The sequence below is a fragment of the Mesoplodon mirus genome (genome assembly GCF_964341445.2).
Source record: "Mesoplodon mirus genome assembly, chromosome: 14".
Classification (NCBI taxonomy): Eukaryota; Metazoa; Chordata; class Mammalia; order Artiodactyla; family Ziphiidae; genus Mesoplodon; species Mesoplodon mirus.
The window spans coordinates 11,526,208-11,635,620 of NC_138990.1; the positions used below are offsets into that span (position 1 = coordinate 11,526,208).

Below are 109,413 nucleotides of genomic sequence, written 5' to 3' on the forward strand. Positions count from 1 at the left end.
ATGCACAAACACGACTTAATTTTCAGAGCCGTCCACTTGAAAGCTAATGACCCGGTTGTGAGCCCACAGGGAAAATCTAGAAGAGCCAAGCGGTGGGAGCCTCCAGCGTCCCTACCCCCCAACCCCGAAGATGCTTCCGATTCCGATGAACTCCGCGGATCTGCTTTTGTTTGTTTGTTCTTTGCGCGAAGGGGTTTCTATTTCTGCTGAGGGCCTTCCCGGCTCAGATACCCCGTTTGGGAAAAGCAGCGTTTGCTAAGCCCTCCAAGGCTCCTGGCTCCCGGAGGGGGATCAATATCCCCACCGCTCCAGGAGGAGGCCTTTGTAGTGTCGACTTGCTGTTTGTGCTTCAGGCTCTGAGGGAAGGTTTGCTCCTAATTAAAGGCGTAAATGCTTTAATCCCCGGCCTGAGGGCTTCCCAGAGCGCATTAGTCGAATTAGGAAGGAAATGGATTGTAATCCCTTTAATATCAGCCTGGAGGAACTCGAGGGCTTCTGGTTAGGGAGAAGAATTTCCTCCTGTGATTTAACAATATTACCGTGCAGAATTTGCATAGACAGAAACTTGGGGCCCAGCTTTCCCTTCAGGGAAAGCCAAGAGGAGTTTCTCTCAGATGAATGAAGGTTGCAATAATTAAGCTCCTACAACATACCAGAGCATTGTGCATGTCTTTCTCCTTTAGTTTCCCATCCAATCTGTGAATATGTATTTTATCAGTAAGGAAATAAAGATGATTTGCAGCAACATGGATGGACCTAGAGATGATCATACTAAGTGAAGTAAGTCTGACAGGGAAAGACGAATATCATATGATATCACTTATACGTGGAATCGAAAAAAAGAAAAGATACAAATGAACTTTACAAAACAGAAATAGACTCACAGACACAGAAAACAATTCATGGTTACCCAGGGGAAAAAGGGGGGGGGGATGAATTGGGAATTTGGGATTAACAGATACACACTACTAAATATATATAAAATAAACAACAAGGACCTACTGTATAGCACAGGGAACTATATTCAATATCTTGTAATAACCTAAAATGGAAAAGAATCTGAAAAAGAATATGTGTGTGTGTGTGTGTGTGTGTATAACTGAATCACTTTGCTGTACACCTGAAACATTGTAAATCAACTATACTTCAAAAAAAAAAAGAAAGAAAGAAAGGGAAATCAAGATGTAGAGGTGAATATCCCCACGGAGGAAGGAGGGGAGGATTTTTTGAGAGCCTTTGGTGTGCCCTGTGCTTTGTATACACTATTTATTGAATCCTGTCCAGATAGTCTATTTGTGTGTGCTTTTAAAATAACGTTTACTTCACCTTAACCATGCTTTTGGAAATACACTCATATTGGTTTCTCTTATGGAATTTAGTTTATCTTAGCCCACACAATTTGAACCCAGAACTTGTATGTGATTTAGGCTTAAAAAAAAAAAAGGATTTGTTTTCTGGTTTCTTAAGTGTTGAAAAGATGCCCCCTCATGTGCTGCTCAGATGACAAGGACCACAGGACACTTACCTGTGCTTTGTACTTCAGAAAAATAACGTGTATCACACTGTGAAAACTTAAAAACTGGTACAATGTGACATTTTGTGACAGTTCAGTGCAAGCTTTACAAAAGTCCATAACTATTTGAAGTCTAGTTGGAGGAAGTCTGAAGCCCAACCCAGCATTTCAATTCTCAATGAAGAAATGGGGACCCCGAGGCTTTGGGAGTGAATTTGCCCACATTGGCTGCTGAGGAACAGTGACCGTGGGTGGCCCAGCTGAGGGCCCAGCTGGGCTCTACAGGTTGTTCCATTAATGCTGCCGCATTAACCCTGAAGCCAAGAGATTCTGCAGAAACCTGACCACAGCGAACATGGAAAACATAGGGGACCCAAAAGAAGACTGAGTGCATGGACCCTGCTCCCTTTCCACTCTTCTGGCCTAATTTCCCCTCCTGCTGCCCTTGACACTTGTTTAGGGAGGCAGCGGGATGCTCCTTAGGGCAGTGTCACATCCCAGGGCTGTGTGGTCCCTAAATACGATAAATCGTCTCTATAAGCTTCAGATACCACCTATATCACCAGCAATTTCAGAGTGTGTGTCACACATCCAGAGCTTTCTCCCCTGAGAGATACATCGTTGTAGCCACTTGGATGCCACACAGGCTGCACAACTGCAATACGATGGTCCTACTCACCTCCTTCTCCAGCCTTTCCCATCTCATCAAAGGACCATCAACCCCCAAAGACTCATTCCAAACCTCTGGGACTCATCTTTGATACCTCTCAAAGGTATCAAAGATACCTCTGTATCTTTGTATACAATACCTCTGTATTGCCTGTCACTTCCTAATAACGGTTAAATCCTAAAGAGTTTATTTCCAAAATGCCTCTTTCTTTTTTAATTGGAGTATAGTTGACTTACAATGTTGTGTTCATTTTAGGTGTACAAAGTGCCTCTTGAATTTACCCACTTTTCTCAGGAACTAGCACCATCTCCTCCACCCTGTCGCAGCAACATCATCATCCAGTGGTCTGCGAACTCATCTCCACGTGTCCCCTTTTCCCCTCCCGGCGGGCCAGGGTCCACCAGAGATCTTTTTTTTTTTTTTTTTTTTTTTTTTGCGGTATGCAGTCCTCTCACTGTGTGGCCTCTCCCGTTGCGGAGCACAGGCTCCGGACGCGCAGGCCCAGTGGCCATGGCTCACGGGTCCAGCCGCTCCGTGGCACGTGGGATCCTCCTGGACCGGGGCACGAACCCGTGTCCCCTGCATCGGCAGGCAGACTCTCAACCACTGCGCCACCAGGGAAGCCCCACCAGAGATCTTTTTGACATGCCCATCCCATTGCATCATCTGTCCGCTCGATCTCCCCAGTACTTCCCATGAGTCTCAGGATTAAAGCAACTACCCTCCTGTACCCCAGCAGCCGAAACCCCACCATCCTCTCCAGCCTGGACCTGCACTTGTACGACCTCACTCTGCTATAGCAGGACAGCCTCCTTCCCCCACAAGACCAGTCTCCCTTCAACCTTACGGCAGTGACACAAGCCTGAGAATTCTCCTTCTTCTTTGGGAACCCTTAGGATGTCACTACTTAAGGCAAGTCCTCCCTAACCAGCCCCCAAGACTGGATTAGGTCCCTGCATCCCGTATTTCTCCTTCACCACTGTAACTAAAGACCCACTTGATTATTGATATACTTGTCTATCCTTATGCTGTAACTTCGTAAAGGCAGAGACTGTTCTGTTTTATTTACTGTTCTGTTTTATTTCACTACTATAAATATACTATATTTATAGTAGTGAAATATACTATATTTATAGTAGTGAAATATACTATATTTCACAGGACCTTGCACAGTGTCTGGCATAGAGCAGAAACTCAGAAAATATGGGTGAATATTAGTATGAAGAAAACCAACTATATCCGTTTGACTTCCTACGTTCATTTCAGGCACATATTACCTCCCTGAATTACAGATGATCCAACTGGCTTCTATTGAACTTACATGATTTACCCAAGGACATGAGGATAGAAAGTATCAGGACTTGAAGTCAGGACTCCAAAATCTACTTGGTAATATTGTCCTGAAAAATATATCCCTGATGCACAAAAACCACTTGTTATAATCTTGCTATCCACCTCTACAGCCATCCTATTCTTTACCCTGTTCTTTGCCAGTTTTGTTAAATTCACAAGCATGTCTCAGATCCCTACACGTAAGTGACGGGGCACTGAGGGATAAAAGGTAAGACCCAGAGAGATATACTGAAATAGTACAAAAGGGTTTATAGTGAAAATTAAGTCTATTTCCTACTCTCCTCCTCTCTCTGTTCCCATCTCCAGAGGCACCCACGGTCGTCAGTGTGTCTTGTATCTTTCTAGAAATATTTTATGTGCATATAAACATATACATATATGTTTATGCATATCCGCACCCCTTCAGTTTGTACACCACTGATACATGTTATATAATTCGACTCTGCACTTTGCTTCTCCTAAATAATGTATCTCAGAAACTGGATCCCACAGTTTGTTAGAAGAAATAACTACTTTACCTCTCCAACCTTGAATTTTGTTGGGACTACTTCAGCTGTAAAGAATATATTGGCTCACATAAACTGCAAAACCTAGATGTAGTCCAGCTTCAGGCATGGTTGTATCCAGGGGCTCGGTGCCCTCATGAGGCAGTCACTCTCTGTCTCCATCTCTTGGATCTTCCTTGTTCTCCTGATTTTATTCTCAGTGAGGCTCTCTCCACATGGTGGCAAAGATGACCTCAGGCAGCTCCAGGCTCCCATGCCCGCTATCTCAGAAAGAGAGAGCCTCTTTCCCAAGAGCTGGGGATGACGCTCACGAGCCCACCTTGGGTCATGAGCCTCTCCCTGAATCAATTATGGTGGCCTAGAGGATGGAAGATTCTGGGGACAACATGCCCATTTAGAGCTGGGGTAGGATCAGACCACACAAACTACATGATTCCTAAAGGGGAGAGAAACAGCTTTCTAAAGGGAAATTGGCATGAAAGAAGGGGAAGTCAGAGATGCACAACAGGCTCCCTCTCTTGGCTTCGTGCCCTCACCCACTACTTGCCTTGGCTCTCTTGTTCCATGTTGTTCCTATCCTACAGGCTTTGCCCTCCCCTCCTGACCCCTGTGCTGGGAAGCCCTTTCCTCCAGATCTTTGCATGGCTGGTTCTTTCTACACTTAGATCTCTGCTCTAGTGTCTCCCTCCTTTTTTTTTTTTTTTTTGGATTTTTCAAAGTAATTTTTAATAAACCCCAACAGTGGAATACAATGCAGCCCTTAAAATGAGGTTACAGAGGCATATCCTTCAGCCCTTGCAGGTGGCTTCTAAGGACCCTCCTCAGGGTTTTTGGGTTTTTTTTAACATCTTTATTGGAGTATAATAGCTTTACAATGGTGTGTTAGTTTCTGCTTTATAACAAAGTGAATCAGTTATACATATATATATGTTCCCATATCTCTTCCCTCTTGCGTCCCCCTCCCTCCCACCCTCCCTATCTCACCCTCTCTAGGTGGTCACAAAACACCGAGCTGATCTCCCTGTGCTATGCGGCTGCTTCCCACTAGCTATCTATTTTACATTTGGTAGTGTATATATGTCCATGCCACTCTCTCGCTTTGTCACAGCTTACCCTTCCCCCACCCATGGGACCTAATGAAACTTAAAAGCTTTTACACAGGGCTTCCCTGGTGGCGCAGTGGTTGAGAGTCCGCCTGCTGATTCAGGGGACACGGGTTCGTGCCCCGGTCCGGGAAGATCCCACGTGCCGTGGAGCGGCTGGGCCCGTGAGCCTTGGCCGCTGAGCCTGCGCGTCCGGAGCCTGTGCTCCGCAACGGAGAGGCCACAACAGTGAGAGGCCCGCGTACCGCAAAGAAAAAAAAAAAAAAAAAAAAGCTTTTGCACAGCAAGGGAAACCATAAACAAGACCAAAAGACAACCCTCAGAATGGGAGAAAATATTTGCAAATGAAGCAACTGACAAAGGATTAATCTCCAAAATTTACAAGCAGCTCATGCAGCTCAATAACAAAAAAACAAACAACCCAATCCAAAAATGGGCAGAAGACCTAAATGAGGTTCAGCATCTTTTCATTTGTTCATGGATAGTAATTATTCTGTTCATCTTTTGCCCATTTTTCTATTGGGTTGCTTGTCTTTTTCTTATTAATTCATAAGAGTTCTTTAAATATTCTGGACATTTTTCATTTGTCAGTTATATAAGTGGCAAAATTCCAGTCTATGGCTTGTCTTTTCATTTTCTTTCACTGAATAGAAATTCTTATTTTAATATAGCCAGATGTATCTGTCCTTTCCTGTATCATTTGCTCTTTTTAAGTCCTTTTTAAAATTTTTTTTTTTAATTTTTGGCTGTGTTGGGTCTTCGTTGTTGCATGTGGGCTTTCTCTAGTTGAGGCGAGCGGGGGCTGCTCTTCGTTGTGGTGCGCGGGCTTCTCATTGCAGGGGCTTCTCTTGTTGCAGAGCACGGGCTCTAGGCACGTGGGCTTCAGTAGTTTTGGCTCACAGCCTCTAGAGAGCAGGCTCAGTAGTTGTGGTGCACGGGCTTAGTTGCTCTGTAGCATGTGGGATCTTCCTGGACCAGGGGTCGAACCTGTGTCCCCTGCATTGGCAGGCAGATTCCTAACCATCGAGCCACAAGGGAAGTCCCTTAAGACTTGTTTAAGAAATCTTTTCCTATCTTGAGGTAGCCCCACTAAAATTAATACGATCTATACAAACAAAAGTGGAACAGTTTCTGAGATACATTATTTAGGAGAAGCAAAGTGCAGAGTCGAATTATATAACATGTATCAGTGGTGTACAAACTGAAGGGGTGCGGATATGCATAAACATATATGTATATGTTTATATGTACAGAAAATATTTCTAGAAAGATACAAAACACACTGACGACCGTGGGTGCCTCTGGAGATGGGAACAGAGAAAGGAGGAGAGTAGGAAATAGACTTACTTTTCACTATAAACCCTTTTGTACTATTTCAGTATATCTCTCTGTTGTACATATTACCATTCAAAAACTATTAAGTTTCTGAAAAATATTGGGTTGGCCAAAAAGTTCGTTTGGGTTTTTCTGTAACATCCTACAGAAAAGCATGAATGAACTTTTTGGCCAGCCCAATTTAAAAAAGTGTGCTCCGTCTTGGATACTGCTCCATTGTCACCTCTCTCAGCCCTCCCTTCATGTAGGATTTGTTTCCACAGCACGCAAAGCTGGACACCCAACTCCGGAACAAAGAGTTTTACAGGCCTACCCCCAGCCCCAATCCCAAGCTAGAAGATGGATACCCTGCCTTCAAATGAGCCCACATGACCGCCAAAGACCTGGGGCAACCTGGCTTCTTCCCACCACAGGACCATGTGGCTCCAGCAGAGGATGAATGCAGGTTTGTCAGCATCTGTCCTTCCGTGTACCCAGCTTCCCACACCCTGTACCTGGCCCACGGCGATGCCAACCAGATTCACCAGAGTGCCGACTTCCCCTGCCTTTTGGAGCCCAAGTGCCAGCCTGCTGCAGAGGCGAGCAAAGGCTACTTTCTACTGCCTGGCTGTGCCTGTCCTTATCACTGTACAGTCAAGGTCCCCATCTTGAACCGATGGGGACCCTTGATGCCATTTTACCAGTAGGTAGGCTGAGAACACCTTCCAAGGGCACTGTGGAAATTCCTCCCTCTCACAAGGAAATCCCTGCTCCACTCTTGGAGTACAGATTGGAGAACTAAAAATAAAACTCTGGGAAGATGCTGAAGCAGCACCAGGACTGTGCTGGTCTGACCTTACTCCCTGGCCTGCCCCGGGGTGCAGCATCCCCACCATAGGAAGAGAATGGGAGGGAGGGAAGAAGGAAAACTGGTATGTATGGAGGGCCAGAATATGTGTGCTGTTTCATTTTAAGAGCACTGCTGTAAGGAGTCTTACTGTTTTAGTCATTTACTTATAAAATGGAAAAAATCAGGTTTCGCAGAGTCATCTGAATGTTGGGTGTGCTTGTAAAACTTGAAATGATATTGGATAACTTTTCACCTCAATACTCTTAATTTATTCACCACTCTCACCCTTGTAACAATCAATGGTAACCATTTAGAGGGCATCATTTCATATTTTTCTTCTTGCTCAGTGGACCTTAGTGAACACACAATGTATGAGTCAGTTAAGAAGGAGGCTAAGCTGCTGTAACAAAAGGAACCAAAGTACAGAGACTTGAACAACATACTAGTTTCTCTCCCATCTAACAGTTCAGAGGTAGGCAGGTGAGAAGGGGGATGGGAATTCTTTGCAGTGGCTTCCAGCTCCGTGTTCAAGGCAGCTGTTATGTACTAAATTGTGTCCCCACACCCAAATTCATATGTTGAAACCCTAACCCCCAATATGATTTTATTTGGACATGGGGACTTTAGGAGGTAATTAAAGTTAAATGAGGTCATAAGGGTGGGGCCCTGATCTAATAGGATTGATGGCCTTCTAAAAAGAGGAAGAGAAAGAGAGCTCTACACACACTCACACACACACACACACACACACACACACACTCCGAGGAAAGGCTATGTGAGGACATAGCAAAAAGGAAGCCTGCAAGCCATGAAAAAAGGTCTCACCAGAAACCAAACCCTGCCAGACCTTAATCTTGAACCTTCCAGCCTCCAGAACTGTGAGAAAATAAATTTCTGTTGTTTCAGTCACCCAGCATGTGGTATTTTGTTATGGCAGCTGAACAGACTCAGACAGTGACTGACTCCATTATTGATATTTTTTAGTTAGCAGAAAGCAAGAAACAACCAGGGGGATTCAGGTCATTTCCCTTTCAGGGGAACAATGCAGAAGTGATACCCTTCACTTCCAGTCTTGTCCTCTTGGCCAGAGCTCAGCCACCTGGTCCCACCCAACTACAAGGAAGACTGGGAAATGTCATCTTTATCCTGGGTGGCCACGCGCCCAGCTAAAAGTGAGAAGTTAGTGCAGAAGGAAAGATTGGATTTTGGTAGATGATTACCATTTTTGCCACGATACATGAGAAGGCTTTCCCTATATAGGATCACGCTAAACACCAGTGCTTCCATAGGGAATCGTGTTACAATGCAGATTCTGGTTGAGTCAAGGATGGGGAGGAGACCTGTATTTCCAACAAGCTCCCAGGTGAAGCCAGTGCTGCTAGGAGATAGTTCACGCTTGAGGAATGACGCTATACGCAATACTCTGCATCTTTCTTTCCACACATCATTACTTATAGATCTAATTATTTTTAATGACTGCCTGATATTCTATTGAATTGATGGATTTTATTTATTCAACTATTTTCTTATTGGTGGATAGTCATGCTTTTCCAATTTCCTCCCAGCAAATACTGCTGCAGGAACTATTCATGAACATGTATCTTTACAAATGATGCTTTGAGTTCTGTAAGGCAGAATCATACAAGTGGGATTTCTGGGTCGAACCATATGGGTATGTAGTGTTAATAGATACCACCAGAACGGCCCCCTTCCTATCAGCAGTGAGTATGAGTGCCTCCTTTCCCATCTCCTCACCAGCATATGGATATTATGGATCTTTAAAATTTTTGCCAATTTGATAAGATGGAAAATGGTACCTCATCATGGTTTTAATTTGGCTACTAGTGAGGTGAAGGATCTTTTTTACATCATTAGCTATTGGATCTTTCTCCCTTGAGTTACCTTTCTTCTCATCAATTTACAGGAGCTTTCTGCACATTGGCCACAATAACCCTTTATCTAGCACATGCTTCAAATATGTTCTCTCTTGAGTTTTAAATATAAACATTTAAATGTGTAATCTGAATGTATTTTTCTCTAATATATAATTCATAATGCTTGCATTAGAAAATGTTGTAACGTGAAGAAAGGTTTGAAGAAGAGAAAGAAACTGCATATAATCACACTGCTCAGTCAGTGACAACTTCTGTTGACATTTTGATGCCCAGGGTGGCAGGGTAACACTTAAATCCTTGGGCTGTGGACCAAACAAAACTGGAGTTCCACCCACACCTACCTTTACAACTTACCAGGTGAGGGGTATTCTAGAAAGTTATTTCATCTCTCCAAACAGCAATTTCTTCATCTGTAAGAAGTATTAATAATGGTCATATCTTTGAGTGAACACAATGCCTATGATATAGTTCGTGCTCTGTGAGATCTTTTATATGTATATTTTACTTATTTATATGCATATTTACAAATCATACACTGAATACATAATTGTTGCATTAACTATAAACAGTGCTACTCAACTTTAAAACCTTATAAATATTATTGAATGAATATACCATAATTACTGTTGTTCAACATCCGAGTTTCCAATGATGTATTTTCTCTTACAAATAAGGCTGCAGAATAAACTTTTTTCTCCAATTAGGTAGAAAAAGAGAGATAAATCTACTGGGTCAAAATGTATGAATAGGTTCTTGATACATATTACCGAACCGCTTTTTAACAGGTGTATTTTTAAAATTTTATTGAAGTATAGTGAATTACAATGTTGTGTTAATTTCTGCTGTACAGCAAAGTGATTCCATTATACATATATATACATCTTTTTTTCATATTCTTTTCCATTATGGTTTATCACAGGATACTGAATATAGTTCCCTGTGCTCTACAGTGGGACCTTGTTGTTTATCCATTCTGTATATACCAGTTTGCATCTGCTAATCCCAAACTCCCAATCCATCCCTCCCCCACTCCCCCATCCTCTTGACAACCACAAGTTTGTTCTCTATGTCTAAAAAGGTGTATTTTTAATATTAAGGGATCATTACTAATTTTGTTAGGTGTGAGCATGGCATTTTGATTATGTTAGAGATACTTCATTTTGAAATATTTACAGGAGAGATGATATCTAAAATTTACTTTAAAATGCTCTAGCAAAAGAAACAGCATTAGTAGGATGAAGAATAATCAGTGAAACAATTTTAGTGACAAAATAAAAGTTGACCTGGGTGATGGGTGTGTGGAAGTTCATTACCCTACTCTCTCTACTTTTGTGTATGTTTGAAATTTTCCATTATAAAACATTAGATCAGAAAGGTAGGGAGGGAAGGTGGAGGAAAAGGAAGAAAAAAAGGGAAGAAGGAAAAAAGAGGGATGCACTCCTTTTTTTTTTTTTTTTTTTGCAGTACGCGGGCCTCTCACTGTTGTGGCCTCTCCCGTTGTGGATCACAGGCTCCGGACGCGCAGGCTCAGCGGCCATGGCTCACGGGCCCAGCCACTCCGTGGCATGTGGGATCTTCCCGGACCGGGCACGAACCGCGTCCCCTGCATCGGCAGGTGGACTCTCAACCACTGCGCCACCAGGGAAGCCCTATTTTTTTTTTTAATTGAGGTATAGCTGACTTACAATGTTGTGTTAGTTTCAGGTGTACAGCAAAGTGATTCAGTTATACATACATATATATATTCTTTTTCAGATTCTTTTCCCTTATAAATTATAGCAAGACATTGAGTATAGTTCCCTGTGCTATCATGTACATTCTTATTTGTATCTTGTAAGATGGGTGTAATTATCCTCATTTTACTGATGAGGAAACTGAAGATTTTCATGAAAGTGAGATTTCACGGAAGAAAGAAGCCAAGCTTCAAGTCCTGTGACATTTGGCTAAATCACCTGATCCCTCAGTCTCCTCGGCTATAAAGGGGGGTGACCGCTGGATTATCTCAATGGTTATGATGGGTATTTGGTAAGATAGGGCATGTGCCTGGCTTGACACTGGGTGCACCTCCACAGCCCCTTCTCCAGGTTCTGTGCTCTACCCTTATGCTCAGGGACCTCAGGGAGCTCTAAAAACGCAGATCGATGAAGACAGATGGGGTGGCTGCTGGCATCCAGGCATGTTCTGCCCCAGGAATAACTAGGCAAGGAGCTAAGAGTCTTCTACTGAGAATATTGAAATATCTGTTGACCCATAGCAGGCTTCCCTGGGTCCAGGCTAGCTTCAGGACTGGGAAGGCACGGGGCGGGGGCGGAGCGGGGCACCAAACCCAGTCTGGAGTTCCCACCATCCTGCTCTTCCCAAAGATGACTCTGATTGGTAGAGAGTAGAATTCAGTGGGCAAAGTTGTGGGCCATCCTTGGGAACGTCTGCCCAGGTAACTTCACCTGACATGGCCAGGGGCAGAGAGCTTCCCTGGCTGAAGGTGGACGCACAAGTTCACCTGGAGCCTGACACTGCTGGAGGCCAGAGCTGGTGAGCAGCTGCTGAAATGCCCGGAGGTCAGGCCCAGGGCCACCTCACTCCTGTGCCTCCCCTTGGAAGGCCCCGTCTCCACCATTCATCCCTTCAATGTTTATCGAGCACCTGCTATGTGCCAGGTGCCAGGAGCCACCAAGATAAATAAAATACTCTCGGGGGTAAATAAGACAGTAACAATTCTAAAGAGAATAAAAATGAAAAATATCTTACAATTACTGAGACTTCGCTGTTTGCCAGGCTCTAGGAGTTCACTCATGTAATCCTCACAGCACTTCTCTAAAGGATGGAGGAATGAAGAGACTTGGGAACCCAAACTGATGGGGACAGGAGATTATCAAGACAGGCTTTTTGGAAGAGACAGAAACGCAGCTGGGGGAAACAGAAGGGCTTTCTAGTAGACAGCAAGTGCAAAGGCACAGAGGTGGGAAGTGTGTGTGTGTGTGTGTGTGTGTGTGTGTGTGTGTGTTGGAAAGGTAATGTCACATACGAAGGGCCTTTGCAGTGGCAACCCCATAGGGGCGGTTATGCAGGGAGATGAGAAATAATTTGTTGTGTGTTCTGATTCCTCTGGGGGGAAATACGGGGAGGACCTGCAGGGGGCCCTCCTGGGTGCTAGCTGGATGCTTCTGCAGTGGCCTCTGGACAGAGGGCCAATTCAGAGATTCATGGAGCAGGATCTTGGGACTCTAGTGGCTGTTGCCGAGACAGAGACCAGTTTATCAGCCTTCGGGCCTCTCTGTGGGAAGGTGGGGCAAGCACCTCAAATGCAGCCTGTTGGGGTCTCATCCTCCTCTCTTGAGCAGATCCCTCCTGGGCTCCCCTCCCCTGTCCTCTCCTGCTCCAAGGGACCCAGAGCCCAGCTAACCTTCTTGCCTTGTCCACTCCCATGGTGCTGTCCAGGCATGTCTGGGTGATCCATTTTCTATCTTAAGCACGGCCACTCACACGCCTTGTAAGGCTGAGATAAAGGCTATGACCTCCTGAACACCTCGGATTAAGAACTCCTGAAAGACCGCTCGCATTGGCCCATCTTATTGGTCCAGGCAGTTATTCACACCAATGGGTGGTTTATCAAGGAAATCTGGACATAAAGGAGCAAGAGAACTATGATACTAAGGGGCTTTCCATCATTCATTCAGAAAAAAGAGAATGACACACGACATTCCCAAAATGAAACCTTGGGGTTGGACTCAGATAAGTTTGGGATTCACATTCTGGCTCCGCAACGGGAGAGGCCACAACAGTGAGAGGCCCGCGTACCGCAAAAAAAATAAAATAAACAGGTGTACTTAAGAGAAAAAATAAAAGAATGTACATGAATGGACTTTTTAAATTTTTTGGTAAAAGTTAATAAAGCGTTTTGCTGCACTTGCTTGAAGACTGGCCACTGCCCGGCACTGTGTCCCCCATCCCCACCATGATGTCAACCTGATGGGATGTTTTTGTCATTCCTTGGCCTGGGGAGGGGCCCTGATGATGAGGCTGCAGAAGCAGGACTGGGAGGCTCCGAGATAATGCTAACAGCTCTTACATGTGTATATTCTTCAGAGTTTACAAAACACAGCCGCAGATGCTATCTCCTGTGATGCTCATTTCATCTCCAGGAATTCTTACCCCCATTTCACAGAAGGATAAGTAACTAAGGCCAGGTGGGGATGCAGAACCCAGGCTTATATTGCAGTGTGCCCTCTTCTGGATCAAGTGGCCACCCACTGCTGATCGTGAACTCTGAAGACGTGCCTAGCAGGCGATCACATCTGAGCACCATGATAAAATGCCGATTCCTCAGCCCCACCGGGTGTGGATGGAGAGTCACCGGGTCTGGAGCAAACTCCAAGCATCTGCGTTTTTATCCAGTTCACCTGGAGGTTGGGTCGCTGGTGCTCTGAGAAGCAGCAGAAGAGGATGCAGCGTCCCTGGAAGTCTCAGTGGGAGACAGTATTAAATCTCTGCTGGAGATAACTTACGAAGCGGGTGTGCAGGGTTGGCATGGAGGGGGTGGGGGTGGATCAGAGCAACACCTATTGTTTTTGGCTGCGCTGCCAGGCTTGTGGGATCTTTATTCCTCCACCAGGGATTGAACCCTGGCCCTTGGCAGTGAAAACGCCAAGTCCTAACCACTGGACTGCCAGGGAATTCCATCACCTATTTAAATATCTCAAGAGTGTCTTGGCTAAGCAACAAGCCAGAAAGTGTGCATTAATTTCCAAACATTAAAAAATATGTATATTTCACTTATAAAAAGTACTTAGTGTAGTTAGACTCAGAGACAGAAAGCAGTATGGTGGTTGCCCAGGGCTGGGAGAAGGGGGAAAGATGATGATGAAAAAGTCCGAGAGATGGATGGAGGTGGTGGTTGAACAAAATGTGAATATACTTAATGCTACTGAACTATACACTTAAAAGTGGGTGAAATGGTAAATTTTATGTTATGTGTATATTTCATCACACACACACATTTTATATATATATATATATATATATATATATATATATGAAAGGGAAGCTGTGACATAAAACCTGGAAACTATAAATTTAAAAACTTAGCACATTGCCTACATAATAATTAAAATTTCTGCATGGGAAAAATACCATAAACAAAATCAAAAAGCAAAGAACAAACTGGGAAAATATTTGTAACACAAATGACAAAAGCATCCGAGTCCCTTACACACCAAGAAGAAAAAGGCCAACAATGAAGGAGAAAAATTATTATTATTTTGAATTTTATTTAATTTATTTTTTATACAGCAGGTTCTCATGAGTTATCCATTTTATACATATTAGTGTCTACATGTCAATCTGAATCTCCCAATTCATCCCACCCCCGCCTGCCCCCCCACCATGGTTTTCCCTCCTTGGTGTCCATACGCATGTTCTCTACATCTGTGTCTCTATTTCTGCCCTGCAAACTGGTTCATCTGTACCATTTTTCTAGGTTCCACATATATGCATTAATATACGATATTTGGAGAAAAATTATTTTTGAAATCAACGATTTACTCATTTAACAAATATTTTCTAACAGTATATGCCAGGCACACGTCTAAATGCTGGGAATACAGCACAATAAAAATAATAGTAAGACAAAGAGATTCCATACCAGATGGGAAAAATGACAATAAACTAAAAAAGGGAAGTATATAATATGTTGGAAAGTAACAAGTGACCTGGAGAAAAGTAAAGCAAGCACAGAGGGTAAGAGGGCTGCGACCTGGGCACAGGTTAAACAGTTTCGTCAGGGCGGAGCTCACTGAGAAGCCAACTTTTGAGCAAAGCAGGAAAGAGGAGAGAGACCTTCTCATGGGATGAGTGGGACTTACTGACCAGGCCAAGGCCCTGAGGGGGACGGGCCTGGGAGGCCAGTCAGGGCAGCAGAATGTGGTCAGAGAAGACATGTAGGACTGTCCACAGACCGCTGAGCCGTTGCAAAGGCTCCGAGCCTTATTCCAAACGAGCCGGGGGCCACAGGGAAGTAATGAGCAAAGGGATGATATAACCCGACTTCTGTTTTAAAAGGATGACTTTAGGGACTTCCCTGGTGGTCCGGTGGTTAAGACTCCGCGCTCCCGATGCAGGGGGCACGGTTCGATCCCCGGTCGGGAAACTAAGATCCCGCATCCCGCATGCCGGCACAGAGCGGCCAAAAAAATAACAATAATAATAATAAAAAATAAAAGGATGACTTCGGCCGCTGGGTTGAGAAAACCCTGGGAGGGCAAAGGCAGAAGCCGAGGTCGATTAGGATAATCCAGGCAAGGGTTGGTGGCGACTTGGACCAGAGTGGCAGTTGCCAGGTGGGGATGGTGGGAAGAGGTGGGTCTTGGGGGTGTGTGAAGGTCCAGCCAATGGGATTTCCAACAGATCGGGGGTGCGGAGGGCGTGTGAGAGCAGGACAGGCAGCAGTGGTGACTCCAGTTTTGGGTTTGTGCAAACTGGAAAGTTGAGCGGCTGCTCACTGAGTTGGAGAGGACAACAGTCAGAATGGGTTTGGAGGGGAGACCAGTTTGGCTTTGGAAATGTTAAGTTTGAAACTCCAGGAGGACATTCGATTGTGGATTTGAGGAGGTGGTTGGCTACGCTGGGGGAGAGGTCGGCACAGAGGTCAGGGGCGGTTGGAGACAGAAACGTGGCAGTTAAGAGCCTACAGACAGTACTGCAAACCAGGGCACCTGACCCCATTGGCAAGGCATGGAAGTAGTCCAGGGACTGAGGTCTAGGTCCAGGTTGAGAAGTCACGGAGATGGGGAGGCTCTGGGAGGCGGGAGGAAAACCAGGGGAGTGGGCGTTCTGGAAGCCCCAAGAAGAGACGTGTCAGAGAGGAGGGAGCTCTCAGTGGACCGGCTGGGCCCGATGCCGCCTCTGGGCCTGGAAGCATGAGGCCTGAGGACGAAACTCTGGGTGCAGTCACAAGGTTATGGTGACCTGGCAAGGAGCCTGGGCGTGAATGGGGGAGAAGAGAGGGTGGGCAAGAGGGAACGAGGCAGAAGAAATGGGGGGGGGGGAGATGGGCAAAGACATGGCAAGTTCACAGAAAAAGAAATACGCATGGCTTTTAAACAATGGAAAGATACTGAACTTCGTAATCAAACAACAGAGGGAATTCCCTGGTGGTCCAGTGGTAAGGACTCCGTACTTTCACTGCCGAGGGCCTAGGTTCGATTCCTGGTTGGGGAACTAAGATCTCGCAAGCCACGTGGCAAAAAATAAAAAACTAAACAACGGGGCGGGGGGGGGGATTCTTTTTACATCTATCAGATCAGGAGAGATTAAAAAATTGATACTATACTGTGGAAACCCAGAGAAGCCAACTGTCACCCACCGCTGTTAGGACTTGGTATTAGTACAGCCTTTCTGTTCAGTAAACTTAGACTTCAACCCAGTAATTCTGCTCCTAGGAATTTGTCCCAGTGGACAGTCACATGGATGCTCAGTGATTATGTACAGGCATAATCACAGCATTATTATTTATAATAGCAAAGCCCTGGAAGAAATCCAAATGTCCACCAACTGGCCATCAGTGGAACACAAGCTGCGACGGACTAGGAAACAGGAAAGTGAGTGTGTATCATCTCCTCCCATCCATAAGGACTACTTATCCTTTTGCACTGTTGGAAATTTTAACTGCACACATGTACTGCCTTAAGAATTAAATTTAAAATAAAAACGTACACAGTGGGGTCACATCAGGTAGATTTGGAAGGGACTTCCAGGTTGTCTAACCCAGTGGTTCCCCCTCCCCCCTGTTCCCCCACCCCCATCCATGGCTGGGCTGCATCCAGATCACCTAGGGGCTTGTTAAGACGCAGAACTGATGTGCAGAGTCAGTATCTCGGGATCTGGATTACACTCCCCAGGCTGTTCTGAAACACAGGCAGGAGAATGCAGTGGGCAGTGGACTCACCACCGTGTACAATTCCCTGAAGAAACTGAGGGCCTTACAAGTGTCAAGCGCTGTTCTGGGGGCTGCTTTCCCCACAGTGAACAGCCAGGCAAGAGGGCAAAAAGATCTCAGGTGGCTTCCCTGCCCATAAGAAGAGACATCTGATACAGTGATACAATAGCTAATATTAACTATTTTACAGAAATAACTTATGTGCTTAACAACCTTATAATGATAGGCACTATTCTTTTTATTTTTTTTAAAGATATTCGCCATGTATTTATTCTTTAGGTCTTTTTTTTTTTTTTTTTTTTTTTGGCTGTGTTGGGTCTTTGTTTCTGTGCGAGGGCTTTCTCTAGTTGTGGCAAGCGGGGGCCACTCTTCATCGCGGTGCACGGGCCTCTCTCACTATCGCGGCCTCTCTTTGTTGCGGAGCACAGGCTCCAGATGCGCAGGCTCAGTAGTTGTGGCTCACGGGCCTAGTTGCTCCACGGCCTGTGGGATCTTCCCGGACCAGGGCTCGAACCCGTGTCCCCTGCATTGGCAGGCAGATTCTCAACCACTGCGCCACCAGGGAAGCCCTAGGCACTATTCTTATCCCCATTTTATAGATGAGAAAACAGAGACACAGAAAAGTCACACAGCCAGTGAGGGGCTGAGCTGGGACTAAACCCAGCAGTCTAACTCTTAAGGTTATAAACACGATGAAATAGAAAGTATGTGGACTGACAGGGACGGGGGTAGTGGGAGCACACCTCTGGATCTGGTGCTCAGAGTGGACCCCTCTGAGACTCAAAGGACAGGAGAGACGCATGGAAAACTCAAGGCCGTCTGATGGGGAAGACAGATGGGTGCACTCATGGAACAGAAAGAAGGCCAGTGTGACTGTGGTGGCTGAGAATGAATAATTAAAGGACAGACGGAGTATCTGGTCACTATAGAGCAGCACTTTTCCACTGGTGTGATTCCTTCTTCAGGTGGCAGGGAGCACACTGCCTCTTCCATTACACAACCGTTCTGTTCTTTAGGAAATCCTTCCTTGGGTTGATTTCCTTCAATAGCCATTTTCTCCTCTGTATTAACAGAGCCCCCAAGTTTTCTAGCTGAGCCACAGCCACCTAGAATAAAGACTACATTTCCCAGCTTCCCTTGGATAAAACGTGGCCTCTGACTACATCCAGCCAATGGGCCATACCCAGAAGTGATGCGTGCATCTTCCCCTCCTCCACCCTGTAGTTTGGACGAACTGTGAGCCAGTTGGACCACGTGGGTGGGATGAGGAGGCTGGACTCCTGAGTGGTACACAGCAGTCACAACAGCTCTGGAATGTCTCATGGGAGAGAAATAAATCACCAATGGTTCTTCATCTAGGTTGCACATTAGGATCAAAGGTGGGGGGGGCTTTATAACAATACTGATGACTGCCCCCCTTCCTCAATTTCTGATGTAATTGGTCTGGGGTGTACCCTGAGCTTTCGATATTTCAAAAAGCTCCCCAGCCAAAGTTGAGAACCCTTGTTTTATGTTGATCTGGGTTTGTGTGACACACACCTGAACCTCTATCCTGATATGTCCAAGGAGGGTTGGCTCTTAAAAGCTGTGCCTGTAAGACGGTCCCACTGCTTTCACTGGACAGGCCTTCAAATCTGAAATCAGGTGACACTCCTCCTAATGACATCATGCTCAGCTCTTTGCTGGGATGAGGACTGATCAGGAGAAGAGTCACAGACTGAAATCCTGAGACTTAGTCTGGGAGGAGGACTTTCCAGGGGCTGAGGGCAGTGTGGGTGACTAATAGAGAAGCTGGGGACACAGCAGCTTGAGGGAAGCCCAGTGGTTCAGTCATTATTCCTGAACAGAGTTGGCACATGGCGGTTCTCCAGAGTTGAGGCTTAGCTGGGTCAGTTGGTGGAGGGCTTAGTATGCCAAGATCATGAGTTTGACGTTTAATGTGAGGATGCCCAAAACCTGTCAAGGATGGTAAGCAGGGAATAAATAGCATAGCCAGATTTGTGCTGTAAAACATTCTCTGTCATGTCATCTTGAATTGGTTCAAGACTGGAGGTGGGGAGACCAGTTTGGGGATCTGGTGAGAGGTGATGGAGACCAGTGAATGACGGAGACTTGAATCTGAAGTTTCACTAGATGCCTCACATGGTTGATTTACTTTATGCTTTTAATCCACCTGGAGTTCGGATTGTCTGCACTTAACACTGCTTCCAGGCCAGTCCTCCCTCAGCCTATGCTTGTCCAGATTTTAGGGATCTGGACAAAGAGGTATAGCTCCCTCCAGAACTGCCTTTCCCCTTAGGAGTTGATCAGGAGATGTTGGCAGAATTAACCATGGCCCAGCTGCTTTTGATCTCGTAGGTGGCAGCCCAGAGTTCCAATCTGCTCTCCAAGCTATCAGAATGAGGTCAGGCAACAGGAGGAATGTTGAAGTAAATTTAAAACCTCACCCCAAAGCAACCATACTCCAATCAAAATTAATTAAAAAGAAAAAAATTCACCCACATCTACCTCAAACATTAATTTGCATATGAATCACTGGGGGCTCCTGTTAAAATGTGGATTCTGATGCAGCCGGTCTGAGGTGTCGAACCTGAGACTGTGCACTTCTGCCAATACTCATGGGCCAGCAGCTATACTGTGAGTGGCAAGGCCTGTGGTTCTCTGCCTTGACTGCATCTGGGAATTACCTGGGAGCTTTAAAAAATATCCTGATGCCTGGGCCTCACAGACAGAGGGTGTGGTTTTATAGGGCTAGAGTGTGGCCTGGATATTGGTATTTTTAAAGGTCCCAGTATTCTAACCTGCTGCAAAGACGGAGAAAGCAGAGCTTTCAAAATCACCCAGGGAGGTTTTTTTTTTTTTTTTTTTTTTAATGTAGGTTCTAGGATAACCACTCCTAAAGCTTTTGTTTCTTTAAATCTTGGAAAAGGCCTCCAAAGAAATGTGCATTTTAGCAAGCATCCCTAGAGATTCCGCTGCCGTGAACAATGCTCAAACTGGAACCCTCCCCTCACCGCCCCCCCCACCCCCCCGCCATGTTGCCCAAAGGCAGAGATTATCAGAATCAGATACAGTGGGATTGGACCCCCAGGCTCAGTCAATAGCTGCATAATAGCAGGTAAATCTCTTTAAAAAAACAAAACAAAACAAAACAAACAAAAAAACTTATTTGCCTTTCCCACTAAGATGAATATACTTGTGTGGTTATTTCTGTAAAATAGATTCCACAAGGGGAATTTCTGTATCAGGAGGAATTTGCTCGCAAATTTTGACAGTTACCCAAAATTCACTGAAATGCATTCCTCTTTGCATTCCTAACTGTGTAGAGAACTCTTTTGTATTACACTTGCACCCACACAGGGAAATCTTTCAAATTCTTGCCCTCTGGTAGTGAAAAAATGGGATCCCCGTTGCTGCTCTCATTTGCATTTCCCTGATGAGCAGCGAGGTTGAGTTCTTTTCATTCATATATTTACTTTAAAATATTTACAGGGCTTCCCTGGTGGCGCAGTGGTTAAGAATCCGCCTGCCAATACAGGGGACACGGGTTCGAGCCCTGTTCCGCGAAGATCCCACATGTCGCGGAGCAACTAAGCCCGTGCGCCCCAACTACTGAGCCTGCGCTCTAGGGCCCGCGAGCCACAACTACTGAAGCCAACGTGCCACAACTACTGAAGCCTCCGCGTCTAGAGCCCGTGCTCCGAAACAAGTGAAGCCACCGCAATGAGAAGCCCACGCACCAAAACAAAGAGTAGCTCGTACTCGCCGCAACTAGAGAAAGCCCACGTGCAGACAAAAATAAATAAGTGAAAAGATTTACAATTCTCCTTGTTTGCCTGATTATACCTATTAGGGCTAAATCCTCCGACTTAGTAAATTTCAGTTTCCTCCTCTATAAAATGGAGGCGATAATATCTCCCAAGGTGGTTGTAAAGATTAGGTGAGATTTCACGAATATACAGTGCCTAGGAGAGGACTTGGTATACAGCAGGCGTTCCAGAAATGTTTGCCTTTGTAACTTGCCAAGGCGGGTCCATTTAACCCCAGGGAAGGTGGGCGGGCGGGGCCTGGTAATTCACAACGGGCGGTGGCCCGGCTCCCTAAGCGCAGCATCCGGGCCGCATCACACCCGCGCAGCCGAGGTGCCCGCTGCCCAGTCCGTCCTCCTGCATCTGCCCCACTAAGCGACGGGCCACTGGACCCTCTCGACGACACCCAGGCAAACCCCAAGGCCCGCGGAGCCCCCCGCCTTCCCTCGGTGTCTTGTCGCCCCCACGTGGCCAGTCGGAGCTCTTCTTTCTCCCAGACCGGTCTTTGCATCAGTAATTCCTGGAGCCGCTCCCGGCTTCGCCCGAGCCAGACATCCGGCCCCGGGCCAGAGAATGATGTCTCATCCACATATCTTTGATCTCCAAACCCTCTGGCCACCCTGCGCCACGGCTCCCCGCGGAGTCAAACGGGGAGGGGGAGGGGGACTCGCAGGCTACCCTGTTGACCCGCAGCTTAGCGTCAAAGTCCTGAAAGAAAGGGAATTCTCAGCATCACCCCCACCTGCCCGGCCCTACACTACACCCCTCAGCTAACAAAAGACGTCTCTTGATTACTTTAATAATAATCATACTTTCATCTTAACCTAACACGTTACCCTCATATAATCAACTGTCAGCCTCTGGTCCTTGTCACATGCATATTCAATGTCTGTGTTTTTGCCGAAACATTATAAAGTTTTATAAGCTACATATTTTGCTATGTGATCTTTCGTTCTTCCTTCATCTACTGTTTCTTTTCTAGTCCTTGAGGACAGTAGCAGCCAGGAGTTCTTTCTATACCTCCCCACCCCCCCAGTGTGTTATCGTAGATTTGCATATATGCAAATATCTGTATGACTCTTTAACCCAAATTATGTCACTTAATCCTCACAACGACTCTGCGACAAATTATGCCCATATTAGAGTTGAGGAACCTGAGGTTATTTCATTTTAAGCCTCTGTTTATTGAATGCTTACTACTTAACGGGATTCTACACTAAATGTTATATATTTTATCCCTTAATCTTCACAACGTGTTACTTGCAGTTGAGGAAACAGATTAGAGGGCTCAAGGAAAATTATAAACAAGTAAATAGTAACACAGCGGATTGTGACTCCAAAGCGCAGCGTCTTTTCACACATCACTCCTCAAAATGCCCTCTGGGTTGAAGGGCATTCAGAGAAGTGACATTGTTATGTTAAGAGGGTGGTGGGACGATAAGTGGATTATTAGGAGCTTCCTGTTATGCTGTTGTGTTATTTTAATAATTGTGTTGTTTGTTTACAGATAAAACAGCAATGAAAATATCCAAGTTGCAGACCACATTACAGCCTTCTAAACTATAGAGCAGGATACAAAGATGAGATCAATTAAAATGTAAATATGGTTTATTGGTTTCCTTTTTCTTGTTTTATTAATTTAATATTATTAATCCTGAGAGTACTGCATCAGTAGTTGGAAGAGGTCAAACCATAGTGAGATGCAGGTTGGAGTTAATAATCTCCCTTGGGCTTCCCTGGTGGCACAGTGATTAAGAATCTGCCTGCCAATGCAGGGGACGCGGGGTCGAGCTCTGGTCCGGGAAGATTCCACATGCTGCAGAGCAACTAAGCCCGTGTGCCGCAACTACTGAGCCTGCGCTCTAGAGCCTGCGAGCCACAACTACTGAGCCCGTGAGCCATAACTACTGAAGCCCGCACACCTAGAGCCCGTGTTCTGCAACAAGAGAAGCCACCGCAATGAGAAGCCCGCGCACCGCAGCAAAGAGTAGTCCCTGCTCGCCGCAACTAGAGAAAGCCCGCGTGCAGCAATGGAGACCCAACACAGACAAAAATAAATAAATAAATTTATGGGGAAAAAAAATCTCCCTCGACCCTCCTCTCCCACTCCTCTCTCCTAAGATAACCGGTGTGGATATTCCTAAACTTTATGCCCATGAAAATATTTAAACAGATACAGGGAATTCCCTGGCTGTCCTGTGGTTAGGACTTTGTGCTTTTACTGCCGAGGGTGTGGGTTCGATCCCTGATCGGGGGAATAGATCCCTCAAGGCGTGGGGTGCAGGAAAAAATAAAAATAAACAGATATAGAAGCCATTACATTTGTTTGCAATCATACTATTCCCACTCCTCTGCAACTTGCAAATTTGTCATTTATCTGCTGAATAGACATTTTAATCATTCCATGAGGCTGCTGACTCATTTGCATAATATCCAGCCATTTATCTATTCAGCCATTACTGTATTTCTTCAGAAGCTCCTTTTGGAGACAGAACACCCTTTCCCCTTCATTACTTCTCAGTATCAAAGCCTTTCCCTGCCTCTGGACACATTTGTGACCTTTCTGGGAAGTGCAAATTCCCTCAGGCGCTTCCTGGAGGCATCTGAACTCTGGGCCAGGGAACTCTGCATTGTCTGGGTTCCTCTTCCTTGCCCACATTCTGGCTGCTAACAAGAGATGGGCTGATCCCAACGTCACCGTCATCTTCCCTGACGTGCTCTCTAGGCGAGCTCTAAAAGCTCCCGTCTTTTCAGGAGGTAGTAGACAGGGAGACTCGCACTGCAGCAGCCCCTGAAGAAATCCTTCCAAACTCAACACTAAAGAGTGGTGACAGACGAGCCTCCCCTGGGCTCCTGGGGGCCAGCACAGCTTTAGTCGCTGGACAGGGGGTGTCTTCTGGCCCCCACTGACCAGGCTCAGGCCCTCTGCGCCTCTGCTGGGTGAAGGCCTCTCTATCTCCAGCCACACTCTCCCTCACTTACTGCAGAGATCCTAAAATCTTATCACATCCTTCCTCGGCTCAGAAACTTTCAATGGCTTCCCATTTTCTCCCGACTAAAGCCCCAATTTTTTAACCACAGAGACCTAGGAAATTCATCATTTTCGAAGGGCAACATCTGTCCCCAAACCACACCCTCTTTCTTCTAGACTCTATGGGAGTTTCCACACCAGAAATTCAAGAGCTATCTTCTCCTTTACCTATTACTCACTTAATTCCAGTGTCCTGGGCTTCCTGCCTCAAAAATAATTCTCAGGTTGCTCTAATTCTCTCCACTCCCACTACTGACAGCTCTCTTTCTCATTCCTACCCTTTCCCACCAAGCCTTCGCTAGGGCTGTTCCCACTGCCGTTCCCATCTTTGTCTTTTTTGTCTGTCGAAGATAATTTTATTTCTTCACCAGATGAATGTTGAGCCATATTGTCTGACAGTAAATAGCAAGACATACATCTACAGAACTACTTTTGGTTCATGCTGTCAATGAGTTAATATTTGCTATTATAGAAACACATGGATCTAATTAATTTAACTGCAGGAAATTGCAAAGAAGAACTAAAACAGTCTTATTTTATTCCACTAGAGATTATGATATGGTTGATGAAAATATTCCTCATGACCTCCAAAGGGTTTACAAGTCCATCTTTTCTTAGCGCACCAGCCCGTGCAGGGGAATCAGAGAAGGAAGCTACTCTGCTGCTCCAAGAAGCGGCGCTGAGCCAGGGATGAGGGATGCTAAGGCTGTTGGAAGTAGCCAGGCGCATAATGTCCTAGGTTTATTGTTTTAAGTCACTGTCCACTTGCGGAATTTAAAAGAATCTCATGGCAAAAGCATTATGGGACTTGGTATGGTTGAATTTTTTCGTATCTGGTATGTTTATGTCAGTCACCGTGGACCTGCTTGTTATGTGGTTCTCGTGATGTCTGGAGGAGGGGAATACCTTTACAGGTGGAAGAGTGTTTTCTTTTTTAAAATTTACAGTGTATTTTTATTGCCATCTATTTGATACACAGTATGGATCCATATTTATTTCTTATGGTGCATCTTAATGGGTAGATCACTACTGATAAAGCAATTCATGGGTATGGAAGAGTGTTTTCTATCCCAGCCCTCAGCTACAGATCTTCCTTGACTTAGGATGGAGTTACATCCCAATAAACCCATAAGTCGGAAATGCATTTAATACAGCTAACCTACCAAATATCATAGCCTCACCTACCTTAAACATGCTCAGAATATTAGCCTACAGTTGTGCAAAATCATCTAACACAACGCCTATTTTATAATAAATTGTTGAATAGCTCGTGTTATTTATATATTTATTTATTTGGCTGCATTTTGGGTTCTTCGTTGCTACACTCAGGCTTTCTCTAGTTGAGGGAAGCGGGTGCTACTCTTCGTTGCGGTGCCCGGGCTTCTCATTACGGTAGCTTCTCTTGTTGTGGAGCACGGGCTCTAGGCTCGCAGTCTTTAGTAGTTGCAGCAGGTAGACTCAGTAGTTGTGGCTCACGGGCTCTAGAATGCAGGCTCAGTAGTTGTGTCGCACAGGCTTAATTGCTCCGCGGCATGTGGGATCTTCCCGGACCGGAGCTCGAACCCGTGTCCCCTGCATTGGCAGGCGGACTCTTAACCACTGCGCCATCAGGTAAGTCCTACATGTCATTTATTTTATTTTTTTTTTTTTAATTTTATTTTATTTTATTTTTTTGCTTTATAACAAATTTAATCAGTTATACATATACATATGTTTCCATATCCCCTCCCTTTTGCGTCTCCCTCCCACCCTCCCTATCCCACCCCTCCAGGCGGTCACAAAGTACCGAGCTGATCTCCCTGTGCTATGCGGCTGCTTCCCACTAGTTATCTACCTCACGTTTGGTAGTGTATATATGTCCATGCCACTCTTTCACTTTGTCACAGCTTACCCTTCCCCCTCCCTATATCCTCAAGTCCATTCTCAAGTAGGTCTGTGTCTTTATTCCTGTCTTACCCCTATGTTCTTCATGACATTTTTTTTTCTTAAATTCCATATATATGTGTTAGCATACAGTATTTGTCTTTCTCTTTCTGACTTACTTCACTCTGTATGACAGACTCTAGGTCTATCCACTTCATTACAAATAGCTCAATTTCGTTTCTTTTTATGGCTGAGTAATATTCCATTGTATATATGTGCCACATCTTCTTTATCCATTCATCCGATAATGGACACTTCGGTTGCTTCCATCTCCTGGCTATTGTAAATAGGGCTGCTATGAACATTTTGGTACATGTCTCTTTTTGAATTATGGTTTTCTCAGGGTATATGCCCAGTAGTGGGATTGCTGGGTCATATGGTAGTTCTATTTTTAGTTTTTTAAGGAACCTCCATACTGTTCTCCATAGTGGCTGTACCAATTCACATTCCCACCAGCAGTGCAAGAGTGTTCCCTTTTCTCCACACCCTCTCCAGCATTTATTGTTTCTAGATTTTTTGATGATGGCCATTCTGACTGGTGTGAGATGATATCTCATTGTAGTTTTGATTTGCATTTCTCTAATGAGTAAAGATGTTGAGCATCCTTTCCATGTCATTTATTGAATACAGTACTGAAGTGAAAAACAGGATGGCTGTCTGGGTACAGCACTGTTTTAAGTGTATCATCGTTTCCCCTCCTGATTGGCTGGCTGACTTCTGCTGTCCAGCATCATGATAGTTTATCTACCACTCGCCCGGGAAAAGATCAAAATTTTAAATTCGACGTACAGTTTCTACCAAATGTGTATCACTTTTGCACCACTGTAAATATGGAAAATCATAGGTGGGGAACTTCTGTATTTACTTCTAGGGGAAAAGGTGAAAATGAGCCCCCTGGTGGCAGCTGCAGTACTTGCAGGGCTAGAACCTGAAGGGGGAATAAGCCAGAAAACGTCGAGTTCCTGCTTCGCCCCTGACTTACTCCAGGAGTAAGACTGAGTCGCTCTATGGCCGGTGGTTGGATTGGAAGCTTGTTCTGTCCCCATTTACTAGGAGAAATAGAATCACTTTCGGTGTAAATGCATCCAAAGTATCACTGAGGAACAATCTGGAAAAAGAAAACTGTCCGAACATCCCAAATGTCTGCTTTTCTGTTCTCCTAGGAGGCAAAGGGCAGGTTTGGTAGCTCGTTTTCAGAATGTCTCACAGTCTTCCTGACCTCTGGACCAGCACTCCCCTGCTGCTGCCTTCCTGAATGAGGGAACCTGGAAACTAGAAGCCCTGCGGGCTTGCGTGGCTCCCCCATGGGGATCTCTCCCCTGCAGGCCAGGTTGGCGGCCGGGGATGTAACGCACTCCAGTTAAAGATGGAGAGGGAGGTAGGCTAAAGCAGACAGCATCAGACAGAGCCACATGGATGCTGAGTGTCCCAGCCCACTTCTCCTCTCATTTAAATTAAACCCTAAGGTCCCGTTCCTTTAGAAAACTTAAAAGATTTGAGATTTTTATGTTTTTTTAAATTTTTTTAAAATTCAAACAGAAAGTCACAAAAATTATAATCATCCTCATCTGTTCACTCAGTCCCATGTAATTAATTTTTTTTATCTTGATCTTTTGTTAGCACTTTTATGAATTCATCAGTCTTCCATTAGAGTTCTGAAAATGCTTATTCATCAGTTCAGCAGTATCGTCAGTTACCAGAAACCTGTACTTGTCAGAGTCTTTTCCATGAATTCCTTGAAGATGAAACCCTTTTATAGGAACATTTTTGCAAAAGCATCAGAGTACACCCAGAACTGTCTGTAAATGACAAAAGACTTAAAAATGGCCACGGTTAAAGATTTGATGAAAGTTCATAATAATTTATCTGTTTTTAACATCAGGATTGTTCAGCCATCTTTTCTCCTTCACTTTGCCAAATATTTATTGCAGTGACTGGTGCATTTCTTTTCCTCATTTGGCTATTTCCTGAGGGCTGCAGCTATGTGAGTTACACGTTATGTTTTCCAAATTCAATTCGACAAATATGTAATCAAGTACCAGACATAATGATAGATGTTACTGGGCTTACAAGAAGGTGTGTCCCGACCCTCTGGGACCTCAGCTATTTAGGAGATTGATTTGCACCAGCTACAGGCTCATCTGCGGTCTGACAATGGTTAAGAGTTATTAAGTACAGGGCTTCCCTGGTGGCGCAGTGGTTGAGAGTCCGCCTGCCGATGCAGGGGACACGGGTTCGTGCCCCGGTCTGGGAAGATCCCACATGCCGCGGAGCGGCTGGGCCCGTGAGCCATGGCCGCTGAGCCTGCGTGTCCGGAGCCTGTGCTCCGCAACGGGAGAGGCCACAACAGTGAGAGGCCTGCGTACTGCAAAAAGAAAAAAAAAAAAGAAAAAAAAAATAAGAGTTATTAAGTACAAAAAAAGCGACAACTTGAAGGGAGGTAGGGTTTGGAGTCGGGAGAAAGGGCTCTGGGTGAGAACGCAGGAGACTCCATTCTGGCTACCACTGAGGAGTTGCTAGGTCCTGCTGGCCCAGCCCCTTAACTTTCCATGGCTGTTTTCATCCTAGTAGCCAGCAAAGACACAGGCGGAATTAAAATGAAAGAGGGCCTGATTATATCATGTAAGATATTTGCAAAGCTTTAGACAACTTGGTGCAAGGGAACAGACGAAACCCTGACTAGGAACTGGAATTCCTGGGATCTGATCCCAGTTCTGCTCTGATTGGCTTTGTGATCTTGGGCAAATTACACCTTTCTGGACCCGAGTTTCGCCATAAGAAGAATAGCAATAATAACATCCACCATGGCGTTATTATACCATTTTCATAGCTAGCTGTCAGGGTGGTCGTGAGGGTCAAAGGGTCCACAGCCGGGACTGAGTGGGCAGACTGGGAAGAAATCAACAGGATCCCTCACTGGCGTGAAGAGGAAAAAGGTAACCGAAGCAGGCCGACCAAGAGATGACGAAGAGAGATGGGCCGGTCAGGAGCCAAGCAGAATGGGGAAGAAAGACAAAGTCAGAGACTCACAGCGAAGTGAGAGTGAGGCCAGAGCACACAAAGATCTGTGACATGTGCGTCCAGCTTAAAAATCGCTCCAACTTTGTGGGTCAGACATTACGTATCTGTAAGGTGGAAATAATCATGCGTTTGACCCTTAAAGGTTGTGTCTAGCTGGTTTGTGCCCTCATGCCACATGCCTCTCCGCCGTACACGTCAGACACACCGTGATCCCGACACAACTGGCATCGCCAGAGCCTTTGCTCTTCGAGGTCTGCCTTTAGGGCAGGGTGTTCTTTATGTCCCTGGCACCGAGGAGGAACTGAGCTAATGTCTCTGGACTATGAGTCCAGTGAACTGTGAAAAGGACTTGGTCCTGTCGAGTCCTTGGGAAATGACGAGAAGATGCCTGTTTAGAACAGGTTAGGAGTAAGCTTTGTTGACAGTAGGGTTATGACTGTTCTTAGACCTATGATCCCATTTTATAAATTTGAAAAGCTACCATTTCAGGGCTGGTTCCCCCCAAAATAACAACCAACCATAAATCATTTTTTAAAGTTTTATTAAATCATTTAGACTTGAAAGAAGTCACAATAGTTAACGCACTTAAGTGCGTTCTATACACCACCAACCCAAATGGATTGAGTTCAGAATTTTTATAAATAAAAAATAAACATATTTACAGTGAAAAATAAAAACATGTTAGCAAGTTAGATGATTAAACTGTTATCTACAGTCAGTTTGGGGAAAATACCAACCTACAGTATTATATTTAAGACACTTAAGATTTCATTAGATTTTAAAAGTCCATAATTGAAGAAGTTAGTTATATGATTCATTTCTTACTACGGCTTTTTTCCTCCCCAAACCAGAACTTTTGACCAATTTACACAAAAAGCTTCATTTTCCCTTTACTGGAGGTAAAAGTACAAAAAGCTCTTAAACTCTCCCTAGAACCATCTAAGGAATAAAGCTATTTAATGCTACAAACGTCACTAGAAAACTAGCTATGGACATAAACCACTATACAATTTGTGCTACTTGTCCTCCAAAATAATGCAGATTCCTCATTTACCCACCAGGGACAAAAATGGAGTCAGCTTTTTTTGGAAATCAGTTTCAAAATCACCACTGTATCTCTAGAAAGTGTATTTCTAGAACAGTCTAGTTACTACATGTAGGGACCTTCATTTTTCTGTACTACAAAAATATTTCCATTTTATAATTCTCTCTATACATTTGAGGGGTTGCTTCCACCTCCTTAGACAAAACGTGAGGGCTAGGATGCTTGGCCGGCCGATTTCAAGAGACCAACGAAGGAAAAGGGACACGTGTGATTTAGTGACAGCCCTCTCCTTGAGCAGAGCAAAAATCAAGAGTTGGCTCAAAGGTTTGAGCTCCAAAACCCAGTTTAAATTTGATTTAGAAAAAGTAGTCCAAAATGAAATCGAGCAAAGAACGAAATTTTCAAGTTCACGATTTTGGAAATCAACATTCCTTCGGAGTGGGCTATTCCGGGTCACCCGTTAGGGACGCGAGCAGAGCTTAAGGCTAATTGCTTGGCAAAGGGCTATGGGAGCTGCTGGAGTGTCTTGACTGTTTTGTTCCTGATGAGCTCATGGAGCGAGACCTCTGTCTGAGAACTGTTTTTCCTGGAAACTCCAAGTCCTCGAATATAGCGTTTTCAATAATGTTTGCAGCTTCAGGCCGTTCCGTAGGGGAAGGGGACAGCATGTCTTGCACCATTACATACTGAAAGATAAAAAACTGTTTTGTAATAAAAGGGCCACTAACCAGCTGCCTAATTCAGAAGTCAGCCAAATGTTTCTATATTAAGTTTGCGAGCCAGTTTCTGACACAACTTCTCAACTCTGCTACTGAAATACAAAAGCAGCCACAGACCATATATAACCAGGTGGGCCTGGCTGTGTTCCCATAAAACTTTATTACCAAAATAGGCAGCAGGCTGGATTTGGTCTGTGGGTCATAGTTTGCCCAACCCCTGCTCCAAACACACATGGACCATTTTGGGGTAATTGGTTGTTTTCTAACATATAATAAAAGGTCTTCATTCACATCTTTGAAACGCAGGCATACACTGACTTTTAAAATAAATTCATCTTACAATTGTATGTGAATGTACAATTATCTCAAAGATTTCAATTAAAAATTAACCATGCCAGTGATCAGTACCTAGCCCTTTTTACGGATTTTTTGAACCCCTTTAATGTAACATGGATTCTGATAAGCCCCCCCAGGGATTGATTCATCGACTTTGCAAAATACATAAAAGAATAGTTTTTATAAAATATATTTCATTTTAGGCCGGCATATCTCTATATTGTTATAAAGTTCATTTTTAATGCAACCCTTCATTATACTTATAATACTGAAAGATCAATTAGACTTTTTCCAACTTGATGATTAGCCACACAGTCTCATTTACCTAAACTTAATTTACTAAGAAAATTCAAGATTTATCAACACATAAATTTTAAAGTGAAATGTTTATGGACATATTATGAAATAAACAAAAGCTGCAAAAAGAAACTTCAAAAATTCATTACACACCGTTTTTACCATCAAGACCAGCTTAATTTTCCCTTCCCACTCTTCTGGACCATTTACTGTGTCACTCTGAGGGGCATAACTCCAACACACAAAATCAGTGGAAATTAGTGACTTTTTATAAAAAAGAAGCCAGTTTTTAAGATCTCTCTCAAATTCACTAAGATAAAGAAATCAATGGCATGATCATAATGGCAACTCTATGGCTGTGAGGGCGAGCTAGGAGTCCAGCCTTATCGAAACGCAAGGTTTGTTACACTTCCCAGACGGGATGTCATGCAGCTTGGAGCACCGAGCACTGGGCTCAGGACCCGGGACCGAGTCACAGCCTTTGGTTTTAACAAATTGTGTGTTCTTGGGATCAGGTCCCTTTCCTCTCTAGACCTTAGGCTTCCTCATCTGTAAAACGGGGCAACTGATGAGCTGACTGCTAAGGACGCTTCACGCTCTAAGTAAGATTCTAAAGAAAATAAAAGATGAGAATGAATACCAACCTCACGAGGATATTTCTGAGTAAATAGTGGTGGAAATTTGAGATCTCTTACATCAGTTAAGATCTGGAAAGAAAGAAAAGTATTACTTATCTTTAAATCTATTTTGATATGTGGATCTATTTAAACATAGAGAGATTTTTTTTTAAATTTATTTATTTTATTTATTTTTGGCTGCATTGGGTCTTAGTTGCCGCGCACGGGCTTTCTCTAGTTGTGGCGAGCAGTACTCTTCGTTGCTGCGTGCGGGCTTTTCTCTAGTTGCGGTGAGGGAATTCTCCAAGAGCCCTATTCTTAAATATGAATGGACAGCTAAGGATTATCAGCATGAGAAACATACACACACACAAATCATTAAAAGACTCAGAGATGCTGGTAGGGAGTGAAATAAGTGTGACTATAAGGGGGTAGCAAGACGGAGTTTTCTGTGTTGATGTGACGCTTCTGTATCTAGACTGCAGTGGTGGTTACACAAACCTATACTGAAATAAAATAACATGGAACTGGGCTTCCCTGGTGGCGCAGTGGTTGAGAGTCCGCCTGTCGATGCAGGGGACACGGGTTCGTGCCCCGGTCTGGGAAGATCCCACATGCCGCGGAGCGGCTGGGCCCGTGAGCCATGGCTGCTGAGCCTGCGTGTCCGGAGCCTGTGCTCCGCAACGGGAGAGGCCACAACAGTGAGAGGCCCGCGTACCGCAAAAAAACCCCAAAAAACATGGAACTATATACATACACTGTACCAATGTCAAGTTTGTGTTGTACTGTAATTATGTCAAATGTAACTGTCAGCAGAAAGTGGGTGGAGGGTATCTCTCTGTCTTTGCAACTTCCTGTGGATCTATAATAATTTCAAAACAGAAAGTTAAAAAAAAAAACCCAGAGGAAAGAGACAATATGGGGGAAGAAAACTTAAAATATATACATACACGTAATTGAGATTCTCAGCAATGTGAAGATACTGAATTCATGTAAACAGAGCGAAATACTATAAAAATGGAACAATCTTGGACAATAAAAACTGGATTGTCAAAATAAAGGACTTAGGAAAGTTAGAATAACAAGTTAAGGAACTCCTGCAAAAAATAGTACAGTGCTTCCCTGGTGGTGCAGTGGTTAAGAATCTGTCTGCCAATGCAGGGGACATGGGTTCAAGCCCTGGTCCGGAGAGATCCCACATGCCACGGAGCAACTAAGTCCGTGTGCCACAACTACTGAGCCTGCGCTCTAGAGCCCGTGAGCCACAACTACTGAGCCCCTGTGCCACAACTACTGAAGCCCACACGCCTAGAGCCCGTGCTCTGCAATAAGAGAAGCCACTGCAATGAGAAGCCTGCGCACCACAATGAAGAGTAGCCCCCGCTCGCTGCAACTAGAGAAAAGCGTGCGTGCAGCAACAAAGACCCAACACAGCAAAAAATAAAATAAATAAAATTTTTAAAAAATGTAGTACAAAAAGACAAAGATGGAAAATAGGAGGGAAAAAAATTAGGCATTTTTAGGATTAAGTCAGGAGTTCCAGGAAAAGAAAAAAAAAACAGAAAAATTGGAGAATTTATCAAAAATAATATAAGAAATTTACTAGAACTGAAGGATTCACCTCTTCTAACTGAATCTACCAAGTGCTAAGTACAATGGTGGCAGGGGGAAAAGATCAGTGAAAGGACTAAATTTTATAACAGCACTGATAAAACTAAAGCCCTAAAGATTCCAGAAACGAAAATGTAACAGGTCCAAGATACCCTATATTAAAAAATCAGGCATCAGAATGGTATCTGCTTTTCAACAGCAGCGCTGGAAGCTGTAAGGAAATGGGGCAATGCTCTCAAGGTTCTGAAGGAAAGTTATTTTCCATCTAGAATTGGAACCTGGCCAATTTATCAGTTATGTATGAAAATGGAAAAAAAGGTACATTTTCAGATACCCGAGGACTCTAAAAATTTCTTTCTCATATATTGTTTCTGAGGAATTTACTGCAGAATGTGCTCCAGCAAAATAAAAGAGTAGTGCAAGAAAATAAAACAAAGCAAAACATGGAAGCTAGGAAACAAGGGATCCAAGCCAGGAGAGTAGGGAAGTGCATCCTTGGATGACAGCTTACAGAAGGTCTAGGGGGCAACTGGTCCAGACTGGAGAACAAAGCTTTGAGGAAAGACTCCAGGGGAAAACAAATTAAATGAATCCATCTATCTATCTATCTATCTATCTGGATAAGCTATACTGAAGCACAGAGAAAATATTGTTTGATATGTGACAGACTTTTGCACATTTGTTAAAAATTACAGCAAAGGTTCATAGAAAACTAAGCAATTGAGAAAAGGCAATTCTGAAAAAAAGGATTGTATCAGAATTAAAAGAAAGTCAGGGTACATTATTTGGTCTAGCATAGAACAATATTTGCATGGCTTAATTTAACCAAAAAATTTTTACATAACTACATATTTTAGAAAGTGTGTTTATTGAAATAAAATTCACATAAATAAAATTCACCATTTTAACCATTTTAAAGTGTATGAGTCTGTGACTTTTATTCTATTCACAATGTTGTACAACCATCACCGCTCTCTAATTCGGAACATTTTCATCACCCAAAGAAAAACCTTGTACTTATTAAGCAATCACTCTCCATCCCCTTCTATCCCCAGCTCTTGGCAACTACTAACCTACCTTGTCTCTATGGATTTGCCTATTCCGGACATTTTGCATAAATGGAGTCATACAGTATGTGGTCTTTTATGTCTGCTTCTTTCACTTAGTGTGATGTTTCCAAGTTTCACCTGTGCTGTAGTATGTATCAGTATTTCATTTCTTTTTCATGGCTGAATAATACTTCACTGTATGGGTAAACCACATTTGCTTTGCCATTCATCAGCTGATTGACATGTGGGTTGTTTCTACTTTCTGGCTATTATGAAAATGCTACTATGAACATTTGTGTACAAGTTTTTGTGTGGACCTATGTTTTCATTTCTCTTGGGTATATACCTAGGAGTAGAACAGCTGGGTCATATGGTAATTCCACGTTTAACTTTTTGAGGAGCTGTCAAACTGTTTTCCACAGTGGCTGCATCATTTTACATTCTTACCAGCAATGCACAAGGGTTCTAATTTCTCCATCTCCTCGCCAACACTTCTTTTCCGTTTTTGTTTTGTTTTGTTTTATTCTAGCCATCCTAGATGGTGTGAAGTGGTATCTCACTGTGATTTTGATTGCCATTTCCCTGATGAATAATGGTGTTGTGCTTATTGGTCATTTGTAGTCTTCTGCAGAGAAATGTCTGTTCAAGTCCTTTGCCCATTTTTCAATGGGGTTGTCTTTTTGTTGTTGAACTGCAATAGTTCTTTATATATTCTGGATACTAGAACCTTATCAGATACATGATTCACAAATATTTTCTGTGGGTTGTATTTTCACTTTCTTTTTTTTAATAAATATATTTATTTTTGGCTGCGTTGGGTCTTCGTTGCTGAGTGCGGTCTTTCTCTAGTTGTGGTGAGTGGGGGCTACTCTTTGTTCCGGTGCATGGGCTTCTCATTGCGGTGGCTTCTCTTGTTGTGGAGCACGGGCTCTAGGCGTGCAGGCTTCAGTAGTTGTTGCTCGCGGGCTCTAGAGTGCAGGCTCAGTAGTTGTGGCACATGGGCTTAGTTGCTCCGTGGCATGTGGGATCTTCCTAGACCAGGGCTCGAACCCATGTCCCCTGCATTGGCAGGCGGATTCTTTTTTATTTTTTTGGCAGGCGGATTCTTAACCACTGCGCCACCAGGGCAGCCCTATTTTCACTTTCTTGACAGTGTCTTTTGATGTCCTTATTAACTACACAAATTTTTTTTAAAATACTTTGTTTTTTTAATTTATTTTAACTTATTTATTTTTGGCCACACCGTGAGGCATGTGGGATCTCAGTTCCCTGACCAGGGATCGAAATCTAACCCGTGTTCCCTACAGTGGAAGCGTGGAATCCTAACCACTGGACCACCAGGGAATTCCCCATAACTACTTAAATTTTGATGCCATATGATTCCTGATCCTTTAACGTATATTGGGCCTGTTTTATTTTCCTTTCTGGAAGCTTTTAGTGCCTTTACCTCTGGTATTCTGAAATTTAGCCACTTTGATTTTTAAATTATTTTCTTTTTTTCCTATTTATTGTATAGAACACTTGGTAGGTCCTTTTAGTTCTATGTGAGAACTACATCCTGTTCTACCATGGCCAGGAGTCAACAGATAAGGTCTAACACTGATAAATTAAGAAATGGTGATAAGGACATAAACTTTGCAAATACGGAAGTAAGTACAGGGACAACAGCTGGAAAAGTGGAGGGTAATCACTTATGAAGTATGGGGAAGAATGCGACAGAGGTCTACTTTGAAAAGACTTTCAGTACTGTTTTCCTTAAAGGCCATCATCTTGGTTTATTTTGAGAGGGAAAAAAAACCTAATCATGCTTAGTTTGCCACCTTTTAAGTGTGTGAGTGTATGGCCACTTGTCCTCTGGAAAATTCTTCTCTGACCAACCAACACCGTCACCCTCACTCCCTTACCCTGTGCTTTGCACTTATTGCAAATTTGAGTGCGAGATATCGTTAAGTTATGATGAATTTAAGCAACAACAAGGAACAGACAACTCGACTCAACAATTTTTTTTTTTTTTTTTTTGCATTACGTGGGCTTCTCACTGCTGTGGCCTCTCCCGTTGCGGAGCACAGGCTCTGGACGCACAGGCCCAGCAGCCATAGCTCACGGGCCTAGCTGCTCCGCGGCATGTGGGATCTTCCCGGACCGGGGCACGAACCCGTGTCCCCTGCATCGGCAGGCGGACTCTCAACCACTGCGCCACCAGGGAAGCCCTCGACTCAACAATTTTTGAAGACTGAGCTTTCTGTGGAAGCAAACAGTTGACAAATCCTTTCTGCGTCACTCATGTGACCTCTTCTACGTCAACCAGTCTGCTGGTATTAGGAGTAAGTTACTCTTCTTCTAAAACTCTTTCTTTTGTGAATTTAAGATTTAATATTTTCTTTCTCTACCTTTTTTGAGGGGGGAACACTTACCCTGACCCTCTCCATATGAGTGCCGAATGGGTACAGCAATTCAAAGAGAATGAGGCCTAAAGAAAAGATGTCCACTTTATGAGAGTAGTTGTTGCCATGAATCTGAAATCCCAAACAAAGAAGAAATATTAGGAAAACATCCACGGAGATAGTACAACAGATAATACGGCATCAGTGAATCCAGATATTGACTCAGTCTCTTCTTGGTTTAAGTGTACGGGGAGAAATGTTAGCTAAGAGTTAAGCATCTCTCAAGCCTCTTTTCTTCAATTCACCACAGCAAGAGTAATTAAAGTACTCAGCATTACAGAAGGAAGCCCAGGTATAGCTCTGAGATATGCATCAGTAAAATAGGCCCGGCAGAAACCTGGAGCCAGGAGCCAGGAAAAGCTGCTCCCCCTACCCCTGGGGTGAAGTTTTTCAAAGCGAGCACTATCTAAAGCAAATCTCTCATTTCTAACCATCTTAGTCCTCACCTATTTTTATGAGAAAATCTTCATGACACCAAACCACTAATCAACCGTGGTTAGCCCTCATTACGGCACTTAATTATGGACTTCACTGCATTCTTGGTTGTATTTTTCATGTGTGTTATTTCTTATTCTTCACAACTAGATTATAAAGTCCTGGAGGGAAGGGAACTGCTTCTTTTGAATTCTCACCATCCAGCATTGGGCTAAGTACAGAGAAGGCCCTCAATAAATACTTACTTGTTAAAATGAACAAACGAATTACAACCCAACTACTCTATTAAACAAAGCCTCATTCAAATTAAAAGTGACCTCCCGGGGACTCAGAAGAACCCTTTTATTTGGGAAAATAACTCTAGGCACATAACGACATTTGGCAAAGGCCAAGGAAGCCCTCCCTTTGGGAATACTCACACCAGCATTTCTTGTTGGGGGGGGTCACAAGGTATTTGTCAGGGATGAGGAATCCTTTACAACCTCCTCTCTAAACTACACTTGATACCTGTCTCCCTGGTTCCTTTTGAGACCCAGCCTGCCTTTCTGCTTATAGACTATCAGGTGGGAAGTTCCAGTGACTGCATCAGGCTACACCATCTTCCTCTCTTGCCTTAGCTGTTACTGGGGTCTGGGAAGTATTCAAAGAAAATATGTTCAAAACAGAGTTTACAGGGGTACAGTGAAAAGGACACCTCATACACTATCTGGAGAATATTAATTAACACACCTTCATGAAAGCAACCTGGCAATAAATGTTTACTACCACTTAATGGTTCTATTTAAATTTCATCCACCCCAGGGGTAGATGGAAATGCAGACAGAGATTTGTACACAGGGATGGTTATCAGAGTGATATTCCTAACAGCAAAATGTCTAAGTCACTAAAACATCCAAAACAAATGTTTCCCTTCTTAAACTCACTTTCAATAGGTAACACATTCACATGATTCAAAAAGAAGTATACAGTCAAGCTTCCCTCCTGTCCATCCCTTATCTGCCCAGTCTCCACCAGTCACTTCTCCTCTACCTACCACCCCCAAAACTATTTGTTTCTTATACATCCTTCCAGAGCTCTTTATATAAACATAAGCAAATATATAGTTATCTTTCCCTCCTTTACACACTATACACACATTTCTGTCCCTGGCTTTTTTCACTTAAGAGATTCTTTTTTAACTCTTACCTACCTAAAAATGCCGAATTTCTTTTATACGAATAACTTTATGGCCAGAAACATGATTTGTGGGTCACAGCTATTTTTCATTCAAACTGTAAATGTTGATTTATTGTCCTCCAGGGTTGAGTGTTATAGAAAACAAGCTCTTTAAGCTGTAACGTGCTTTTTTTTCGTACCTAAATACTTACATTATTTTTCCCTTATCTTGAAATTCAAGATGTCTAAGTATAGGGTTCTATTAAAAAATTTCTTTAATTAAATAAAAAAATAAAATTTACGCATAAAAAAGAAAACACGTGAATAATGCAAACAACTCAAGAAGTCTAAAAGGATACTGTACAACAGTAAAATAAAGGCCAGTTCCTGTGACTGGTCTCTGATATAACCTTCCAAAGATAAACTAATCCATCAGTTTTCAAAGTGTGGTCTGTGGATCCCTGGGGACGCCAACACCCTTTCAGGAGGTCTACAAAGTCGAGACTGTTTTCATAATAATTCTAAGACATGATTTGTCTTTTCACTGTGTTGACATTTGCACTGCTGAACCAAGGCAGCAGCACCGAACCATACTAGTAGTAATTATGTTCTTCAATGAAAGGAAGGAAGAAAGGGAGGGAGGGAGGAAGACAGTTTCACTTAAAATGTCCTTGCTGAAGCAGTAAAAATTTTTCATTTTATTATATCTTCCCCCTTAGGTATGCATTTTTTTAATATTCTGTGTGACAAAATGGGCAGTATTCATTAAGCATTTCTGCTCCACACCGAAGTACAATGGTTGTCTCAAGAGAAAGCATTTGTGCAATTGTTTGAGTTACTATATGAACCAGATGCTCTTTTCATAGAGCTCCATTTTGACTTGAAAGAACAACTGGTAGACAAACTGTGGTTATTCATACTTGGATACCTGACAGATATTTTCTTAAAGATGAACAAAGTGAGAATGGAACTTCAAGGAAGACTGACAGTATTTGTTGCCAAAAATAAAAGTTGAGCTTTGAAGTGAATGTCAGAATTTTGGCAAATTTGTGTCCATCACTGGGAACCTGACAGCTTCCTAATACTTAAAGCCTCTTCTGGTGAGATTGGTGGTGATATTAACCAGAGTGATTTTTTTAATACTGTATAGTGAATTGTGACAACTTTTGGAAAAGATGCATAACTTAGGGAACCAATAGTTTCCAAATGACCAATGCACAATTTTATAAAATCATGCGTGGGTCAAAGGTCCATTCAATGTGCAAAATGGACCAACGGATGTTAAAGTAACAGAATACAAAATGTTCACTGCTATGGTTTTAGATTCAGGGCAAATGACTCTTCAGAAACTTTTGCTTTTTGTATTTTGATATGCTGTCAAAGAAGAATGCCCACAACTACCTGAAAATGGTATTAAAATATTCCTCCTTTTCCAACTGCCTATCTATGTGAAGTCAGATTTTCTTCATATACTTCAACCAAAGTAACATAGTGCAAGGGATTAAATGCAAGAGCAGATATGAAATCTCTTTTAAGTCAGACGGTAAAGAGCTTTACAAAAATGTAAGTAAATGCCACTCTTCTCACTAGTTTTCTTTTGGAAAATATTTATTTTTCAGAAAATATCTTGAAGATGTGATAGATTTAATATTGTCATTTTTAACTGAATTAAAAATTTTACAACTTTCCGTTTTAATCTCTAATATGGCAAATACTGATGGATAAAATTCCTTAAGAAAAATTCTTGAGCTCTCTATCATGTTTACAAGTATAAACAGGCATTGATCAGAAAGTCTGAGAACCGCCGATCTAGGCATATGTAAGCTTGTGAATACCATCAGCGTAGTGGTGGCCAGGGATGCTGTGCTGAAGCTCCCAGGATGCCTTGCTCCCACCACTCTTCCAGTCTCTGTTCAGTTTTGGAGCTTTTCCTTGGAAGACTAAGCATCCCACAAGGCAACATAGCTCAGCCTGTCCACCTTTATTTCCTGCCATGGTACATTCTGGAAGCTGCCTGTGTATTATTGTAGAGAACAGCTTAGAACACTACCTCCAGCTGGCTCTGAAAACAGTTCCTGCATAATTCACACAGGGTGAATGACCATTAAGTTTGGGAGGAGGACATTCAAAATCTCATTCTAAGTTTCTGGTTGCTGTCAGGTTCCAGTTCAGAGGGTGAGCACATTTCATGCAGTTTTAGTATTTTTCTTCCTCCACACCCCAATCCACGTTGTGGAATTGTACCCTAGCTGTGTTGCCTGTGGAACACTTCTGCCAGTTTTCATCATTTTCAGCTTTTATTTTATTGGGTATTTTAAACACAGCACGGATGGAGATTCATGGAGCACATCTAGCTTGCTGCCACCCTAATTAAAGATCTATTTATTCCTCAGAAGGAAAACGAAAGGCTCACCTGTTCTGGGCTCATATACAGCTTGGTCCCCACTTGTCCTGTGTGTCTGGGGTACCCTGGCATTGGGGTCAGGACCAGCTGGTCTTCTTCATCCTGGTCCATTGCAGTCACCAATCCAAAGTCTCCAACCTTGACCACATCATCCACTGTAAAGAATATGTTGGAAGGCTGGAAAAAAATGAAACAGACAAAAGCATGGTGGGTGTGTATGGAGAAGGAGAGACAGTGAAGAGAATTATTTAAATGACTACAGAAAATAAATACAAGACACTAGATATTCTCAAGCATGTTTCTCTTTACAATGGGCTAATATGAAAATAAAAACAATCCTTCAATGCTAGACAAGTACTGTGAGTAAAGAAGAGGCAAGGGTAGCAAAGGGAGTGAATATTTATTGAACATCTATTTATTCATTTAAATTTTATTTATTAATTTTTTGGCTGTGTTGGGTCTTCGTTGCTGTGCACAGGCTTTCTCTAGTTGCGGCGAGCGGGGGCTACTCTTTGTTGTGGTGCGGGGCTTCTCATTGCGGTGGCTTCTCTTGTTGCGGCTCTAGGCTCTAGGCACAAGGGCTTCAGTAACTGTGGCTCGCGGGATCTAGAGCGCAGGCTCAGTAGTTGTGGTGCACAGGCTTAGCTGCTCCACGGCATGTGGGATCTTCCCGGACCAGGGCTCAAACTCGTGTCCCCTGCATTGGCAGGTGAATTCTTAACCACTGCGCCACCAGGGAAGTCCCTGAACATCTATTTAAATAAATTCTTAGAGATTCACATTCCCTAGGGTCTAGGGTACTTAAACCTCAATCTCATTATTCTATATACTCTCCCTTGGCAAGCTCCTCTATATTTGTGACCTAAGCCATGATAATAATAATAATAATAATAATAATAATAATAGCAAATGCATATATAGCACTTGCAATGAGCCAGAAGCTGATCTAAGTAGTTCATTACTATTAACTCATGTAATACAACGCTTTTAGTCCTAGTGGTCCCTCATTTCACAGATGTGAAAACTGAGGCCCAGAGAAGTTAAGTAAGTTGCCCAAGGTTACCCAGCTAGTAAGGGGTAGAGCAGGGATTCAAACCCAGGCAGTCTGGCTCCGTGAGAAAAGCACTTCTGCTCCACTGCCACGTGTTCAATTCTTGCCCTACGGTAGCTAATCACTACTATTTGGTGAATGAACGAGACAGACTGATCTTCGGGCTTGTGTCTGAGAGGGGAAGGTAGGCTGTCAAGGAGAATAAGAGCTCTTAACTACAATCTTGTGTTGCCTCTTCTAATACTCACAGACTCCCATATACCCCACAACCCCCGTCCCGAGTTCTAAACTCTCATATGCAACTGCTCATAAGATACATCTAACCACAGGCTCCTCAAACCCAAAATCCCCTACATGAAATACATCGTCTTTCCCTAGAGCCTACTCTCAGCCCACATGACCACCATTCATAGCCCTTGAAATAAGGGAAAAGGAAGCCATTTAGCTCACAAAAGTGACTTTCACTGGGCTTCAAATACTGCCAGACAGAAAACATTTTATTTCAAAACTCCAAAGTGCCATCATACAGTTTGGACTTTGAAACAATGAAGTTATTGCATACAACCAACATCTATAGTGATACCCTCCTACTTTCCCTCAAATAACCTTGTAAGAGAGACAGGATTAGACTGCCTTAGATTTCATCTTTCCTCCCCTCTCCGTGCTCTGCTATCAGCTCTTATTTACCCGACACTAACAGACTTTTTTTTGTTTTTTTTTGGTCCTCCAGCATCTTTCCATCCCCCTGCGCTTCCACCAGAAGTATCCTGATGTGACTTTGGGGACTCTCTCCTTCTGGGCAGCAAGTCCATGGTTCATACGGGATGTTACCTAGAGGTTGCATCCAGAACTTGCATCCACCAATCAGCATAATCCCAGCCTCTGGCCAGGCGACTGGTTTAGGGATGCATATGTGTTCCTGGCTTATCGATGAGAAGAAAACCAGGTAAATCAACTATACTCCAATAAAAATTAATTTAAAAAAAAAAGCTCATTTAAATGGAAAAAAAAAAAAAAAGAAAACCCAGGACTTCTGATCAATAGCGGGGGAAAGTGATACTTTTCTCCCCAACACCTCCAAAAGACTTAAAACACGGAGCCCTGAGAACTTCTGGCAGCTATGTTGAGACTGATACGTGACAAACACGTGACCAAAATACAAAAAGGTTAGAGGGCCTAGAAGGTTTAACATTAGGCTCAATGATAGGTCAGAATGAACAGAATACATAGGTTTTCAACTGAGAATATGTATATATATAAAAAACTGAATCACTTTGCTGTTCACCTGAAACTAACACAACATTGTAAATCAACTGTACTTCAATAAAAATAATAAGTAAATAAATAAAATAAATGACTTTAATAGGAAAAAAAACCACATTGAAACCCTTGGGTGATGTTCCACAAAAACAGACCTTGAGGTCCCTGTGCATGAGCCCTTTGCCGTGCAGGAACTCCACCGCCTCCGCGATCTGCAGGAAGATGTGCAGACACACGCTCCTCTCTCTTTCCTCAATGGTGCAGCGGCTGTTCAGCCAGTCTTTGAGGTTTTCCTTTCTGCACAGCTGCATCTGGATGTAAAGATACACCTTTGGTGAACTGGGTTGGAGTTTTTCCACAGAGTTTTTAGTGAGATCTAAACTTAAAGTGGTTGGTCTTGAAGGAGAAACAGACAAAGGAGGTTCCGAGGAAGACTTGCTACTGGAACGCGGGACTGCAGTTAGTTTATCAGCACAATGGTTGCCAATAGGCGGTCGGTTCGTTTTGGGCTCTTTGCTGGATGCGTTATCACAGCCGGAATCTTCAAATACTATAGAAGAGGAGGTTCGCTCCCTTGACCTTACATAAGGGGAAGCTTCAGAAGGACAAAGTTCAAAGGAGTGTCCCTCATCATTGCCATCCCTAGTACCGTCTTCCCCCTCGCAGTCTGTAAGGCAGCTGTCCTGGAGGTTGCATGCCGCGTCCACCGACTCACTCGTGTCTCTGTGGCCCATTCCGGAAAATTCCAGAGGAGAGAACTGGCTCTTGGATGAACCTGTCTGGCCACAGGAAATCCCGACCGAAAAAGACCTACTGCTTCTTGGAGAAGGGGCTATGATTTCAATGCGTTCCTTTGTAGAGAAAGAATCCATTCTGCATATTTTAACGGATGGCGCATCCGCGGGACTAGGAGAGCTGAGCGGCCAGTCTGTGCTAAGAGTGGGAGAAGTACAAAGGGATGAGAGTGAATACGTGCTGATTAAATTATGTGAGCTACATCCTTTGTTTGCTTATTTATTGATTGATTGATTTTTACTGAAGTACAGTTGACTTACAGTGTTGTAACTATATGCTTTGTCTCCAAAGCTTCAACTATAATAAAGCCAGTTACCAAATGACAACATGGAAATTCAATGAAAACATGCCACAGGAGACAAAGAACATCACAGTCCATCCATTTCTTAATTGGAAATCTTGGTTTTACACTGGAAAACAGTTATCTGGGACTGTCATGCCCAGAACAGCCAAGGCCTATGTGCAAAACACAAAGCACAAAGGAACACCAAGGCCAGAACCCCTTGGTGGCTGTGATTCGGAAGCCCCCATCCAAATGAGGGCTTGAGACACAGGGTCACTTCACCTGGTCCTTCTATGGTTTGGCTACTGGCTGTGTATATAAGTGTCACTGTAACTAGGTACCTCATGTGGATCTAGGGCTGTGTTTGGTACTTTTAGGCAGGAATTTTACTCCAGCTCTTTACTAAATAGTCTATTTGTAGCCTGCATCCTTTTTGTTCTCATTTAGTAGTTTTTAAAAGGGCCTTCCTTCCTAGAGAATAGCATATTTAACATGGGAATTATCTTCAGGTTGCCTAAGTTCATGGGTTTTTTTGCTTTTTGGTTTTTGGCCTCGCCGTGCGGCTTGTGAGATCTTAGTTTCCTGACCAGGGATCGAACCTGCGCCCTTGGCAGTGAAAGCGAGGAGTCCTAACCACTGGACCACCAGGGAATTCCTATAAGTTCATGTACTGTTTTTTTTTTTTTTTTTGACTGCGAGGCATGTGGAATCTTAGCTCCTGGACCAGGGATTGAACCCACATCTCCTGCATTGGAAGGCAAAGTCTTAACCACTGGACCACTAGGGAAGTCCCAAGTTCTTGTAGTTTTAACTGCAAATAGTTTAAAACTACTTTAGAAAGCAGCTGTAAATTGCTAACTTCTAAGAAACTAAATGAAAATTTAAAATAAAAAATGGAGACAAAAGCAGACAATATCTCTTATTGAGAAAGGCTACTGTAAATTCTTCAGTGAATTGTAAGTCATAGAGCTCTATCTACCAATGATTTTAGAAATTCATGTTCTGGACAAAAAAAAGAAAAAAAAGTTCATGTTCTAAAAACTAAATCAACTTTTCACTTAACAAGTGACTAGAGAATGTTCCAAAACATGATGACAGAAACAGTAATCTGCTGTTATTTTTCTTTTAAAAAAATCATCTCTAAAGTTATAGAAAGGATATTTTGTTCATGTAAGCCAAAAACTAGCCTGAAATAAATACTAGTTTTTAAGTCTATGTCTAACCAAGTTACCTTTCATCTTTCAGCCAAATTTCATCCATTTTTTCTTGCCACTTTTCTGGTGGTGCTTCCAACCAAGCATTGAAATATCTAACAATTCCTGGGTGTTCAAGCTTGGCTAAGGCTTTCACTTCTCGCATTACCTTTTCCCGAGCCAATTCCCTGAAACAGAGAAACAATGAAGACACTGAAGGTTGCTCGGATCTAAGAAGCAATCATATCCAAAGACAGTACAAAACAATAAAATAAAATTCTCCCTTGTTCTAAAATTGGACACAGACGAGTCAGCCTAGTGGCATAATTCTAAGAAGCCAAAGAGTAAATAAGTCTTGTATTAGAAAAAAATATGTATTTATAGTATTTCTTTTTTCTTCTAGAAATAAATGCTTACAAGTACATCTATCCATTCAAATAAAGAGTTCTTAGCTGACTAAAAATGAATGACTAAAGACCCTTGAAGATAATTGCTTAATGCTTGTTAATTAGGGGGATGAATAGGTGGAAGTGAAGTATTCAGAAAAGAGAGCTCAGCCTGGCAGCTCAGGAGGATGGAGAAGGACCAGCCCGACAAGGTACATACAACAATCCAAAAGGCTTGTACGAGCACCTTTGTCTGTTTAAAGCCTCAACTACTGAATATCATAGGCAATGATGTTTATAACCAGAAAAGCATCTGGATTTGATCTTCTGCTTTGACAGCTTTTCTGATGGATCTAAGCTCACATTCTAGGGATCCCACCATTACCTGAAACAACATAATAAATATAAGTTATATCCTCTTCCGTCCCCAAGAGACAGTCAGCTACTCCCACTTTTCTCTCTGTGTTTCATTGCTGTTAATGGTCCCACCCTGAGAATCCGGGTAGGTTTCTGAATTTTCCATATTCAGTGACCAAATCCTATCAGCTCCTCCTTTTTAATTCCTGATACTCATTCCTTCCTCATCCACCTCCACTTCTGCTGCACTAATGCTCTGCATCTTAGGACTGAACTTCTGCAAAAAAACAAACAAATCTCCTAATGAACACGCTTGTCTCTTACTACATACCACCTCCACTTTGATCACGCCATTCTTCTGCTCAAAGGCACAGCTGTCTATGGAATAAAATCTAAACTCCTCTGCCTGGCATCTAAGGTGCTGGAACCCATCTTTGCCATCTTTCTTCCATACTCCCCTTCATTCTCTCTCTTTTCATTTTTTTGGCTGCACAGTGTGGCTTGTGGGGTCTTAGTTCCCCAACCAGGGACTGAAGCCATGCCCGCTGTGTTGGAAGGGCAGTCTTAACCACTGGACTGCCAGGGAAGTCCCTCCCCTCCATTCTTGCCCTTGCTGCACCTGTGCCAGAATCCTCACTAACCTCTACATGCCCTGCAAATGTCTGCCTAGAGCCTACGCTCAGGCCATTTCATGTACTTGGCCATCCCTCCCCTACATGTGTGTCCACCAAGGGACAGGTTACCCTTGAGCACGGTGCAGACAACTCTACCACCACAAGGCTGGCTTTCCTTGACTGCCTTTTGGCTACCTCTGCACTTTCTTCATGAGAAGCTACTTACTAAACTAAACCACAAGTCACAGTCTTCCTGGCTTTGCAGTTATTTGAGTATATATATAAAGGTCTCCAATAGTTATAGATTCTTGAGGGCAGAAGCCTTTCTTAATCTTATATCCTATGTGGTACTTTGTACATATGAATATTTAAACTACTCAAAAATTATATACCAAAGCAAAGGATTAGTCCCATAGTACTCAGACTGTCCCATTCCTATGTCCCTATCTGTTGGACAGCATGTTTAACTGCTAATTAGGAAGACAGCCCAGAAATTAGAGCACATTTAATCAAGAATCCACAGGAGGCTTCCACAATAGATGAAAAGGACGGTGTTACTGAAAGCCCATCGTCTTAAGCATCACACTGTTCTGAGCCCAAAATTCCACTTCTAGGAATCTATCCTAAGGAAACAGATGTGATCAAAATTTTATATAAAAGATGAACAATGCCAAGTTTTGTGTTTTTTTTGCCATGCCGAGAGGCATGCGGGATCTTAAGTTCCCTGACCAGGGATCAAACCCATGCCCCCTGAAGTGGAAGCACAGAGTCCTAACTAATGGACTGCCAGGGAAGTCCCCAAAGTTATTTTATTTTATTTATTTTTTTGCGGTACACGGGCCTCTCACTGTTGTGGCCTCTCCCGTGGCGGAGCACAGGCTCCGGATGCGCAGGCTCAGCAGCCATGGCTCACAGGCCCAGCCGCTCTGCGGCATGTGGGATCTTCCCGGACCGGGGCACGAACCCGTGTCCCCTGCATCGGCAGGCAGACTCTCAACCTCTGCACCACCGGGGAAGCCCCCCAAAGTTATTTTTAATTGCAACAAGTTGGAAACCTAAATATTTTAAAATAAGAAATGGTTAAATAAGATATGGCACAAGTATTAATTGGACTATTTTCCAGTCGTAAAACACTTTCAATATATTTTAGCATTTCAATAACATACTCTTAATAGCAAGGAAAACACTGAGAATACAATGAAGGAAGCAACAGATAAAAACTGTACTGTATTGATAACTGTGCTACCAACTAGGTAAATTTATGACCAGAAAAAAAAAAAAAAACGAAACAAAAGAAAATACCCTAAAATGTTAAAAGTGTTTATTACTGGGTAGAGTAGACACGGATTGGTTTTTGTTTTAATACTATTTCTTATTTTCCACAATAAATATAGATTATTTTTAAATGGTGCTATGTATTAAAGTCTATAGTTATTAAAATTCACTATGAGAATGCCCTGAGTTGTTAAGAATCAAAAAGAAGGGCATATTTTTTAAGTAGATACAAAGCGGTCAAAGTAGATGACATTTTTAAAAGATAGCTAGTTACCGGGTAGCACTGAGAATGTAAGATTCAGAAGGTCAGAAATTCTGTCTTCTATAGTCTCTATGGAGTATAGTAAGGACATATTGCCTATGAGATTAGATAATAGAGTCCTAACTCCAAGTTTACTAAAAGTACCATCCATTACCTGTTGGGGAGACGGATTCTCTTGATAGCATAATTGCAGTCATCAACTTTGTTTCTAGCTTCAAAGACAACTCCAAACCCTCCACGACCCATACACTGAATCGGTTCAAAATCTGTTAGATAGCTTAAGAAAAAAAAAAAAAAAGTAAATTTTAGAAAGTTTGTAATAGTTTTAAATTTTGTACTAATAGTTCAATCTTATTTTATGATATATAAAAATGTATAAACTAAGTTTCCTAGAACTTATTTTAAGAGAGTGCAGTTTAAATTCTAATAGCATTCTTTGCTTTTCTGTCTGTATAAATGAAGCAAACACATTTAAATTTTGCCCCTGGGAATTTTATAAAAAATTTAAAAACGTCTGCTTAGTGGGGAGTCACTTGTTAATCACTTATTCTTACAGCCATGTTAGTACTGCTCTGTCCTATCCAATACTTTCCATCATCCATCAAAAGTTTATCCTTAATTCTCTAACCTTTTACCTCTTGTGGCATTCTGTATTCAAGTAGAAAATGTATTTTAATCTTATGCCAGTGCCTGTATATTTTATGGAAAAGATTTAATCAGTGCCATTACACTTATGTACGTTTTTAGCCAGAAATCTCTCTAGGGACCAAAGCTATCTGAAATTCGCTGGGGTGCCTCAGGAGTCAGTGTGCTCATCACGCAAGGTATTTGGACAGAAGCTAACTCACCATCTGGCACTTACAGATGGACCTCCACTTTGTAGCCTATCTCCCCTGTTGACCTCTCTGATCTGCTCTGTATATTCCAGCCAACTTGCACCAGGCCCTCTCACAACTTCAGGGCTTTTGCTTCTGCTATTTGCTCCAGCGGGATGCCCCACTTCTTTGGACTTAATAAAAAAACTCTATTTTTCTTTCATTCTGCTCATCTCACCACCTCTATAAGGCCTTCCTAGACCCCTATCTTAATGTTCTTATAGCACTTGGCACATACTACTTGGAACTGTTTAAACTTAGTCTCAATATTTTGCAGTTATTGATAAGCAGCTTTCTCTCTCCACTGCTACTGAATTGTAGGGACCTGGACTGCAGGAAAGAATTCTTTTTTCTCTTTGTATTTCCAAAGCAGCCTGGGCTCACCTGGCAAATAGAAGGTTTAACAAATATCTATCAAATAATGGATGAATTAATAAATGAATGAATGCATGCATGTGTGCTGTGGAAGACATTCTTCCAGCCATGTGAGGGGGAGTTGAATTAGATGATCTTTGGTGTCCCTTGTAAGGCTAACTTGATTACTTTATGACTTGCACACTCATATTAATTTAGCGGTTGGCTCAGCTTTAGAGCATGGTGTTAAGGAGGAGAGACAATAGATCCCAACCCTCCATGGGCCAATTACCTTCACAGAGAATGAAGAGTAATGATCTGTATCCCTAAGAATAGCTAGGCAAGGTACTTGAGTACAAATCCATCTCCCCAACTGCAAAAGCCCATGAAGTTCTTGTCCTACTCCTGGAGAGCCAATTGAATTATCTTCCTACATTAAAGAAAACACTCATATGAAAATGGATATATCTTTTGAAAGGAGAAACATCTTATATATGATTACAGATTTTATAAATATAAGTATCATCTTGCCTCAGGTCCCAACTTAGGACTTAAATTCATGACTGAATCCAGAGCTCATGTTCTTAATAAGGCCTACAACATAGTAGGCACTCAATATACATCAGGTATTATACAGAGCTCCTGTATTTTTAAAAACAATCAGCTGTTCTCTTCATAGTGAATAAAATGGAAGGAAAATTGAGTCTAATTCAATTTTAGAGTACATTATTCCAATTCTCTTCACAACAGCCTTACAAATATATGCTTAATCACCATACCCCACTCACCCTCCCATCTCCACCTGTCTCTTACTTACTCATGGTTTATCATGATGCCCTCTTGAATCATCACAGCCAGAGTTAGTTACTTATAGCTCATGGCTTTCTTCCTTATATGTTTATGTTTTCTCTAGTATCACCTTCCCCTGTAGACTTTAAGCTCCTCCAGGGGATAGAACCAGTCTTTTTATTTCTCCCAAAGCCTGAGATACTGCACACAGTTGTTCAGAAAGATGTTGAATGAACAATGAATGGCTTGGGTAATGAACTGCCCATGGAGTTGATGGGCCCCTCTCCTCTCCCTCACTATAAGTCAGCATATTTATTAGCAAGGGTATTAAAGTCCTTACCACTTGCTAGTCACCTAGTACGTTTTGCTAAAACATACGGATTACAGCCAATTCTCAATTTTTGAGAAGATGGTATGAATGCAGCTTAGATTAAGTCCATAGATAATCAAAATTACCCACATTTTAGCTGTAATTTTCAATCTTTTCTGTCATAAAGCCATTTCCCTAGATATTTATTAAGCAGTAAGTTTCATATAGAGCTTCTCCTTGTCCCTGTATCATGAAAGTGCTAAGCATGATATCAAAACGAAGGGGAAAAGTAGCAATAATCCATGTAAGAAAATTGAACCGCAGCACCATTTCTTGTCCCACAGAGCATCAAAATCTGTACACCTGACAGATCTGCTTACAGATTTTCTACTTTTATTTTACTTTTAAATTATTTGAATTGGCTGCTTTTTAAGTAACCCAACTCCCTCTTCTGTTTTTAAAAATGATCTATTCTATTGGTGTATTTCTCCCCAGTTTTCTTCTTATTTTAGACAGAATAAGGATGAAATAAATAATTGAGGATTAAGTAACATAGAAGATTTATGCCATAGTCCAATAACATAAAAATTATTATTTGGTATTAATGCCAAGCCCAGTACATGGTAGACCCTCAATAACTATGTCATCTGAATAACAACTCAATTTGGTGGCTGCAATTCTTTTCTTTTCCTTCCAGTTTTATTGAGAAATAATTGACATACATGGTGGCTATAATTCTAAACTTTTATGACACTCTACTTCTATCCCTCTTCTATGCCACCTTGAATCAGTTTAAGTAACTTGAGGGATATGTCTGTTTTATTTACCTAGTCATACATTAAAAAAAAAAACATTAAACAATATCCTAGTTTTGAGGTTGTTTCTTCTTTCTTAAGTGAAATACAGTCGGCATACAATATTATGTAAGTTTCAGGTGTACTACACAATGGTTTGACATTTGTATACATTATGAAATGGTCACCACGATAAGTCTAGTAATCATCTGTCCCCGTAGAAAGTTACCGCAATATTATTAACCATATTCCCTATGTTGTATATTACAATCCCTGCGATTTATCATACAGCTGGAGGTTTAGAAGCAGATGTTGAATGAACAACTATTCCATTCTTCATCTATTTCACCCACCACTCCCCCTCTCCCTTCTGAACCACCCATCCCTTCTCTGTATCTAAGGCCGTTTCTTCCTGGATTTGAACAGTTAGCACCAGAAGCTACAGCACACATATATTTTATGAAAAGGCTCATACCGTGACACATATCCAGAATTTTTTATGTCATTCCAGCTACTGTCATTAGCTTCTCCACTGACAGAATCATATTTATTTTCAGTTTGACACTGAGTTTCAGATTCTTTCCTTTGCTGATAAGGTGGGGGAGAAAAAAAAATCACTCTCAGTACAAAGCTGAATTGAAGTTAGCTAACAATACTAGGCTATAAAATAACACTGAAGAATAAATAATATTGAGAAAAATAAATGCATTATAAGAACATAAAACAACAGCATTTCCTTTGTCAAAGGGAAAGGGAATGATCAGGGTGGAGCCAGACTGCAATGGGTTGAGGAGTGAAGGGGACAAGGACGTGGAAGCAAGAGGATGGGTGACAATGATTTTAGGGTAAAACTTAAGGAAATGGACCCCTTGGTTCTCACATGCACACATGCACACGCGCACACACCCCCTAAGTTTTCTATAGTCCCAACACTTTGAAAAAGATGAGATTCTAAAAAATGTCTTACTCTGTGAGGATGAGGATGGAAGAGTCTGCGCACAATGAAAGTTGTTGCTACGATACAAAACAGAATGGTTCCAACTATTTCTTTCCACCAGTGTAAGAGGAGAACGGGATCCTTTTTGCGGATATTCTTGCTGTAATTCGGGTTGTCGAGAAATCTGACTGTGATCTGTGTGCTCCGTTTGTTCCTTTCCCTCTTGTAGTATGGCAGGTAATAACCATTATCTTCAAAAACAAACATTAAAAGGGTTTTTTTTTTTAAAGATAAACCAATATAGTTCCACCTTTAATTGCTAAAAATGATCTAATTTCCTATGACTTCTTTTTTTTTTTTTTTTCCGGTACTTGGGCCTTTCACTGTTGTGGCCTCTCCCGTTCCAGAGCACAGGCTCTGGACCCGCAGGCTCAGCGGCCATGGCTCACAGGCCCAGCCGCTCCGCGGCATGTGGGATCTTCCCAGACCGGGGCACGAACTCGTGTCCCCTGCATTGGCAGGCGGACTCTCAACCACTGCACCACCGGGGAAGCCCTAATTTCCTATGACTTTTAACACGAATTCCTTTTTCTAAAGTTTCATCTCTTCTTTAGCACATTCTGACAGCCTCATTTATCCTACTCTTTCTTCTTTCTACACAAATATATTTTCCTTTATTCCATAAGCATCATACATTTTCTTTCTATTGAATAATAAGACTAAAAACAACCCTTAAGGGCTGGTCCATTCATTATCTCATTAATAATTCAATCCTTTAAATGCAAAAAAGAAAAAAAATTAGACAGTACTCAAACCTCCTTTGAGGATTTGAAACTTTACTTTCATTTAGCATCAATAAAATATCAAATTTTACCATGATGAGGAAAACATCTCCATCATGCTCTCTGGTTCCTTTCAGGCTGTCAAAATGAATTTGTCCTAGAAAGCAGCCTGTCCTTTTTACCTTCTATTTTATACCACATGGGCAGATTACACAATTCTCTTTTACCTTGTATTTTGATCAGTATCAGATAGACAGCTGTCTGTAGTTCAGAGCTCTCTGATTTTTGTTAAATCAATTTAAATTCTACAATAATTTCCCAGTTTTATCATCTAGGGTAACTGACGAGGAGTCTATGCTTTTGCCTAATGCAGATCTGAGCAATTTTTTTTTTAATATCCAACTGTTCAAAAAACTTTCATATCTGAATATATCCTAACTTTAAATACACAGGAATGTGTTTCACGTCAAATTTCACCTATTGACTTTTGTACTAATTTTCCTCGTCTGAAAACAAAATTAAAATGAACCTATCTTATAGCATTTTCACATAGCTCTATGGGAAACACCTATCTTCTTCATTATACAGACTGATATTATATAGACTATATTATATAAGCTCATAATTAAATAAGAGCTAATAACAAGAACTAATGCTTATTGAACACTATTATTTGTCAGGCATGGTGCTAATTAAGACTGTGCATTATCTCATTTAGACCTTACAACAACCCAATAAATAGATATTAGGATTACTATATCTTTGTTTTACAGATGAAGAAACAGAGACACAGGTAAGTTAGGTGTGCCCAGCCTAGCATGTGGCAAAACCCTGGCAATCTGTCTTTGAAGCCTTGTACCCTTGGCCACCATTCACAGTGTCTGCCTCCCAAGACATTTATTTTCTACCCTCCAACTGACTACTTTGCATTTGAATTCTATTCATTAATTTCACATTAATAAGTTAAAATAAACAGCAAAATAAAAACAGCATTTTCAATCCAAGTGGAATCACACTTACCATATGGATACTGCAAGATTGAAAGTGCACCATTACTGTACTCTTCGTGAGAAAACTTATCATTACTAAGACATTTGTCAAATTCATCAGACCCCACCAAGACAGGAGTTCTGGAAGGAGAATCTAAAAGAAAATGGTAAAATCTTAACTGTTATGACTTTCATGAAAATGTGTGTGCCTCATTCATCCAAAAAACAGATACTCAAATAGCACAGCTCAGTTCAAATATGTAAGTCAAACAAATGGCCCAACGTTCTTTCTCTTGAAAAGCACCGTCTTGTAGAGAGATGAGTCATTTAAACGAGTAATTAAAATATGTGATATATGTGATAAAAAACATATACAAGGTACAGAAAGATAGCTGAAGGAAACAGATGGTTTAGTCTTTGAATTCAACTCAATTTGAGTGTCTCAGAGAACATGATGTGATAACCAGATGTCTCATAAATATTCTTTTTTTTAAAAAATAAATGTATGTATTTCAGGCTGCTTTTGGTCTTCATTGCTGTGCGCAGGCTTTCTCTAGTTGCGGTGAGCGGGGGCTACTCTTCACTGCAGTGCACGAGCTTCTCATTGTGGTGGCTTCTCTTGTTACTGAGCATGGACTCTAGGCACGCAGGCTTCAATAGTTGTGGCACGTGGGCTCAGTAGTTGTGGCTCACGGGCTTAGTTGCTCCGTGGCATGTGGGATCTTCCCGGACCAGGGCTCAAACCTGTGTCCCCTGAATTGGCAGGTAGATTCTTAACCACTGCGCCACTAGGGAAGTCCCATAAATATTCTTAATATAAATATGTTAAGAGCTAAATGATATCAAGGCATGGTCAGAGAATGGTTAAAGAGTTTTTCTAAGCTGTCTAGAGAAATACTTTATTGCCATTGATTTCTATAGAAGTAGCTGCTGTTTCAATGAAATCATGTTCTAAAGGATAATTAAAATTCATTAACGTCTGAAATACCTTCCCAGTTTATCAGAAAATATAGAGTATATAATAGTTGTGATCTCTGTGATATTCAAAACTAGGGCAAAGACAGTCATGATTAGGCCTCTGAACATCTTAATAACATTTATAAAAGTTCATAATTCACTTACGAATTAAGGGTTTCCATTTGATTGTTGGCAAAGGAATAATTGCATTTTCACTGTTGACAGATTCCAAGGCCTTGGGACTCGTAGGAAACTTTTCTGAAATTCTGACTGATGACTGCAGATACAGCTGGCCTCTGTACATCCCTGAATCAACCAGAATACTGTCAGTTAGGTTTAGAAGCAAGCACTGATGCCTTTTTTTTTAAAGGTTCATTTTGATTTAATAAAATTAGATGAATTCCAGTTATTTATTCATGTGCTACATAGCTCTTTTCAAAGAATCATGCCTGAAGCACTCAAATTTGACCCAAAGGTTATTCAATAACAACAGGGGAGGAAAGTTACACACAAGTTACAATGTTTCTCACTATATAATTTTTGGTAATTACTGAAAAACTCTTCCAGTAGGAAAATTCAAACAAAAGAAATCGTTGTACTCTTATGAAAGTAACAGCTTAGATGAGGCAACCTTTTCCTTAAGAAAACCTAAACACCTATCATTCAAGAGATACTGCTAACAATTCAATTAAATGCTATCATAACACGTGTGACATGTTATTCTTTCAAATTCTTGCATTTCACTGAGATTGAGGGGCGGGTAGCACATTGACAGAGCTTAAAGAATTTTATGTGTATCTGACCACAAAACTAGTTCAAATAATTAGATTCGAGGGTTTTCAAAATGTAGTGCATTGAAGGCTTTCAACTGCCAAGCAGCACACCAGAATTTTGTTTTAATTTTTCAGATGTTGTATAGATGCATAGAAAAAAATAAACATACTTTAAGGGGGAGCAAATTGATACAGATGCAAATACAAATGTAGAAAGTTTTAGACTCTGACGATACATAAGTAATGTGAAATCATAATGGCAACATTTTTAAGCCTTTTAAATATAGGTCTCAGAGAAAAAGAACCCACTATAGTAATTAAAAGTTTCAGAATTGGATAAATGAAAGAAAATTGCAGGAACAGAAATCAAAGTACAAATCTTAAGGCCAGAGAAGGTACTTAGGAATTAAAACTACTACAGGCACACCTGAAGTAGGGAGAGACAATGTAGGAATAAAATCTAGATGTCAACATGTACTATTGCTAGATAAGAGATATCCACTCACCCAAGTAAACACTGTTTTCTGTGGCTCCTCGGGCGGCTTCTACGATGTCTTCTTCATCTTCTAAAACTCCATCATTAGTGACGTAACTTGTATCATCAAAAAGACTGATGGGAATGACTTTGCCATCCTTAACCAACCAGGCAGATGCAATGGGAGTACAAAACTAAACAAAAATGGAAAGGAAATTTTAAACCATTTCAAGCAGCATTTCTATGTATCCCAACTCCTGAAATACCCTTTAAAACCACAAATTTCTTTACAAATTTTCACTTTTCCAGCTTTACTGAGGTATAATTGACGAATAAAAATGTATTTATGGTGTACAGTGTGATATTTTGATATATGTACACATTGTGAGATAATTAGCACAATCCAGCTAATTGATATATCCATCATCTCACAGTTATTTTGTATGTATGTGTTTTAAGAACATTTAAGGTCTATTCTCTTCATTTCTGTTTAATATTCTGAGGAAACTCCATGATGTTTTCCATAACATCTATGCCAATTTACATTCTCACCAACACTGCACGAAGATACACTGTTGTACACTGTTCACCAACATCTTCACCAACCTTTTAACTTTTTCTTAAAAGTCATTCTAACAGATGTAAAATCACAAAGTTCTTAGAGCACAGAGAACAAGGTGAAAATCCAAAATGGCAGTCACCTCCTTCTACCCAACATGTTTGGTCAAACTGAGAAGGAAAGAAACATATTTATAAATTCTCAGTGGTTCTAGGTACCTGGTATTCCCACTCCAGATGTCCTCCTTTCTTACTAAAGGCCATAACTTTCCAATCAGCAACGGAGACCTTTATCACTGTGTCCATCACGGCAGCTTCCTGTTCTTCCACGTCTGAAATAATTTTAGACTGTTCTTTGTTTCCACTGGGCTTTAAGGTGCTTTCAATAAATCCGGCTCTAGTTTCCATGTCTGGAATATACCGAAGTTCAAAGTGGCCAACACTGAAATTCCACCTTAAATTTACAAAGGTGTGTTTTAGAAATTTACATTTAAATAAAGGACCAAATAATTAAAAACTCTTCTAGAGTGAAGAAGCAAACACTAAAATTTGGTGATGAGAAAAGGAACAACTCAACACAATCTTCTGGAAAGGAGCATGCTTGCTGATTTATGCCACAAGAGGGCGAAACTTGGTCCTGACCAACAGCTACAGGACAGATTTTTCTCTTGAAATTAACAAATGTTCACATTTCCAAATCAGGGTCATTTTCTCAAAACACATCAGTCACCTAAAATAAGGTAGCTTGCAGTCTGCCTTACTTCTTTTTTTTTTTTTTTTTCTTTTTGCGGTATGCGGGCCTCTCACCGTTGTGGCCTCTCCCGCTGCGGAGCACAGGCTCCGGACGCGCAGGCCCAGCGGCCACGGCCCACGGGCCCAGCCGCTCCGCGGCATATGGGATCCTCCCAGACCGGGGCACGAACCCGTATCCCCTGCATCGGCTGGCGGACTCTCAACCACTGCGCCACCAGGGAGGCCCCTGCCTTACTTCTTAATTAAAGCCTAACACATTTCGTTCAAGTGCAGAGAAATTAACATATCCCAATAAACCAATGCAAAAGGCAAGACAAAAGCTACTGATTTTAGAGTTTTATGAAAATACAGCCTCGAAAGGCAATGTGACCCAGTATACCAAGCCTGAAGGTCATATCACCTCAGCTTCGATCTCAAATCTCTACTGACTGAGATCTGGCCAGTCATTTAACCTTTTCTGAGTTTCAGTGTCCATATCCATAAAGTGGTATTAGCAATGTTTCCTCTATAACTAATACATAGGAAAATCACTTATCTGTTGACACTATAATGGTCTTGACACTAAGATATAAAATGGCCCTAGAATTCTGACATCTGTTAAAAAATAGATACTTAAGGAATATGGATCTTAGATGCCAGACTCTTCCCATTCTGATAACTCAAATTCTGTTAAGTTGAACATCCGCTCCTATGGTAGCTGAGCACCCAGCAAGCACTCAAACACTTAAGGAAACAGAATCCCATCAGGATAAAGAAGGTTGGGTTGTCAGCAGATGCAAAGTCCAGGGAATGTAGAAAGAATACATTCTTCACTGAATTTGAGAAAACAGTTTTCAGGAAAGGAAACTGAATTATACTGCATCAGATTAGACAACATCTGAAAGTCTGGTTCACTTGCAAAAGATAAAAATGGGATCTCAAATTCTTTTTACTGTGCAGCAATTTAAAATGTAAATATTAGGTTGTGAAAAGTCAAGCATGTGATTACCACCAGCATATCTAATTCAATCACATTACTTTAAATGTAAAAATTTACATTATTTGAAAAAGGAAACAAAACAGTATTTGACCAAATAAATTATGCTTTAACACTTTAAGAAAATACACTGAAATATTATTTTATAATTGAGGTGGTAATCACACAAACCACGAAACTACCTACTAGAGAGAACTGCAGGGTCAAACAGACCCAAGTGAAACAAAGCACATCAGCTTTGTCTTAAGCGTTGTCTGCATTCAAAGAACTTTGATCAGTGAGATTGCTATGAAAAATATCATTAACCTAAGACTAAGCTAATATATAGTCACTGTATGGGTCTCCCCTTTGTTACCATATCCTGAAGCACACGGTGAGAAGTTCAGTTCAGGATCTGTTAATAATCATGAAGCTGTTTTAAATTTAGGGGCTTCATTTCTCTTAAAAGAGAGTATGCTTTTGGGGAAACAAAATAGTTCAGAAAATCTCCACAAAGAAAAAGCTGATGAATGCTGGCCTTGCTGTACTTCTAAACATCAACAGCAACATTATCTGAATACACACTTCTCACTGCCACTACGAGGGCCGACGGCTCTAACGGTTTTCTGGGTGCGCTGCAGAAGCAGGATGTCTTCTTGTTCCATTTCATCATTATCCCATTGGCGACAACCCAAAGCTGAACAGATGTACCTCACCTGAAAAGACAGATGTAAAATTAGTAAAGAGAACAAGTTACAGGAGATCAGAGACAGTAAAAGACGCTCAACAGTTTTATAACAAGTGAAAGGAAATTGAGGAAATGTGTAAAAAGTAGCCAAGCATGAAGAAGCAACAGCTAGGGGGCTTCCCTGGTGGCTCAATGGTTAAGAATCCGCCTGCCAATGCAGGGGACACGGGTTTGAGCCCAGGTCCGGGAAGATCCCACTTGCCGCAGAGCAACTAAGCCAGTGCGCCACAACTACTGAGACTGTGCTCTAGAGCCCGCGAGCCACAACTACTCAGCCTGCGTGCTGCAACTACTGAAGCCCACGTGCCTAGAGCCCGTACTCCACAACAGGAGAAGCCACCGCAATGAGAAGCCTGTGCACTGCAACAAAGAGCAGCCCCCGCTCACCGCAACTAGAGAAAGCCCGCGCGCAGCAACAAAGACCCAATGCAGCCAAAAATTAATTAATTAATTAATTTAAAATACACAGTTTCTGTAAAAAAAAAAAAAAAAAGGAAGCAACAGCTATACTGTAGAGCACAGGGAACGCCACTCAATACTCTGTAATGGCCTATGTGGGAAAAGAATCTAAAAAAGAGTGGATATATGTGTATGTATAACTGATTCACTTTGCTGTACACCTGAAACTAACAAAACATTGTAAATCAACTGTACTGCAATGAAATTGTTTTAAATAAATACACAAATAACCTGAAAAAGAAAAAAAAGCAACAGCTAGATTACCACCAACTCCTAAAATTAAACATTTAGAACCATAAAAGTACCAATGAATGTTTATTTTGGGGAATAAGTCTTACTTTGAGCATTTCCATGGAAGAAATGGATAACCAGTTGTGATCTCTTAGTAATAATATCATTAATAAAATTCTAGGTGAATTAAAAAAAAACACATCAGAATTTCCATATGACGGAAATATTTAGTTTTAAAAAATCTGAACCTTTTCTAACAGCTGCAGTATTTTCAAGTACTTCCTTCAAAACTTCACTCAAAGGAAAAGGAAGATTCTTTGGATGATGTGACCAATATCCTCACAGAAAGAAGCATACCTGCTAGAATACCAGAATTTTGGAGCAGCACATCAAATCAGAGAACCAGGTGACGGGGTTCAATTCCATTGTTTTACAGATGAGAATACTGAAGGAAACAAAGGATCACAAGGCCGCCTCAATACAATACACAAGCAGGTGGCTGGAGAGGGCAGAGAAGCTTGTAAAGGGCCTACGGGCCTAACACTCAGACAAGGGATCCTTAAAGTTTGAAAAACTTGAGGGCCAAAGATCTTTTTTCTATTCTTCCTTATTTTCGTCTTAAGTCTATATACAAAAAATATTCAAGTATTAACGTATTAGGGGGTTAAAAAGAGATTTTTACCTTTCCAAAAAGCATGGTTTTAATTAGTTATTCCCCATAATGGAGTTATAAGACCCAATCTTAGAAGTAGATCATCTCCTAAGAGCTAATAATGGAGAAAGTCTAGGTCATTAACAGTATGACTTCTTCTTCACACAGATCCAAGTCAAATCTGACCTTGGAAGATTCTGAACCTTTGAAAGCCTTGGTTTTCTCATCTGTAAAATGAGTACAAACTTGCCTCTTGGATCCTCTTATGATAGGCTCAAACTAGAGAAATAAGTAGTAGCAATTATTCTTATCATCAGGATTATTATTATTCTTTGGAGGTTTCCTCATCTATCCAAATGAAAATTATAAAATGTAACCATTAGAAATATTGTGATGATTTCAAAATAAGGCATGAAAAATGCACCTGACATACAGTAGACCACAGTTATTAATTCTCTTCCTCCTGCTATTCCTGGCTCTGCTGTTCACTCTGTTATCTTGGATAAATTTAGTTTCTCTTAATAATATTCCCCCTTTCTACTTCACAGTTCTTTTATCAAAAGAAATGATATCCTCAGGGGAAAATTATTATAAAGCTCAACCAGTAATAGTATAGTTTAAGAAATTATCTCTTCTATTCCTATTTATTTTGATTTCTCCCCAAACTGAACATTTTTACTCACCTTTCCGCTATATGCACTGAGTCCATATGTAGTGAGAGACTTTCCTCCAACCAAGACAACATCATCTCCAAATTTATAAGAAGATTCAAGAAGCGATTCAACTGTAAACGGAACTGTTTCCATCCTCTCACGGTCCCGGTCCCACTGGAAGAGGTCTCCATCCAGGGAAGGAATGATCATCTTATTCCCAAATACCTAAAATAAAAAGCTAACTTTTAAAAGGATTTTATGAATGGATAAAGAAGATGTGGGTCATGTAAACAATAGAATACTACTCAGCCATAAAAAAGAATGAAATACTGCCATAGTAGAGATTATCATACTAAGCAAAGTAAGACAGAAAGAGAAAGACAAATATCATATAATATCGCTTATATGTGGAATCGAAAACACGACACAAATGAACTTATCTACGAAACAGAAACAGACTCAGAGACATAGAGAACAGGCTTGTGGTTGCCAAGAGGGAGAGTGGGTGGGGAGGCATGGTTTGGGAGTTTGGAATTAGCAAATGCAAACTAGTATATATAAGATGGATAAACAACAAGGTCCCACTGTATAGCACAGGGAACTATATTCAATATCCTGTGATAAACCACAGTGGAAGAGGATATGAAAAAGCATATATATATATATATGTATAACTGAATCACTTGGCTGTACAGTAGAAATTAACACAACACTGTAAATCAACTATACTTCATTAAAATAAATCTTAAAAAATAAATTAATAAAAGGATCTGAACTGTAAGAGTAGGAAGTAAGAGCCGTAGTCTCTCACCGGAGGTCCTCAGGCCTCCTGAGCAGCATACGGAACTGCTCAGTTCATCCACCAAAAGCAACTTAAAAGAACCACCCATCTCTCCTGGGACCCACAGGTACACTCCAGTCTCGTTTTCCTCAAACTCTGTTTGCCATGAGCCAAGCGTGTTCCATAACAATAAGGGAATTACTAAAGAGAGTTCTGTGACCAAGTGAGTTCAAGAAGAGGTTACTGGGCTTCCCTGGTGGCGCAGTGGTTGATAGTCCGCCTGCCGATGCAGGGGACACGGGTTCGTGCCCCGGTCCGGGAAGATCCCACGTGCCGTGGAGCGGCTGGGCCCGTGAGCCATGGCCGCTGAGCCTGCGCGTCCGGAGCCTGTGCTCCGCAACGGGAGAGGCCACAACAGTGAGAGGCCCGTGTACCACAAAAAAACCCCCTCAACGTCCATATATACACTACCAAATGTAAAACAGATAGCTTGTGGGAAGCAGCCGCATAGCACAGGGAGATCACCTCAGTGCTTTTTGACCACCTAGAGGGGTGAGATAGGGAGGGTGGGAGGGAGGCGCAAGAGGGAGGAGATATGGGGATATATGTATACATATAGCTGATTCACTTTGTTATACAGCAGAAACTAACACAGCATTGTAAAGCAATTATACTCCAATAAAGATGTTAAAAAAAGTCAACGTCATACAAGATAAAGTCTGTGGGGAAAAAAATCCAGATTAAAAGAGGCTAATGTAACAAGTAAATGTATTACCTGACCCTAGACTAGATGCTGTACTGGGAGTGGAGAACGCTATAAAAGACATTATTTAGGTCAACTGATGAAACTGGAATATGGACGGTAAAGTGTCAGTATAAATTTATGAAGTTGATAACTGTACTGTGATTATGTAAGAGAATAGAGAAATTTCCTATTTCTATTAGGAAATGCACACTGACGCATTTAGGAGTGAAGGGCTACAATGGATATTTATCTTTAGATGTTTCAAGAAAAAAGGAATATGTATGGGGGTTTGGGAGATAAGAGAGAGAGAGAGACAACTCAAATGATAAAGCAAACACGTTCTGAGAAGATAAATCTGGGTATATAAGGGTTGGGGTTTTTTCATACCAAAAAGTGTACAACTTTTTGTAGTGTGAAACTATTTCCAAATAAGAGGTTAAAAAGAAAAGAAAGATACTCAAGAGCCTTGAAGGGGCTCTGTAATTAAACTCGGAAGGCTAGACCATTAAACTGAAGGCTCATCATAATTCTGGATATTTAAAGATCTCCAACTACTACTTTTATTAAAAAAAATTTGATTTTTAGTAAGCTCTCAAATGACATCAGTATGTATGTATACCACCTCATATTATCTTAGAATTTTAAACATTACTATTTTATTCTTTGCTTTCTTATATTTCTTGATAACAACAAATAAAAGATTATATTTTCAAAAATTAAAACTTTTTATTTTTATCTTTTGTAGAATGTCCAACTTGAGGCTGTCATTAAGAACAGATTTAGGTCATAGTTTATATACCCTACAGTAACAGTATTGTAGTGTTTAGCCAATGTGATCTCCCATTTTAAGTTACATATCAGTTAGAAAATCAAGTGTTTACTGTTCTCTACCTTCCATATCATGTTAGGTATTCTCTATTCCATTTACTAGAACAATAAATTCAAATTGTGATAAAATTTAAAAATAGGTATTGTCTGGTAATGTCAACAGTAGTACTGGTTGAGTACAAATAGGGACAGCAGGTGTGCGTCACTACAAGAAAGAGGAAGAGGGGTTAGTGGGTCTCTAGTAAACAAATAACATTTATTTTTACTTGTTTCTTTTTCCATTAAACAACTTCTTTTCCCCTAAAGAAGTAGCAGGTCCTTAGGGAACACAATGGCTTCTAAGTGCAACCGCCCCCAATCCCCCCAACAAAAAAACAAACCAGAAAATCCATCAAACAAATAGGAGCTAAAATTCATCATTGCTTCCCAAATGTAAAAGAAAGCAAACTTATCTTCAATTAAAAATATGGCTTAAACAACCAAGAAGATTTCACGTGATTGACCATGTTGAGAAAAACTGCCTTATTTTAAAAGAAGAGTGCAAAACCCAAAACAAAAAAGCATTATGATCCAATACTCAATCATGTCACATTCCTGGACTGTGATTTTAAAGTTTACTTTTAAATAGCTGCTCTTCAATAATTGGCTGCTAATGACTCATACCCACGGCTGCTAACCTCTGCACCAATCGTTGTGAAGTCTTTCAGGCTGCATGTGTGAAAGCAGATGGTGATTTTTCCTTGAGAGCCAGCCACAAGAAGAGATATATGCCTGCAGTTCAGGTAGAGAGATGACATCACCCCTCAGAAGAGCATTACCTCACCCTCCCAGCATAGGAATGAGTCACCCGGAGAGTCAACTGCAAATCTCTTGGTATAAAAAAATGTAGGTTATGGTGATGCATTTTCACATTCCACCGATTTGCCTCTGGAAGCAGCTATTTGTTCTGATTCGCTGCTCTGCATCTCAAACTAATTATGTGACTTGCTTCCCACTTCAGTCATTTTTAAAAATACAAATGCTTGTTATTTGGGGGTTTTTCCTCTATTTGTTTTTCCCTGTTAATAATTTCAAAATAAAAGGTTTGTCAAATCAGCTGGCAAACTCGGTCCCTAAGATCCAATCAAGGTCTTTAACCACGCAATCACAAAGCAGTTTAGTAAAGTAATTCAATTACCATTTCTGAACAAACTCTAACTGGCATAATGAATACCAGTGGCTTATGTAATCAAGGACTCTATTTGAAATCAGAATGTGAGATAAGAACTCTATTTTCAAGTGGCAGAAGGAACTTCAACTGAGAAAATAAAGGAAGTACTACTACTAAAATGAATGCAACCAGCAATAAAAACAAAAATTCTTCTAATATGCAAAAATATATTTTCATTCAGTTCTTCCTTCTTTTTCTATGCAACTACCTCCCCACCCACCCATCCCCAACCTCCCACCATCAACACATACACTTTTGAGGGTATATTCAACTTTATTTTAACTTAATACGAAAGTTTTGAAACATAAAATGTAAAGAGATGAATATAATAAAACCCCATGTATCTGTCACCCAGTTTCAACAATCATTGACATTTTGCTACTCTCCACCCATCCACTACATATATTTGTTAATGAGAGTATTTTAAAGTCAATCACAGGCATCATGTCATTTCACCTATACATACTTCAGTATTCATTGCTGAGAAGTAACTACCATGCCAATGTTACATCTAACAGAATTAAGAGTAATTCCTTAAAATCGTCTAATATTCAAATTTCCCTGATATTGCAAGACATACTATATAATTGGTTTGCTTCAACAAGGCACTTAAACTCCACATATTATATTTGATTCTTTTTTTCCCCTATAAAGGCCCCTTTCACTCCTTTTTCTGTGCATTGATTTACTTGAGAAACCAGATTATTCACCCTACAGAATGTCCCACAGTTTGGATTTTGCATGTCACTTAACTTGTTCCTTTAATTCCCTGTATTTTCTTAAAAAGTGTAATTAGGACTGGAGCTTTGATCTGATGCAGGTTTGATTTTTTTGGACAAGACTACTTCACAGGTGGTGTTATATATACTTCTTATTATAACAGAGGTCAGCAAACGACAGCTCACGGGCCAAATCTGACCCAGTGCGTGTTTCTGTAAGCAAAGTTTTATTGGAACACAGGCATGCTCATTCATTTCTGTATTGTCTATGACTGCCTTCCCACTACAACTACAGAGACCGTATGGCCCGTAAAGCCCAAGATATTTACCATCTAGCCCTTTACAGAAAAAGTTTGCCAACCCCTGAGTTGTCGTATTTGTTACTATTAATCAGTGGATTTAAGGGAGTCAGCCTGATCTCTCCATTTTAAAGTGTCCCACCAACTTTTCACCATTTTAGTATCAACTGATGATCTATTACTTCAGTAAAATAATAAAATAATGACTTCTAATTCTATCCTTCTTTCCACATTTATTAGCTAGAATTTTTCTATAAAGAAGAACTTTCCTCACTCGGCTTTGGAAGCTGGATTTGTATACACTCGCATCTTCTCAAGTAGTGACTCACATTAAATACTTTCAAATCCACAAAGTTGTATCCAGTGTGTACCCTAACCAAGAAAGAGGGAAAAGGATCACCCTGGCCCTGGCAGTTATAAAAGCCAAGTCCCAAGTACAAGCTAAGCAGCAGTAAGAGTTAAAAGGGAGGAAGGGGGAAGAAACAGAGTGAAAAAGCATGTGGAAAGATGCAGATTCATGAGACAGAGATAAGGAAAACTGGACACAGACTATCTGGGAAAAGGATGGAAAAAAACCAACTACTCTATAGAGTATTCAGGAAAGGGACACCCTTTCTCCATCCTACCTCAGGAACTCCAAGCATCTCTGGTATAATACAACAAATGATGCTTCCAATGATGACCTCAAGGAATTAGTTAAAAGGTAAAAGTCACCAAGATTGGGAAGACGTAAAATACATGAAAAACATTCTATTGAAAGTGTTAAATTGTTGACTTTTTTTTGATACCTGGAAATCCCCTTTGCCCAGAACAATTACTTTCCTTGCCATGCTAGCTGTTTTGGAAACCAAGGTAAGGCGAGGTAACAGCAGGCATCCAACGTATGAAATGGAAACGTGTCCACAGGGAGGTGACTGTGGCTCATCCAGCCCCATCCCTGGGTCCCTGACTCCACCAGCCACTCACTAATGTGACCTTGGACAAAAACTAACACTCCACTCTTTGACAAAATTCCTCAAATTAACTTACTGCACTGGATCCTCTAAAGCACTCTCCACAGCTTTTTGAAAAGGTATGTCTTCTGGTCCGTAAACTACCAGTGAATGTTTCTACCACTCTGGGGATCCACAGGCCTCCTGCTCTTCTCACTCCTTCCCGTGCCCCCCTCAATTCTTCCAGAATCAAAACAGAAAGGGTTTTTAACATTTTCTTTGGCTGTAAGACTTTCAATGAGACTTTGATGAATCACAGGGTTCTCTTAATGAGGCATCTGCATTGTTAAGTATCTATATTTAGAGAATATTTATAAAGAATTCACACCAACTAACCATTGGGGAAATGTGGAAGAAAGCAGGAAAATCCCTAAAATCCTACTAAAGCCAATCTCTCCTTGAAACCCTTTCTTCTCTCTGACTCATCACTCTCTACCTGAATTTTAAAATGTTAGGGAGGGACGTCCCTGGTGGTGCAGTGGTCAAGAATCCGCCTGCCAACGCAGGAGACACGGGTTCGAGCCCTGATCCGGGAAGATATCACATGCCGCGGAGCAAGTAAGCCCGTGCGCCACAACTACTGAAGCCTGCGCGCCTAGAGCCCGTGCTCTGCGACAAGAGAAGCCACCGCAATGAGAAGCCCACGCACCGCAACGAAGAGTAGCCTCGCTCGTCGCAACTAGAGAAAGCCCGCGCGGCAACCAAGAACCAACACAGCCATAAATAAATAAATAGATAGATAGACAAATAAATAAATATACTTCTAAAAAATTTTTTTTAAATGTTAGGGATTCTGAAAGTTTGGCTGGAGGTCATCTTCTCACCCTACCCTCCTTCCAGGTGATTGCTCCTCTCAGCTCCCAGGGCACTAACACTTCTAACTTTTCTCTTCAGCCCAGACTTTCCTCTAAGAGCACCAGACCCACATATGCACAGGCTTTCTTAACATCTCTGCTTGGAGAGCACTCAAGGTCACTCGGCACGCACCGCATCTAAACAAATTCATTTTCTCCCTCTCTGCACCTGTTCCTTTTCTTTTTTTCGGAGCAGTCTCGGAGGACACTTTTATTTTTATTTATTTATATATTTTTGGCCGCACCAGCGGCCAGGGATCTTAGTTCCCTGACCAGGGATTGAACCCGGGCCCTCGGCAGTGAAAGCATGGAGTCCTAACCACTGGACTGCCAAATAATTCCCCTACCTGTTCTTAATTTACTACTAATTCCTCCTTTGGTCTTTTCATTTCATAAAGACGTCCCTCCTTAAACTTCTCTTCAATCCATCATTTACTTCACTCACTTCCTTGGTCACCTTATCATCCCCATCTGTACTAGACTGGTCTCTTAACTAGTCTCCCCACTTCTGCTCTTCTTCCTGTTCCAGTCCATTCTCTACAGTCAGTAGAGACTGACTATATATGTAGTCAGTAGTCAGTAGACTACAGGAGAGACTGATTTTAGAAGGATTTTAGGGATTCACCTGCTTTCTTCCAGATTGATCATTCCTGCTGCAAGGCCTTGATGCCAGCTGTTTCCTCTCCCAGAGCAGTCCTTCCCAGGCTCTCTACCCATTTCTTGCAGCTCTTTCTCCTCACAGGATCTCAGTCGTAAACATAATTTCTTCTGAGAAGCCTTCTCTGACTTCCCAGCTTGGGAGGTCAGGTATCCTTGCCAAGTCTCTCTTAGTTCTACCTGTCCTTGTGACAGTTACCACAACTCAGTTATGATACTGACACTATAATCATTTCATATCCGGCTCCCCATCTGGCTCCACAGTGTCATGTAAGTTCCATGATGGCAAGGATCTCATCTGTCCTGGGCATTGCCGTACCCCAGCACACAGCCCTGCAGGATCCCCTGCCCCCTTAAAGACCAGTTCAGTTTTGGATGTGGTAAGTTCAAGTACCTTTGAGTCTCTCACTAGGGTTAAGAAGCAGTTACGTGCTCACAATGGGCTGAGCGCCATGCTAAAGTCTGCCCTCTATATGAGGTCTTTGAGTGATTATTCCTGATAAGGCACATTAAGAATTATAATGATTAGAACAGAAAATGCAAACACATTGGTAAGTATTGAGGTATTTCAAAAGGTATGAAATATTGGAAAGGGGGCAAGAAATAAGCACAAGGATCTAGGGTTGAGTCTCCGTTTTACTACATCAGACAAACCTCTGAACCATTTTGAGCCCCAATTTTCTCATCTGGAAAACTGGGGTTAATAAGAGCATTTTATAAGGCTATGTTGAGGAATAAATAAGAATGGACTTGATGTCACTTTGCAAACTATAAAGCGTTAGTCAAGCAATACTTGTTAAGTAGATGTAATGATCCAGGGCTGCTATTTTGAACCTCTAAGGTAATTTGTGTGTAAGTGCATATATACATATACTTGTTAAAGAAAAAAGTTAAAAACGAAAATGCAAACTCTTAATCTGACTATCTATAAATTCATCATGAGCCTTCTTTTATTCTCAATAAGGAAACTTCAGAAATGACTATGGTTCGTTAACACTAAATTTCACATATTGCAAAAAAGCTTTTAGAATTCAGGCGCTCCAAAAGTAAATTCAAGGAGAGAGCAGAAAGCTTAAGTATGCCATGTCAATAACAGTTGGCCCTTGAATGTGCGTTTGCACTGCATGAATCCACTTACAAGTGAATTTTTGTCACTAAATACATACTCCAGTACTCCACGATCCACGGTTGAATTTGCGAACATGGAACCGTGGATACAGAGGCCCAAGGAGAAGTTATGTAGGATCTTCCGCTGCATGAAGGGTTGGCACCCCTATCCCCAAAGCTGTCCAAGAGCCAACTGTATCTCTTTCCCAATCCTGAATTCACAACACCCATCTAAAAACAAAGTCTTAAAACTATATAAAGATGAGTTTGATATAAGAATTAAATACATCAAACTATGATCAGTCTTTGACTCACCAGAAATCTCTATCAGCCCTAAAATTCTCCTTTGAATATAGAAGTCCTGAAGGTTCATAAAGTACTTTATTGGCCAAAAAGATAAACAATATTAAAGAGAAGTTAACAGGCATATTTTTGTATATTTTAATTCTTCAAAAATGTTACACTATGTATCGAACACAAAATGGTAACTCTTAAAGTAAAATGAGCAACTGATCAGACTACTAGTTGACAAAATTGACTACTTGTGACTTTATGAAAAAAAAAAAAGATGTTCCAACATTGTTGTGTTGAGGAAACAATTTTTTAAACATTTCCCTAGATTTCAAGGAAAACATTGGAATTACCATGATGGGGAAAGTAAAGGAAGCTTATCTGCTGAAAGTAAAGTGTTCCCAGGAATCATACCTCAAAGACTAAGGAGGAGGCATCATGGTTAACAACTAGTTACGAGATCTAAACGTGAGGGATTATGAGATCTTTCAGTAGATCTGGATATTAGTCGAAGAAGGCATCCCATGTGACATGCTTAAAAGGAAATGTAGGTTAAAAAAAAAAAAGAAAGAAAATGCAGAAGAAAAAAGAAATCCTGAAGTGAGTTGGTATTTATGATCATCAAAGATTGTGAGTTATTGACCAAGAGCAGTGAGATACCAAGTAGATAATTATTATTTCATTCTTTCTTTCCTTAACCTATAGTCAACCTACAAAACAAAATACCTCCAGGAAAACTACCAGGTTAACTTCTGAAGTATACATTTTGCATTCACGGTGAAAAATACAGATTTAAGTACCTATCTTTGCCTTCACTTAGATTACTATTCATTCATAAAGGAATAAATAATGTGCACGAGAAGTCAATTTCCTACAAAACAGAGTCAAATCAATTTCTCACTTGGCAACATGCGTGCTGGAATAAATCGATTTAGTTCACAGCACTGTTTTCAGCCATGCTAAGGGATTAATAAAACAAAATTAAATCAAAAAACTCTTTCATTTCTATAATTAAAAGAAAAGCAATTAACCTACGCAATTATTTAAATATTGGCTTGCTCCGTGATTGACAGTGACTTTTCCAAATAAACCACCATCTTAGATGGTGTTCATCTAAGGCTCAAATTGTGCTAGTTTATGTACAGATGAAAAACTGCCAAATGACCAGACATCTTTCAGTATAGACTATCTTTAAAACAGATTACAGATCCTCTTTTAATAAAGCAATACTCAAAACGGTCTACTAATGGACCCTTGGTGAACAAATCAAGTAGCCATTAAAAATGTACTCTTTTCAAAAGGTCCCCCCCCAACCTATGAAGGTCCTTCTTCATGACTGCAGTCTGGCTCTGCAGTGCACAGGCTGCAAAGCTTCAGCATCATAGTTGTCTGTTTCTGCACCTGTCTGAAACAGAAAGGCGGTGTGTCCCTTGGGGAGAAACATGCCTAAAATAAAATAAAACAAAACCTCAAACTCTAACTATAGACTTATAAGAGAGTTGTTTGTTCTTTTTAAGAGGAAAAAAAAAAGGACATTTTAACAGAAAACTGAAACAAAAAACAAATATGGCATCTCTAAATAAAGAAAAGGTAAAGGTATTGTCTAAGGACAGACTAGTTATATATACACGATTACAATATGCGTTCTAAATACAGATAAGGAAGAAGGTCTTTGTATTTATAAATGTGTTCCAAAACACAGAGAAGTAGACAGCTCAAGGATATCATGTCTACTTAGATTTGGTGAACGGTGACCCAAACGCCACCCAGAGACCCCAAAGAAAAACTATGCTAACATGTCACAAAACAGAATGTTAAGACAATCAATGAGGAACCACTGCCAAATCTCCTTAGTGCTTCTTCAAGGCTGAATCTGCATATAAATTAACAGTGGAAAGCAAATCAGATTTTACCTCAGGTGGTCCTTCTGAAAATTAAGAACAGAATTCTTAGCTATGATCAAAAGTATTAGATTTAGAACCTAGGGGCACATGTTAAAGGTAACAGAGTAAACCTCAGGTTCATCGTTTATTCTAACACACACACAGTTTTAGCTTGGTTTATATCAGTATTCTTTTGAGGAAGCTTATAAAAACCTAGTCACGAGGAAAGGGTGGCAAGTCCGATCTGTGTCCCATGGCGCCTCAACCTCCCTGCAGCATACAATGCATCATGGAAACGTCAATCTCTCTTATCCTTTGGGAACTTATTTTTTCCTTAACATAATCAAAACGTGACTAAAGCAAAATAATAAACTATTTTACATGCTTTTTGATCAGAAAAGCTTAAGGACATCATGAAAGCAGGCTGAGAGGCAATGAGATATGTACCTAATGGTAATGAATTTGTGCCATTTTTAAGAGAATCCTTAAATGTAGTAAAAGGGGATAATTTATATGGGTGTTTCATGTGTTTGATGGTACCTCAGTCCTGAAGTTAGGACAATCTTTAGAAATTTAGTCCCCGGTGGTCCAGTGATTAAAACTCCGTGCTTCCGCTGCAGGGGGCGTGGGTTCGATCCCTGGTCAAGGAACTAAGATCCCATATGCTGCACAGCGCAGCCAAAAAATTTTTAAAAACAAGAAGAAGTAATTTAGTCCAATCCATAATTTTACAGAGAAGGAAATTAAAGCTCTACTGAAATAATTAGTCGGGTCACACAGCCAGTTAACAGCAGCATCATGACTAGAACTGAAGTCTGTGAATCCCAGTGCCTCCTCCACACCACAAAGTTCCTGTGATGCTTTTACTTTATTATTCTAGCAAAAGTACATGTGATCCATAACCAATTCCTCTATCATTAATAACTTAAAAATCATTATACAGTCTATCAAATCCTTTAGCCTTCAGCTTCTCATTAGATAAGTCACTTTAAGAATCACTGCACAGAGAATACATCTTCCCTGGCCTTCTGGGTTTAATTGGTTTCATCTTTGTACCACTCTTGATGAAAGGGCGGAGAAACTGACATTCTAATAGAGGAGTCTCCAAACGGAGCCTCCCATTGTCACCTGGGTGGTTCCTGCTCCATCTCCCCACCAGTTCCTGCCTGCTGTACCCAGCTCTCCTCAGCACACTACCTGTCCTAGCAAACGCTGAGCTTCAGACAGAGAAAATTAACTATTTCTCCCAAAAAGTTAGGGACCGTCATAAAATTGTCCATCAGATGCATTTAGAAGGGTACTGCATCCAATCCGGGGCATTTCAAACAGCAGTTTTTGTTCCTCTTTGGTGGTGTTTTGTCCAGCTTCTGAACATAACTTCTAGATACTGAGTGATACACACCTTGCTGAATAACAGGTGACCCAAGCTCTCTCCTTGTTAATGTTTATAACCTTACGAATACTCTCATAATGGTGATATTTCTATTATATACTAGATTAGTCGTTCTCAAAATGTGGTCTGTGGATTCTGTTTGAGGTGCAGAGGGTCAAATGGTTTTCATAAGAAGGTGCTATTTGCCTTTCCCTGGGGTGCTATTTGCATTGATGGTATAAAAGCAACGGTAACTAAAGCATGAATAAGGTACCAAACTCATAGTCCTGGCATCTTCACTGTCACACACTCGCAGCAAAAAAAAGAAGAAAACAGTTTCACTCGAGAATGTTCTGATGAAACAATAAAAATTAATTTCATTAAACTGTGACCTGAGTACGTATATTTTTACTATTCTGCCCGACTCACCAGGAGGTGTGCATTAAGGACTTCTGCCACAAACTGAAGCATGTTTTGAGGAAAAGCACTTGTGTGACTGAGTTTTGAGCTGAAACTGATGGCATTGCTCACAAAGCTCCATTTTTACTTGCAAAATTGAGAGAAAAGCTACAGTGATGAGACTTGGGTATTTGGCAGATGTTTTCTCAAAAATAAAGTGAAACTCTCACTTCAAGGAAAACAACTGACTGTGTTAATGATAAAATCCAAGTTTTCAAGCGAAAATTAGAATTTTGGAATAGCTGTATCTACCCATGTGAGCTTGACAGCTTCCCAGTACTGGAAGACTTTTCTGATGAGATCAGTGGTGACAGTAAAAAATTTGAGTTTACAAAGTATTCTATAAGGAAATATGTCAACATCTGGAAGATCTGTATAACTCAATGAATCAATATTTTCCAAATGATGTTAGAAAATCATGCACGAGTAAAAGGCAAGACAGACCAATGGATGTTACTGGTACAGAGTACAACAATTCATTGATATGGTTTCAGATTCTGCGGTGCAACTAACCTTTCAGGAACTTCCACTTGTTCTCGTGTAGAACCAAAAAAGAATGATCACAATCAACTGAAAAGGCTACTAAAATACTCCCTTTCTCCACCTACATATGGATTTTATTCTTCATACAGTTCAACCAAAACAATGCAACATATCAAATGCAGAAGCATATAGGAAAATCAAGTTGTCTTCTATTAAACTGGAAACTAAAGAGATTTGCAAAAATATAAAACGATGCCACTTTTCTCATTAAATTATTTTTTGGGGAAATACACTTTTTCTTTCTTTTTTTCTAAAGATTTTTTGATGTGGACCATTTTTAAAGTCTTCATTGAATTTGTTACAATATTGCTTCTGTTCTGGTTTTTTGGCCCCAAGGCATGTGGGATCTTAGCTCCCTGACCAGAGATCGAACCCACACTCCCTGCACTGGAAGGCGAATTCTTAACCACTGGACCGCCAAGGAAGTCCCCACTTATTCTTCATAAAATATATTATTTATGCTACGTGCAGTGCAACGGGGTTCATTTTTAAAAATAATCTAATAATAAGTGTTTTTTAAATATGTTTTAATTTTTTTTTTTTTTTTTTTTTTTTTTTGTGGTACGCGGGCCTCTCACTGTTGTGGCCTCTCCCACTGTGGAGCACAGGCTCCGCACGCACAGGCTCTGTGGCCATGGCTCACGGGCCCTGCCGCTCCGCGGCATGTGGGATCCTCCCAGACCGGGGCACGAAACCGCGTCCCCTGCATCGGCAGGCGGACCCCCAACCACTGCGCCACCAGGGAAGCCCCTTAATTTTTAATATGGCTTAAGTTTAGATAGATATAACCCATGGGGAAGAAAGCTCTTTGGATCTCTTCGTAATTTTTAAGAATGTAAAGGGTCCTGAAACCATAAAGTTTGAGATCCACTGTACTGGATGAACAGCCTGAGTTGTAAAGGGGAGGAACATACAAGATGTAGAAAGAGCTCCAGAGCAGGTGGAGTGGAGTACAGTCAGGCAAGCCTGGTTTAATCCCAGCTCTACCATCTAGTCGGTCTGTGACTTCAAGCAAATAACTTCTCTGAGCTTTGTATTCCTCTTATGTAAAATGACACCAGCATATCAACCTCAGGAGGATGGCTGTGCCGATTACACTGTGTGTAAAGAACATTGTGTGTATATTACAGCTCTGGGAACAATGCTGTCATCAGCATATCTACACAGTAAACACACAGTCTCAAGAAATGGTCCCAAGAACTTAGGGCAGTAGTGATCTAGTAAATTATTTTGTGTGTAAAGTAGGAAATTAAAACCTAGATAATGCAAAGAGGTCTCAGAATTCTTTTCCTGAAATGGAAAGGGGTCAGTGAGCTTTTCATTTATTGTGTAAAGGTGACACAAACTTTTAAAATATGCTTGCAATTCAACATTTCAAAGCATTCTACCCAAAGGATCAAGGGTTGGGGGTGAAGGATACTTAAAACAAGAGAGCCCTAACAAACCACAGAAAATGGTAAGGACTGGGGATGGTGAGAATATTCAACTGTAGTTTAAATAACAGCTAATATAATTGCCATTGTAAGAAAATCTTCAAGCTCGACTAGCTGCTTATAATTTAAACACGCTCAATGGCACTCAGGTTATTACGACTATTTGTCATATCATGCAATTTATGTTCTTGTGAGTGTGCATATTTTAGTTTATAGAAACACACATGCTTTGCACCACTACAACACACTATAATATTACCTCAGATGTAAACAGCTTACAATCTTCTGATTTTGCTCACCACCTTTCAGGTCTAGTTTGAAAATAAAGCAAAATGTGCATACCCAAGCATAATCTCAGGAGGACACAAATAAATGAATATTCAGGTCTGAGTAGTAATTCATTTGACTATGACATCCAATTCAAACTTTTTAAGGCAATTTACAATCAAAGTGTTATTTATATTAATAATTCACAAGTTCACGATTCTCAACAGATGTTTCCGGTATACTGTCCGGTAAGCAACAGGCACTCTGAAAGTCTAGTCAAGGCGTAGCACACAGCGAGTGTGGAGGCTAGGCAGTGCCATCGCCCTAAGCACCTGCCCGGGTGCCCCAGAAAGGAATCCAGGCTGGATTTTCTAGAGAGCAGCTGGGTCACTGGGAGCAGTTTTCCCATCAGAAAATTCCATCACCACTAATCAGGTCATTCTCAAGCCCCTCATGTTAGGTTTTGTCTTTTCCAAACTTGATACCAGCTAAGAAGCTTTTTGAAAGGGAAAGATTGATGATGAAAGGGAAAAAAAAGAGTACCCTAGGGAGTATCCCATAGGGACAAGGTAGAAGGCTGAGGGTATTCTGGAAAACAGGTGACTGCTTCCACGTCAGCAGTCGTAACTCAAAAGAGGGACTTATTTTAAATGATTTAAACAAGAGGGCAAAGCTCCAGAAAAGGAGAGAGATTTAATCTATTAGAGTCTAGACAAAAGGTCAGGTTGGGGGCTGTGTTTAAATGAGGGGAGTCTAGACTTCCCTCATTTAAACACAGCCCCGGGCTCCCCTCGTGGCGCAGTGGTTAAGAATCCGCCTGCCAATGTAGGGGACACGGGTTCGAGCCCTGGTCCAGGAAGATCCCACAGGCCGCAGAGCTGAGAAGCCCGTGCGCCACAAGTACTGAGCCTGCGCTCTAGAGCCCGTGTGCCTAGAGCCCGTGCTCCACAACAAAGAGAGGCCACTGCAATGAGAAGCCTGTGCACCGCAGCGAAGAGTGGTCCCCGCTCGCTGCAACTAGAGAAAGCCTGTGCGCAGCAACGAAGACCCAACGCAGCCAAAAATAAATAATTAATTAAGAAAAAAAACAGCCCCCAACCTGCCCCTCGTCAAGGTGGGCAGTGTCCTTACTTTACTGATGGTGACACTAAAGCTCTGAGGGGCTAAGTCACCTACACCAAGTTTTGGAGTCATATGCCAGAGTAGTTTTGGAAGCAAGGTCTCTTTTTTTTGCAAATAATCCATTTTGTCTAAAATTACACTCCAATGAAACTTCAGATGAATTATGTTTACAGTTAGGATGTACAACTGAGGGAAAATGTAGTGAATAATTTATGGGATTTTGCAGCATGCATTCCTAACTATTAAAACACAGTTATTTATATTTGTTTTATTATGTCTAGGGACCCTGTCATGATGATGAGGAGGAGGATGATAATAGGAAGAAGAAATTATGATCATGTTACAGCTCAGATAATGAGATTTACTGATATAGCAAAGAGTATCCTCAATTACTCATTTATATAATTAACTCATTCCATGCCCAAAACAATCCTAAGAAGTAGGTGGCATTACCCACCTCATTTTACAGGAGGGAAATAAGTAAATGCCCCAAGGGGACATAGCTTGTCAGAGACAGACATGCCCTACACTTAGGCAATCGGACCCTGAGCCACAGCTCTCTAAGCAAATACCTACTATTAATAGCAGCAATTGATGATTTTAACTAAGTTTCCCAGTCAACATATAACAGAAAGTTCTTACCTCCGGTTTGCTAAGGCTGGATGACACCAAGGAACCGGATCCCACGTCCAAATCCCACTGCTTTTTACCATGGTTCTCAGGGTCCAAGGCAGCAATTCGGCCATCTAAAGTGCTGATAATCACTAAGGATCTGTAAATTTAAAAATTAATAGGACAGAGTTAAAAAGATATCGAAGAGGGGCTTCCCTGGTGGCGCAGTGGTTGAGAGTCCTCCTGCCGATGCAGGGGACACGGGTTTGTGCCCCGGTGCAGGAAGATCCCACATGCTGCGGAGCGGCTGGGCCTGTGAGCCATGGCTGCTGAGCCTGCGCGTCCGGAGCCTGTGCTCCGCAACGGGAGAGGCCACAACAGTGAGAGGCCCGCGTACCGGGAAAAAAAAAAAAAAAAGATATTGAAGACATACAGTCAGAAGGAACCAGCCTCTCTCCAGGCCTCTATCTGTAAGGGTCGGGGGAGCACCTCCTCACCACACTTGTAACCTTTCCACCACTCTCTGTCTTGAGCCCTCCAAGACAACTGCACTACGCCCTTTATGGGTTTGTTCCACTTATGAAAAGCCCCAGACTCCGAGGTCACCCCTCCTTCCCACACTCTAACCCCCACATGGAATTTGACACGCCCTGCCCTGTCCTCTTCCATTTCCCCACCACCTAAAGCCTTCGCCCTGAAACAGCGTCCCCTGGATGTTCACTTACCTCCCTGCTCTGACAGAAACCTGGCTCTCCCTGAGGGCACTGCTTCAGAAGCTGCCAGAATTTTCTTCTCCATAACCCTTACCAGGCCCAGTGATGGCGCAGGCATACTCCTGGCGCCTCGCTACCATTTCTGAACTATTTTCTTTCTCTCCTCTCTAAATATCCTCGGGTTCAGGTCATTCCATCCATTACTCCTCCTAATAATTGTCGACTGACACTTGGGTCACGAGCCCCATCCCTTGAGGATTCTGGCTCCTGGTTCACTGTCACTATTAACGTGTTCTGTGGGTTTTCATCATCTGTCTACCTCGCCTCGGTCCCTAAGCCCTCGTCATCACCAATCACAACTTCCCCGTCCCGCTGAAATTTCAAGCATTCCAACCCCATCACCAACCCCTCTTTTCCAGCCCACCTCCTCTTCTTCCTTGACTCCAAAAAACCTCTGACCCCACCAGAAGCCTATCAGCCACTGATCTTACCACTGTTCCCCTGAACTTGACTACCATTATGCCTTCACTTCTTTCTTATCCAGTTTAAATTCCATAGTCCTTCTTTTTTTTTTTTTTTTTTTTACTTTTTGGCTGCACCGTGCAGCACGCATGGGATCTTAGTTCCCCGACCAGGGATCGAACTCGTGCCCCCTGCAGTGGAAACCTGGAGTATTAACCGCTAGACCACCAGGGAAGTTCCCATAGTCCTTCATTTTAAGCACTTTCTTGCTCACGTCCTCAACTCCCTACCAGCTCGCTCTCTTACATCTCACACTGAACTAGCAGAACTCCAGCCCTGGTTCAATGAAACTTTCTGCCTTCGCTCAATCCTGCATCTGTGCGGTTGAAGAAAAATACAACCATGCTGACTGGTGTCACTCTACTCATGACCGTCAACATCAAAAGGGCTCGAATGATGCTCCACAATCATAACACGTTTCCCTAGTCTATCCACTCTCCCACTGTCCTAGGTTAAGTATTTCATTTCGCCTTTGCCCTCCAACTTCCTACCCTAGCTCTTCCAAGCTCGCGCATCTCAGGGACTATGCTTCCTAGATAGGTGTTTACTAAGGAAAACAGAAATAATCAAAAGAGATCCCACCATCCCATCGCTCCATGTATCAGCACCTGGACCCATGAAATCTACCTCCCCTCCTCTTACTGCAGGCGAATTGTCCACGACTCCATCCACTACCAGCACGCCCCTCAGGCAATGGGTATCTCCCTGTGCATACACAGGGACTCACTCCTCAAAAACCTCTCCTCTGGCTCTCCCGTCAGTTATTCCCCCTCCACCACAGCATTCCTCCCAGCCTTCAAACCTGCCATTATATCCCCCAACTTAAAAACCAAACCAGATTACATATAATGATCCATTCTCCCCGCTCCAGCTTCCAATCCATTTCTCGCCCCGCTTTGGATCAAAACTCCTTAAAGAGCTGTTACGTAGTCTGTGGCTCCAAATCCTCTCCCCCTTTCTGTGCTGAACTGTTTCTAGTCAAGTTTTCCCCCCTACTCCTTCATGGACAGGCCCCTGTGGTACTCACCATGGACCTTCACACTGACAAATCCCATTCACCTGACCATCCAGCGGCATGTGATCAGCTGCTTCTCCTGCTCTCCTTCAACTACTCTCTTTTTTTTCCTCTTTTATTGATGTTTTTTCACTTAAGTTTTGTTTTCTTTTTAAGTACAGTTGATTTACAGTGTTGTGTTAGTCTCTGGCGTACACCAAAGTGATTCAGTTATACATACGTGTGTATGTGTGTATGTTCTCTTTCATATTCTTTTCCAATATGGTTTATTACAGGATATTGAATATAGTTCCCTGTGCTCTACAGGAGGACCTTGTTGTTTATCCTCTATCAGCCACTCTTCACGCGGCTTCCAGGGCACCATCTTCTCCTGATTATTTTTTCTTAGTTCTATGCTTCCTTGTCTCAGTTTCATTTCCTGGCTCCTCCTCATCTCTCCTGTCTCTGAAAATATTCTCTACCTACACGTACTTTTCTTTGGTGGTCTCATAGATGAAAATATCATCTATATACTGCCAACTTCCAAATGTGTATCTCTGGTTCCAGGCCCCTTCCCTGAACTCTGGGCATACATATATGTAACTGCCTGCCAGATTTTTTTTCTAATAAATTTATTTATTTTTATTTATTTATTTTTGGCTGTGTTGGGTCTTCGTTGCTGCACGCGGGCTTGCTCTATTTGCGGCGAGCGGGGGCTACTCTTCGTTGCGGTGCGCGGGCTTCTCATTGCGGTGTGCAGGCTTCTCACTGCGGTGGCTTCCCTTGTTGTGGAGCACGGGCTCTAGGTGCACAGGCTTCAGTAGCTGTGGCACGTGGGCTCAGTAGCTGTGGCGCATGGGCTTAGCTGCTCCACGGCATGTGGGATCTTCACGGACCAGGGCTCGAACCCATGTCCCTTGCATTGATAGGCAGATTTTTAACCACTGCGCCACCAGGGAACTCCCACTGCCTGCCAGATTCAGATTGTCCTACAGGCTTCTCAAAGTGCACATATCCAAAATCAATATCCCCAGACTGATACCCCCAATTCCTCAAACACATCATGCATGATTTTTCCTCAGGGACTTTGCAGCTACTGTTCCTTTGCATCCTGGAATATATACCCCAGATACATGACAAGCTCTCAATAACTATTTGTGGAATGAAAGGGTTTCTTGAATAATTGTTCTAGGAACTTGTTAGGTATATCTGTCTGCTTCTGAAAGACCATGCAAATTCCAAGCACATATAGTTATGTTCCTGGTTCAGGTTATAAAATGTAACTTTTATCTATCCTACTCCATATACAATACATACAAATTCAAAGTAAAGCTACAAGTCGATTAAGACAAACCAGTTCAGGTACACTCATTTGAAACCTTTCAAAGAACTTCATTGTTTAGCAAATGAATAAACTTATCAAGTGAATAAAAGTGTTAATTTAGTTCCCCAACTATACACTAATTCTCACTTTGAATTTTTCGAATGGTAACTCAGTCTAAACTGTGAAAATAAAGATTTTTTGCCACACTACAAACTAGTAATTTTCAATAACACACCAAAAGAAAAGTAACAACTCAACTCCTTTCCCCATGTATTACCCTGCATTCTAAAGAGATCTACTGGGAGTTGGATGAGGAGGAGAATATGAGCCAAAAAATTGTTATGATGAAGGGTATAAAAAAATTCATACCTGACAAACCAGAATGGAAAAGAATATGAAAAGAATATATACGTGTGTGTGTACATATATATATAAATATATGTACACACACACATCTGAGTCATTTTGCTATACAGAAGAAATTAATATAGCATTGTATATCAACTATACTTCAATAAAATTTCCAAAGAAAAACCTCATACCTTAGATGTGCCAATTTACAAATAAAAGCAATAGACTCTAATTCAGTTAGAGATGAAGGGTTCGGAGCCAAGTCAACTCTTTCCTAGTCCTACTGCAGAAAGATCCAATTTTTCTGTTCAATAATCATTAACCATAAATAAATGGTAGAATGAAAAACCCTCTAATTGAGACAAAACTTAGTATACGCAAAGTGTAACCCATGAAGAATTAAGGAGACCATTGGAACACTTCAGATGCTATTTTTTAAAAATTCAGAACCAATGTTGTTCATTTAATCATGCTAGGCATTCCACTGTTAACAACAACAACGAAAAAGCTACACTTTTTCTGAATATGTAGTTATTTGTGCTAGAGGTTTATACAGAGAAAAATGGTAAAATGTTAACTTTCATTTTCAAAACAAAGAAAAACCCAACAATAAAGTATGCATATATCTTATGTAAATATAAAACACATTTTAATAAGTAATTTGGAATTTAATATCTAACTATCACTGAAAACCTATAATGTGAGGTGTGCTTAACTGAGTCAAAGGTTCTGTTTTTTAAAATAAACAAGATATTTTCAGATGATGAACTACTATATTTAGAGAATATGTGTGAATTCTAGCAATAATTGAAAGAAAGACAAACATGCGGGCAGGCACAATTAAGTACATCACCCCCTTAACTGCTATTGATATTTAGTATAATCTGGTTCTTTGATTTCAATGGCGCATCCTTAATTCTTTTCACCTCTCTTAATGGGAATAACAGGAACTCCCATAACAAACCCTGTCAGGTATCAAAAAAAAATTCTTCATTCTCCTCTGCTATAAGTTATGAGCTCTGTCCCAGGCACGTCTCTGGAAGGGAGTTTCCCCTTCTGCCGGGGCTGGAACTGGGCAGCACCACTGGGCCAAGGAGATATGTAACGATTTAGACTGTTACACCTTATCACATTCTTGGAGAGAGATGCTCTGACATACTGTTGGTTGAAAGAAGCATCCAGGAGACAGACACTGCTGAAAAACAAAGTCCTCGGGGTGTATGCAGGACAGTCAGAGGTGGCAATAAGATATGGCATTTAGAACAAACATCAGTGAGAGCTGAATAATGAGCCTGCCACCGCCCCCCAACAAGAAACAGGGAGAATCTAAGGCCCTTTATCTCCCCACGATCCCCTCGCCCTATTTGGAGGTTTCTATGAGCAAGATGAAAAACTCTTAACTTATTTAAAGATCAAAGGAACTGCAGAAGCAGCATTTCCTGTGGAAAGAATCAGAGCCTTGAAGTCAGCCCTGTGTGCCCAGCCCCGTGGCTCTGCTCTTGTTCTGTGCACGGCTCCATTCGAGTTGCTTTTTCATGGGTAAAACACGACTATTTCACTCAGCTCAGCATAACTCAAATTTGCCTGATTATCAAAATAATCTGGAGTGCTTGTTAAAAACCAGTAAAGGTTCACAGGTCCCCTCCCCAGAACAGGGCTGGGAGACAGACAGCTTAACAAGTACCTGAGGTGAGTCTCAGGGTAAGGTCAGTCTGGCAAAGAGTGATTTATCTCAAAGGGCTATTGCCTAGGAGTACAAAAAATCATCCACTACCTGGATGAAGACGGCCTATTGATCAACTCTGTCAGCAAACCCTTCTGAAACTTCTCTCACTTAACGCATTGCTTCGGTTTACAAAGGCATCTGCTTGGATGATTCAACAGCAAGCACCGTTCTCTCACCCATAACCCCATTCTTCAAAGCTCCTCTCAAGAAAGGTTTGCAATGACCTCATCCGATGGCCAGGTTCATCCCCTCAGCAGGGTCATGCCTGCAGCGGCAGCTGGGACACTGGCTGCCTCCCATTCTGGCCCAGTCCTCACCCCCGCCTCACTTGCCATCCCAACAGCTCTCAATCTCTAACAAGCAGGCCGAGGAGTTCCAGCTTTATCCAAAGCGCCCCCCACCCACTTACTCTATGTGTAATCTGACAGCTACTTATAACCAAATACAAAAGCTGTATTTTTTCTGAATATGTAGTTACTTGTGCTAGAGGTATATACAGAGAAGAACGGTAAACTTCTAACTTTCATGTTCAAAACAAAGAAAAAATCCAACAATAAAATATGCATATGTCTTATGTATATATAAGAACACTAGCTCTGCATTTTCAGCAGGGCATCACCACAAAACCTTCAGAAAACTTCCCTTCTCTCTCCCAGCTTTCTGCATCCATCTCATCACTGAACATCTAAATCAGAAATCAGATCCGCCTCCTCCCTCACCCTCTACATTTAGACAACAGTCATGTACTCTGGGTTCTATTTCTATAGCTTCCTTTAAATCTTTTCATTCTTCTTCTGTCTCACTGCCCTTGTCCTACAACAGATTCACATGTCTCATTAGAACATCTTCAAAAGACTTTCTGCCGGGCTTCCCTGGTGGCGCAGTGGTTGGGAATCCGCCTGCCAATGCAGGGGACACTGTTTCGATCCCTGGTCCAGGAAGATCCCACATGCCGCAGAGCGACTAAGCCCGTGCGCCACAACTACTGAGCCTGCGCTCTAGAGCCCGTGAGCCACAGCTACTGAGCCCGTGTGCACAACTACTGAACCCTGTGCACGAAGAGCCCATGCTCCACAACAAGAGAAGCCACCACAATGAGAAGCCTGCACGCCGTAACAAAGAGTAGCCCCCGCTCGCCGCAACTAGAGAAAGCCCGCATGCAGCAATGAAGACCCAATGAAGCCAAAAATAATAAATAAATAAATTAATTTAAAAAAAAAGAAAAAGACTTTCTGCCCCTGGTCTTGTCCCCCTTGCTTTTCCGACAGTTTTTGTGTTGTTTTCCCAACAGTTTTGCTTCTATAATAGAGATCTGATAAACCTCCGAAGTTCCCTGTGCCCAGTGAATAAAGGCCACACTGCTTGGTATGGCACATAATCTGGCATAACCTAGGTTTCTAACCTTTTGAACAAAGTTCCCTTGTTAATTTGGTTTTTGTCGCATGTCTTCAATGATTTCATGTGCCCCCAAAACATCACTTCTAATGAATTCCCCCCATCTTTAGAGGAACTATTTAAGTACCAATCAAAATATTCAAGACTTCTGGAAAGAAGTAGCTAAAATTACTAATTAAGTTGGGTATTATTCCAGTTCAAAACTGAGAAACTTGACTTTTTAATTAGCCTTCTCCTCAGTGAATGTCCAATTTCCATTAGGTTATTTGGAAAATAAGGACAATCTCATGGATCCCGCGTAGGCAGGCGCATAGGGGTCTAGGAGCCCTGGCTCAGAAACCACTGCTCTGAGCCCTTGCTCACGTCATCCCTGCAGCTGAGGCTGTCCTTGACACTTCACTTTCAAGGATTCACTCACTTGACGTCTCCATTCTCTTCACTCTCAAACTCTTCTTATGTCACTTTTCATCCATTCTAGTACAGCTAATTCTTTAACACATGTATCTCCCTCTCAGACTTGGGACTCAAGGACAGCCCAGGGGCCCATTTATCTACCCTCAGCACCTACCAGCGCAGAGCCCCTAATAAAATGCAATAAATGTTGGTTGAATGAATAATTCTTGCTAGGGCAGATACTACTATTCACATAAAACAAAAAAGAAGCTAAGAAAGATGTGAAAAGATGCGACTTGCCTAAGGCACCAAAATAGGAGGTTTTGGGCAGGATTCTGAAGCATAAATTTCAGGGTTTTTAACTCTATCGTTCTGTTAGCTCTATGTCTGCATAAGTGGCAACTCCTGTATTACTATAATGTGCAGCTTGTATTCCTTCCAGAAGTCTCATCAAGATGCCACATACCCTGTTACTGCTTTGATTTTGCCCTTAACTGAGTAGAAATGACCTTAGGCCACAATGAATAACCAATTTTTAAAAAATTTTGTTTGCTCCGACTTCTGTCACCCAGAATACCTGGCTATTTACAATTAAGTTTCTCTGAGCCTGATAAGTAAATGCTGAATTCCTTCATACAGTAACTTTGAAGGGGTCTTAATGCCTGTATAAATTTCCCAGATGAAACAGACGCAGGTGACAGTAGAACACTGTATCAATTAAATGGTTTCTACGGTAACAACTGCTTATTTTAAAATTGTACATTTCCTGTTGTGGGGAAAAAAAAGTCACAAAGTTAAAAATGTGATGGGGTTAAATCTGCTTTTGATGTAATCAAGAATCCTCTTCCTAAAATACATGCTGTCACTCAAGGAAGCATATATTCTTGTTGAAAAACAAACAGACTAATTGGACTTTACTTCTTAGTCCTCACCTACAAAGTAAATCTTCGAATCAAACTTCCTTTATTTAAACCTGTCACAAGACTAGCCATGCCCCAAATCCAAACATAGTGCCAAAAATTACTAACTATGTAACTCTGACAGATCACCTAAACCTTAAAGAAATACAATCTAAGTTTTCAATGTTATAAACCACATGAGAGCGGCAGATATCCTTTTCCAGTTAGATTAAAACATTTTTCGAAGCACTTTTTCTGCTTTATCCTAGGAAACCTTTTAAATAAAATGGTTAGTGACAGAGCAGGGTGAAAAAAATTAAACATTAACCTCCCCTCTCACATTTAGTTCTGAAACCGACCAGCTCTCCTTTCTGTATTTTAAAACGTTTTGTAATAAAAATGTACAGGCAGCTCCTCTCTTACGAAAAAAGGAAAAAAAGCAGATGGAGTTTCCAGGCAGTATTTAGGAAATGAAGGAACATGTGGAAGCCACAGCTCACAGCAGCTGATAAAGACAGGTCGCCTTCTGCGCCCAGGAGTGTGAATACAATCAATCCTGTCACATAGCATATTCAGAGTCCAGGTGTCAGTTAAGCTAAAAAGACAATTATAGGGGCTTCCTTGGTGGCGCAGTGCTTAAGAATCTGCCTGCCAATGCAGGGGACACGGGTTCGATCCCTGGTCTGGGAAGAGCCCACATGCCACGGAGCAGCTAAGCCCATGTGCCACAACTACTGAGCCTGCGCTCTAGAGCCCTCAAGCCACAACTACTGAAGCCCATGCACCTAGGGCCCGTGCTCTGCAACAAGAGAAGCCACGGCAATGAGAAGCCCATGCACCGCAACGAAGAGTAGACCTCACTCGCGGCAACTAGAGAAAAGCCCACGCACAGCAATGGAGACCCAACACAGCCAAAATTTTTTTTAAAAAAGACAATTATAGACAGGAAGGATAATCCATTACTGACCTAAAGCATGTTTATTTTGGCTTACAGCCTGCCTTGATACTTATGGACAAATTCTTTTTTCAGTGTGATTTGTAGTCAACTTTAAAAGTCTGGGGTCAGAAAAGTGAGCAGATAACTGAGTTCCCTTTCAACAGTGTATCCTAAGACTCTATTATTCAATAGTCATTTTAGTTTTAAAAAAAAGGCTTGATTATCAATCTGAAGATCTGAGGAAGACCACAGATTTCTGTACCATTGATTCAGACCAGATCAATTTGTGAAAGGACAGAGAGGAGAAAGAAATAAAAGGGAATTCTATGGAGAACAGTACGGAGGTTCCTTAAAAAACTAAAAATAGAATTACCATATGACCCAGCAATCTCACTACTGGGCATATACCCTGAGAAAATCATAGTTCAAAAAGACACATGCACCGCAATATTCACTGCATCACTATTTACAACAGCCAGGTCATGGAAGCAAGCTCTATGCCCATCGACAGACGAATGGATAAAGAAGATGTGGTACATATATACAATGGAATATTACTCAGCCATAAAAAGGAACGAAATTGGGTCATTTGTAGAGACGTGGATGGACCTAGAGACTGTCATACAGAGTGAAGTAAGTCAGAAAGAGAAAAACAAATATCATATATTAACACATATATGTGGAATCTAGAAATATGGTACAGATGAACCGGTTTGCAGGGCAGAAATAGAGACGCAGATGTAAAGAACAAACATATGGACACCAAGTGGGGGAAAGTGGCAGGGGGGCGGGTGGTGGGAAGAACTGACATATATACACTAATATGTATAAAATAGATAACTAATAACAACCTGCTGTATAAAAAATAAATAAAGGGGCTTCCCTGGTGGCGCAGTGGTTGAGAGTCAGCCTGCCGATGCGGGGGACGTGGGTTCGTGCCCCAGTCCGGGAAGATCCCACATGCCGCGGAGCGGCTGGGCCTGTGAGCCATGGCTGCTGAGCCTGTGCTGCGCAATGGGAGAGGTCGCAGCAGTGAGAGGCCCACATACCCCCCCAAAATAAATAAATAAATAAATAAAATTAAATCATCTTACATTTGCAAAGTATTTTCAGGTTACAACTCATTAAATCCAAAAATTTCAGTTTACAGATGCACAAATTAAAGAAGCACCACAGACGAATGTCAAATTTAGTAATACTTTTGTTAGAGGGAAATCAGAGACAAAAGGAACACATACTTTACAAATTAGTGTCATAGTTAAAACTAGTGCTTTACAACTTCCGGGGTTGTCAGATGTCAATATGAAGATGCTCATCCCATCACAAGAACCCCAAGTGACACTTAGCAGCTTGTTATTTGTGCTGAAGTCGGAAAACTGGTAACTCATAACTTATGCCAACGTGCATGCATAAAACCAAACAGTGAGGTGAGATTTTGACTTTCTTCCCAACTTTCTGCACTGACCATCTCATTTAAATTTCAACTAAATGTAATATTTAACAGGACAAGCACTGACAAGACTGCTACCAGAAAAACAAGTTTATTTTAGCTACTTTTTAAAGGGGAAAAAAGTAGTTTATGCACTCATTCACGTTTGAGATGCAGAGTAAGCATTAGACTGAAACCAATGAAAATTCCATCAAGAGAAAAAAAAATGAACTAGCGAGTCTCATTCTGCTTCTTGGCATCAAAAGACAACATGCAAAAGCAAAGACCTTCATTCCCCATCTCCCTCTTTTAAAAAGTTTTGCAAGGACCATGGTTTTTCACAGCTGTTTGCAATAAAGGCTTGGTTAATCCAAATTTGTTCCCCTTATCTTCCTTCTTTAAAAAAACAGGATATTGGTCTATTATTATAGAACGGATACTCTCTTTTTTTTACTTTTTTCTGAAGAGCACTTAAAAACAAAAGTTTTACAAACACTGCATACTTATCTCTTGTTGATTCTACCAACTTACTTACTCAAGATTTCTCAAACTTTCCACACTATCTTAAGTTACCAGGCAGACCCTTAAACCCTGGCCTATCTCTTCCCAGCCAATTCTGTTTGCCAAAGATCACTTACTCTCTGGCAGGCAAAATTCCTCTATTTTCACTCTTCTTTCTGAGAAAGAAGTGGTCCTCTTGCCTGCCAACTACCTTCGCCTCCTCTTCTACATCTTTCTTTTTCAACCTGTCTGTATAGGCTCCCACCCTCTGAATGTATAAAGAAGATCAGAGGCAGAGGTCCCATCAGGTTTAACAGTGAGGGACTAAGGAAGTGGAGCCAAAAAGGATGAATCTTTTTTTTTTGGCTGCAGAGCGTGGCTCGGAGGATCTTAGTTCCCTGGGCAGTGGAAGCGCAGAGTCCTAACCACTGGACCACCAGGGAATTCTCCAAAAGGATGACTCTTTAACTCCTTCTATAATTGTACTCATCCCAAATCCCTCATCTTCTTAGTCCTCACCGTACGCCTCCAGCCTAGCCAGCTGTATCTTTGTCTCCTTTGCTGGCTCATCTTCTCTAAAACATAAGGCATTTCCTGAGATTTTTTTTTTTTTTTTTTTTTTGCGGTACACGGGCCTCTCACTGCTGGCGCCTCTCCCGTTGCGGAGCACAGGCTCCGGACGCGCAGGCTCAGCGGCCATGGCTCACGGGCCCAGCCGCTCCGCGGCATGTGGGATCCTCCCGCACCGGGGCACGAACCCGTGTCCCCTGCATCGGCAGGCGGACTCTCAACCACTGCGCCACCAGGGAAGCCCATTTCCTGAGATTTTTATCATGAGTCTCCTCTTCACACAGTTTCAACTATTTACCCTGACGTCTCTCCAACCGCAGTCGCTTGTTTCCTACCTAATCTCTCCCTCTGGATGTCCTGCCAGCACCTCCAAGTCACCATGTCCAACACCAAACCCCTTACCTTTTGCTCCTGCTCCCCTAAATCTTTCCACTTTCCCACCTGTGCTCTCACCTTTTAGCCACCCTGTCTCCATCTTCAGACGGCGATACCCAGGGAGGAGGAATCAATTCATTGGCCAGGAACAAATGAATTCTGCTTCCCATCTTTCAAATCTACCTCTTCTGTTCTATATCCACTGGACAGTACACGTCTCATCGGCACCGCTATAACACGCTCCGTTTGGTATCCCTTCCTCAAGTTTTCAGTACACAGCATTGCTGGAGAAATATTCCTTAAGCACAAACTTCAATCAGGTCTGGCATTCGAGATACTGTACACCAAGACTTCTCAAACTGTAGTGTGTATGTAAATTGATGCTGATCTTGTTAAAACGCAGATACTCTTTCAGTGGATCTGGGCGGTGCCTGATTCTGGATTTCTAACATGTTCCCAAGTGATGACGATGTTACTAGCATATGGCTGTACATATACAATGTGCCCCAACCTATTTTTCTAGCCTTATCGTCTATCCCTCCCTGCCCAGCACACATGTATGTATGTCTGTATCTCTCTCATACGCACAGGTCACACACATACACACACACACACACACACAGATGCACACAAACAAAATAATGTTCCCTAAACACACATCCCAGCTTTTGTGCCTCTTGCCGTCTCCTCAAGCCCAGCCTCTGCCCATCACAGTTCTACTCACTTTTCTGGAAACAACTCATTCTGCCACAACATTTTCTCATCTTCTCTTCTACCTCACCTGGGTACCCCACCCAGTGGACACTACAAAAACCCTGGGACACTGATGGCACGTATTCTGCATGGCTTCTGCCCTGTAAAGTCATTATGGGTCCCCTTATTTAATCCTCACTGCTGAACTGCACTTCCTCTTGGAGGGCAGGGGCTATCTGCCTAACCTCTGTAACCCCAGGGCATCCTGGGGGCCTCTTAAGTGCCAATAAATACCTGCTGCAGTGGATGTGTATTTTAAGAAAAATGAAACATGTTTCTCTACTTCATGTAACTTACTTTGAGCAAGTGCTTCAGAAGTTTCTTTAAGAGAAACAAAAACACTCTTTGTGGATAGCTAACTCATTAGCAAAACCCATGAAAATTTTGCCAGACGTTTGCCACTTTAAAAACATCTACATATAAACATTCAAGGGGCGCTTCTAGAATTTTTGTACGTATCCTAGTTATGGCAGTCTCCAGGCAAAATATCAAGGTTCTGATATTTAATTGAAAATTTAAACCTAATTTGTCACAACCTATTAATTACCACATTGTAAATTTACAATACTTTCTAATCCAGATTCTGGATTAATTTCCCTAATGCTCCTGTTATCATTCCATTTATTAAATCACTTTCTCCCTGGGTGTGCTAAGATTAGCTATCTGCAAAATATTTTACCATTAAAATGCCTTACATTTGTGTCCAGACTTTGAAAAGTGCTTTAAAACATGTATCTTAAAGCAACGTTTTTAAGGAGATGAAGCAACTCAACCAAGACAGCCCTATATTAAATGTTTATATAGTAAACCCTATAAATATCAAAGAACTACCAAAATTCAAGAACACAGCCATAGCTCCTAAACTTTAGTGTGTTCAAGAATTGTGTGGAGTGCGTGTTAAATTTGCAGATTCCAGGTTCTTACTCTGAGAAAGTCTAATTCAGTAAATCTGGAGTCGGACTTAGAAAACTGTACAGTTAACCAGCATCCCCAGGTGCTTCTGATGCAGGTGTTCCGCAGAACTCAATTACAGAAATACTGACCTCAACCCTGGTCCGTGGGCACTACAGGGATATGTTTACAGGGAAACGCTGAAATCTCTTTGTGAAGTCCTTTCCCCAAACAGCTGTCACACCAGCACAGACATAAGGTAATTCACAAAAGAAAAAACATGGGGTCTGTAAGTTCCTTAGGGTACTAGTAAAGCTCGAAAGCAAGGCAAGAGGGAAAGTGACGTTTCTTTCCCACCTCTACCTCCATTCTCTGAGCGCCCTCCAGGTACCTTCGAGGATGCTGCTTGCGCCTGGGAGCTAGAATCGGGCGCCGGGGAGCGGAGCGAGGCCAGTCTCCGGTCCAGGGGCTGGGAACGCGGCCCCGCGCTCTCCCCCAGGTCAGCAGCAGTCCTCCGCCAGCGAGAGGCCGTGGCCGAGGGGGGACCGCGGCCACCAGATCCTCCGCGGCGCACGCGCATAAACAAGTAGACTCCCGGGGTCAGCGGTCCGGGTGCTCTGCCCGCGCCCCTCACCTGCGGCACGGCCGAAGATCGGCCTCGTCGTCCGGTTCCGGCTCCCGCGGCTCCTGCTCCCCAGCGGCCGCCGGCAGCGCCTCGGCGTCCTCCACCGTCACCTCCGCTGCAGTCACGGTGCCCGCCGCCTGCACCCGCACGGCCGAGGTTGGAGCGGCCGCGGCCCCCAGGCCGAACGCCGCCTCCACTGTCGATGCGGGGAGGTCGGAAGCGCGCCGCGCGGTCACCGTCCCCGTCACGAGCCCCAGGTGCAGCGGCGGCAGCAGCAGCAGCAGCAGCAGCGCCCGTGCCAGCGACCCCGGGCGGGCGGCACGCTCCATCAGCGGCCCGCCCCGCGCGCGGGCATGGAGGTGCAGCCGCCGGCGCCCGTCTCTCCCGCCGCTCGGAGCCCCGGACCAGGGCGAGGACTCGCTAGGGACCCCAGCCGCCGCCCCGACGGTGAGGACGTCCAGCCCCGTTCCTCAGGCCACGTCTTAGCCCGGCCTCAGTCACTGCCACCTGAGTGACAGCCTCCCTCGGACATCGCCCATTGAGCAAACTTTCCCCGCATCTTCTCTTTGATTGGCTGCGGCCTCTGCCACTCTGGGCTCCCAGGCTAGTCCTGTTGGAGAAGGTGGGCTTTCCCTGGTTGTCAACAGCACGCCTGCCAATCAAATTGTATTTCCTTACCCCGAGGCCCGGCCCTCTTCCGGACGCGGTTACCAATGAGAAACGCTCCTCCCGGCAACCTTCTTACCTGATTGATGAGCTCCGCAGTTCCCAGAATACCTTTCCCTAGAGCAGATTGGCCATTGTTCTGGTTGGCCTCGCCCCTCAAAGCGAGGCGCTAGAGAACACTTGAAGATCACTGGTGAAAGCGGATGCCCCTCAAAAGTCTGAGATAACTTCTTCTTGATTGGTTGGAAGCGGCACTTAATACGTGGCGGATTCTGAATGTGGAGAGGAAGGTCCCAAGTGAAAGGAAGAGTGGGAGGCTAGTCCCTGGTGGCGGGGAGGCGGCCGACCTTCAAGGGGTTACCGCTGTAAAACCTGGTTCTTTTGGATAGGCAAAAGAAGAGCAGGAAATATGAGTGACCGCACAAAACATGTAGTTCCTGAAAGTGGAAAGGGTAACGTGAGTTGGGGAGACGATCCTGCGTGTGTCCACGACGGTGTTGAGAATTACGGCTGGTTAGAGATGCCGGTGACCTACGTGATCCAGTCTACCCGACCCGCCCCTTCCTCATTATAAAGGAGAAGGGGCCCTGGCCCGGTGCACTTACGTCATTTTTCTAAAGTCATATAGCTAGTTATTTACAGAACCGTGACTTTCATCCAAGCCTTCTGATCCTGGTCTGCCATGCTTTGAACCTCACTATAGAGCAAAGAAAGAGTTAAAACCGCAAAAGGCCAAACTGGAGAAGATTTGAATGTTCTGCTAAGGCTTTAGAACTTTTCATGCAATTAAGGACACCGTGAAGATTTTTGAGTGAAGTGCTAAGAGTTGTGGTTTAGGAACAACCAACTGCTATGGATTCTTCAGCAGTGTTTTCAAAAGAAGAGCATCAAAGATTAGAAGACTGGTTGGGCAGCTATAGCTGGGAGGCTATGACCCCATCAGAATTCTGAAGATTTTTTTTTTAAGATACCGTCATACAAACATGCTCTTAATTTCTTGTGTCCAAAAGCAAAACAAGCAAAACCCCCCACTTCGCCTTCCACTTCCCACATTTCATTGTTGTTCAGTACAGCGAAACTCTGAACTCTTTGTCTTTAATTCCTTTTCTCTTCTTGTCAAACACACTACAGTCGGGCTTTTGGGCACACAACTCCACCAAACTGCTCTAGCTGTGGCCACCGATGCTAAATTCAAAAGACAATTCTCCATTTTATCAGCTATAGTTAACCCAGCACATCAGTCTTTCCTGTATAAAAACACTTTTCGTTGGTTTTCCTGCTTCCACGTGGGCTAAATCATAACCCTCATTACCACCCCCATTTTAACTTAATCTCCTCTTTGAAAGGCTTCTCAAATAAGGTTACATTTGGAGGTACTGGGGGTAAGGACTTGAATTTGAGAGGTGACACAATTCAGCCCGTAACACCCAGATACTCGTGAGACTTGTTCCCTCACTTCCTTCAAGGCTCTGTTACCTTCCGAGTGAAGCCTCTCAGGACCACCCTTCCTAAACTCCTCCCCTGCTTTATTTCTCTCCTTAAATCTTAAAAACTCTACATACTTGTTCATTGTCTGTCTCCCTCCACTCCTATATAAATTCCATGAACATTTACTCACTGATATATTCAAAGAGCCTAAAAACAATACAAAGTGTTTAGTAAGTGTTTAATAAATATTTGTTGAATGAATGAATATCTGAGGACAGAAGGGAAAGGGATAAATGGAAGAGATTGTAGCTGTAGATAGAAGGGGGCGATTAAGGAAGCAAGATCCCAGAGTATCTGGAGAAGACAGAGACTGCTATGCCTTCCATGTTGAAAGCGGAGATTAGAGAGTACCCCTAGAGAATAAATTACTTTGAAATGAAGAGAAAATAGATGAGAGAGCTCAAACTAGTTGATCACTATCTACTCAACAAAACAGGAGATAAGATCTTCTCAGTAAGAGGTTATAAGAGGAATGTGTCAGAAAATTAAGCTGAGGTGAAAAATGATTGTTGACTACTTGTAATGGCTCATTTGAAATTAGCTAGTATTGATATATATATTTTAGTGGACCTAGTCCTCACGGTTTTGTAACTTTTTCAAAAAATGATCATGGCATGAGCAATAATCTGAGCTAATGAATTAGGGATCTGGTTGCCACCTGTAAATGATGTGGAAGTTTTGTTCATTCATGTGTTCATTTACCATTCAGGGAGTACCATGTAGCCACCTGCATGTAATGGGAATAAAGATGTGAACAAAACAGGCATGGTCCTTGCCCTTCTGAAGCTTAATATCTATCTAGTTAGGGAGACAGACACTACTTTAATAATATATTATTAAAACCAAGACAAGTGCTATGATGAAAAAAGCACAGGCAGAAGAGCAGTGGTGGAAAATGTCAGGAGAGTCAAGCTTCATACTCAGAAAAAAAAAAAACAACATGCAAATATTTCCATTTTGGAAAAAGAAGAAAAGTCCTGAGTCATGGTCATCGGAGTGGGAAGAAAATAACTGGGAGGGAAAAGAGAATCTGCCAGTTCTAGGACAGCGTGCAGAGTCACAGTGACTGCATGGGAGCTCTGGAAACTGAGTTTGAGCACCTCAGGGAAGTGTATGAAAAGTTAGGACCAGGCGTGATGCTGATCAATGAGTCTGAGCCAGGAAAAGAAGCTGGTGTTTCGGTACATGAGCCAGGGATGATTTAGTATCATAAGCTCGGTCCATGAACAGAGAATGTCTGTATCTGTTGAGATTGTATCTGGTTGTAATTAATAAAAAAAAAAAACGGCCACATAATGGTGGAAACAAGGAAGGAATTTATTTTTCTTAGTGACACGGCAGTTCCACAATTGGTTTATTTAGTCTTACTCTCCTTCTGTTTTTCCATTCTTCATGTATGACTTTTTTTTTTTTTTTTTTTTTTTTGCGGTACGCGGGCCTCTCACTGTTGTGGCCTCTCCCGTTGCGGAGCACAGGCTCCGGACGCACAGGCTCAGCGGCCATGGCTCATGGGCCCAGCCGCTCCGCGGCATGTGGGATCTTCCCAGACTGGGGCACGAACCCGTGTCCCCTGCATCAGCAGGTGGACTCTCAACCACTGCGCCACCAGGGAAGCCCCGGAAAAGCTGATTTTTAAAATGACTTAAAATTTTTTAAAAGTAGACTTTAGTACTTTTTAAGAGCAGTTCGAGGTTTACAGCAAAACTGAGCAGAAAGTACAGAGTTCCCAAATACCTCCTCTCCCCACATCCCCACAGCCACCCCCTCTATCAAAATCCGCACCCTCCCAGAGTGGTACATTTGCTACAATCAACGAACCTGCGTTGATTCATCATTATCACCCCAAGTCCAATGCATTTACCCCGTGAACCCAGCAAGGAGGTTGAAAGGTTTTGGTTATACTGAGTTTGAGGACCTGAGTTTGGACTCCTTGCTCAGTATGCTGGGCATCAGTGAAGTGTTTCTAGTGAACAGGGGATTTCGAACGGACATTGCTGATCAAGTACAGGATGAATACAGGAATGATCGTTCTTTTGGCCAAGATAGAAATCGGTATTCGGACAAAACAGATATACACCGTAGGGCCCATCCTGCTGCAGACAGCTTTGAGGACTACCCGCCCAGAAGAAGTGATGATAGCTTTGGACACAAATGTTGAGATCATTGTGATTCACACTGATACCATGATGGGTGTCAGGATGAGTAGTAGGATGGTTCACACCGGGATAGGGATTGATATGGGGGTTGGGATTGCTATGATGACTGAGGCAGTAGAGACTATGACAGAGACTATGATTACAGGACAGGCAGTGGCAGGAAGACCATTTGGTCATGCACCATAGAGATGATAACTACAGAGAAAGAGGGGACCACTATGAAGACAGATATGACAGATGAGATGACCGGTCATGGAGCTCCCGAGATGAAAATAGGCATGATGATAGAGGTCCCCCCTGCCCACAGACCCAACATGAATGTAAACCCTCAGGGTACTCCCAAGGAAGATGATTCCTCTGCTAGCACCTTGCAGTCCAGGCGAGCAGCCTCTGTCTGTAGAGGGGCAAAGCCTAACTGACACAGTCTCTAGACACGTTCCCCAAAACTAGAACTTCAACCTCGGAAGACACACAAAAGCTGCCCAAGTAAAGAAACTCAGGAAAGGGAAGGGTTGAAGAGAGGAAGTAAGTCATCACAGACGGACCTCAGTCACATCTGGCAGAAACGCACGAAGAAGAGAGAAAGAAGTCTTTAGAAAAGGAAACATTCAATACAGAGGAAGATTGTCGCTCTCCAACTTCCAAGCCTCCCAAACCTGAGCAGCCTCCAAAGGTAACGCCAGCCCCTCCACCAGAGAAGAATGCTTGGGGGAAGCTGATCTCAGAGCTCAGACATAGAGCAACAAGAGTAGTTCTGGCTCAGCCATCTGAGGAAGGACCAGCAGGAAAGGTGAAAAGAAAATAGATGGGTGAATGTCCCAGGAGGTCAGCATGGCAACTCCAGCCCTAAGCCAGTACAGGGAGGGAACAAAGACGACCAGAGGAGTAAGGTGGGAAGGATGGTAAAAAGGATCAGGACTCCTGATCTGCGCCTGAGCCAAAGAAACCTGAAGAAAATCCAGCGTTCAGGTTCAGTTCTGCAAGCAGTCATGCTACTCTCTCCTTTGATAGTGAAGATGAAAATGAGGGCGATGATTACAACGCATAGACCTCTACATCCTCTGCTTTCTCCTAGTCTCTCTCTGCCCTGGAACATTCGAGATCACATCAAACCTCTATTCTGGCAAGATAAAATAAAACTCACCGTCTCCTGGTGGGGAGCGGGGGAGGATCAACCCTCTAGGATGATTGAGCAGTTCTGTGACTGAGGGATTTTCCGGGACTGGGATCTTCTGTTTTAAAACAGGGAAAGTTCTGGGCAAACTAGGGTATATTGGTCCCCTTTTATGGCAGCAAAAGACCAGGGATACTGTGCGTCTGTGTGTCTTATCTGTGTGTCACAGATAAGCCCTAGGCTTCCTTGTAGTCTCTGTTTTGCTGTATTTCCCACCTTTCAACATGGCCCCAACTCCACTCACTGTCTGATAACCCAATTTACAGCTCTGCTGCCTGCCTGCGCCTCCTTTCTGTGACCACAGTGGCTGTTACTCTCTGTCCTGGTAGTTGGACCCAATCTCTCTCCTAGGCTATGGCCCCTAATTCTTTTAGGACTCTGTCCTAGGATTTTGTATTAAAAAGAGGGTGATTATCTATCTATCTATCTATCTACCTAGATATATATATATAGATAGATTCATTCTATATATATAAATGTATTTCTATATAAATAAATATATATTTCTATACCTACCTATATCTGTATCTCTCTGGAAGAAGAAAACAGGTCCCAAGGTTGCTTCTGGAAAAGCAAACAGGTTGGCCAAGGCACCAGGGTGGGAGGATAGGAGGAAGACTGTTTCCTTCTTTTAGCAGCTTTATTGGGATGTAATTCACATAACATACAATTCACCTATTTAAAGTGTAGCATTCAATGGTTGAATATATTGACAGAGTTGTACAACCAGGAAGGAGAATTTAAAATGTGTATCCTTTTGTATCTTTTGAAGTAGGTGCCCAGGAACAGTCCTCGGAGCTTTCTGAAAGACTGTCTCCCAGATTATAATCCTCAGGTTGGCTTGAAGAAAATTTTCCATTTCTTGGTTAAAAAATAAAAATAAAATAAAATAAGGCCCAAGGCACACTTCAGGCCAAAGGACCCCTCAGGATTTTCACTGGTTGGTAACTTTTGTTGTCCGAGGATGGAGGGGAACTCCTCAAAAGTCCACAGCCTCAGATCCAGATCTTTCCCCTCTCGTCTCCCCAGGGAACTTGCCTCTTGGCAGAGCACTGATCTCAGCACAGCACCCTGTCAGCATGTTCAGGCACCTGTCACCAGGCATGGCATCCCAGGACAGGATGTGCGATCACAAGTTTAGTCTCATAACTCCCGTCAACTTTGCCCAAGTTAGAACATTTTTTAAAAGGTGTTTATGTTTATCTTCAGTCTCCTTTCTTAATTCACTCTAATTTTCTACAGTGAACCTATGTTACCTCTCTCTCTCTCTCTCTCTCTCTCTATATATATATATATATATATATATATTTTTTTTTTTTTTTTTTTTTTTTTTTTTTTTTTGCGGTACACGGGCCTCTCACCGCTGTGGCCTCTCCCGTTGCAGAGCACAGGCTCCAGACGCACAGGCTCAATGGCCATGGCTCACGGGCCTAGCCGCTCCACGGCATGTGGGATCTTCCCAGACTGGGACACGAACCCGCATCCCCTGCATCGGCAGGCGGACTCTCAACCACTGCGCCACCAGGGAAGCCCTCTCTTTTCATTTTGTAAAACTGAAACCCTATACTCATTAAACAATAACCTTGGCAACCACCATCCTACTTTCTGTCTCCAAGATTGACTATTCTAAGTACCTCATATAAGTGGACTCATACAATATTGTCTTTTTGGGTCTGGTTTATTTCACCTAGCATAATATCCTCAAGGTTCAACCATGTTGCAGCATATGTCAGAATTTCCTTCCTTTTTAAGCCAAGTAATATTCCATTGTATGTATATAACATATTTTGCTTATCCATTCATCCATTTATGGACACTTGGGTTGCTTCCACATTTTAACAATTGTAAATAATGCTGCTATGAAGATGGATGCTCTCAGTTCTTTTGTGTATGAACCCAGAAGCGGGATTGCTAGATCATATGGTAATTTGGGGGAAGGGAATGATCCTACAGGAAATCAGTGTTCCTCTCTCAGCCGAGGAGGGGATGGAGGCTGGGCAGACAAAAACAACAAACGTCTATTACTGAGGAGAGGAAGAACTCTAGGGTGGGGCCTTAGCATGGCCAACTGTGGAGCTAGAGTTCCAGGAAGACTTAGTGGGCCTTAGAGGATCAATCTCTGGGGCTATGACTTGGGCCCTGGATTTTCTCTTCATTAGTGAAGCCTGAGAAACAAGAGCTGCACTAGAGAAATAGAGGCCCCATGACTGTCCTGCCTCTTCCTGTTCAATGGAGGTTTTAAAACTACCTGGACATTCCATGTACAGATGAATGGATTAAAAAAAATGCAGTATAGGGACTTCCCTGGTGGTGTAGTGGTTAAGAATCCACTGCCAATGCAGGGGACACAGATTTGAGCCCTAGTCTGGGAAGATCCCACATGCCTTGGAGCAACTAAGCCCGTGTGCCACAACTACTGAGCCTGTGCTCTAGAGTCTGCAAGCCAGAACTACTCAGCCCACGTGCCTAGAGCTCATGCTCTGCAGCAAAGAGAAGCCACTGCAATGAGAAGCCCGTGCACCACAACGAAGAGTAGCCCCCGCTCGCTGTAACTAGAGAAAGCCTGTGCGCAGCAATGAAGACCGAACACTGCCAAAAAACAAATAAATTTATTTAAAAAAAAGATGTGGTGTACACACACACACACACACAAAACGGAATACTACTCAGTCATAAAAAAGAATTAAATACTGCCATTTGCAGCAACATGATGGACCTAAAGGTTACCATACTAAGTTAAGTAAATCAGAAAGAGAAAGACAAATAGCATATGATATCTCTTATATGTGGAATCTAAAATATGATACAAATGAACTTACTTACAAAGCAGAAACAGACTCACAGACATGAAAAACAAACTTATGGTTACCAAAGAGGAAAGGGGGGGAGGGATAATTAGGAGCTTGGAATTAGCAGATACAAACTACTACTATATATAAAATAAACAACAGAGTACTACTGTATAACAAAGGGAACTATAATACTACAATATTACAACTATAATATTACAATAATACGACTATAATACTACAATATCCTATAATACGCCATTATGGAAAAGAATCTGAAAAAGAATATATATATATATGTATAACTGAATTACTTTGCTGTACAGCAGAAACTGTAACTGAAAGTTGGGTCTGGCTGCTCACCTGCTCAAAAGCCAATAGAGAGGCAAGTTTGGTGGAAAGGAAGGTTTGCTTTATTTTAGATGCTGGCAACATGGGAAGGGGGTGGGGAGGGCGGACTCCTGTCCAAAGGCCAACTCCTCCCCCCACCCGACAATCGGGGGCAAGAGCTTTTATAGATGGAGGGAGGGGGCTACAGGCAGAAACAGCACAGTCGGCTCTGACAGTCAACTTGAAATTGGCCACACGGTGGTCTGATCAGCATCCTCTTGATTGTTTTAAGTACGGTTAATCTTCAGTTCCAGGGTCAGTTTATTCCCATTTCCTTGAGGCCCATTCTCGGAACTGTGGCAGCTTGTGTCATGGCCACAGTCTGGTCATCATGTAGTGAACTTCTTCCACCTGATGGGGGTTTTAGTATCTATAAGACAGCTCAGAGGATATGGCTCAGAATATTATCTATAACCCTTAAGAAGGAACTAAAGGGCTTGACTTTGTTTACTGACTAACCTATTATTATTTTGTCCTGTTTGACTGCTTTTCTTTGCTTCTGCATTTTCTCACTTCTCTGACTAAACTTATTCTTTAGCTAAAGTTTTTCCATAGACAAAAGGCAGACTGAGGACATGGCGGGGCAAGGACCACAGGGTCCTGCTCCATTTCAAAACTAACACAACATTGTAAATCAATTGTACTTCAATTAAAATAAATAAATAAATAGATAGATAGATAGATAGATAAATACCTGGACATTAAAAAGCAGATTTCAAAGTAAAAACAGAGAAGAAACAACACGAAAGATTCCTGGGCAGGAGGACATGCAGTGACTCATGGAAGCTCAAGGCAAGAGCTCTGCTACCTGCTCACGACAAAGAAGGTTCCATTCATTGGCCCAGTGGACGAGGGTTGTGTTTTCAGTCCCCCCAGTTCACCTGAGCCCACCGACTCACATAAATCCCCCAGTTTGAGAGGCTTATATGGCTTGTTGAGGGTTGTTGCACGGTGATGTTGAATTGTGAAAATGTAGAATAATAACACTCCTGATCACAAAACCAGAGCATCTTAGATAAACTCAGGAGACTAAATGTAGGTGAAAGCTAAAGAAGTTATTCAACGCCAGAGTGATTCATCCAGGAAGCAATGAAATTTTCTTCCTTAGATATCAGTAAATATACAATAAATTTGCAGCTAAAGATCAACTTCAAGATGTCTTTTCTGTGCTTCCCTGGTGGCGCAATTGTTGAGAGTCTGCCTGCCGATGCAGGGGACACGGGTTTGTGTCCCGGTCCGGGAGGATCCCGCATGCCACGGAGCGGCTGGGCCCATGAGCCATGGCCGCTGAGCCTGCACGTCCGGAGCCTGTGCTCCGCAACGGGAGAGGCCACGACAGTGAGAGGCCCGCATACCGCAAAAAAAAAGATGTCTTCTCTGGGTGCCTCCAGTCCTAAGGCTTTTTATTCTCTCAAGAGCCAAAAAGTAAAAATAGAAACTAGAACGTGTCTTTCAATTATAATTTTGATGCGTCTTTGACATGTTGTGTAATTCTTGGCTTTCACATTCTAAAGCTTGGATGCTGAGATTTAGAGGATGGATGGCTGTTATCTTTATTCATCAGGTTTTTTTTAATTTTTAAAAATTTATTTGGCTGGTCTTCCCTGGTGGTGCAGTGGTTAAGAATCTGCCTGCCAGTGCAGGGGACACGGGTTCGAGCCCTGGTCAGGGAAGATCCCACATGCCGTGGAGCAACGAACCCATGTGCCACAACTACTGAGCCCGTGTGACACAACTACTGAGCCCATGTGCCTAGAGCCCGTGCTCCACAAGAGAAGCTGCTGCGATGAGAAGCCCGCACACCACAACAAAGAGTAGTCCCTGCTCGCCACAACCAGAGAAAGCCCGTGCGCAGCAACAAAGACCCAACGGGGCCAAAAATAATAAATAAATAAATAAATTTATAATAAATAAATAAATGATAAATATTGGTGAAATGATGTGAAATGACCAATGATTAAATGAATGACTAGAAAGAGTGGTGTTTTCCTGCACTTGTTCTGGAATTGAGACCGTGGGGGCCTCCACCCTTCCCTTAGTGCTGAGTTCAGAGACACCCCAGGAACAGGAGTCACAGCCAGTACTACCCCGCACCTTACAGCCTTCCCCTTACAACCACATTCTGAGAGAAGTGATCAGCCACGGCTGAGCGAAGTGGATGGTTGTCAGCCCGCTAAGTTTGCTCTTCTGGTCCATCTGTAGAAACTCAGGCTTCCTCTCTCGCAGCTGTGCTTTGAGGTAAGGAGATGTTTCCATATTCTTCCTTTCCCAGCAGCCTGCAGCATCCTGGAATCCTCCCTTCACTTTGAAAGCAGCTTCCTTGCAGCTCTTGAATTCCAGAAGCAGGGAATGTGTGCTTATAATAAACTCCTCCTATTGGCTTGGTGATTATGTTTTCAGTAGTGTGACAGTCACCTGACCCTGAAGGCCAGCCCCTGTTTCACTCAGAGAGGCCAACAGTGACTCAGATATGGATCTGTTTTTCTGAAACCCCAAGGCAGATGGGGCTGTGGCCAGGCTGCTAGTGGGTGGGGCGCGGAGGATCTGTGCTTCCTTTACCAGTTTATCTTGGGAGAATTGGCAGAAGCTAAAAAGTGGAGATCAGAGAGAGGCTGTAAGGTGGAAGACTGTCCTCCACCTTATCCCTTTGACCACCTCTCCGATGACCATCTCCCTCTTTGATAAATTGGGGGAAAACTGCCCTTTCATAAGAAAACCTTTTTTTCTTTCTTTTTTTTTTTTTGGCTGAGAGGCATGTGGGATCTTAGTTCCCTGAAACTTTCACCCATGCCCCCCTGCAGTGGAAGCACGGAGTCTTAACCACTGGGAAGGTTAAGGGAAGTCCCCCTTTCATAAGAAAACCTTGATCTTAATTCAGAAAAGAAGGCAGGAAGGGTGGTTTCCACACAGAGCTCAGGACCCCCACATTTCATCAGAATTGTGTTTCTAAGTCAAAAGGCCAAGCACGTCATGAACTTGGATGTGTACCAGGTAGCCAGCCATAAGCATTTCAGCGGGGAGCCGAGATAACCCCCAACTAAAGGTTCTTTCAGGGTGGGAGAGAGAATCTTCTCTCCGAAGGGAAACTTTTCAAGCACAGCAAACTTCTGCCATGGAGGGGCGTCTACAGGCGCCTACTCAGCTCTGGTCCAGCCTTGACTATGGTATGGTATCACTCTGCAGGCATTTGGGTGTATTTCTTAGCTTGTGGTAATACCAGAGACTTAATTTTTTTCCTTTTGCTTGTCTGTGATGGTTAAAGGAGGAACCTCTAATTGGTCCTCTGTAAAACCAAAGCATATAAATAACCAAAACCACGAAGACAGAAGCTTTCAGAAAAGCCCTTTGAATGTAAACCCCAGCTCTTATGACTGGTTCTTAGTTCATATTAAGTTTCCCAGAGCTGTAAGGGCCTCACAGAACTGGTAGCCTTACTTATTTCTTTTTTAAATGCAAAAGGCCCTTTGTGCACACATACTAGGAAAGGACTTTGTACATATGCCTTTCTTGTCATACAAACCAAATAAATCCTTCTTTTGTGAACAAAAGATGGGCATGGACTTGATGGGTCCCAGGAGTGGTGAATTTGGCTGCATCACTGAACAGAAATGGTGGGAGATGCAGCTATAGAGCAGGCGACAGACTGTGAGGGGCCTCTCTGTTCTTTGAGCTTACACCTTGACCCAGATATTATATCAAAATTATAATAAGAGATAGCAAACCAATAACACGGAATGAGCCAAGGGTACCATCAGGAACACAGGCAAAGTGGGGTCAAAACAGATGTAGATTACAAGGAGACGAGTGGTGGAGCCATAGGACGTCCATGGACAGGCCTGATGGTATCCAGGATCCTTGTAAGGACATGGACTTCCCCTATATGTGAAAGTCCCTCACCTTTTGTTTCCTGTTTTTCAAAGTCAAAGACCTTTGAACTGGCATCTAGCCCTTAAGAACTCCTGGAGGTATCAAATGTTTCTTTGGAGGATCCTGAAGGAACATCTTTCTAGAAGGGTGGGGAGACTCATAACTGGTATCAAAGAAGGAAGCGTTAAGAGATTAAGAAGGAGAAACTCCCTTATTTTCCCAGGATCCTATGTGAATGGGGGAGTCTCTTGAGTTTGGGATCAAGCTGTAACTTGGATCCAAGCTACCTCCTCTTTCTTCACATGTTGATCCCAACCTTAGGAACCAAGGAATTATTGCCAGACTTCTGAAAACCCATGTAATCACCAAGCCTTTGGCTGTAGGTAGAATAAATAATGTATCACACACATATATGACAATCCAATAAATGTAGAAATGGCATCTTTAATAAAATTCAAAGATATTTAAAATCACTGAAGAATTTATAGCAGATTTTTCATTGTGAGTTTCATTTGGTTCACAAAAACTGGAAAAAACAACTGCTAACAAGTAGAGATCTACAAGCTTTTTTTTTTTTTACATAAGTTAAAAAAAAGAGCCCTCATACTTAAGTATTGATATCATTGCCCACTCCTTCTTGAAGTAGAGATTGTTTGCTCACAGCTGTTTTAGAAGGTCTAATAGGAAGAGTTTGTTCACAGCTGGGCAAGCGAGGAAAAAGACCAAGGAGTCTAAACAAGGGTGCAACCTCAGGGCCCAGCTGCCTGCACTTCACGTGGAGATTCTTGGTTTAGTATCCAGTTTGGAACCTGGGTTTTGGTTTTATTAAGAAGGCTCCAGGGCTTCCCTGGTGGTGCAGTGGTTAGGAATCCTCCTGCCAATGCAGGGGACACGGGTTTGATCCCTGGTCCGGGAAGGTCCCACATGCTGCAGAGCAACTAAGCCCGTGTGCCACAACTACTGAGCCTGTGCTCTAGAGCCCGCGAGCAGTAACTACTGAGCTGCGTGCCATGACTACTGAAGCCCGCACACCTAGAGCCTGTGCTCCGCAACAAGAGAAGCCGCCACAATGAGAAGCCCGCGCACCGCAGTGAAGAGTAACCCCTGCTCGCCACAACTAGAGAAAGCCCGCGTGCAGCAACGAAGACCCAACGCAGCCAAAAATAAATAAATAAATAAATAAAAATTTTAAAAATGCTTAAAAAAATGAATCTTTAAAAAAAAAAGAAGAAGAAGGCTCCATCCTGTCTCTGATTCAAGGTCAGAGAAGTACAAGAGAAGTCCCACTTGGAAGGTATCTGAGGTAGCAGAATAAAGGTAAAAACACAGACAAAACCCTGGACTAGAATACCGTCATTCACTCATTCAACAAACAGTCTTGGCTATCAATTATATGGCAGGTAGAGAACTAGAATCTCTGGGGATGATTGATACCACTCTTACGCCCAGGAAGCTCACAGTTGAGTGAGGGAGAAATGCAAATATATTGGTGACCAAATACAAGGGTAAAAGTATCAGGATGGGGCATTGTCAATTAGGACCATGTTGAAAGTGACAGTGACCTATAAAAAAAGAGAAAGATTCAGTCATTTATCTTTCATTTCATATACAAATATTACTTCAGGCTAACCAAAGAGTAGACAAAGGAAGACTTATCTTTATAAACATCTGTATTTGTTCTATCAGAGCCTAAGTATGACACAGGAAATGACTTCATCCCACTGAGGTTGGAGGAGGGGATGACGCTGGTGACAGTGCCTCATGATTCACCCAGACTAGACTTGGGTTCTCCTGAGGGTGGCTGGATGGTTGCTGCCCGCCCTCCCCAGGTGCTGCCATTCTCAGGTGCTATGAGTCATTATCATGGGATGCCTGTCTGCTCCGGCTCTGGTTCCCTGCGAGATCAAACACACTAGCCACAGAGGCAATTGTCCACAGAGCCCTGAGCCTTGTTTCCCTTGAAAACCTGTCACAGTCACTGCAGCGTATCCATTACTGATGTACAGGCTGTGTGCACTTGTCCACCCCACTGTCCCTCTTTGTTCCCAGCATTGGAACAGCTTTCCAATGACAGCTCCAGGTGACAGCTTTCTTGGCCCTGGTGATCCAAGTTTGCACAATCCTCATAACTCATTTTAAGCATGTAACTGGTGGTTGCTCTTACCACGCTTAACCGGATACAGAGCAGAATACAGAGCTATGTAATCCAAACACTCATTAGCCTTAGAGGGTTGTTGTGTATGTGTGTGTTGCAGTGGGCGGTATTGCTGAAGACTATGTGTGGTTGAGTATTTTTTTTAGCACCAGCTGAACAATTCATTGTCTCTGCTTCCCCCAAGTTTCAGGCCTGAATCACTGTCCGTTTGCCTATGCCCATTCCAAAGGTGAAATGGGGTTCCCAAAAGAGCAGGCAGCGTGACCCTTTGGGGGACCTGCTAAAATATCACTCTCTCTCTCTCTCTCAAGGCTCTAGCCTTTGCTACCAAAATTCTCCCCAACACCCAGCACCTGGGGCTGCACCCAGGATCCACTCCTCGCTGGAACCTGCCCACCCCATGGCCTGGCACGTGGGCAGTGGGCACCCGCCATGCCAGGGGAGGCTGTCTGGTCCTACATTCATGCTCCCATCCATTTCAAGGACTGTAGCAATTGCATCCTGAGATTCTGCAAGAAACCTCCAATGGTTTTCTGCTCAGCTCTGGCATCGGGCTGGACAGCAAAGGACAAGTTAGGGGGAATGGGCAGTGAGTATCCCTTCAGGATTAAGGGTGCTCAAAAGTGTTCCCTGTTTTCCTGTTTCTCTCCTTTTTCTTTCTTTTCTTTTTATTTTATTTATTTATTTTTGGCCGTGTTGGGTCTTCATTGCCGCACGCGGGCTTTCTCTAGATGTGGTGAGCAGGGCCTACTCTTCGTTGCCGTGCGCGGGCTTCTCATTGCGGTGGCTTCTCTTGTTGTGGAGCTCGGGCTCTAGGCGCGTGGGCTTCAGTAGTTGTGGTGCACAGACTCAGTTGCTCCGCGGCATGTGGGATCTTCCCGGACCAGGGCTCGAATCCGTGTCCCTGCATTGGCAGGTGGATTCTTAACCACTGCGCCACCAAGGAAGTCCTTCTCTTTTTTTTCTATCATGTCTCCCTTCTCTCTCAAATTTCCTTATTCTGCTGGCTCTCAGGGTGAAGCGGTGTAGACAAGCGTGTTCTAAGGGCTAGGTGTCTATCTTTGGGGGACTCATCCTGGATCCATACCACAGACTCTGTGAGGCCTGAGGCTGAGTGCCTGAGCTTCTTCTTAGCTACAAAGCTGGGCTTGGGAAAGTGGGATGACGTTCTGATTGAAGCTGTCTTGGTGGCGGCCTTCTTCCCTCGTCCCACACCCTGGACCCTCAGGTGATGGCACGGGGGTTCTTGCCAGTCTGACACTATGAGTTAATGCAAACAGTGGGCGCCTCCCCAGTGCTCTCCACTCTGCCCACAGCAGCCAGGGTGATCTTTTTTGCAGCAAGAACTGTATGATGTGCTCCCCGCCACTCCAAGACCCTCCAATGGCTTCTTTTTACTAAGAATAAAATACAAACTCTGCACCAAGGCCCGTAAGACCACACTTGACCTGGCCCTGCCCACCTGACACACTCACCTCCTACCCTCCTTCCCCTTTTCACTCTCCTCCAACCACACAGAGTGTATTGTCGCTTCACCAACACTTTAAATTTCTCCCTGCCTCAGGGTCTTGGCATTTGCTCTCTGTCTGCAAGCCTTTCCCCCAGACTTTGCATTGCTGCTTCCTCTCAATTTGGGGCTTAGTTCAGCTGCTGTGTCCTCAGAGTGGCCTTCCTTGGACTTGACTATATTTCCCCAGGCCTTGCTGACTCAGATTTGCAGGGGGACACCATCCCAGGGTGCACAGGATGGATTTAGGTCTACCTGACAGCTAGTCGTGGAACCCTGGTTGGCAGGCCTCATGACAAGCCAGGCTTAGTGGCAACCCAGGAAAAGGTCACTCTGAAATCCCCTCAGACTAGGAAGAAGAACAAGGTCATCCCCAGGTAGGGGATGCAACCATTCCATTTTGCCTGGAACTGAGGGCTTTCATGGGATGTGGGATTTTCAGATCTAAAGCTGGGAAAGTCCTGGGAAAACTGGGACAGATTGTTTACCCTACGACCCCAGATATTTTGAGAAGGTACAATAGTTGGTTTGAAATCCAACTGAATCACTTTTGCCCACTTGGTCTTATCCTTTCTAGCTTTGCCCAGGCCATAGCAGTTTGGGTGCAAAGTAGAACAAAGGCTTTTTGCAACACCTTGTGTGATTCATATAGGAGGATTTGATGGAAAACCACCTTGCAATAAACACACACACACACACACACACACACACACAATCTAAAAGCAACAGTGCCATACAGCCTATGGCTCTGGTCCCTCAGCCCTTCACACAGTTATCTGTCATATGAGCTTGATAAATATTTGATGTACTGTTGAACCAAGTTTAACTGAGTACAGGGTTGGATCATATTCCAAATCTCAGGGCCAGAAAATCTGGAGAAACTGGGCTGTTCCAGAAATTCTTCACAGCAGTAAATAGAACAAGACTTCATAGCGGGAATATAGCGGGTTACCATCACCTCTGGTGACCAAATTGATCTTTCAATAAAGAGGATGGTCTGCCACCTGGTGGTAACTCTTAGCATTGTTCCCTGGTAAACCACAATTCCTGTGTTGGGTGAATTTATTGGGCATAGAATTCCTGAAGGAAAGGTAAG

The 109,413-nt window shown here is 42.4% G+C and overlaps 2 protein-coding genes across 3 annotated transcripts in view; one reads left to right on the forward strand and one right to left on the reverse strand.

Moving 5' to 3' along the window:
• The window catches only part of SPMIP9 (sperm microtubule inner protein 9), a gene marked incomplete at both ends in the record, with an annotated part of 11,752 nt that extends 4,586 nt beyond the window's left edge, over positions 1-7,166 (forward strand). The window contains 2 exon segments of the mRNA XM_082643001.1: positions 6,729-6,839; positions 6,843-7,166. Of these exon segments, the coding sequence (XP_082499127.1) occupies positions 6,729-6,839; positions 6,843-7,166 (435 nt within the window).
• A 22,279-nt stretch (positions 7,167-29,445) lies between these two features.
• EIF2AK3 (eukaryotic translation initiation factor 2 alpha kinase 3) lies at positions 29,446-92,679 on the reverse strand. Of its 2 annotated transcripts, XM_082642179.1 has the most exons (17): positions 92,135-92,675; positions 77,758-77,887; positions 61,584-61,778; positions 59,396-59,526; positions 57,322-57,556; positions 56,576-56,738; positions 55,462-55,602; positions 54,371-54,493; positions 52,599-52,819; positions 52,107-52,219; positions 48,664-48,786; positions 45,654-45,803; positions 43,500-44,277; positions 41,043-41,210; positions 37,010-37,111; positions 31,963-32,025; positions 29,446-30,652 (listed from the first exon to the last, which is right to left on the reverse strand). In XM_082642179.1, exons 1-17 carry the CDS (start codon positions 92,452-92,454, stop codon positions 30,452-30,454), a joined length of 3,357 nt encoding a protein of 1,118 aa, XP_082498305.1. In that variant the 5' UTR covers positions 92,455-92,675; the 3' UTR covers positions 29,446-30,451. The 2 variants fall into 2 exon arrangements, with proteins under 2 accessions (XP_082498305.1, XP_082498306.1); XM_082642180.1 differs by lacking the exons at positions 29,446-30,652; positions 31,963-32,025; positions 37,010-37,111; ... (9 more) ...; positions 57,322-57,556; positions 59,396-59,526 and adding an exon at positions 60,588-60,693 and having other exon boundaries at positions 92,135-92,679.
• Between the last annotated feature and the right edge of the window lie 16,734 nt (positions 92,680-109,413).

Bases quoted from the DNA above. Each gene is read 5' to 3' on its own strand.
- EIF2AK3 (XM_082642179.1), bottom strand. From the start codon at position 92,454: ATGGAGCGTGCCGCCCGCCCGGGGTCGCTGGCACGGGCGCTGCTGCTG. The intron at 77,888-92,134 runs GTGAGGGGCGCG...TTAAATTTACAG, and splicing joins GATCTTCGGCCGTGCCGCAG to ATCCTTAGTGATTATCAGCA. The intron at 41,211-43,499 runs GTCTGTTTTTGT...ATTTTTTTCCAG, and splicing joins TCATGCACAGGGACCTCAAG to CCTTCCAACATATTCTTTAC.